The sequence below is a fragment of the Urocitellus parryii genome, chromosome 8 (genome assembly GCF_045843805.1).
Source record: "Urocitellus parryii isolate mUroPar1 chromosome 8, mUroPar1.hap1, whole genome shotgun sequence".
NCBI lineage: Eukaryota > Metazoa > Chordata > Mammalia > Rodentia > Sciuridae > Urocitellus > Urocitellus parryii.
This window is the reverse complement of record NC_135538.1, coordinates 46,657,068-46,801,246: the sequence shown is the minus strand read 5'-3', so window position 1 is coordinate 46,801,246 and position 144,179 is coordinate 46,657,068. Positions and strand designations below refer to the sequence as shown.

General features: G+C 37.0%; 2 protein-coding genes across 4 annotated transcripts; both read left to right on the top strand.

Moving 5' to 3' along the window:
• Positions 1-31,894: 31,894 nt before the first annotated feature.
• On the top strand, positions 31,895-102,185 carry Dse (dermatan sulfate epimerase). Of its 3 annotated transcripts, XM_026414995.2 has the most exons (6): positions 31,895-32,067; positions 58,005-58,473; positions 92,324-92,577; positions 94,842-95,081; positions 97,298-97,505; positions 99,636-102,185. In XM_026414995.2, the coding sequence occupies exons 2-6, from the start codon at positions 58,058-58,060 to the stop codon at positions 101,395-101,397; spliced, it is 2,880 nt and encodes a 959-aa protein (XP_026270780.2). In that variant the 5' UTR covers positions 31,895-32,067; positions 58,005-58,057; the 3' UTR covers positions 101,398-102,185. The 3 variants fall into 3 exon arrangements, with proteins under 3 accessions (XP_026270780.2, XP_077657935.1, XP_077657936.1); XM_077801809.1 differs by lacking the exon at positions 31,895-32,067 and having other exon boundaries at positions 58,408-58,469; XM_077801810.1 differs by lacking the exons at positions 31,895-32,067; positions 58,005-58,473; positions 94,842-95,081; positions 97,298-97,505 and having other exon boundaries at positions 92,418-92,577.
• Positions 102,186-125,433: 23,248 nt separating this feature from the next.
• Calhm6 (calcium homeostasis modulator family member 6) lies at positions 125,434-127,130 on the top strand. The gene is made up of 2 exons (XM_026414983.1): positions 125,434-125,958; positions 126,708-127,130. The coding sequence occupies exons 1-2, from the start codon at positions 125,434-125,436 to the stop codon at positions 127,128-127,130; spliced, it is 948 nt and encodes a 315-aa protein (XP_026270768.1).
• The last annotated feature ends 17,049 nt before the right edge of the window (positions 127,131-144,179 follow it).

The window sequence follows — 144,179 nt, the reverse complement described above, 5'->3', positions numbered from 1 at the left end:
AATATTTTCTTCTCCCATTAGGCTAAAAAGTAAATTGAATGCCTATTCTTTTAAATTTGAGAGTGAAGTTCTCATTTGCCTTTCCAGAAAAATGAAAAATAGAGTGATAGCAATGCAGATAATAAATATTTCCTGACCATTTGTTTAGCCAGGGTCAGTTGTCATGCCTAGTTGCTATGGCATGCTTTAATTATCTATGGATTTGTTTTTTAATGTTCTTGTTTGAAGTGTCCAAAAAAAAATTCCTTATTATTTCACCCATTTTCGTTTTAGGGATAATGAGATTTCATGCCATTTCATTTGTAGTGAACATAGCACAAAGGTTTTGAAATATTTCTGAAGAAAGTATTGAACTTTGAGTATTTAAAATTAAAAAAAACATATTAAACAGCACAACATTCAAGTTGAGTTAAATTATATAGCAAGAGAAAATTTAAGTTGGTAAGAGGTCATAGACAATTTTATATGGGAAAGGGTCCTTAGCCTGATAGTATGTATCTTCTCTGATACTCTTTTTTCTAATTCCCTTTTCTTTCATCTTCTTTCCACCTCTAACATATCAATTTTACTTAGGGGAGCTTCTTTAGCCAGTAAGTTTCTAGTTATTTATCTGGGTGCTGTGTTTCTTCCATGCCTCACATAGTAAAACCACATCCAGTAACACTCCTCTAAGGCAAAGCATGAAGCCAAATGAGAAAAGGAAAGCCTACCTGTAGGAATCTGAACTCTACAGTTAATAGACCCCTCTCTCACCTCACCCAGGCCCCAAAGGGACTTTCTTCATGCCTACACACAGGAAACACATGTCCCAGAGCTATGTCTGCTATCACCCTTTCCTGCTAATTCCACAATCATTTGATGTGATATTACTTCCTCATCTTGTTATTGACAAATGGGAAGATTTTCTTTAGTTTTCAGCCTAACTCCACGATACATTTAGCAGCAGGCAAGATCTAAGAAGGCAAAGATATTGTGCCTATCTTCCCACCCCTGTTTGCCTTAATAGCGAAGGAGTATCCTCCTGGGAGTCAGCAATATAGATTAGTGATAGTGAAGTCATATGGATCCAGGTGAAATATCAAGTCCACTCTCCTTTATAGCTATTGGGATTCACAAAAACAGGGAAAACACAGTTGCCTTAGAAGAGCAGAGTGGAAACAGGTTTTATAGTTTTGTAAAATATAGAAGAGTCTGAATACTGCATGTAGTTGTAGGTGGAAAATGTACCCAGCCTGGCTTGGTTGAACACCAGTGGTAGATCAGGTGGGTCCACAATCCTGTCAACCCCTCTTGTTGGTAACTCAAACAACCTGAGTTAGCCAAATAAAAGAATAAGTTGATATTTCAAGTACTTCTTTTGATTTTATTGATGTTCACCGAGATCTCTTCCCTATAGAGGTAGGTCTCACTCTTCCAGAGAACATACAAACCTTGTCTACCTGGTCAAAATGAAGCAATAATTAAAGGCAGGCAGTCAGTGTAGATATGCAATCAGGTGGGACTGAGAAGATGGAGGCCAGTTTGGGTCTGGGAAATTGGAGACAGCCCGTGGGAGGTAGGAGATTGGAATGTTAGCGTCTCCAGAGCCCTTTGATTACCAAGATTGCCTGCCTATACTGTCTCTCCCAGAAGGCTGTTAATGAAGCACCCTGATCAGTCAGGGAACTGCTGATTAATGCCCTCTGGCCTGCGGCTCCCTTTCTTTCTGACCATTCCACCTTGGCCCTTCCAGTCCACCTTCTTCTCACCTTTTGGCATCTCCTAGGCCTAGTCACTACTCAGGAAGAAAAGAGATAAGAGAGAAGATAGTAGGAGAACAAAGAAAGTCTAAAATGTATAAAAGGGGCAGGATGCTATCACTTCTTGGGATACCAGGATACCAACTATGGCCCTCTTCTCCCTCCCAGAAGTCTGTTACTATTTTTAAAAATAAAACCTGCTTTATATGCTTGCCTCAGCGCTTCTCTAATCTTCAAACTTCAACATTTGAGGAAGCAGAACTCATCACTGATAACCAGCAGTATCAAAAATTGTGGATAGTATAGGCTCAGGTGATTGTGTATATTTTCCTATCTCTCTGCTTTCAGTTTTCTCTTAATTTACATTTGTACCATGGGGCACTAAAAAGGAGTGTTTATGACTCTTTTGCATAATAGTAGGAGACCACACATCTCCTGTTCTGGTTCTATGTTCTTTTGTAAGAAATAGACTTTAACTGGTCTACCCAGGGTGGTAAGCAACTCTCTCAAGGACAATTGGTTATTTGAACAGTTGGGACCAGTTGTCTGCTAGCCCAGGATCATGTTTGGTGGCATCAGAAAAGTCCTTCAGACATCAAAGTACCCAAACCCACAAGTCACTGGTAAGAGGTGATTTTTGAAAAAGAAAAATCAGGCTGGTTGCCTGGACTTTGAAAGTTCCAATGTCTCACTTTCAAACATTGATTCAGCGGGCCTGGGATGAAGCCAGGCATGGTTAAGAAAAGGCCTACCATGAGTTAGGTTGTGCACTTCCTCATAGATACCATTGTAATAAACAATCTCTAAGGTACCATCCCTATTTAGTTTAGGTCTCTTTCCCTTTTAAAAAATTCATACAAAATGATTTATTTTTATTTTATACCTTGCTTTCATCTCTAAGTTTCTTGTAAATTTCATCATTAAAAAAACAAAAACAAAAACAAAAACCTAATATCCTGTGTTGGAACTGAGGTAGGTGAATGATCTCTTGAAACATTTAGATGTTTCGACAACTTTTCTCTGTCACATGCAAGCATCTTGTGGAATTGTCATCTGCCTTTCTTGTGAGGCTCCTCTGTTTTTCATAATTTTTCCTTCTCAAATATGTAACTGGTTTATAAATTGCTGTCTTACAGCAAGCATTTAGATTACTTTCCTGGCCCATCACTATGGTAACTGGGATATAGCCCTCATCCTACAGGAGCTCTGAAGGGAGGAAGGCAGGAAGCCCAAGGAGTCAGAGGCTCCAGAGGAGAGAGGAAAGTCTGAGGTAAGGGTTCCGTCAGCGATTTCTGTGGACACACATATGCACATACACAACTCTATGTTTAAAATATCTTAGAAGCTCCTTGTGCTAAGAGTTCTAAAATCTTTTGGCAATTATTGTGGTCTTCATGCCAGTTCACCTCTTTAGAGTGTCTTCCTGATAAGATTTAGCTGATGGGGCTGGGGTTGTGGCTCAGTGACAGAGCATTCACCTAACATGTGTGAGGCACTGGGTTGGATCCTCAGCACCACATAGAATAAATAAATTAATTAAATAAAGGTGTTGTGTCTATCTACAACTAAAAAAAAAAACTTAAAAAAAATTTAACTGATGCCAATATAAGGCCATTGGCCCACCTGCCTCTCTCACTGCCTTGTGCCTTTATCCAGTGCTATGACACTGGGTGTCTTCTGAATGGGTGCAGAGGCAGCCAAGGCCTGGCTCACTGCAGTCAGATTCCATGTCTCTTTTGCTTGGCCAAGAAAACTGTGAGGTTCTCTCTTCATTTGTCAAATGTACAGATACTGGGCACTCCCCAGACTGTTAACTGTTTAGCTGTAGAGCATGAATTTAGTGAACACTTATGGAAAGAAAAGTCAATATATCAAAATCTAACAGTGTGTAAGGGCAAAATGAAGACAAAATATTACTAAAAAGATGAGAAAATTAAATATATTTTCCTGACCTCTTTCCAGTGGAACAATTTATAAAAGGAAGGGGGAGAGGATCCCAAATTAAAATAAAACCCTAAGTAGACTCTTCAAAATGATTAGCTGGGAAGTGAGATTCTCTCAGTGTTTCATAAAGCTGTTGTTGGGGGTCATCTGTGTGATCTTTAAATATGCAGGTCTTCTCTGAAGGCCTTCTGACTCCAGGGAAAGTGGAATGGGTTTCCCCTAAAGAAACATCAGTGGAATCTAAAGTGGTTATTGGTGCATATAATAAAGAAGGGGAAAGACGGGGAAGGCGGGGGACAGGTACCTCTGGCTGGTGTATCTCCATCCTTCTCCAGAATGGACCCTGTTTTTCTCACTTAATTACACAGCACAACATCAAGAGGAAGCTATTGGCCCTAGACATAGAGGAGGAAGTGAGCCAAACATGTTACAGGGTTATTTCCTAGCAGAAAGTTAAAATGTTAACAATATTTCATAGATTTCTCACTCTTCCTTCATAAGGTGAACAAGTGAGGGAAAGGAAGGTCAAGTTAAGATGCAGGATTGTGTTAAACTTCCTGGCTTCCAAATGTGATCTGGGAAATCATAACTTTAACTCTAAATTATCTTTTTAGCTCCTATGATGTTAATGCTCCAAAAAACGTAGATCTGGAGGAGGATGAAGTTTCCTGTCAGGATTTTGGGCAAATACTATGCTGGAAGAATCAGAGAAATCACTGGATTAGAGTATTTGGAATTCAAATTTTGAAGTGTTCTCAGAATACTTATTCCAAAATTCTCTGTTTGTTATTGACAGGCCCATTATTGATGTATGCTTCCTACTTGATTGGTCATTCTACGTAGATTTTTTTTTTAAGAAAAATACATTATTGCATGCTTTACTGCCTAATTTTGAGGGCAGTTGAAACAATTATGTGTGTTCCTAGAGAAATTCTGTTTGTACAGAAATAAGAGACACAACAGCTAAAACTCAATCTCTCAATTGGCATTTTCACTGCTTCTGGTTTAAGTTCAGGTCTGTACCTCTGCACATTGAACTTCTGCCACAGAGGCCAGAGCAGCACATCAAAGCCAGAAGCACAGCAAGTCATCAGAGTTCAGATTCTTTCCTGCTTCCCTGCAGAGGGGTCAAGAATACAAACATCCTCAATTGGTGCAGCAGGAGGGAATATTATGTCCATCAGCAGAACCAAACAGGAAGCACCAAATGGGCACTTCTTCTGTTTACTTTGAGATTATTAAGAAAGACATGGCTTAGTTCCTTCAACCAAATTTGTCAGTGAAGCTTAGAAAACATACAAGGTGTAATCATATTAGGTAGTGGAAAATCTGATTCCAAAAGCATTAAATGTTGTTTTTTCCAGTTATTTTACTTACAACAATTTATAAAATAAGTCCTTAGAACAGAAGGACTTCGAAATAATTAACCACAAATTATTATTTTTTCTTTTTAAATACTATGAAATCAGAAATGTAACATCTGCCACAGTCTATTAACTTCACAATATGGGCCACTTAAACTTTAATTAAATTTCTCAGATATTTCCTTTTTTGACCAGGGAGGATGTATACAGAGTGAGCAGATACTCTTACCTTCCAGGAAATACCTCAAATGGTGCTTCAGAGATTTATAAACCTAACCCCAAATTTTAAACATGGCATATCACCCATTCAACTACATCAGAGTAGGTTCCAGTGTTTCACTGACAGTATCTGGAGATGATAATAATGAAGCACATGATAAGAATTTGAGTAAGCTTAGAAAGAGCAGGGGAGAATGTAATTTGTATGTTTTATGTTTCTAGAAATAAATCAACAAGCCACTTCATTAATCTTATAAATACTTGGAATCTCTTAATTCCAAAAAACAATCTGGCCTGCTGTTTGAAAGAAAGTGAGTGCTCTTTTTCATCTGGCTTCTTACCTAGCCAGTGGTATACCAAGAGGGAGATGATGGGAGTAGTCTACCTCAGAACAGGGAACAAGGGGGTGATTTGTGTGTAGAAAATTGAAAAGGAATAAAATAAAATAATAATAAAAGCCAGTCTGGTTTTTATTATGACTATGCACTGAGAGTTCCAAGCAACATCAGTAAGACTATTCCTCTTGGGGGGGGGGGGAGCAAAAGCAGAATTTTGGTGGTATAAGTGCCAAATAACTTCTGTAGTTACTAAAATTGACAGTAATTATTTAAACTGAATATTACCATTTTTTAAAAAAATTATTATTCTCCAATAAACATTGTATGCCACATAGAAATAATTCTAATTACCAGCTGCACATGGGCTTGGCTACACTTGTTTATTTCAAGAATAAGCATGGAGTTCTGTTGCATGTATTTTCATAATCACTGTGCTGTAATTGTTTATTTTGAGTCTATATTTAAACACAAGATTACATAGTACCACAGGGATTGTAGATATGAACTGAATCTGAAACAAACTCAAATAATCCACAGTTATTATAAGTTTTGGAGAATTTTACCAAGTATGATAGAAATTTGTGATGAATTGTCTCATTAAGTTACTTGAGTGGAAAATTTTCAGTTGCAGAAATATTTGAGAACTGCTAAAACAGATCCCAAAGAAACAAAGTCAAGGACAATATTGCAATTTCTGGAATTTATTATGAAGTGGAACTTTTATGAATCTCTGCTATTTCTATATCTGTTTTTTTAATGTGAAAGAAACTTTTAAAATTAAATACGAAGATTTCTTCAATCAACTGAATAAAGATAGGTTGATGAATCTGGCTATATTGATTGTCTTGATCATTAGCAAGCTAAGTTCAGTTCCACCAAACTAATGACAAATTTGTAACAGTCAAATAATAAATTTGTAACAATTGACTTTTGCTGCGTCTCAACTATTCTTCATGGTATGTACAATATCTAGTTTAAAAAGAAAAACAAGGCTCAGGAAAGGTAAAACTACATAAAAAAAAGCCAACACCTATAGAGAATCCTTCTAACACTCAAACCCCAATCTTTTTCATCATATTTATGAAAGTATTATTTAAGAATGCATCCTGTTTTACTTTCATAAATTTATAAAATTCTCTCTTATAAATTCAAAAATATCATTCTAATTTCATTACTTCTCATTTGTTCCTTACCCAGAGGTAAGACAATGCTGTTTGCAAAGCACTGCTATGTTCAAAAGCAGTTTTGCTGCAAAGGTCTCTATCTTAGCTGCTATATTTTAATGTATTGTATTTCTCTTAGTGAACATTGTTGCACTAATCTGTTTACACATTTTTTTTCTCCCAGTAGTAGATTCTGATATTCTTGAGAACAATCTCTTATATTTATATCTTTAGCATACAACACAATTTTCTATTGATGAATAAATGAGTTTTTATCCTCAACATCATGACTGCAAGTGGGCAAATTTCCACTTTAATCAGCTTAAAGAAAACTTGAAATTACTCTGCTACTTTTTAGCAGAATTAAAGTCAGATCACACTCTGAGAGACAAAGGATTCCACTTCATTTTTCCATTTGAAGTGATTCACGAATAATTCCATTTCCCGTTGGCCTAATTCACACATGCCCGGATTTCACAAACTGTATCTAGAGAGTAAGATTCTCTTCAATGAAGGTATTGTTTTATTTTTTTCTATTCGATTGTACTATCAAAGGACAAAATTGTAACAAATTTAATTGAAACATCCAATTGACTTTTGATGGTGATATTGTAATTCTAGAATGGTTGATTTTTGTAAGGTGGGAACAAGGAAGTAGAACAACTAAAAAAGTTACTCTTGGTCACTTTAAGTGAGCATTGGGGATTATTATGCTGATTTTGGAAGACTGGTCTCTTTTTGACTGATTGTCATGATTCTCCAGTTTTCAGTTAAAACTGATCTGTTGGTGATCTGCCTGCTTGCTGAAAGTTTCAGTTTGGTCCTGTAACACAGCATGGGTGACTCCATTTGTGCTTGGTCTGGTCTGCTGGGGCCTGGTGCAGGAGTTTAGTTCAAAATTATGGCCCCCCATGAACTTGATTAATAGTACTTAGTCATAAATGCCTCTTCCAGGATTATTTTTAGCATATTATTATTTTCAGTATACATTTGTAGTGAGATATCAACTTCTTTAGAATTCAAAAAGAATTTTACTTTGACTATATTTAATTATACTATAAATACATCTCTGTTTTAGAGGAAGAAATTATATATATATATATATATATATATATATATATATATATATATTGCAGTATATTAATAGAAACTATATTCCTGCTGAAAAGGTTTGTGATGACATAGAGAGAATCTAAACAGTTGAATGAATGAGAAAATGCTATGCAGACCTACAGAATACTAAATAATGTGATTTAATTTTAGTAAGAGTCTTGCTCATCTGAACATAGAAAAGTTGTTTTTATGAAGACTATATTTTAGATGTAGCTCCATAAAATGGTTTGGCTACTTCTCATGACTATTAGTAAACAAAAATATTCTGTAAATTTGTTTTTTTTCTGAAATGGCTTGAGGACATTCGATATAAAGTCAATCTATTCTACTTTATTTAGACTTTTTGTTTTTGAAGACATTGAATATTAAGTCAATCTAGTCTGGTTTATTTAGGCTTTTTTCCCCCTGTATTCAGTAATGCCCTTGGCAGGTGAGGAGGAGGCATTTGAAACCTTGTATAATAATGAAGATTATACCTTCAGCAACTGTCTAGTAAGGTAAAGGACAACCACCACAGAGAATTAGCTTCATGAGTTTTTTGCTTTGGAGCTTTGTTGTTTTCCACACTCTGTTTGCCATTCTGATCATTTTTCCTGCTTTGCCTCTATTTATCATTAGTTAATGTGCATCCTTTCTTCTGAAATATTTTAAATTTGGATCCAATGAATTCAGAATGCATTGTAATTCTTACATTGAACCTAAAATTAACTTTGGCATAAATATAGAAAAAAGAGGAAGCTTAGCTAAACAATTTGACCCACACCCAACCAGCTGCAGAGTTTTTGTAACTTAATTTGCAAAAGCTTATTCCATTCACAAAGCTATAGAGTGATGAAAAGATCTTCTCTATTTTCCAGCAAAACAGTGAACAGGTGATTGCATGTCCATAAAAACAAAACAGCTTCAAGCCAATTAATGAGATTCTCCAACTTCCCATTATGGAGGTACAGGTGTCTCTCTACCCTGAGGGCTTGCCCAGATCCATCTGGAACTGCAAGTTTCTCCATGGTTCCAAATAACAAAACTGAGTATTCCAGAAACATTTGCTTTAATCTTTATTTGTCTCATGAACCCTGTGCTAGAAGCACTGTTCCTTACCCATTTACTGTTAACTTGCTTGGGTTTAGTGAAGAAATCAGTTTGTCATCTAGTTTATAACTGACTGAAAAAGTCCAGGGTGGGATCTCCTCCACCCAAGTCTTGTCCATCTGTTCACCATATTCCATGGCCACGTGTCCTGAACTTTTCATTTCCCATAGCTGATGTGGCCATTCTACACTTCCAAAAACTTACATAATGTTAATTCTTAAGAAGATTTACAAGTTGTCAGGAAACTTGTACCCACCCACAAGTAATAAACCTTCCCCCCTCCCACCATTTCTTTCTTTTTTTAATACCTCATAGTTTATTCCAATTAAACTGAAGAAAATACCCATTTTTTTTACAATTGGAATTTGGGTTGGTGAAGGAAAGTGGCAAATACAGTTTGAAAAGGAATGTTGTGTTATGAAATTCAGATTTTTTTATGAGCCATAAGAAACCATCAAATCTTTTCATTGTTGTTTTAACAGTGAAATGATTGAAGCTGTGCTTTAGGAATATTTATGTGATTACTATGTTTTGGATGCATTAAAAAGAGGAGAGTGTCATGAAAACTAATTACTGATATAGAATCAATCCAGGTGAGCAAGTAATGAAATCTTGTACTAGGGAAGTATAAGTTGGAGTGAATAGGAAAGAGACAATTGCCAGTAGAATTGTCAGGAGCTGGCAGTAAAATAAAGTTGAGGGAGAGGTAAATTGAAGTTTATGTTGCCTGTTGTCCACTCTTAGTGTTCATGATATTACTGAAATGAGAAACTAAATAAAATTTTCCATTTTACACCCAAGATGCTAGTGAAATATCCAGACCAAATATTTAACCAGGTAATAGAAATTAAGAAACAATGTAATAAATTTTGAAAATTTGTTTATTGATGGTCTGTGTAAATGGGTGGAATACTATGTAAGACTGTGGAATAGAGAAAGATTTAAGTTCCATAGCATTGTGAAACACACCAAGAAAGTTTTCCCTTCCTCTGAATAAGGAAAGTATGCAAGAGAGTCAAGGAGTGTTAGGAGTCCCTTGAGAGTACACACACAATGCCAGGGAGGAGATTTTTCAGGCCAAAGAAATTCTTGGATGTGCAAGATTAATATTTTAAATCAAATTTGATAAGTTTTCAGTTATTATGTTTTCATATACTTTTTCTACTACCTTCTCTATCTTGCTTCCTTTAACTCTCACTATCTGTGTAATGGCAGACTTGACATCCCAAAGATCTCTTTGTTCTTCAGCTGAGACAATTTCTGCTGACTGATCTTTGAGTGCATTTGTTCTTTCTTGTACCATCTTGAATTTGCTACTGAGAACTTTTAGTGAGTTTTTCATTTGTTTTCAAATCCAAATATGTGTTTAGTTTATGTTTTCTAATTTCTATCCCATTACTGAAGATTCTATTTATTGATTTATTGCTGTCATACATCCCTTTAGTTCTTTAAATATGGTTTTATTCCATTCTTTAAACTAAATGAATGCTTTTAAAAGGAGAGTATTTGTATGTTTTGTCTGCAAAATCCACTACGGGGGGATAGTTAGAGATGGTTTCTATTGAATGCATTTTTTTCTAAATATAAATCGCATATCCTCACTTCTTTGCATATCATAATTGTTTTGTTTAAAACTTAATATATTAGATAATATGTTGAAGTGAGTCTGTGTTCTGACTTTTTAAAATTTTTCTGAAGATTATTATTGTTGTTCTTTATTTGTTTATTTAGTAACTTTCCTGGGCAATATTGGTGACATTTTTCTCCCCAGCCATTTATACATGCTATTTCTGCTTGGTTAACACACACACAAACATACACAATGTATAAATACCAGTATATATTGTACATATAAATTTATACATATATATTATATCTACACACACACACACACACACACACACACACACACACACACATAAGCATGGACTCCTAAGGATTTCCCTGTGTCTGTATAACTTAGTGTTTGGACAGAGCCATGCTCAAACACTTAGAGCCAGTAAGACTTTGTCCTCTGCCAGGAGATAGCTTCTCTAGGTGGGCAGGGGAGCTCACTCAAAGTTAGGCTGTTTTCAAGTCCACTTCAGATTCAGTTCTGCTTTTCACTGGACCTTTTCTTATCTTCTGTCTGCTTCAGGGTTGATCAGGAATGGGTGACTCTAGTATCCACATATACACAGTCTTATGCTCATACTCCAACCATGATTAAAACCTCAGATCAGTAAAACTATTGCCTTTCCCTGTTTATCCACCTCAGAGACCATCAGAAATGCTAGAAGGAGTAATTGTCTCCCATCATTGCAACTTGAGCAAGCCCCCATTAAACATGACAGAGAAGCTGCCATTTCTCATGTCCTGATCTGCCTGGGGAAAAAAATGTCTATTCTTACTTGGGAGAGAGAGTGGAATATGTAAGTAGCTTCAGTTCAGAATGCCACAGATCCTCATCCCGGAGTTTAGCAGTTTTTCCAGCCTAAATACTTCAAAGATTATTTTATGGTTTTGGTTGGTTTTCAGAGTGTTAAAAAGATATTTTTTTTGTCAGTTTTATGTTAGCTTTTTAGAGAAAAGTCATTCTCCTTGCTTACCCATACCAAAAGTTCTGTGCCTATTTTCTTAAAAAGAATGGGATACATACTAATTGTTTCATGTTTTATGCATGATTTTTTTAAAAAGATTGTCTATATACTTGTCCCTTATACAGTATTTAGGAACCTGACCTTGTAACTTCAAGAGAATAATTAGCCCAAATATAAGTTTCAGTTTCAAATTTAATATGTTATTTTTTCTCTATTTAAGTTATTTGTGTGATAACAGAATAGACTAGTAAGACAACTGAACAGTGATGGGGCCATTCTGCCAGCCTTAATATAAACTGTGCAAGAGGATATTCTTGAACATTATAGTATGGATGTACATTCTTCTGGGACCTATATACTTCCCCAAAGGATGAAAATATTTTAATATCTAACTTCTGTGGCAATAAATCCTTTTAGAGAAGTGGAATTATATCAACATTTCAATCTTCAGAGAAAAGAATGTGTTCTCTCTCCTTTTCATGTCACAAAAGCTTGCTTGAGTGAATTGTGGGTAAACCCATCTGAAAATCACATTTAGAATTTGCAGAGTTATGAAATTGTAACCAAAATTTTCTCAGGGGAATGTATTAAATATTAAATATTTATTTTAATAATATAAAGACTGACACAATCGTCAATTTTTTGAACCAGTCAATCAAACATTGGGTTGCATTCCATTGGTGATTATGATATTCATGACTGTTCCTTAAACAATAAAGGAATATAGCTTTCTAAATCTCAGGTGAGTTCTTGTTGCTTATTCTCAAAGATGAGTTATACTGCACACATATACTTTCACTAACCATGTACACTAGTTACTATGTAATTTTCCTCCAAGAAAGGAAATAAAAAAGCTTTTAGGGTTTTTTCATGATTTTTGATATGACAAACATAGACTATTTAACTATATAAGATTGGTCTGCCATATCTTCCATTTGGAAAAAACAGAAAGTTTCTGTAAGTCCCTCTGTTGGGGAAATGTTCCAGTCTATGTTCTGCTTTGTATTATTTTACGTAGAACTTACAGTCTTGAAAAAAAATGTTCATTTGTTAAAAGCTACTCAAATTAACTAATATTACCAATACTATGTTTGTTTTTACAACGTATTTAATACAACATTTGTTATGCTTTAGAGTTTGTTTCTTTATCTCCCTTTCTTTTTTCTTCCAAATAGTCAAGACCATTAATAACTTCCCCTAACAGATACAAATGTTTGCCTCCTGGGGAATCCTGAGCCTCAGAGCCCTTATTTTAGCAGAACAGTCACTTGGCTTAGTTTGGCTAGTCCATCCCAGATCTTTTGAAATAACAGAGTAACTCTTGCTGGTCTCTGTGGGGACAAAACAAAGTAACTCTTTCTGGTACCTGTTTTGAATATGATGGGAGATGAAAAATGAACCTGACACTATATCTTTACATCTCAAAATTTTTACTTTTTATTTAAGAAATGTTCTAATGTGTTGATAACGTTAATAACATTTAAATTCCTAGGAACCGTTTTTATAGCTAAGCATAATGTTATAATTTATTGGGTAAATATAGCACAACTATTTCCTATTATATTAATGTTATTTATTAGTAACTTCATTATTTTTATCTTGTTACAAAAGAGCTACATACATGCTGACATTTATTTATTTATTTATTTATTTATTCTAATCAGTTATATATGATACCAGAATGCTCTTCAATTCATTGTACACAAATGGAGCACAATTTTTCACTTCTCTGGTTGTACACAAAATAGGGTCACACCATTTGTGCTATCATACATGTACCTAGGGGAAGGATGTCTACCTCATTTCACCATCTTTCCTATTCCCATGCCCTCTCCCTTTTCTTCCTTCCTCTTTGGCCCATCCAAAATTCCTCCACTCATCCCATGACCCCCATTATGGATTAGCATCCACTTATCAGAGAAAACATTCGACTTTTGGTTTTTGAGGATTGGCTTACTTCGCTTAACATGATATTTTCTAACTCTATCCATGTATCTGCAAATGCCATAATTTTATTCTCTTTTAATGCTGAGTAATATTTCACTGTGTATATATACCACAGTTTCTTTATCCATTCATCTATTGAAGGGAATCCATGGTTTGGCTATTGTGAATTGTGCTGCTATAAATATTGAAGTGGCTGCATCCCTGTAGTATGCTGTTTTTAAGTCCTTTGGGTATAGACTAAGGAATGGGATAGCTGGGTCAAATGGTGGTTCCATTCCCAGTTTTCTAAGGAATCTCCATACTGTTTTCCAGATTGGCTGCACCAATTTGCAGTCCCAACAGCAATGTATGAGTGCCTTTTCCCCAACATCCTCTCCAACATCTATTGTTGTTTGTATTTTTGATAACTGCCATTCTGACTGAAGTGAAATGAAATCTTAAAGTAGTTTTGATTTGCATTTTTCTAATTACTAAAGATGTTGAACATTTTTTCATATGTTTGTTGATCAATTGTATAACTTCCTCTGAGAAGTGTCCATTCAGCTCCTTAGCCAATTTATTGATTGGGTTGTTTGTTATTTTGGTGGCAAGTTGTTTGAGTTCTTTATATATCCTGGAGATTAGTGCTATATCTGACTGCATGTGGCAAAAATTTGCTCCCAAATTGTAGGCTCTCTCTTCACCTCATTGATTGTTTCTTTTGCTGAGAAGTAGCTTTTTAGTTTGAATTCCTCCCATTTATTGATTCTTGATTCTATATCTTGTGCTTTAGGTGTCTTGTTAAGGAATTTGGGGCCTAATCCGACATTATGAAGATTTGGGCCTACTTTTTCCTCTGTTAGGTGCAGGGTTTCTGGCTAATTCTGGTTTGATCCACTTTGAGTTGAATTTTGTGCATGGTGAGGAAGAGGGGATTAGTTTTGTTTTGTTGCATATGGATTTCCAGTTTTCCCAGCACTATTTGTCAAAGAGGGTCTTTCACCTCTTTGATTAAATTGATTCCCAAGTATTTATTTATTTTTTTGAGGCTATTATGAATGGGGTAGTTTTCCTAATTTCATAACCTCTTTAGTTACATTTAGAAGAAAATAAATTTTATCAATTTAACTCAAATATCTCTGGTGATTAAAATAGGCTTCTCTCTTATCAGAGTACTCCACTTCTAGGCTCAGGGAATTTAGGAATTTGATTTTATAACCTAAAAACTTCCTGGTGAGCTGTGAAGAGTGAAAGAGGTCTTGAGGAATATCATCCCAATTCTTGGTTGAACCTGGAGAGCTCTCCTACATTTTATCATATACCTTTCTAGTAGTTTTCCTGTCTCACAGTGGTACTCCTTGGTTGATTAATTTTCATAACCTCTTTGGTTACATTGTGTTTCCAATTGCCTGTAAACAAAGCTCAGTTTAGTCTGCCCATCACCTTGTAAAAGTCAGTTAAAATCTCAATTCCATGTGTAAATATGTGAAATGAAGGAGTCATATAGATGTGTGGCTATACCATTTGTTGCTTTTATTGGTTTACTTATTCCTGGAATCAATATTAATCCAGAGTGATGTTTTACCAAATGTTTCTTCAGCTTATTAATTATTATCTATCTATACACATGTAGACTCTTTGACACAGCAATCTTTTCAGACATTAACATATTCTGGTATTTTGTTACTTTGTTTAAGGATAAGTTCAACTGAAAGTACTGCTCAGAACCATTTTTTTCCCTTGATTACCAGTGTCTCCCCAACACAGGCTGCCTCAAATGATAAAATACAAATCTCTCAATGTGGTGCAGAATTTGCATGGGCTATGATCCTATTTTCCAGGCTCTGCATGGAGGTAGCTGTGGTTGGAATGGTGGTACTGAAAGGGAGAAGGACTTAAAACCCACAAAGTTTGTGATAGATGGGGCAGATGTCAGTTAACTCTTGAATTTGTTGTAAACATCAAGAAATTTAGAAATAAAGTAGAAACTTTGTGATGCTTTGAGGAGCACACTTAAAATCACCACAACCTCAGATGTTTGTGCTGAAGAAGTAAGAGAGCCAAGAAGAAAACATTAGTCAGATCTGGAACTCCACTCATTCTAATAATATCCCTGGCAGAGAAATCATTACCCATTTCGCAAAACACAGCCTTAGGGTTAGTCTGACAAGCCCTAGGTGCTCAAAAAATTGTCTTCTCCAAACTGATGCAGTTTGCAAGCTCAACCCACACACATGCCCAACTCTTCCTTTCTTTCCTTTCTCTTTCTCTCTCCTTCTCCCTGTCTGTCTCCTCCTGCCTCTGCCCCTTTCCCTTCTTTTTTTATGGTAATATGAATTCCATTCAGTATGAAATGTGTGTGTCAGACAAGTCCACTAGAAACTGTTAAGAGCAAAAGAAGAGCATGAGTCTTGTGGTCATTATAAGTGGTTGTGTTTCCCTATTTCCTCATTCATTTATGTTATCTAAGTATTAAATCAAGGTATTTGCTAAGTTATAATTTAAATATACAAGGAATGAATGTGTGTTTGTGTGTGTGTCTGCACATGCATATGTGGATGGGTCTGTGTGTGTATAAACACTGATGAATATTTTTCCAAATGAACTGATGTTGACCTCTTACTTGTGGTTCAGAAGGAACTTGATGTTCTACTTTTTCTCTGGAGACATGAAGAGACTACTAAAGGAGGAGGTAATGGCGGTAGAATTGTGCCTGCGTGTGTTAGGTAATATTGGGTGGGAAATTTAGGGATATTTTCCTTGTAGGCTTCCAAATAAATCTGTTTATGTCATGGATTGTTATTAGGAATAAAAATATATTTTTTCATGAGTATGTTCTTAATTTCCAGAAAATCTTATGTTTCTCAATAAGGTATTTAAACAAACTTTGTCTTCAAATAATAATAATAACCACCACTGAGCATTTATTCTGCTTAGCATTATGCCTAACACTTCCTATCCCTTATCTCTCATTCATATAACCTCAAAAAAGGGCATTAATAATTTTTTAACTTGAAAAGTTAAATTTGCTTGTAATAACTGGAAGTACTCTATACTGTTATAGGATTAGCATTGAAATCTTCCAACCCACATAATAGTTAACTATTGGAGAGGATATTAATTACATTGCTTCCCTTATCCTAGCCACCTTTTCTTTAAAAATTTTGTTTGTTTGTTTTAGATGGATACCATACTTTTATTTCATTTATTTATTTTTATGCAGTGCTGAGAATTAAACACAGTGCCTCACATGTGCGAGGCAAGTACTCAATCACTGAAGTGAAAACCCAGTCCCCAGTGAAGAGGTTTTCAAACACTGCCTTGAATACTGGTATAGACAGTTTGTACATCAATTTATCTAGGGAAATTTTTAAAGACATGACCTATGTCCAAGGAATGGGCTGGGATCAGAAATATTTTTAAGTTCCTCCAGTAATTTTGGTGAATAACTAGACTTTGGAACCATATCTCAGAGGATCAAAGACACTTGTAACTTTCATTCCCCTCCTGTGAAACTCACACAACTGTCTAAAGCTGTACTATCCAGTATGGTAAATAGTAGCCACTAGCACAAGTGGCAATTAAATACTTTTGTGTATAGTTTGTCAAGATTTCAATGCTTCATGTTAAAATAGCACTTTGGACATCAAGAAAATATTATAAAACTTGAAATTTTCTCCTCTTTTGATTTATGTGTTTTAATGTGGCAAAAGTATTTAAAACTCTTCATCTAGAAAACATATGTTCCATAGCTCATACACTGTGTGTTATAAAATTCTAAAGTTAAAAGAACCTCATAGATGATATAATCCTCTCATTTCATAAATGAAGAAACATGAACCCCAGTGTCTGAAATGACTTATTCACCCAAGTTGGTAGTAGAGCCAGTATGTCCCTGAATTGAACAGCTCTGGATCCCCATCCAGTGCTTATTTCTCTCTCCTGCGTGGCCCATGTTTGGCTGCAGTAGCCATACCCAGTGTTCAGCATTCCTATGATTCTGGGTATAGAAAATCTCACCATCTACATTCACTGCCACAGTTTCTGCTCACTAGATTCTGTCTGCATAGGTAGTGCTTCCAAATTCATCACTAAAAAAACACATTCAGGCTCTTACATGGATGCCTCCCCTTGTCACCATCTCACATTATTTACTAGTTTTTATTCCACAAGGAACTGTAGTTTTTGTGAGGACTTGATATCTTTCCAAAGAATGATTCAAAAATAATTTTTAACTGAGCAGTGCAAACTTATGAAATTCACTAATAATGGTTCCTCCCCCAGCATTTACTAGAATCCTGGTTTTCTCTGGCATCCAGAGAACAATGTTTGTTCTCCTCCTTTCTCCATTTCTAGTTCATTCTTCAGAAGGATCAAGTGCTAATAGGTGTGAGTCACTCCCTCCCTGGCTCCTGCAACTGTAAAAACAAGTTATTATTTTTTACATGGCATCAACAGAGGCTTGCTTATATAAGACATTTTAAAAAAAAAATAATGCTCTTTTTCTCTTATCTTTAAAAAAAACCTAAGAATTTTAAGAAAATCGTGTTATTGATATTCAAAATATTTAGAAGATACTCCTCTCCAACTCCTGGAGGAATATATCCTACTGTGAATTGGGGCATTTTAGGGATTTACTTCCCCCTGTGATTCTAAGCTTCTTGAGACCCATGCACCTGCATGTCTCAAAATGTATTAAAATTCATTTGTTTGTATGTATGTATGTCAAAGTCAATGGAGATCAAGAAAAATTCCTGGCTGATATCTTTTTTTCCTTTTGATGTATTGCCTTCTGGATTCCTCAGGCTTAAGCTGAGCTGTCAAGTATAGAATTTATAGAGAGTAATTAACCCAAGTCATTGATAAATCACAGTGCTCCCAGAGAAATAAGAATGTGTGAATATATCTTTTATTTTTTATATTATAGGATCCAGTCATGCAAATACTTGCAATTTTCATCCTATATTATCTAGTTGAATTCTCACTGTGGCAGAAGGCAAGCAAGGGCCCTCTTTGCTTGGCTTCAAAGTTGTGTATCCAGTGCGGCAAACACTTCTGATCAGGGCTCTTTCCCACCTCATTTATAGCCATCTTTTACTGCTGCTGACTGTTTTTGACCACAGAAATCCAGGACAATGATAATCATTCTGTGAAAAGAAAAAAAGAAAAAGAACATGTTTAGAGATCGAAGTATCAGCAACATTTAGAACAGAATACTGCAGTCCAGGCCACATGTATACTATCTATATAATGCTTATAAATGGAGCTTTTATAGGGTCTTGATTAACATCTGAGCAGCCACCTTATGAGATGAGTTTTGCTTTCCTGTACTTCCTCTTACCTGAACTCCCTCCACCCCCGTTAGTGACCTATCCCATGGTACCATAACCCTAAGCCAATCCCAGAACAGACTCCTTTGCTCTGGAAAGCCCTGAGGTGCCATCAACCTAAGCCAATCCAATGCTATTTCCACTTGCCTAGCTCTGACACAAGCACTCCTGAACCTATCCCATAGCGCCACAACTACACCTCCAAACCCCTACCCCACAAAAGCTGAACATTGGAACATCTTGGGGCCTTTTTCTCCTCTCTATAGAGAAATGGTCTTTAATTGTCAGCTTTGACAAATGAACCTTTGTGTGTATCTCTGCCTGGTCTCTGTCCTTCATTTCTCGCTTGCCCATCTCTCACTTTCTCATTTTCCTTTCAGCTTTGTTGAATGAAAAGCTATTCTTTTGTTAGTTGAAGTGGTGATGGACCATGGTGAGCATGGTCTGGAAAATGCAGAACTTGGAACTTGCTTTCCTTTTCAGTGTCAGGAAAAAGTGATTAACCAGGTGGATTTCCTCATTAGGGAATCAATGACTTCTAGGATAAGAGGATTCCCCCGTGTCTTAACAGCTGTAACAACTGCATCTTTCTGTTAGAAGATCATTGTACTTCTTGGGGAACTTTCAAAGCTCCTGTATGTTTTCTTTAGGCTTTAAACCTATCTATTTAATATGGGTTCCTTCTGCCACTATGAGTATGCCTCTAAATGCCACAAAGAGTTTGATTTTAAGCAAAATTGTCCCTGCTTTTGCTTCTTGTTTGGTTAAAGCACCAACTTATCTTAAGTGTTTATTGGTTAGATTTATGTAGATTTTTATCAAGAGTTCTGAAGCCACTATTTTAGTCTCCTATTTCTCAGAGGCCTATATGCTTTTAAACTTTGAAAGTAGACATGAACAAAATTCTCTGTACATATACAATAAGCCTAGTGCAATATTTTTAAGTTACAACCTATTAGTGGGTCTTCAAATATATTCAGTTGATCAAAATCTTTATTTTTAAATGAAATAGACCAAAAGAGACAATATGAAGATTGAAGATAAACACTGTTTTTGAAACTTAATATGTATACCTATTTCTGCATCTTGATAATCTACCTAGCCATTATTTTTAAGTTTTATAAAAAAGGCTTAAAGAAAATCTGTTTTAAGAAAAATGTCAGAAACAAATTATTAGACTGCATAACAATTCTTATGGCTTCATGGTAGACTAAATAGGCAACACTTACTATATAAACATTTGTAGTTTCCCTGTAAAATGATATCATTCTTTCACCAATTCCTCCTTCCACAATTTTCATCCTGGTTTTTTGTTTGCTTGTTTAAACTATTGTAGAGACATTACAAAGGGGTTAATATTAAGTCATATGGATTTTACTAATTGTTGTCATGAAAAATTTTAAATATTCCCTTCTTCCTATTTGTAGTTTTAGTTCAGCTACTATAGTTATGTGTTTTCTGTTTCCTATGTATAGCAAACACTGTCAATATTTGTAAAGTCCTGAAGTTTCTTGGCAAGGTTTTAATTTCAGAGGACAGCTGCCAGATTAGGGAAATACTAAAGTGAGTACTATTCTTTCACACTCAGAATAGAAACTATAATACAGCATATAGCACAGGTGATGTGATTAGGTGGAAACAGATGAGAGTTTGGCAATATTTAGGTATTTTAAAATGCAATATGGTTACAAATTTACAAAATTATTTAACATTTTCTTTTCTCTTGAAGCATATATTATTCTCAGCTCATCTGTGATTCTAAGTGTTGCTGTAGTTCATTCTACTCATAAAATGACATCTGTTGCCTTGGAGGAAGATCTCTTGTCAGGCCATAGTCTTTCTCAATAGCATTCAATGAAAGCATAATTTATTTGTGGTATGGTTTTGATATGGTTCATATGCTGGAGCTTGGTTTCCAGTGTGGCAGTGTTAGGTGGTGGAAGCTTTAAGAGGTGGGGCCCCAGTGGAAAGTACTTAAGTCATTGAGGACTCCATCCGCATGAATGCTGTCTCACAGCAGATTGGGTCTTCCAATCAGAGTTCCTGAGAGAATGGATTATTATAAAAGAATAAGCCTTGCTCCTCCCTGGTCTCTTGTTTCATGGCTTGCCATGTGAGCTCTGTCTTCCACATATGCTCCTGCCATTGTGATACCATCTAGCATGAGGACTTCACCAGAGCCCAATGGATGGTGGCATCATGCTTTTGAACCTCCAGAACTATAAACTAAATAAACCTCTTTTCTTCATGATGAAGTTCTTAGTCCAGGTATTTTGTTATATCAACACAGAACAGACTGACAATAAGGCAACAATGTTTTCAAATGATACCCTGCCAAATTTTGTTTTACTTATAAGCTTGTTTAAAGAGAAGAAATATTGCTTTCTATCTGCATTTGGAAAGAAAGTCACATCTTGATATCTAGTCTAATATTCCATTTGTAATTTCCTTGATAATGCTTACTTATTGAAACACAAGGAAAGTATTTGGAGGCTAGTTTTTTAAAATATATTTTTAGTTGTAAATGGACACAAATCCTTTTTATTTATTTATTTTTATCTGGTGCTTAGAATCAAACCTAGTGCCTCACATGTGCCAGGCAAGTATTGTAACACTGAGCTACAACCCCAGCCCTGAAGGCTAGTTTTTGAAGGACTTTTAAACAAAGGTAACACCATTATATCCCTTTCAATAAAGCTGAAAATTTTGAATGAATGGACTAATTTAATACTAACTCTCTCAGTGACTTTATGAACTCTTAGTATGCACATATGTTTGGAAAATATTTCCACCTTGATCTCATCAAAACAGAATTGTAATTACATCAAGGACTCAAATACCATTCTTAATAACTCTTCTATTAATCCCCAAGATTTTAAAATTATTGTTTATTTTTATTTTTTTTAATTTTTTTTAAAGAGAGAGGGAGAGAGGGAGAGAGAGGGAGAGAATTTTAATATTTATTTTTTAGTTATTGGCGGACACAACATCTTTGTTTGTATGTGGTGCTGAGGATCGAACCCGGTCCGAACGCATGCCAGGCTAGTGCACTACTGCTTGAGCCACATCCCCAGCCCTATTTTTATTTTTTATCTTTTTTTTTTTCTTTTTGGTACTAGGGATTGAACTCAGGGGCACTTAATCTCTGAATCACATCTCAGCCCTTTTTATTTTGAGAGGATCTCTAAGTTGCTTAGGGTTTTGCTAAATTGCTGAGGCTGGTCTCAAACTTTCAATCCTCCTGCCTCAGCCTCCTAAATCACTGGGATTACAGATATGCACTACCACTCCTGTCTCCAAGACCATTATTTATTTTGATTCATCAATTAGTTATTCCTGTGATGAGTTTGAAATATTTAAATGAAGTTTTTAAATGACTCCCTACTTTGGGGTAGGGAGGGAGGAAAAAAAGGAAAATACCAGGCATTGAGTTTTCCACTTTTATACGGTAATATCTGATGGCATTACAATTAAGTTCACTGGTCAGAGCTCTGTGATTTGAGGTATTTTAAAATACCCTTTATCTACTTATTATTGTTAATTCTGGAGGAAATGATATCTATAATTTTTATTATACAGTCATTTATATTTTAGTATCAAAAGAGATTTTTAATTTATATAACTCTGAATGTAAGTTTTAATGTTGAGAAATACCCATGTTTATTTTGTTTTCATGGTTGAATGGACTTTTTGAAGATCTACAAATTAACCACATTATATTTGTTTTTTAAGACTTACTCCTTGCTTCTTGGGCTGTAGGTATAGTTCAGTTGGTAGAGTGCTTGCCTTGCATTCATGAGGCCCTGGGTTCAATCTCCAGCAAAAAGAATTACTCCTTGTCTCTGAATTTAGTCTTATCCCATGGAAAGACATTGACCAACCAATAAATCTTTGATTTTTATCACAGAATAAAAAACATACATTCAGTAAATGTACTATAAAAATAACAAGAAGTCTCAAAAACTTCTTGTTAAATGTATTATATCACTAAGTGATTAATGAAAGCTACTAATGTGAGTTGTATCTAGAGCTACAAACTAGAGTTGTCCTATCATTCTCCTGATGCACATTATCTAGACTATTTATTGTATTATATTAATAATATAGATGTCATTATAGTAAAATTCATACCATTTTAGACTGCAAAGACCCTTAAAGACCTTTAGAGACCTTCAGAGACCTTCTACACCAGTGAATCTCAGATTGGATTCACCTTCAGAGCTTTAAAACTTTCTTAGGCTGTGCCTCTACAATAATTAAATCAGAATCTCTGGGACAGTACTGAGGTATCAAAATTGTATAATTCTCGAAGTGATTCAAACATACTGCCTAATGTAAGGACTAATGGCCTAGGTTAGTGGTCTAGGCTAGTGGTCCTCAAACTCAGAAGTACATAAGATTTACCAACAGTGTTGTGGGCCAGGTCCCTCAGAAAACACACCAAGTCCTAGTTTTGTCCAAATTGAAGAGTCTTTATTTAGCTGGATGGCCAGCAACTACTCCCACAGGACCCATAACTGTTTCTGTAAGGAACAGCCCCTAGCCTGAGTGTTTTAGGATATTTAAAGGCAAAAACTGCAAAAGCCACATCTGGTTGATGTAGCGGTAAGCAAGCTGGTACAAAAGCTAAATTGAGCAGTTAGTGAGACAATGCAATGGGTACATTGGTATTTCTCCTGGGACTTTCCAGGTTAACATAGCAGCAAGCAAGCAGAAGAGAAGGGTGTCAAAACGATCCTAGTGCAGTACAAGTTAGAGAATGGTTACCAATGTCTAGACCATCAATCTCTGACAAAGTACATTGCCCAAGAAAAATGGAAACCAAAGAGAACAATTTTATGTTGTATAAGAATTGCTATTTTGTGTTGCCAAGATGTTATGCTAGGTAACTATTAATCGGCACAGAGGCAAGGCTTTCCCATGGGAGAAGCATTTCTTACATAATATGGAGTCTCAGGGTAAAATGGAGTCTGTTTGGTCATTGCCCATATAACGTGTCCCTTAACAACAGAGTTTTAATTTAAAAGCACATTTTATGGCTTTCAACATGAAAGAATCTAATTCAGAAGATTTGGATTTGATTATATTTTTAGAAAGGGCTTGTTATGGTTTAGATATAAGGTATCCCTCAAAAGCTCAGATGTGAGACAATGTAAGACTGTTCAGAGGTGAAATGATTGATGTGGATTAACTGGGCCGGTAACTGTAGACAGGTAGGGTGTAGCTGGATGAGATAGCTCACTGGGAGAATGCCTTTTGGAGATATATATATATATATATATATATATTTTTTTTTTTTTTTCCTGGTGAGCAGAATTCTCTCTTTGCTTCTTGGTCACCTGTCCTAAGCTGCTTCTCTCTGCCCTTCTACCATGATGTTCTGCCTTGCCTCAGACCCAGAGCTACAGAATTGGCCAACCATGGACTGAACCTCTGAAACCATGAGCCAAAATAAACTTTTCCTCCTTTACATTTTTTTATTAGGTATGGATTAAAAAATGGATTAAAACCGGCTTTTAGGAGATAATTTAGTTCAATGAAGTCATAAAGGTAATACCTTATAAGAGGGATTGAGAGAGAATCTCAATGTACAGGCCATATGAAACCACAACCAGAAGCTACTGTCATCAAGTCAGGAGAAAAGCCCTCATCAGAAACTGAATTGGCTATCACCCTGATTTTGGACTTCCCAGTCTCGGAATGATGAGAAATGAATTTCTGTTGTCACCCAGTCTATGGCATTTCATTATAGTAGCCCAGACTTCACTTGAGTAAGCCACATCCCCCAGAAGTTCTATTTTTGTTTGTCTGGGAGATAGTACGAGGCATTGTTATATTTTTAGAAGTTTCTTAAGTGATTCTAAAGTATAACTGGAATTGAGAACAACTAGGCCAGTTTCTTCCATTTATAACTAAGGACACTAAAACCCAAAGGGATTAAGTGATTTGCCATCTTATCATGGCTTATGCTATTGCTTAATATCCCAAAGTTAGAAAAACAAAAAGAGAAATAATTTCTTCTGCAGTTATACCAAATTTGTAAATGACCTTATCTTAGAACTCAGAATTTTCAGTTTCTAATATTAATCCAATCATCTTCTCTCAAACCACATGAATATTTGCCCAATTCAGATAAATTCAGTTTAAAGAACTTTCCTAATATACTATAATCCATGATTATTGTAACCTATTTTCTAGTTCTACTTATAACAGTGGCTACATGCTTAATATCTGATCAGAAAGCAATATTTGTATATATTTCATGGCTAATCTTCACAACATTATATTAATCTTCCCAGTATGAATGGGACTTGTTATCATGCGTTAGCTTTCTTGTCTGTAGTTAGGCTTTTAAATTTTGTTATTTTAGCATTAGAAAAATGGTAGTATTATCCAAATGGCCATAATAAATAAAAATTCTCAAAAATAGCATTCTTTAAAAAAATCACAAAAATGAAAGAAAACACAGAAGAAACTGTATATTCTTTGGTGTTAAATAAGAATAGGATATAAAAACATGTCAATGGACTACCATCCTCAAATTTAACATTAGCAAATTGTCAATTATTCCTCATCTAAGATACTATATATACAAAATAGCTTAGATCTTCTTTGCTTACCATAATTAATCTCATCAGCAGAAGGAGATGTCCAAATGGCCTCAATGTTAAATATTTTATTGGAATTCTTTATGTCTAATAGGCAGCTAAAGTTTGAAATGAAACCTTAACTGCAATGTAAAATCAACTTCATTATATCAGCCAAAATTGAAATCAAATTATTTTTCCTAAATTGCATAGCCAATAAAAATTATTTAGAAAGAAATACATTAGTGAATAAAATCAATCTTCATAACATTTTATACAATTATCACACCAGAACAAATGAGCAAATAAGAATATTTAAATTAACACTTCTTTAGTGTGAGTGCATATTTAGCAACAGTCCTATAGAACACAAGTTCCCAAATTTTCTGAATGTTAGAATAACAAGGATTTTAAATCTTTGGGAATTATTATTTTATTAGTACAGTCTACAGTTTGGGCATCGGAAGTTTTAAATATTCTTTGAAGTTCTTATGTGCAGTAAGGCTTGGGGACCACTGTTATGTGTAACATTGGTTCTGTCTCTGACTGCACATTCAAAAGAACCATCTGGTACCTTTAAAAGCAGGATGCTTGAGCTGCATCCTAGGATTTAAGTCAGAATTTCTGAGGGTAAGACCAGTTGTGCTAGGTATTCACAGGTGATACTATTGTAAAGCCAGGGGTTAGATTTTGTGTTACAGAATAGTGCAAGGACCACTTCTTATCTTCTTTTGAATCTTGCAATACAAAATCCCATGAGGTTTGTTTTACCAGCTGGTATAAAACTGGTGTAATCTCAACTACTTTTGGCAGAGTTATGAGGGTAGTGTGTAATTCACCTTAATTGGTTCTGATGAAGTAAAATATTATGATGTGAAGTTCAGTGTTATAGTGTGGATGTGAGGTGTCCCCCAAAAGCTCACATGTGAGACAGTACAAGAAGGTTTAGAGGAGAAATGATTGGATTGTAAGAGTCTTAACCCAATCAATGAATTAATTCCCTGATAGGGGCTTGCTGAGTGGTAATTGAAGTGGTAGGCTGTGGCTGGAGGAGGTGGGAATTAGGGCATGGCTTTGGAGTATATATTTGTATCTCATAAGTGGAGACTCTCTCTCTTTGCTTTCTGATCATGATGGGAGCTACTTCCCTTTGCTATTCCACCATGATGTTCAGCCTCACCTGCAGCCCTGAAGAATTAGGATCTCTGAAACTGTGAACCTTCAAATGAACTTTTCTTCCTCTACAGTTGTGCTGGTTGGGTCTTCTAGTTGCGGTGGCAAAAAAGCTGACTAAAACAGCCAGGTATTTATCATGCAAGAATCAATCCATCAAACAAAAACGCCCAACAAACAAACAAAACCAGGCACATTCCAGTCCACAAAGACTGATTAATAAACTGTGATAATAAACAATATTTATTGAGTTCTCACTCCTTGCCAGGCAGGCACATATGCAATGTTTTATTTACTCTTTATAGCGAATGAGATAAGTATAAATATTAGACTTCTACTCATGAGGAAAGTAGAACTAAAAAATGTTAAGTGATTGCCTGTCTCAAGCCATACACTAAGTGACATGGCAGAGTCTAAATTTGAGCCCAGTTTTGTTCAACTTCAAAATCCAGCCTCTTGGTTGATGGACACAGTAAGTTCTCCATGATTGTATCTAGACTGGGACACAGCTGCAATCTGAAACTGCATTCTAATTTAATAAATATGTGCTGTGCTATTAAATAGGAGGAAGAGCTTTAGAAATGAAGATATTTCTAGCATGAGGAAACTAACAGGTTAGTAAAGAAGATAAAAGGAAAACAAACAAAACTCTAAAGTAAAACTCTCTTGGTATAGGGGAACTGGCATCCTGAAAGGCAAGTTTAGTCTCTTGCAATTATGTCGCTTTTGGAGTCACATGCGCTTAAGTTACTGAGGAAAATATTTACTCTGGCCTTATGTATTCAGTTTACCTAGAAAAATACTTAGTAAATTCAGAACTTCAGTAGGGCTTTATACTTTTGCAAATATAAATGAAGTGATTTAGTGGAAAGGAGATGGACTTGATACTAGCAAACTAAATCATTTATGGTCTGAGCTATTTGTTTTGGGAAATTCACTTCAACTTTCTGAGTCTGTTCCCTCATCTGTCAGATGATTTAATACCCATATCAGTATCTGTGAGAATAAAATAAGACACATGTGGATGTTCTTGCTGTACTCAATCATCTGTCAGAAGATTGTGAGCCCAGGAAATATGTACCTGAAGGAGAAGTGTATGTAAACTTGTGGCTCAGGGTGGAGATGGAGCTCAGTTATGATTAGCAATGTAGGTAAGTGTTTCATTTTGTTTTAATGATGAAAACTATGGTTAGGGAGCTTGAGTCATTTGGGATGGAGCCGTAGCAGCAGAACAGGTTCAGTAGTGAAGTAGAGCAGGCTAGGGCTAGAAAAGCCAGGAAAGAAGACCTGAGTGGGGAAGTCTGGAGAAGTTTCAATGGATGTCTGGCTGGGACTGAATGCTCAGAAATGGAAGAGGAAGCTCAAGGAGATTGTCAGTGAATAAGTACAACCAGAGGGCAAAATGGCTTGAACAAGCCAAATAATCATCCCTCTTCAATAACCCAAGAATGAGAAAATGTATAGGTAGAGGGTAAGGCAGATTCACAAAGAGAGTAAATTTTACCTGAGGAGAAAAATATGTTTTAAGAATTGAAGCAGTTATTCAGTCCTGGGCCATGACTGGTTAAAACCTATATGGTAGATTTTAGTTTAATTGAGTGAATTAAACTCAATAAGAGAACAGAAACCATCTAACTGTAACAGCCTTATAACATTGGTGTCTGTTAGCTAGAACCAGGAATAAACCAATGACAACAATATATATATATTCCCCCCCCCCCAGGAATTGAACTCAGGGGTACTTAACCACTGAACTACATCCCCAGCACTTTTTATTTTTTAATTTTGATACAGGGTCTCTCTGAGTTGCTTACAGTCTTGCTAAACTGCTGAGGGTGGCTTTGAACTCACAATCTTCTTGCTTCAGCTTCCTGGGCTGCTGGGATTATAGGCCTGAACCATTGCACTTGGCAAATAAATAAATAATTAAATAAATAAATAAGTGAGTAAATTTGGTCCATCAGGAACATAAAAGGGATGCCTCTGCTCTACATAAATGACCTCAAAAATAGAAAGAATTCCTTTTTTTTCTACCATAAACAACAACAACATTGAACTAAAAAGGTAAAATAAACTTCTTAAGAATAAACTGGAAACGAAGAGAAAAGAAGTTATAAGAAAATATCTTGGGTCTCTAAACCTTAACTCTTCTTATCCGAAATTTTATATCTCAGCAAGGAGAGTTTACCAATTGCAACTAGAATCCACAGAAAGAGATGAACACTAAAAAATCGGAGATGGACAGATGTACAAATTTTCAAGAAAAAAACTGAAACCAAGATAAGAGACTTCTTATCCTGAAACCAAGAAAAGAGACTTTACAATGAACAAAATTAATAAAGCTATTATTAATGTAACAGGCATTTAGAAAAAAAGAAAGGAGTAATTAAGTAGAAGTTAACAAGAATTCACTAAGTAGTAGTCATTTCCTTTTTGACAGTGTTGCTATATCAATAGAACAAAGACATCTAACAAAGTGCATCTGCTATTTGTTTGCAGCTGCATCTGGGAGAAAGGGCTCACTTTTTCTCATCTTTCAATTGGGGTGAGGGTGAGGGTACCCTTTTCTAATTCTTATAAAGGTGCCATGCACCTATGCACACTAGGCTGCTGTCCAGGGACAGGGAAGAAAATATGCCTAGGAAACATGGGTCCTCAGTTGATAAGAATATGCAACAGCATGAGAAATCTGTGTCAGTTGGCAGTGGAAAGTACCTGAACACAAGAACTTAAATGAATACAGAACTGGATTTGCAGAGCATGTAAAATTGGGAGATAGAATTTCTCAATTATGCCCATAGTACCCAACATATCAACAAGCTAAAGAGGCCAAATTTAACACAATAAAATTCACTAGAAGCACATGTAAGTGTTGAACACAAACTACAATGTCTATTGGTTGGAGAGATGTAGCAGCGATTCTGAAAAACAGTTTACCACTTTAGGGTTTTAGTAGATTGTAATATAAGAATCAATGGGGGTAATATAATTAGAAGAAAAATATAGTAATTAGAACAAAGCATTTAACATCATTCTACTCTTCCATTTGGATGAAAGCTTTAATTCAGTTCTTGAGATAAGGTTTTGAGAGGGATCTTGGCAAAGTCCAAAGGATAAAGAAACGTTGATGGAGGTGGGTATTTACCTAGACAAACTGAGGCATTCTTCTTTAGAACCAAGGCTACATGCACCCTGTAGATTCAGAAGGCAGAATTACAGATTTATGGAGACATACTGTAATGGGGGCTCTTTCCAAAAGTGGATGTCATCCAGAGGCAGATTTCCAAATCAAGCAATGGTAAATGACAGTAGGTACTGCCTCCTGTACAGAATTCTCAATACTGATTGTGAGTTATAATCAAGTGAAAAGAGATTTTAAAATGTTGACCCTGCTGATGCTTAGATCCTTCCCTAGGAATCCTGATTTACTGGTCTAATAAAAAAATTTATAATAGCTGATGATTCTAAGGTATTAGGTTGGAGAATAACTGACTAGAAGGTTACTTTTTGGAGTGAGTGTGGTACTTACTACCTGCCTGTAATCTCAGCTATTCAGGAGGCTGAGACTGGAGGGTCTCAAGTTTGAGCCCAGCCTGGGAAAAATAGCAAGAACCTGACTCAAACAAACAAAAACACTATTTGTTGGGAAGCTAAATAAATTAAACCAGATGTTTTCTCTAAGATATCTTCCAAATTTGAAAAGATAAGTGGAAATTAACAAATGGACTACATACTACTAGGCATTTACACAATTTATCCTAATAATTAGTAGATGTAAATATCTTAGCATTGTGCGTGGCATGTAGCAAACTCTCAATAAATATTAGCCATTTTTAATGCATCCCCTCTGTAACTATTCAGTGGAAGTATTATCTCTCTCTATACTACAGATTAGGAAACGGAAGACTGTAATTAACTTAGCTTTCCACAGTTCACTGTAAATTGCAAAGTAAGGATTTGATCATATTAAGACAAATTCTAAGTTCTAGAGCCCTTTCTCTCCTCCACAGTCCATCTCTAACACATAAGAAAATGTGTGCAAATCAGTGATTTACCTGAGTAAACATTTAACAACTTTAAAAAGACCATCCCTCCAGACCTGCTTGTGAGGAATCTTTTAAACGCAATTTCTGAAAAGAAGAGACGTATAAAAGTAGACATCCCCTAATTTTCTAAAAATGTAGCTGGATAGAAGCTCCTTTAGGTTTTTGGAACCTCTGAGGCCAAAGGGAATGGAAGGAGGGGGCCTTTCAGAACTCAAAATAAAGTTCTTGAAAGCAAACAGTGAGAAAAACATTTTCCCCAGTAAAACACCTTCCATTGTAATGAACTGGGTAAATAGCCCACACATCTATCCATCTATCATCTCTGTACAGTTGAGCTTTGGTAGGCTAATTACTGGGGGGGGGGGGGTTACCCCAGGTGATTTCCCTGGTCAGATCTAACAACTCCCTGGGGCCTGGTTGAACTAGGTTGTGTTTGTCTACTTTTAACAAAACATGAGGAAACTTTTCTCCAAAAGGCTGTAAGTACTAAGGTGGCAAATGCTCCACCTGAAGAACTTGGGTAGATGAGGGATCTCCCCATCCCCCTTTTACACACACACACACACACACACACACACACACACACACACCCATGATATAAGATAATGAAATTTCCTCTTGTGAGTTGCAAACATCAAATGCTCTGCTCCCAACCCTTTATCTTTTATGATTAAAATCTGTTCAGTATGCAGGGCTTAGTGCTTCCGGATTTCGTGTATTTTGTGGTACAGTCAAAGCGAGAACTGCTTCTGATTAGGTGATTTCCTTCTCTTTGGGAGTAAAACCGAGTGCGGGAGAAACGGAAAAGTCACTATTTTGGAAGCTGCAGAAAGCAGTAGGTTTGCTCTCTGGGGGCTGCAGGGAAGCATCAGCTCTTCCTCTCTGGCCTCCAAAAGTTATCTTTCCTTTGGGTGGGATCCCAGAGTCGAACCTGAAGCATTTGCGTTCTAAGAAACTATACAGAGCAAGTTAGAGCCAAAGAGGCCTGGCAAGGCAGGGGTGCCTGGAGTCCGGCCGGTGGCGGGGAAGGCCAAGCGCAGCTCCAGGAGGCGAACCCGGGATAAGAGGAGGAGAGCGCAGGGAGGGCCGGAGGTCGGGGTTCGGCCAGGGGAGGGGTCCTAGTTTCCCCTTCCCCATCTTCGCCTCCCCAGGCTCTGCTGACGTTGCGGTTTCCTCCTCCCTCCAGCCCAGCCTCGGCGCCCGCCGCGTACCGCCCTCCGCCCCTTTTTCGCCCACACCCCACCCACCCGCTCTGGCCCGGCTCGCAGTAGCGCCTCCCGAGGCTGCAGCGGCGCATCCCGGGGCGCGGCGCCCCACCGGCACCCATGGCGCGGCGGTCGCGCTGAGGGTTCGGCTCCTAGCGGGCCGGGGGCCCGGGCGCCCTGGAGTAACTGGGGCGGGAAGGAGCTCGAGGCTGAGGGGCGACGCGGGAGAGGACGGAGCCTCGGCTGGGAGCGGTAAGCAGAGGCGCGCGCGCGGGGCGGCCGGGGCGCGTGGTGGGTGCTGCTGTGGGTCCCGAGCCGCACAACTTTTTTCCAGAGTCTCGGGCGGGTTGCCTGCGGGGCTGGCCGGGAGCCTCCGGGAAGCTCAGAGCCACGTCCCTGCTGGGCGCCGCGCGCGCAGCGGGCTGCACGCCCGGGCCCGGCTGAGCTGGACTCCCAAAGGGCGCCCGAGGCGTGAAACCCGAGGCGTGGGCTTCCCTCAAAGGCAGCTGTTAGTCCCTTCTACTCCTTGAATAGCCAGCACTAAGCCTGGCACCCCGTAGGAACCGGGGATCGCTTTTGGTGCATCCGGGCTGCCTGGCCCAGCTGCGATTTCCCGGACGGCCCAGGGGGCTTCGGCTTCTTTCTGCCGGGTCTGGTGGCACAGATTCGTGCACTCCTTTCCCTCCGTATGCGCGCCAGCCCGGTGGTCCTGCGTACCTTTCCTGGCGCTGGCAGGTCGACTTTGTGGCTGAGGAAGCCGAAGGAGCACGTCGCGAGCCTCTCCCAGATGCTGGATTCCAGCGCTCCTTGGCTCCACGGACAATCGGAGAAACTGTTGGTAAACCTCATCGCCGAGGCGGCCCCAGGCAGGGGGTTGACTCACTGACTGGGAAGCGTTGTAAGCGATGCCACATGGGCTCAGCATCTGTCGCCCTGGAATCTGAGCTGCTTGTGACCTGAGAACTTTTTCGTTTTCATCTTTCATTTAAGCCAGCAACCTCCTGTTAGGCCGGCTGGCATTAAGATTAAAACTCAGTCCACTGCTCCAGAAGTATGAGGTGAACCTCATTTACCTGGAATTCTTTAAGTCAGGAAATATGACATGTTAATTTTCTAGGGACCTTTGCGAAATAAAGTTCTTTTAAAACTTTTTCCCCTCCTCATGCTTTAGTTTATATTACATTAAATTTGAAATAAATATAGATTCTCACTTATAAATATTTTCATTATGTTTTGCAGTATAGAATTTAACCTTTCAAGAATTCCCTTTTTGATTTCTCAATAAATGGACAATCTCTATGAAATGAAATATTGAGATTAAATATTTTATAGAATATTCAGATTGTACTACTAAATGGGGTCACAAAAATGAAATGTGCATGGAAGAAATATAGGATTATTTATGAGTGTGACATGTTTCTTTTTTCCTTTAAGTTTGCTATACAGACATAAGACCTTTGGTGGAGTATGTAGGTGAGATCTGTTTTTAAAAAACAGAAAATTGAATTTGATGTCTCCCTCACCTTGTGACCCCCTGTGTGGGTTTAGGGAAAATGCAAGAGAGGGCTGTTAAATAAAGGAACATACAGAGGTACATGAGAAACAGCTCTAGCCTTCTTGGAACTGCAAAGTAGAAAGAAAGAAAAACATATGAGCAGCCCTTCAGAATTTGAGTTTTTTTCATTGACAGGTATATGATGTCAGTATCAGTTTCATTAAGTTTTAGTTAAATAGTAACAGTGGCCTACAAATCACATTCTAATATTCATATTTAAAAATGATAGTACAGTCACCCAGGAAAAAGGGGACTCTTGGGGGGGAAAAAAGAACTAGACAAAGAGGGAATTTTGCAGCAAAATACAATATGGGCTTTTGCATGATGGGGTAGATTCCTTTCATGATCCTGCTGGGTAGACAGTGTTTTAAGTTCCTTCCTATGAGGTTGAGGCCTAGTGGAGGGAAAACACTTGCTAAGAAAAATCAGCTAGATTTGTCAGGTAAGGTCAGAACCATCTTAGTGACTAATCTTTGTGTGTGCATTTACTTCAGTATTTGATGAAAGTAGTTCAACAGTAAGTTAGAACTGTGCATTTTAGTGAGATGGTATGTCCAGTCCAATATCTGGTAGTACTGCTCTGGGAGAACCTGGTGGACATCCTGAGATGAAGTTCTTAACTTCACAGATGTTTCCCAGTGCTTCATTTAAAAAATCTTGTTTTGGGCTGGGGTTGTGGCTCAGCCGTAGAGCGCTTGCCTAGCATGTGTGCAGCCCTGGATTTGATCCTCAGCACCACATATAAATAAATAAAAATAAACATATTTTAAAAAATCTTGTTTTAATCACTGAGAAAGTATTTTGTGATCATAGATGAAAATGCATTCTGCAATTAACAAAATGTTGCTTTATACATTTCTTAATGTTATTTGTGATAGTCTACTTTGTTTTTTATTTCTACTTTCCTTGGATCACTGTGTGTTGCATGAAAGAAATTATACAAGTCTCAATCTGTGTCATGATTTTAATAAAAGACTGGAGAGGAAAAAAGGAAGGTAAAATATTTAAACTGAGGTTTTAATAATGGGTAATCTTTGTTTTCAAAAGAGTTAAATAAATTATCAAAAGATGATATTTTTGTAGTTGAAGCATATATAAAATATTACTTAAGACACTAGTACGTTTGTAAGTATAGCAGATATTCTTATACCTTTTCATCACATCCACAGCCTCCTAAATTAAAAAGAAAAATACTATTATTGTTGTGGGATGTGTTTGTGGCAGTCCTTGGAGGAGAAGCAGAAGCTTTAGTAGAGGGAACTTCATCATAGAGGACACGTGATTCCCTTTACAGAGAGGAGCTGATCTTTGTTATTATGAAGGAGTGAGTAAGGTACCTGAGGAGCTTTCAGGAGCAGCAACCTTACTGAAAGAATGTCCAAGTGAAGGGCAGGGTTTTGTTTTTGTTTTTGTTTTTGTTTTTGTTTTTGTTTTTCCCCTAACAGTTCTTATTACTATATTAATTGCCTTAAAGTTTTCTTATCTTGGAATTACAGTATCTTCCCCTATAGTGATTTATAGAATAAAACTCTGGAGGCCACAAAACTACCAGAAAATGTTTGGATGGCACAACAGAATTCTGTAGATCTGGAGTTGGTGCCCAACCAGGGAATGAGACAAGTGCTAAGCTCAGAATTTGGAAAAGGGAAACTGTTTTCCTGTGACATTCATACCCTGAATTAGTGAGAGAACGGGAAGTAGAGATTAGAATATCAGATTCCTGAGCTAAGGGTACATGTTTCTATTTGGTGATAGCAGAAATGAGAAATGATGTTTCAAAAAGTCTTTTCAACTCTACTGCTGAATTTTAACTGGAAATTCCCTTTTGAAAATTAGACTTTATATTAAGTGAATAATATTTTTGATTGAAATAATTATTCTTTAAAGCAAAATTTTCTATGTATATGATAAATAAATGTGATCCCAAATTCTGATCTTCTAACTTTAGTTGTTTTACAATTCTAGTTATTTATAGAGGAGTGGCTGAGGTAGCTCATGGTGAAGCATTTAAAAAATAATTAAAGTAGAAGAGAAATAGAAAGTATTGTGAATAGAATAAAGAGGGGCTATTAGTATCAATAAACTCACACTTTTAAACCCATGTGCATTTAGACAGTTGAAGGAAAGGAAAAGTCCCTGATAGATGATACAAAATACTTGTGTACACAAATACTTAATTGCATTTCAAATTGACTCGGCATTCCTCCCCCCTCATCAAAGAATGCTAATAATGTTATATTTTAGCCTAGTGGAAATGAAGGGTGATGTAGAACAGGTGTCTTATCTTCATTTTGGTAGTGTGGAAATAGAAATACTGAATGTAAGTCTTGTCTATCATTTTACAAGTAATTAGTAGCGCAATTTAAACATGAAATTAACATAAATTGCACATTTAATGCTACTTTTCTCTGTTGTGACTCCAAATTCATATTATTAAAGACTCTTAGATTTCATTTTCCTATTCATCTACTTTATTATCCCTTTTATTACTCACTGCTGCTCATGAACTGTCATTCCCCTAGAATGTTTATGTGCTTCCCAGGCTTCTGTAACTGACTGTTTACAGACTGCCTTTCTGCAGCCCCCAGCTCTTCCACTCTTCTGTATCTCTCCTTGTGTCTTGTAAGGATTCCTTGTTGAGGCCTCTTCTAAATTCCTGCAGAGTCCTGGGCTCATCTCTCCATTCTCATTAGCTGGCTTCTGACTTTTACTGTCCTTGCTTTACCAATAGTGTTGCCATATGTAGGCAAGCTGCAGCCTGTTGAGGGTGTGGATTCCAGATCCTCTTTCACATGCCCAGAAGAGTATAAACCTGCTGGAGGAGCAGCGAGCGTTCAGAAAGCCTGTTAGAGATTTCAGAAGAGGAAGGGAATGATTTTAATTTAGAAAGAAAAGATTGTTGAGGCTATTTACTTCTTGAAAGGAATAGTTTGTTCAGTTCTTAAATCACAATACACTGTGAATTTTAATGTGTATTATAATAATCATTGAACTTCCTTCTATTCATTTTATCTTTCTTAGAATATTCTGTAAATGTGATCTTGGTGAATGTTGTCATCAAATGTTAGAAATTATGAAAGAACAGAACTTCCCTCTTCAGTAATACATAGAATCTACAGACAATATTGATAATAAGCATGATTTTCCTTGGCATATACATTTGGGAATAGCTACAACCATTAGTCATGTTATAAAAAACGTTAACAAAAGACATTTATGCAATTAGATTTTAATTACACATACATGACATATTAATTATGGGTTGTTTGTATCTTATCTGTTTTGTCCTAGACAGGGTCAGAAAGAGTTTGCCACTACATGAATGTGTGTGCACTTTAAGAAAACCCCAGAAAAACAAAAAACTTTTTGGGGGGTATATATATAGAATTAATATTACCTCTCTTCTCCCCAATTAGTGTGAAAGATAGTAAGTAGGGTAATTATATTAAAATACTAGTATTTTAAGCTAGCATTCTTACTCTTTTAGTAGTAATTTAATAGATCCACATTCAAATTAAAAAGGTGTCTTTACATCTTTCCATTTGAAATACTTATTGCATATCTCTCTATATCTACTTGTATACCATAGAGTTATAAATTGTGTTTGTTGATTAAATCTGGCATTTGCATATTTTTTCATGTACAACAAACAGCTCCTAAGCAACAGGCATTTAATGCATGCAGAAATTATACCACAACAAAGTTGAATCAGCATTTCATAACTCTTAAAAGGAAATTTATAAAGGAAATGGGCTCAGCAGGCTTGTGGGCCTATAATATTTTTATTGATGGAATATGCACACAGTATACTGGCTTTACTGTTGCTGTCAAATGGCTATTGCAAGGGAAAATGAGGATATTTGTTAGCAATTCCTGAAGTAGGAGGTAACAGTGTTTGTTGTACAAATTTTGGTGCAAAATGTAATAATCTACAGATTATGCCATTAATCCAGTATTGATTACTCATTTGAGGAATAGCTGACTAGAAATTGACTATTGTTTACAGAGTACTCTTTTCAATTAGAGTATCGAAAGGATTATTGCATCTCTAAAGTTACAGCCAGAAAATTGCATCAAAGACAAGAAATTCAAGAACTGCATAATAACAATCACTAAGTAGTTTAAAAATATTTCATGCCAATGTGCACTCAACACCCAACACAGAGCAGAGTGGTGGTAAAGACCAAGATGCTGGGCTGCAAGAAAGCACAGCTTACTTTCATAGGCAGTTCTAATTGTAAACTTTTGTTCTCGAATCTGTACTGTTTGAATATATCTGTTTGGATGACACAACAGAATTCTGTGTGAAATATTAAAATCCATCTTTTTCTACCCCAAGGAAGCTAGTGTTATTGAGGTCATCTATTATCTAGGTGCTGTGTTAGTGTCCTAAGATTTTTATCATTAAATTTTTTTTGTCTTACTTAGATAGCTAGTAGTTTTAAAGCTATTTTAAACAGCCTATAAGCATTGGATTTCCAGAATTCCACAGATTCTGGGGAAAACCTTTTCTTATGGCCTTTGCAGTTTAATGACATAACTCTGGGAGGTATGAATGGGACTAGGTTCTCCAGCCCCATGGACAGGCAGATAAAGACCAGCTGGATTTTTGAAACACCTGCAGTGTTTTCACTTCTCTCAAGGGGGGATTGTCCTGGCAGGAAGGAAAAAGTAGAGTGAAAGAGAATGTTGAACAGCTGTTTTCTATCTTCCCTGAAGAAAAAGAAGGGGGAAATTGACTTATAGTAAGCATTGAGAGGGATTTATACTAAATACAAGGAAGTTTTTCTGAATGTTTTTATCCTTGAAGATGGATTTCTGAAGGAGGCCTTTGAGTTCTCCGGAAGAGTTTAAATGAGGTTGTCTTGAAATGTTAGACTTTGTCTTCTGAGACTTGACTTCAACTCCTCTAAACTTGAAAATGTTAAAAAATTAAAAATGATTTGATTATGTGAATGTAGAAGGCATTGTCAGTTTTCCTGCTTTAAATTAAAGTTGCTTTTGCAGTTTCTACTTATCATTTTTATTAGAACAAAGTATTTACTAACTTATCAATCATTTAAGATTCCTTCAGCCTTCATTTCATAAACATTACAAAACTCAAACAAATGCTGAATTTGTTTTCTCCCTTAAAGACACCTTTTCCCCCTACATATTTGTACAAAAGAGGACATATTTAATTGACAGATTAGTTTGATATGCATGTACATTGTGTAATGACTACCACAAATTAATTACTACCCATACTGTATTTTAGATCCCCATCCCCATTTCTCTCTTATTCTAGAAAAATCTTTAAACAATGTTGGCACCAAACTATGGTGTTCTGTTTGGACTTTCATTTGCTTTTTACCTTTCTCTGCTTCATTTCTGTGGTAGACCCAGACTGGTTTCAAAGGGGAGGAATTTCCATGCATGGTCACAGGAACAGGGGTCTTCATTAGTCATGTGGTCAAAACATGGTGGTTGTCCATGTCAGAAAAAATCTGAGAAACTTCTCTCACCAAGCTTCTTATATCAGTGTTATGGCTTAAACCAGTAATGATATTTAAAAAAAAAACAAAAACAGAATGTAAACTTTGTTTCATTGTGTTTAAAAGATAGAATCTCCAAGAGAATTGATCCCATGGTTTAGGGAGTGGTTCTGTTTGTTTCTTTTTGTTTTCTTCTCAATATTAAAATCAGGCAGTATTGTACTTAAGATGCAATTATATTGAAAGCAGGTTCATTGTGGTGCAGCAGAGAGTGTTGAAAATTCATACTCAGGTCATACTGAGGTCTGGGGGCTTGGTGGATGCCAAAAATGGAGCTTAGCAAAGTCAGTGTCTTACGCAGTTGGCATGAAGTGTTTTATCTTACTTAGTCAGTAGTTTTAAAGCTATTTTAAACAAAACAATTATATTGTTCTATTTTTTATGTTTTTGCAGTCCTGGGGATTGAACCTAGGACCTTACACATGCTAGACAAGTACCCTACCTGTGAGGTACATCCCCAGCCTCTAAAGCAACTTGACGTACTTTCCACATTTGCCCTTCTCAAAAGAAGCTAATTGTCATAAGCACTGAAAACTTGCAAAGTTCTCTTAGGGTAAAGTATCTTTTAATTGGCCACTTTACTTTCTAGATTATTTCTTCTTTTCTTCCTCTTCTACCTTTACCTGAAGTCTTCCACAGTTAGATGCTGTTGATTCCAATGAAAATTCAGGAACAGAGAACAAATAAGAATTGATGTTTTGCTTTTATACATTATTGCAGTTTATCCTTCTTAAGCATTAGTATGAAATATTAAAATCCATCTTTTTCTACCCTAAAGAAGCTAGTGTTATTGAGGTCATTCTATTATCTAGGTTCTATGTTAGTGTCCTAAGATTTTTATCATTAAATTTTTTTTTACTTAATGTGACTTACATAGAATTATTCTTTATAAAAATTAACAAATGATAGTTATCTGCTATGGGAACTTTAAAAGAACAGTTTCACCTCAACTTGCTAAATTTCATCTTGTAAATTTGATATTATTGGGCCACTTCCATTATCTCTTTCTTGGGCAAGGTATGTATGGCAGTATTTATACTACTAAATTGCCCCCAAATGATAAACCCTGTGAAGTTGAGTTGTGAGCTAGCAGTGTTAGGATGGTTATATTACAGACCTTTTTTGTGTGTGCTTATACTTTTTTTCTTATTGTTGAAGCCACTGACTTTTGGCTCAGAGATTGCAAGTTTTAAAAAGATAAATCCGTTTCTCCAAGTGAATGAATGCTTTGATGTATAACTTTTTCCAATGTACTTTTGAACTTGGAGAGTCAGATGAAAGAACATTATACTTCAACGATAGGAATACTGAAAGGATTTAGTCATTCAGCAAGTATTTGCTAGGTACTTTTTTGTTTGAGGGGAAGTCTGGGTGGCAGGAACTGAGGAGGTATACAAAATAAATATGTCATGATTTTCAACCTTGAGCTCTAAAATCTTGTTGGAAAAGAATAACTGAGTACGAAACTTTATGAGAACAATTAACTGCTGAATGGAGACAAAAGCATGCAGTGATATTGCAGGAAGGAAGAGATCTGAGAGGCTTACAAGGGCAGAAGACTCAACTATGGAGGGGGGTGAATTGGGCCTCAAAGGATTTTATGCAAAAAAAAAAAAAGATAGGAAGAAAGCATTGCAAGCAGAGAAGCAAGGGAGAAAAGGCACAGGAAGAGGAGGAACAGAAACGAGTTGGCTGTCAGATCCAGGGAGACTTCTTGGAAAAATTTTGAGAATTCACTCATTATTTTTATGACATTCTCTTTCCTTTTTTTTCATCCCTTCTTAATATATTGTTGTTTCCCACATGTGTTTTGAAGGACTGTATTGCATGTAATCAATGGTGCTTGACACTTGATGACTTAGACAAAGATGTCTAAGACTTTGACTTTATCCCTGAGGAGGTGACATCTACCTCAAATCCCTTTTGGAGCCAGAAAGGACTGAACTAATAAATGCAAAAAATGAAGATAACCATATACCTCCCAATAACTCAGTATGCATATAACTAGTAGTAAATATATAGTAGAGATAGTTTATGTTTTACACATTTTTACTGACTCCCTTTTGAGACCCAATTAGATGCTACCTCCTTAGTATACCTTCCTCATTCAACCCAGCCAGAAGTATTAACTCTTCTACAAATTTCTGTAGCACTTGGTCATTCTCATGCAAAATGACTTCCTTTCATTTTAGTGGTTTGCAGAAATATTTTATTTTTCGTCTTGTAAGATGACATAAGCATTTTCATCACTGGACTGTCTCTGAATTCTCAAAAGAATATTGAGCAATACATAAATGGGCTTCCAGGGGAGATGATTATTCATGGATTTGCAAGGAAGGCTTCGTTAAAGAAAGGTGTATTTTTTGAATGAGAAAAGTACCAGGTGGGGTGTGAAGCTGATAGAGAGATGGAATCCTGTGCAAGAGGTGACCTCTGGAGAAAAATGGGAGTTCTGCTTAAGCAATAAGTGAGTCTGAAAAGTACGTTGGTGTATTGAAGAAATTACTATGAGATTGGACAGATAGGTCAGAGTTACATTGTAGAAGCTAATGAATTTTAGAGAGAATTGTTCATTCTGCTGAGGGAAACCAGCTTTTGGGTAGGGAAATGACATGGTGGTGAGTAATTTTGGAGGAACTTTATGGTTTACAAAAACGATTGTTTCATAGGAAGTATTGGTCAGAATGCCTGGATTTATGTATTTTCTCCTTACTTTGTATGTGACCTTTGGTAACTTACTTAATTTTTCTATGCCTTAGTTTCTTCTGCTCTGAAAAGGGGATGATATCTATCCATATCTATATTATAGGACCAAGGAGAGGATTAAATGAGCTAATCTGTGTGAAATACTAGTATATATCCTGGCATGTGATACACACTATATATATTTATTGTTTATTGGTGTAGTTATGATAAGAATTACAGTGTCTACTTTAGAAAGAAGAAAATTATAGAAGTAGAACTCTGTGTTAAATTTACTAGAACTAACAAAACAAAGTACCACAAACTGTGTGGCTTAAACAACAGAAATTTATTGTTTCACAGTGCTTGAGGCTAGAAGTCTAAAATTAAGGCATTGGCAGACTGGTGCCTTCTGAGGCTACAAGGGGAAATCTGTTTCATGCCTTTCTGCCAGGTTGTGTGTGTCTGTCTGTCTCTCTCTCCGTGTGTGTGTGTGTGTGTGTGAGAGAGAGAGAGAGAGAGAGAGAGAGAGAGAGAGAGAGAGAGAGAGAGAAAGAGAGGGAAGGAGGAAGGGAGGGAGGATTGAACCCTAGGTCTTGCATGTGGTAAGCAAGCACCCTACCACTGAGCTCTTTTCCATGAGTCTGGTGGTTTTTAGCAGTCATTAGCATCCTTAGCTGATAGATGCTTCACTCCTTGTCTGCTTTCATCTTCACATATCTTTCTCTGTGTACTTGGGTCTGTCTACAAATTGTCCCTTTTTATACTGACACAGTTAGGCTGGATTAGGGCCAACCCTATACCAGTAAGACCTGATGTTAACCAACAACATCTGCAATCACCCTGTTTTCAAATAAAGTCACATTTGAAAGTATTATGGATTAGAACTTCAACATGAATTTCAGAGAGACAAAATTTAACCTATAGTAGATTCCATGTCAGATCTTTCAAGTCTATAGTACTATGGTCTTGGTGTGCCAAAAGGATCATATAAAAGAGGAGGAGTCTGTAGGTTTATTTGATAATAAATACATATCTATTTATATATTATCGTCCTGATTCTTCTCTTTCTTGTTTGCCTGGCCTTGCACCATTCCCTGGATAGCTACTATGATGGATATGCCACAGAGGCCTTGGAATATCACTGTGCTCCCCATCATTTCCTAAAAAGATCTTCCTTCCAGTATGGCACTCTCTTTCACTTTTTAAAAATTGGGGTTGGAGATAAAATTATGAAGATAAGTTTAGAGATGCTGTGCTTGTATTGGATATTTTCAATCTTCTCTCTAAATTTGGATGAGACATCACTGTCCCAATGTACAGGTGATAAAGGAAGAACTGAATGCTTTTGGAAAGAGGCAAAATAGTAAGGGTTTTATTATGGATTCAATTGAAGATGAATAATCACGTGTGTGGGTGAAGCTGTGTGGTTAGACAGAAATTGGTACCTCTCTGGCTTCTGGTAAGGATTGAGGTAAATGGACAAATATGACTGTGATTCCTTTAGTCACTGAGGAAGTTGGAAATATCCCCAAAGCAATAGAAATAACTTATGAAGATTAAAAAGAATATATAGACAAATGGTGATAAGGTGATTTCAAGTCATGAAAGTGCCAGTTGAGTCACACCTAGAGGGTCACTCAGAGAACTAAGATGTCCCTAGGGATTGAAGAGGCTGGCCCTGCCTCATTTGTGGTTTGGGAGAATGTGAGTTTGTCTTCTAGTGGAGACCAACAGGGAATAATGTGTCACTGAGACAACTACTGCATCAATCTTTAATTAGAAAGGATCCTAGGTGGTATCTTCCCCCCTCCACCCACCTCACTGACCTCCAGAATCATCAGACCCATATATTTGGGACAAGACATGAGAGGAAATTTTGAAAAATTAGTACAAAAGGGAGTTTTCTTTAGCATGAGCAAAATGTAATTCATCAGCTTTGATCAAAAGAAGTAGTTAGAGGGAATCTAGCCATGGATAGAGATAGAATCCAATGGGTAGGATAAATATGAAAGTTTGGGTGGAGAAATAGACAAGTGAGACAATAAGGAGATGTAAAGAATGGGGCTAACGTCAGAGTATGATGCTGAGGACAGAATGAAATTCGGACAGCTTATTCATCAAGGTGAGAAAGCATGCACCAAATTAAACATTCATGACCTTGTACATGCACACAGACATAAACATTAAGTATCTAGCTATGTTTTAGGCTCTGAGTCAGATTATTTCTTTCATTTTTTAGAAAAAAATCAGAATTCCTTTTATGTTTTATATGCCAGTCTTAACACTGGGAACCTGGCTCATATTATCCCTAATCTCCTTACACTTTGGCATATGAGTATTTTTATTGTCATTTGATAGATGTAGAGCTGAATCGGGATAGTTATTCAGGAGCATGACTTTTTGTCCTATGGATGCAACTCATCAATTCAGAAATTATTCTCTTATTCCACATAGGGTAGTAGTCTACTAAAACATTTCTTTTCCTTAAGACTGGTATTCCTATAATAGAACTGTAAATGTCATAGCAAAAAAAAAAAAAAAGTAGGTAAAGAAGAAATAACAGCATCCTCATTATTTGAATTGTCCAGTTAAAAGTTTTAAGTGCAGAAAGTCTTCTTTAAACTCACAAATACTAACACCAATAAAACCTGTATGCCAAACCATTAAATAATAATAATTATCCTTAGAAATATGTTTAAAAGTAGGAACATGAAGGGAATTACTTTAAGTTTCAAATTTTAATTTAAATAGAATTTTTAGCTCCAAAATAGTCATCCAGCAGAAAGGGAGGCTCGCTGGTCTTGAAGAAGAGTGATGGGCTGTCTAATCATACAAGATGGGGTGAATGTTTTGAGATGACATTTAATAAAAAGACCCTGAGAAGACTCATGAGAACTATCAGTGGAATGTCAGGAAGCAACAAGGGACATTCAGAAAGTGACTTGCGATAATAAGTGCACAAGGCAGGTTACTGATGGCATAGTGAAACTTGGTTGAGCAAATCACCTGTCAGTCTGGAGTGGACTTTTAGTGAAAGCCTGTGCCTCAAGGGGGTCAGGAAGGTACTGGACTACAGCCCTCAGTAAACTATAATAATTACCCTGAGTAACCCTGAAGATTTAAGTATTATACTTTAACTCCAAAGGGTTTGTCTTGGTGTAAAAAGATTTTTATGTAATTATATTCATATGGCTGTATAACCATATGTACCATTATCTCAGAGTATTTAAATGTTTACACTTTAGTTAAAAATATTCATTCAATAAGTGTTTTCTGAGTGTTCAGTCAATAAGTATTCTTGGATGGAGAAATAGAGACCATCAGGAGATGCAAGAATGGGGCTAATGTCAGGGTATAATGGTGAGGACAGAATGAAATACGGACAGCTCATTCATTAAGGTGAGTGCTAGGCACTCTCTTCCTGTTCAGCCACGGTGATCTCCTTGATATTTTTATGACAAGAGGTGTGGCCTCCTTAGTATTTGTTCCTTCCACCTAGAATGCTTACCCCACAAGTCTGTATGGCTTGCACCCTCATCCACATTAAATATATGCTCAACTGTCACTTTCTTAGGCCAGCAGTGATCATTTTATTTAAATTATATCCTTAGTCTGACCAACTATTACTCTTCCCCAACTCTCTTCCGGGTTTTATTTTTCTTCCCAGCACTTATGACCTACTAATCTACTATATAATTTATTTCTTTGGTTGCCTGGATTCTCCTTCTAGAATATAACCTCTGGGAATGGGGTGGGTGGGGAAAAGAAAGAGCAGAGACAGAGAGTGAGAGAGTGAGTGAGAGAGAGAGAAAGAGAGGGGGGAGTGGGGAATGTGAAGGCAAAAGACAGAGAGGCATGGTCAGACCACGCAGAGCCTAGAGCGCTTTTGTCCAGACTTTGGTGTTTAGTCTTTATGACACAGGAATCCTTTGGAGGGTTTTAAACAAAGCAGCATATAATCTGAATTATAATGGAATAGGATCACTCTGGCTATGCTGAGAACCTCCATACAGAGGTGAGAGTGAGGGCAGGGGCACTGGTTTGGAGGATGTTGTAAGCAAGACGTGGTGTGGCTTAAACCATTACAGTGGTGGTGAAAATGGATGCATTTGCGAGAAGAGCCAACAAAATATGCTGATGGTTGGGATATGGAAAGAAAGGTAGGAAGGGAGAATAGAGGAACTGGAATTTGTGCGTGAATTCTTGGCAGGATTTGTTGCCAGTAACGAGATGGGGAAGTCTGAGAAAGCAGTGCTTATGTCTTTGGGTTGGTTCCATGTATGTATCATTGTTTTAAAAACCAAATCTGTGGTATTCTGAATTTGATGATGATTCATAATAAGACATTTTGAAAGTACCCAGGGAGTTTGAAGCTAAAGAACTATGATCTGTGAGATTGAAAAAAAAAACCTACATGTATAAAAGTGTTTTAAGTATGTGAAAGGCAGCAAGAAAAAAAAAGGTAAATTTTATCATTGATGAGCATTTGAAGATTTGAATACTGAAAAAGAATGGAGGAATGCTTGAATATATAAGTAAGGACTAAAAAATAGATTCATATATAATGATAAGAGCATTTCTCCACATATACTTACCAAGCAAACTGAATTTTCATTTTAGTCAAATGAACTGAAGAATATAATGCCAATTAATTACTTTCCTGTGCATCTCCTTAAGTCTTTTGCTTAACATCTACATATTTCATTTTTAGACAATTTCTAACGCTTTTTAAAAAAGGTATAAGACTAGTATATTCTGGGGATGTGGTTGTGGCTCAGTGGAAGAGCATGTGTGAGGCACTGGGTTTGAACCTCAATACCACATGAAGAAAAAAATAATAATAACAAATAAAATAAAGGTATTGTGTTCATCTATAACTTAAAAAAAAACTAGTATATTCTGCTGTTGTTTTTCTGCGTATAAACTTCAGAGAAAAATAGCGAAAGTTGAGTAAGGAAAAAATTTGATGAAAACTACTATCATATTTTCCTTTTAAATAGGTTATAAAGCATTATGGCAAGACTTATAATTTTAGCAGGACTTTAAATAATTCCATTAAAAGGAAGAGAAAGGGAATGTGGAGTGAGGAATCCCCAAGACTATCGTTCAGCTTGGTGATTCACTAGAATAATTCACAAAATTTGATATAATCATAGTTATGGTGTAATAGGGCCAGGATGCAAGTTAAGCAGGTAAAGGGAAAAGGAACATAGGGTAAAGTCCAGGAAAACCAGACACAAGCTTCCAGGTGTCCTCTCCTAGTGGAGTCACAACAGCTTGTGATGAGATTCTTGCCATCCTGGAAAGCTCACCTGAACCTTGATGTCCATATCTCTTGCTGGAATTCAGTCGTGTGGGCATGAAACACCTGTGTGATTGACTTCAGCTACTCAGAATATATTCCCGCTAGAGCAAAGATTTACCAAAAATGTTGCTAGCATAAATGTCTGATCAAAGTCGTACCACTTGACCCAAAGCCTCAGGCATAAAGGAAAAAAAATCTCTTTGTCAGGCAGAATATTCCAGGGCTCAGTGCTCATCTGCCAGGAGCTGGCCCAGGGCCAATCCTAAAGACAAGCTTCTTTTGGGAAAGTGTAGCTTTTGAGCCTCTTGGGCCTGCTGAGTTAACCCTTTCCTACATAGCAGGATAGGCACTGAACATGGAATTAGTGCTTTTTAGACATGGTATTGTTACAGGATTGTTATAGAATAAACTGATAAATCCTGATTCTGGAAGACACGATAAAAGGCCTTACCCCAAATATGCATCATTTCAAAAAGGGTCTAGCTAAATTCATAAATGATCAAGTAAGAGTAGAGTATATAAGAGGTTAGACATGTTTTGTGGTATTTCTACTGAAAAATCTACAATAGATATTATGACTCACCCACAGGACTTTGCAAATACAAGCTAGAAGAAACAGAAAAACTGACTTGAAAGTATATGTGGTATTGACCCGATTCAAGAAAGTAGCCAAAAGCAGGGGGATGGGGTTGTGGCTCAGTGGTTGAGGGCTCGCCTAGCACACGTGAGGCCCTGGGTTCGATCCTCAGTGCCACATATAAATAAATAAATAGAAAACAAAGATATTATGTTCAACTACAACTAAAAAATAAATATTTTTAAAAAAGAAGCCAAAGGAGAAAAGACAGCCCAGAAGTTGATGTTGAATAGTCTCAGGAGTCTGTCTTTAAAATGCAGAGTAATATTGCTTTGAGGGAAAAATGAAAACATTCTGGTAAGAAAATTAGATGCAGAAGAAACAAGACAGAGAAGGTGATTTTCAAATAATCAGTTTGAGAAAATATAGTGAAGAAATCAGTTTTGAATAGAACTTAGTTTTAGATGTAAGATGAGCACTGTGGGCAATAAGTTATCAGGAATCAGGTGGGAGTGACCATGAGAGGTGCACAGTCAGGATCTTTCCATGTGAAGCGCTGCAGCTGAACATTTGTGGGAAGTCCCAGGACATAGGTACTGGAGGAGACTCATGGAAAGACAGCAAGTGAGGCATAGTGGTGAAAATTTTGACTCTGAAATCAGATCTGGAGTCAAAAACAAACCTGACTACACATAGAGTGTCACTGGCTAAATTATGTAACCATTCTAAATGTCACTTTCCTCATCTGTTGAAGATGAAACAGATGTCAGAATTAAACTTGGTAATGAAATAAGCATGCTTTGCACAGTACAACCCATGACTATCTTAGAAAGAAGCATAAGAATAATTTTTCACAGTATTAGGAGAATATGGTATCCCTGAAACTGAAAATCTTCAACGTGTTGAAGAAGAGGAAATATACTTTAGATATTATAGGTAGTCAGCATTTGGGAGAGTGAGTGCCAAGAAAAGGTCACTGGGTTTCTCTAAGGTGTTTTTGAAAGAGTTATTGGCTTGAGTAGCTTTAATTAGTGCAACAATCAGGATTTCCAGAGAAAGAACCAATAAGAGATCTCTTTCCCTGTCTATCTATTTATATCTGTATCTATATCTACCTATCTAATCTATCTAGAAAGAATGTTATCATGGGTATTGACTCATGCAATTATGAGGCTCAGAGATCCCAACATTAGCTGCCATCTGCAAGCTGGAGACTCAGGAAAGCTGGCAGTGTAGTACCACCCTGAGTCCTAAGACCTGAGACCAGGAAAGCTGATGGTGTAAGTCCCAGTGGGAGAATAGGAGACCAATGTCCCAGCTCAAGCCCTCAGGCATGGTGCTGGGAGATATTCTGCCTTTTTGTTGTATTCGGGTCCTCAAAGGATTGGAAAAGTCCTAAGGACATTGGGGAGAGTAGTCTACTTTACTCAGTTTACGGATTGAAATGCTAATCCCTTCTAGAGGCCTCTTTACCTACACTTCCAGAAACAACATTTTACTACATATCCTGCACCCCATGACCCAGACAAGTCCACACATAAAATGAACTATCACATAACTAGTAAGAAATAAAGTCATTTACCTCAAACTCAAAGGGGAAAAGTTAGTGATACAGAATGAAAGAGAGTATTGTACACAAACTGAAGGAGTTACATCAGCTGAAAATGAATGTCTCTTGTCATTTTCAGGAAGTGGATGTTTTTCCATTAAGCACCAAATTTTCAAAAGTTACATTTAAATCCCAAAGAAACTTTTACATTTCAAAAGGACTGATGTTTCTACATTTAGGATGTTTCCCTAACTGTGTAAGCACATATATATCAGTATATTGTATATCAGTAAGCTTTATCTACAAACTTTGGTTGGTGAAGAAATTGTATTCAATTTAAAGACTTCCTTTTCCCCCAGATGTATTCAGTCACTTAGAATCCTTAGCCTGAAAGTTATTAATGTGCAGTTGAGCAGGAAGGAGAAACTTCTTGTCATCAAATACTTTATATTTATCAAAATATTTGGTATTTTTAGACTCTGGAAGAGACTGCAAGGTAGTCCATCAACAATGCATTCTATGTATTTGGGGAATGAAGGTCTCTGGGTGAGTTTTGTGGGCACTTCCTTAGGAGTCATGGTGCCCTCTCTCGCTGTTGGCCTGACCTTGCCTTTCTCATTGACAAGATGATGATGACTGCTACTGTTTCTTGAACTCTTTCTAAATCCCGGCACCCTTTTAATGGTTTAAATATATCAGCTAATTTAAGCCTCACGAAACCCTGCAAAGAAGGGTTTTATCCATTTTACAGAGGGAGGAAAACAGGAACATCGCTGAAGATGCAGTGGTGCTAGAGGTCAAACCCAGAAAGTCTGGTTCCAGCTTACGCCTTCAGCCACTAATCATGTTCTGAGGTGAATCATAACTAGCATTTTTAAAATTTTTTATTAGTTGCTACAGACAATACAATGATCTTGACATATCATACATTTGATTCAAATGGGGTATGAATTCATAATTAGCATTTTTGATTATCATAAAGTGATACATGCTTTATAGGTGTTATTTAATATTCCAACCAGTCTATAAGAGAAATATCTAATTTTTATTTAATTTTAAATGAAGAAAGAGGTTTAGACAGTTTGTCCAGCTCTTTTCTTCCTGAATCTGTATCAGGAATAAAATTTTACTTCAGTTTCCATGAGTACTTCATGGTGTAGTTTAACTGGTATTTAAAATTCTGTAAGGTTGAGATTTAGCTTTTGACTTCAATTATACTTATTCTTTTCTTTTTTTCCCCCCTGGGCTTTTTAGCCAGTAAAGCCACAAAAGTGCATTTTCATAGTTAATTCTATTGCTGAGAAAGCCATAGCTGGCCCTTGGGACTCTTTCAAGAAAAACTTTGGTTACTTTCCATTGGAGAAATTTTGAAAAAGAAGAAAAAAAAAAGATTGTGAATTTCCTCCTGGGGCCAGGAACAATAGGTTAAGTACATTGCTTTGGATGGAGGGAAATGCTTATTCATCTTTATTGTCAGACAGTAGTACAAGCACTGCAGTTTTTACAAAAATCTCAGAAACACAATTTCTTCTATATTTATCCTATAGTTATTTAGGATAATTTCCTTGTTCACATCCTCAATTCCTAGCATAGTTTCATGTTCCCTTTCAGGAAATAGTGCACTGAAAGACATGACATGCATCAATTACTATCTTTTAAAGATTCAGGTAAAGAAGTAGCAGATGATGTTCGGTTAATAAAGTGCTACATACAATAGAATCTACTTATAGCTTCTCAGAAAGTATAATCCTTTCACTTTCCCTTTTAGCCTCTTTATAAGCAAAATTAAGTGCCCTGCTAGTCTCATCAGAGACTTCATACCTCCCACCTCTGCCCTCCTTTCTCTTTGCCACCATGAAAATGATCATGATTTTACTTTCTTTCTGCATTTTAAATGCTAACCCCTCTTTCAAAAGCTGGATCTTAATGGTTCTTAGCTTTGTAGTCATGTGTACCAGGCAAACCTCTACTACTAAATTATGCATTCAGTTTGATAGCCACTGAAGTACTCACTCAAGTGGTCTCTGGCAAACAGGGATGGAGCTTTCAAATTGACAGCAGAAAATCTTTGTGGCCATTTCAAACATAATTTAGAAGTGTTACTCTTCTCATATAAGGAAGTTGTAAAATTACCATTGTTGGCGTAGGAAAGTAAGTGGGCTTCATGTTATGTTATGAGAAAATGTATCTCTGTGAAAACCTTCCAGGGGGCAATTATAGATATGTTCTTTGCACCGAGCTGCACTTAACTTAAAACCTAACCAAATGTTTCTCTGATGTTGTGTGTGAAGGTGGTGAGCACCATTATTACTCACAGTGTGGTTTTGCTGTGTGGGCTCAGAGTTATAATTACTCCTTCAGTAGTGTGTGTGAATTCTAGAGAGTTCCATATGCTATCATTTCATATTGTGGATTTTTGTTTAGAAATGACTTTTGGGAGGTATTTTTCATTTCACCCTTAAGTAAGGAAACAATAATCCCTCAGTAAAAGGAAGTTTCACTTTTATTAAGAGCTCTTGGTTTTTAAGTTTTTCTTTTTTTGTCTGAGTCTACAGGCTTTACTCATCAGAGAATATAGTTTTAGGGAATGACTGCATGGTATTCAAACCATGTTTTCTTAGGATTTGACATATTTAAAGGTAAGATTAGATTTATTTCACTACAAAAATTTGTCAAAAACATAGAAGTTTTGATATATGATAGAAGTATCATATTTTGATACTGAGGAAAAAGTTTTCTTTTCCAAAAAATTATTTTAATCATGCATCTAATAAAATTGAAATAGGAAAGTGAGAGAACTTAAAAAATATGTATATTCCATTAATTAAAATATATGGAAATGTGTCAAGTAGAACATGTAAGGAACAAGGTGTTTCCCAAGCATGTGAAAATAGATTTTTCTGAGGGTTAAAGGTAGTGATTTTGACCAGTCGAGTTGACGAGTTGACCTAGGTCCAAGGTCCTTCCTGTTATCTTTGTCCTGATTTATTCCTCTTCACCAGGAAAGCATATGATAATTTTACTTCCTTTGTCAATTTCCTATGAAGCCAGAAATATTTCTCAATCTGCTTGATAGTTATATTTATCGTAAACAGATATGCTGACATTGGAGTTACAATGTTAGCATTCTAGAATGTTAGAATATGTGTGTGTGTGTGTGTGTGTGTGTGTGTGTGTGTATGGGAGAGAGTTGATTAACATTAGATAGCAGCTCACCTCCCAGAATAATCAGCTGAGATACTGATGACATAGACAGCCAAGACTAGATGATTCTAGACTGAGGTTATCTCATCACCTCTGGCAGTGACAGCAGATGTCCCCTGAGTATTCATGAATCCTTTCTATTGTAAAATATGTTACTGGGAAACAGCTTTCCAGCCAGAGATTGTGTTTCCCAGCTACTATGGTATCACTGAGACTTTCTTTTAAAAGAATACAGTAAAAAGCAGTTCCTCTTGTGCATCAGGAATCACTGGTCTTGAGAAACATTCAAACTCAGTTCATAGCTTATTTAATCTGTTGTTCATTTAGTTGGGGCCATCTCCTCACACCAGCACTTGAAAAATTTTAAGGATCATATGCTTTCCTTTCTAGTGAGTGATGAGCTTACTATGAATGATGAGTTGAAGAGTTGGGATCACTGTGTTCCAATTTCAGCTAAGTTTCTAACAAGCAGCATGACCTCACCCTAGTCACTTAACAACTCTGGTTCTCAATATTTGCCTATAAAATCAGAAGATTTAGTTTCTTTCAAATAAAATGCTTTTGGGGTAGATTAGTATGAATTTACATGTCTGGAACTTATCTTCTACTAAAAAATAAATATTTATTGCACCCTTATTCCATGTTGAGTTTTAGGCTGAGTGTATCACAGGCATTCAGGCACCCCATGAAGAAGGTACCATTTTATGGATGAGACAATGGAGGCTTTGAGAGTGGAAGTCAGTTGATCAAAGCTAGCAGAGAGCTGAGCTGCAATTTATCCTTAGGTCTGCCCAACTCCTCACTCCATACCGTGAATCATTATGCTGTGCTCCTTAGATTTGGCACATACAAGGGTTTTTAATCCATCTTAATTTGGGATATGTTTTACTTTCTATGGGGTGATTTTTCCCTTCCATCCTTATACTTTCTATATTTTCTAAAGCCTGAGGAATTGAAAGAACTTTTGTACTTACCATGTGTTTCATTCTATAAGCAGTCTCAGACGATTTGGAAACTAACATCTTTTTTTGAAACTTGATGTACTAGTTTAGGGTTCAGTTCTTTCCCTCTCGGCCTACTCTTTCTGTACTTTCTTTGTTTAAAGATGGCAAAAATGGAACTTCTAATGTTGTTGAAAGTTCTTAACAATTTGTTTGGTTAAAGGAAAGAAACTTGGCTTAGTATTTAGGGGATTCAGGGTCTAATTCAGCCTTTGAAGTTTATTCTTTTGGAACAAACAATACTGTTTTGCCACATTTTTAGATTATTGTAAAGTAAAAGATCAAATATGTGACGAGCATTTAGAAGCAGAGAAACAAAAGTTTCTCTGTCTGTCAGCAATCACAATATCTGTAGTGGATTACTGTAATCAGAATTAAAGCAAAATAATTTGGAGCTTTTTGTGGCATTATGAAGATCTACTTAAGACAATTATAATTCATTTGACTTGGTCTAACTTGGACTAATGTACATACATGAAGGCATCCAGGTAGAAGGATGGTCAAATTGCTATCTGAATTTATTGTCTTATAGTAACAGTGATTCTTAAGTGACTATCCATTGATAAGTGAAAACTTAGTCATATTTTACTAAGCTGTATAGAATAAGATAAAAAGTGGGAAGGATAACTGGATTATGAAAGTGTATGAAAGTGAAGGGGAAGAGGGAAGTGTGAATTTCAGGGAAATGAGGCTCAATAAGGTCATTGAGAAACAGCCTAAGGCTTGAATTCTGGATAACTATGTGTTAATAGAGTCAGCTGCTGAGTATAGCTAGTGGTTTTACAGTATGGAAATGCCCCTTCATGAATTAGGCCAGAGGCTTAAGGGAGCTGGCAGTGCTCTGTTATTTCTGAAATAGCACAGTGAACTAAGAAGTGTGTAGCTTGAAAGAGTGTCCATGGCATCTCAAAGTTCAGTCTCATTTCTCCCAGGCTCCATGTGTGGGAGAGAGGAATGGTAGGTAGAATGGGAGGTTTGGGGTTGGTCTTTCTGGTATACTCCATTGTCTTCAGCATCGATTGTTTCTCTGAACCTTTTCAGAGTCTCCCAAAGTTTCTTCAAACACTATACTCATCAATTTTTGCCATGTTCGTATACCTTCTTTTCTTATTTTTAAACTCGAATGTATTTTACTTTTTATTTGTTCTATTTAGTTATGCATGATAGTAGAATGTATTTTGACACATATATATGGAGTATAACTTCTCATTCTTCTCATTATATATGATATAGAATTAACATTGGTCATTTAATCATATATGTGCATAGGAAAGTCATGTCTGATTCATTTTGTCTTTCCTGTTCCCATTCCCCCTCCCCTTCTTTCATTCCATTTTGTCTAATACAAAGTACTTCTATTCTTCCCTATGGACCCCCGCCCCCCATTTCGAATTAGCATCTGCATATCAGAGAATACATTCGCATCCATTTACCAGCAAATGCCATTATTTTGTTCTTTATGACTAATATTCTGTTGTATATCTATATCACATTCTCTTTACCCATTCATCTGTTGAAGAGTACCCAGGTTGGTTCCATAAACTTGAATATATTTTAAACACAAACTTTATATTTTTGTTGTAATCTCAACTTTAGTATGTTGGTTATAGTTTTTCTTAACTCACACTGAAATAAGTACATAAAATTAGCATAAAACCTGCCTATTTGGGTTCTCTTAAAATTATCTTGAGAAATGCGCTTTTCATTTAATTTTAGCTCTTCTCTTTATAGATTGGGTAGACAGAGAGCCTACAGTGAATGATCAAAGGGGAAGTTCAAAGACTGGAAATAGGGGATTTGGAGTAGAATTTTCTAGACAAATGTAAAATGATGGATAGGAACTATGTTTCCCTGTAGGTTATTAGCCTAAAGCAAATTTGGATTAGACTTACATTTAATTTTTCTTTCTTTTTTAAATCATAAAGACCAAAAAATCTACTGAGTAGTGTTTAGGCTACTTAAATTTTTAGACTTTATGTTTTCTCCCATTAATTTCTTGGCAGAAATTTTGTCTGGAAAATTTCAAACTTGCCTTGGCTTCAAGTAGAGGGGAACAGGATTTACAAGATTTCTTCTTGTTCATGTTAGTGATGAGATATACTCACTAGCTCCCAAACTCAAGAGTTTAATTCTGAGCCAGCATCTGTGAGTTACCTTTTATATGCCAGATTCAGTACTGAGCCCCGTGATGCACAGAGGAAGCCATGGCTCCTGCCCTCTGGAAGGCCAGACATGTGAAAAGCTGAAACAATCCAGTGTGATGCAGTATGTGCCAGATCCAGGAGAAACCAACTCCTTGTGTAGATCAACAAAGGCCTTAATAGCTGGGAGAGCAGGAGGGCCTGGGCGCATTGAGGCAACGTACAGTTGGTGGCAGGGTCCTTCCTTTCTCCTTAGGTAATCTCCATAGATGAGTGTTATACAGAATTTTTGTGGGTTCTGCATTGGCCCACATGATGTTCCCAGGAGCCATTAATGTTTTGAATATACAATAACTTGCAGCCTTGCTTCTCTGCCACTTTCACATGAATTTGAAACAAAAACTAGGGAGCCTTAAAAAATAGTTGGCATATTGAGATGGCATCATTTCCAAAACAATATCTGAATGAGGTTCTGTGCTTCAGGGTCAACTCTTCTTGTTTAAATATATTCAGGCCTACCCTATGTAACTGGAAGCAGTGTGACTGGGATTATAGGGTGAGTTTTGTCAGGTTAGACAAGTTGTCTTTTCAGTGTAAAGAACTCTTTAGAGCAGCCCTCACTATCTGAATGACTCCATGTCTGGGTAGCAGGGTGGTACGTGCAGGGTGGGAGAAACAGAATAAAGCAAATCAACCTTTGCCAGTTTAGGGAATGTTTGTACAGAATCTGAGGTAGCAAAATTCTGGTCTCCACTTACCTTCTTACCCTCCCCATAACCTGAGCCCCTCTCCCCTCTCCCCCTGCATCACAGTCACAAACGAATAGTTGTTAGAACTTCAATTGCTTCAAATGCTTATGCGGGCCAATTAAAGGAGAACCTTCCAGCCTCTTCTGGGTTCTAAATACCCACTATGCTAATTGCACTGATGCCAGCTTCCAGTCTTCGACTTTTGGGGATTTTATAAATATATGGGCTTTTCTTTTTCTTTTTCTAAATCACTGGCAGGACTTTTTTTTTTTTTTTTTTTTTTCCCTGAAAGGAGTAAGAAATAATCCCCTGAGGAGATTGAGCACTACTTCAGACCCAGCCACTTCTCTGTGTTGCCAGAGACCTTGCCCCTCCTCAGGCATAACCTTAGAGGACTATTTCTTTTGGCCAGGTCTCTGACCTTGAAGGATCCACCCAGCTGCCTTGAAGCTTTGGGTGCTAGACATAATATTGGCAGAATCCAAGAGTTATTTCTGTTTTATGTGTTTTATTTAGCATGACTGTATTAACTTTTTTTTTATTCACCAGAAGTTCTGCTCTAAAATATAGAATGCTTCCCCCAAACCACTGCTGTTGAGTTTTCTTATACATATATTTATAGTCTAAAGCACATTTAAGAATATAGAGACTCTTAGAATAAGGTAGCACCCACAAGGGATGCCATATTGCCTTTCTCTTGGAGTCAGGACAGGTCGAGAATGTGGATTGACCTTCAGTGTGTGTTACGTTTCAGTTTTTCCTCGTGAATGTGATGAGGCAGTTTTTCCTTGGAAAAATAGTTTGTGTTCAGCTTGGGAGGTGGATTTTTCACCGTCGGCTTTTCCCTTTAATAATTGAAAACCACTGTTCATTATTTACATAAAACTGTCTTTTTCTGGTCTGCTTTCTATAACCTTTCCCCTCTTAAGAATTTTAAGAATTCCCTGACTTTCCTCTGGGGGATTTTATGCCTGCTTTATCCCAGATGTGGACATAGACTATGCCGAGGGTTTTTTTTTTTTTTTTTTTTTTTAGTGTGCCTACATTTGAAAGACGTTCTTTTAACCAGTGTACAAATCTACCACTGAAAAGAGGGGCTTTTAAGAAAGTGAAGTAGTTGAGAAAATATGTGAACTTGGTTTAAATTTTTGATTTACTGAATGACTCCCAACATCTCGTAGGCAAAATGAAAAAATAGACTATAATTTCAGATAATAAAGGGAAAACACACATGTTATTTCAGCATTTTAATTCCTAGATTTTATTTTCTGAATGAAAGCATGTCAGTTTCTAGTCCAGGCAGCCCTGTGTCTGGTCTTCAGGATGGGTTGGCTGATGTCAGCCAGGGAATGCATGAGCTTGGCTGATGTTCATACTCTCTTTGTTCTCTCTGTCTCCACCTTCTGTTCACACAAAGAGAATCTGTAGCCACACTCATAGTATTTTGTCTCCTTACATGTGCATAGATATCTTGTTCTTAATCCCTGGTTCAGAATGTAAAATGCTAGGAAGACAGAAGTTAGAGTGAAGGAGCCTATATTAATAAATACAGGATTTTCTGTTTTTTCATAATGTGTGCTCAGATTCCTAGCTGACAGTTCACCCTCAGCTTTTGGTTATTGTGGTTTATGTATTAATGTCTAAAAAATACCATAAAATCTAAACTTCTCTGCATTTGACAAACAATGTCAAGGTTTGTTCTTTCCCTACTTGAACAAACATACTGTTTCTCTCGTAAATTTCTTCCTAATTCATATTTTTGTTGTATTTAAAAAATAAAAATTTGTAAGTTTTAATTTTAATTGTTTTCGTAGTGAGGTTCCCATCTACCCCCAACCTGTGCCGTGTTCCTTTGAGTGACATATGCTCTTCTTTATTTTCTCATGTAGGATCTTTCGAAGATGGTTTGGCTGCCTTGGAGGTTTGGAGATTTGATGCCACAATGAGGACTCACACACGGGGGGCCCCCAGTGTGTTTTTCATATATCTGCTTTGCCTCGTGTCAGCGTACATCACTGACGAGAACCCAGAAGTCATGATCCCCTTCACCAATGCCAACTACGACAGCCACCCAATGCTGTACTTCTCTAGGGCAGAAGTGGCTGAGCTCCAGCTCAGGGCTGCAAGCTCACATGAGCACATTGCGGCCCGGCTCAGAGAGGCTGTGCACACTATGCTGTCCAGCCCCTTGGAATACCTCCCTCCCTGGGATCCCAAGGACTACAGTGCCCGCTGGAATGAAATTTATGGGAACAACTTGGGCGCCTTGGCAATGTTCTGCGTGCTGTATCCTGAGAACATTGAAGCCCGTGACATGGCCAAGGACTACATGGAGAGGATGGCAGCGCAGCCTAGTTGGTAGATTTTTGTCTTTTTCTTCCTTTTCTATTAACTGCAATTTAAAGAAATGAATCCATCAGTGAAACCTCAGAGACCAGATTTTCATGTGTTCATGTGTGTGTATGTGTGTGTGTGTGTGTGTGTGTGTGTTTGTGTAGGAGGAGTGCTTGTTACTTGTGTTGCCTGTGGCTTATGAGTGGCCTGTTTCAAAAAACACAGTTACCACACCATGTTTCAAGTAAGAAGGAAAATGTTTAGATGCAAATTAACCAAAGAAAAAAATAATTTGCTAACTTGGGCATACAGTGTCGGGTTGATTGTTAAGAATTCTTTCTCCTTTGTGCAATCTGCATGTACAGTCATGTATCACTTAACAACAGGGATGTGTTCTGAGAAATGCACCATTAAGTGGTTTTGGCATTGTACAGACATCAAAAGGTGTACTTACACATACCTACATAATATAGCCTATTGCACACCTGAGCTATTTAGTATATGTGTTTAGTGTATATGTGTGGTGTATACAAATACATACATACATATACTCCAGTCCCTTGGAGTACTTCCCTCCCTGGAACTCCAAGGAGTACAGTGCCTACTGGAATGAAGTTTATAGAAACATTTGGGGGCCTTGTACACATACACATGCCATATATGTGTGTGTGTGTGTGTATATATATATATATATATATATACATATATATAAAATGCAATTATATATTTATACGTACATACACACATATATGTGTATGTGATCATATATATAGAATGTGTGTATGTATATATAAACATATAACTGCATTTTATATACATATGTATATGTATATGAACATTAGTAGGGTTTTTTTTTTTGTTTCTATTTCGGTATTAGGTTTTGATTGATCTCTCCCTGTGATTTAAACTTTTGGCTAGCAAGAAATTTCAGCCAATTAGGACTTATATGCATTTTATGACAATAAGGAGCTACAAGTCAGTATAATGGATTACTAACAATTTAAAATAATATTCTACCCAGTAAACAACCAGACTGTCCATACCTTTCGGAAAATCAGTGTTATAGTGTAATTGTGTGAAGAATTCTAACTATGTAATAGTTTACTTTTAGAGGTTTACAATTCAAGAACAAGCTTCGAATATCTTTTGATTAGCTTGAATTCATTTTATTTGTTTATAATTAATGCTTCCATTTGCTTCCAGAAAGATATAGGCTGAATTGACTAAACTAGGCATTCTGTAGTTATTTTTAGTGATACTGAGTTTTAATATTCATTCATGGTTCAGTTGCACTAAAAAGATTTATATGATATAAGAAATATCCTTTGAAAATTACATAAGATGCCACTTGTAATAGGGATGGTGAGGGCGCATTTTTAAATGCTTAGAAAAATGAGTGAATGCAAGTAATTTTGTGATGAATTGCATCTTTCATAAATTATATTTTGTATATCACAGAGGTGAAGAATAGTGATTTGTGAGTTTAATAAGTATCTGAAATTTCTTATTGAAAAAAATTATGGAAGAGTTGCCATTAAATCCATAAGAGAACTGAATTTTTTAGCATTATTGTTACGTATATATACTCATTTCGAAGCTTACAATGTTTTAGGATGAGAAGAGTCTTTTGTTGTTGTTGTTGTTACAGAGCCTAGCCATGTATGTGGCAGTTTCTAGTTTTGAGTCACATTAACTGATCTTATTCCTGATACCAAGAGATAAAAGATAGATGGAAAATGTATCTGCTATTTGAACTATAAGATTATATTATTTAGTGTTGCAATAACTCACTTGACATTCATGCAGTTCATTAAAATGGCAACCATGTTTACCTTGTTTAGGGAAAAAACCCCTTTAATGTTTACAAGGGTATTTTTTCTTTTAAAGTCCTTTTTATTTCAGATAATTGAATTTTGACAGATTAAGATATTGATGAAAATATCCCATAGACATTACTGTAAAAAATTGCCTATTTTGGGCTGGGGATATAGATCAGTTGGTAGAGTGCTTGCCTTGAATGCACAAGGCCCTGGTTTCAATCCCCAGCACCACAAAAAATAAACAAAGAAATAAATAAAATCATCTATTTCACCTCAGAAAAGACTTAACATTGTGAAGTGCCTTTTCTAGTGGATATACTTTTAGCATAAATACAATAACATAGAGAATTGTACAAGACTAGTATGATTTTATCATTAAAATATAAAACATTCAGATGTATTAATACAAATGAATATTGTTATTTTAGAGGATTAGATATCTTCTTTGATTGAAAGAAGGAAAATAGGTAACTTCAGGAAAAATTTTAATTTTCACATAATTTCTACAGGTTCAGATTTACTGGTCTTTGGAGATGTTTGGAAATTGATTAAAGAATGAATACTTTATTAATGGCAATATTGATAAAAATAGGTATAATTCTATGCCATTCTCCATAGCCAACAACCAATCCATGACTTAGTGGATCTGAAGTTGACTCTTTCTTTTCATCTCATGAAGCTGAAGGATAGAAACTAAGGGTATGCCTTTACAACTAGTTTCTAATTCCAAAAGTGATCAGTAATAGTATTATTCAAATAATAGTATTTGAACATTTCAAATTGTGCATTTTAATGATTTTATGAAAATTTCAGCTTTTTAAAAACTGAAGAAGGTTTTAACAACTTTTTAAAATGGATTTTTAAAAAAATCCATTGACTGGATTGTCCTCATTGACTTATTCGTTAAATCAACAAACATTTACTGAGCATTTACTTTGTGTTGTACACTGTTGAGTGCTAGGGATTTAAAGATGAAGAAATGGCTTAGTAATTTTATAATTTGCATCCAGCAGAGGGATGGATGGATACCCAAAGCATTGGATACTAGAAGTATTTCTTCTTCTCAGAATGAAGTATAAGGATTATTTAGTGAGGGGTTTCTTTAGTTTTCATCAATGATTGACTTAAACAGTGGTATCCTGTTGCACTCTAGTGCAGTGGGAAAGTACCCACTTGGAGTAATCCTCCGGGCCTATGTGTAAATTCTATCTCCCCACTCTTTATCTGTGTTACATCAGATTAATTTTCTTAGTTTGAGCATTAGTGTCTTTTTCCCCCTTTTTTGATACAGGAGATTGAACCCAGGGGCACTTAACCACTGAGTTACATCCCTTGCCCTTTTTATTTATTATTTTGAGACACTGTCTAAATTGTTCAGGGCCTCGATAAATTATTGAGGTTGGCTTTGAACTTGAGATCCTCCTGCTTCAACCTCCTGAGCTGCTGGGATTATAGGCATGTTCCAGCTGAGCATTAGTATCTTGAGTGTTATATAGCTGCTATATCTAACTCCTAAGGTTGTTAGGAGGATTAAGTGAGATAAATAGTATAAAGTACTCAGCAAAGGTCTTGTAACCTAAAAAGCCTTCAGTAAAAAACAGTGACAGTTATGGTATTACTGCTGCTATTATTTTACCTAGTGCTTAGACCCTGTTTGGGCTTTCAACTTGGAATGTATAAGCTCTAAGGAAACAAGTTTTTATTTAGAGATTTTATCACCTGTATTCAAAATGTTCTCAAACTGGATCTGTTTAATTAATACAATTTTCCTTTTGGCTTTATTCCGTTAAAATTTTTAGTGATGCTCCCCTGGGCCTCTTCTTAACGCAACACGTTAATGGTAGCACTAGTGAAGAAGGCTCTGGGGAAAGTGACAATGGTATGTCTTTTGTCTGCAAGTGCATATGAGATAAACATGATATAGATTTACTAATGTGGCTCATTAAATAAGGAACTTCAAAGTTTACCTCTATAAATAAGTTTAAGAATTTGGGCCATCGTGGAAGAAAAGTTAAATGGAAAATACTATATAATTGTACTGTTTCCATCTAATTTACCACAAAGTAGAAAGGAAATCTAAAAGATTGATAAGAATAATGGTGGTGATTGAAAATGGACAGCATGCATTTTAATTGTGTGTGTTTCTGAGTACCCAGACCACTGGGCACCACAGAAAGATGAAGCTTATCTGTGCACTGTGTCTGCCTTCGAAGGACTGCCCACATTCTTTCTCAGAAGATCTCTCCTTTTTTTCTCGTTTCTACTAATCCTCACACATTGTTTCTTTCATTAAAGTAACAGCTTGTGCTTAACTCAGTTCTAAAAATCAAATTAAAAAAAGATAGTCTTTTTAAAAATCCTTTTAAATAAGGATTTTTCCTCTGTAGATCTTGTCTTCCAAAAGGATTTAGATTGCAGTTAGATCTGCTTTATCTAAAAACTCAATTAGAACTTAACATACAACACTTTTAGAAGGCATAATGATCTAAGATGATAAACCCAGGGCTGGTAACAAGTACACTTAAAGTGAATTCACTCTTTCTATAATATCTCCTAGTCTGTATAGCCAAGTTCTGTGTATGCCAATTGGCACATGGGGCTATCTTCATTTTTAAATGATTGCTTCCTGAATTCTAGTCTTACATGGTTTAAAAAAAAAAGCCCTCACAGAAATATTGCAAATAAGTAAAATCCTCTTTCATTTTTTTCCCCTCAAGAGCTTAAACTTTAAGGTAGGAAAATAATAAAAACAGGATTTACAGATTTAAAAGAAAATTTTCAAAAAAATCAGTTTCTAGAGTGAGTTTTTGGAGTAGTTTTGTAAAATTTCCATAATATTCCTGTATTTTCATTTGCTTATTTGTGCCTGTTTGTGCATGCTATCCTTCCCTATCTTAAGGAAATATAAAATACAAAATTCAAATTAAAAGTATCTGAGAAGCCAGGCCTGTTGGCTTATGCCTGTAATCCCAGCAACTAGAGGGGCTGAAGCAGAAGGATCACGAGTTCAAAGCCAGCCTCAGCAAAAGTGAGGTGCTAAGCAACTCAGTGAGACCTTGTTTCTAAATAAAATACAAAATAGGGCTGGAGATGTGGCTCAGTGGTCGAGTGCCTCTGAGTTCAATCCCCAGTACAAAAAAAAAAAAAAAAAGAAAAGAAAAGAAAAAGAAAGAAAGAAAAAAAGTATCTGAGAAATAAAAGAGGGGGTGATTAGGGACATCAACTGGAAAAGGCATAACTCAGTTGCTAAAATATGTCTTACAGACCATATAAAAAATGGGCCCTAAGGGAGTGTGTGTGTGTGTGTGTGTGTGTGTGTGTGTATACAGCAACAAAGAAAGTAAGGCTTCCTCAATTTTAAAGTTTGCAATGTACATGAAATTAAAAAGCAGGTCAGTTACTCTGTAAAAGTATTACTAATCGCAGGGCGCTGTGGTGCACACATGCTTGTAATCCCAGTGGCTCAGGAGGCTGAGGCAGGAGGATCACGAGTTCAAAGCCAGCCTAGGCAAAAGCAAGGGACTAAGCAACTCAGTGAGACCCTATGTCTAAATAAAATACAAAATAGGACTGGGGAGGTGGCTCAGTGGTCGAGTACCTCTGAGTTCAATACCTGGTACCAAAAAAGAACTACTAATCTTTGCTGGAGGATCCCCAAAGAAATTTCATCTAGGGTTTTCATGAAGAACCCTCACCATTCTAATAAACACTGTTACAGTGCATGTGTGATGAATTGCATGAGGTTGTTTTTCACACCATGATGGACTGTTTTGCTTATGTGTATGTCAATGGAGGATGTCTTAAGAAAATTTCATTAACACATACAGGGGTGGTGGGGGTGTAGTTCAGTGGTAGAATACTTGCGTAGCATGTGTGAGGCCCTGGATTTGTTCCCCAGTACCAGAAAGCGGGGGGGGGGGGGAAGCCTGGGAAAGCAGGGTGGGGATGGAGAGGATGAACTTATGATTTAGCCCAAGCTACTTTTTCTTTTTAAGTCTAGCTTAATTCAGTAGAATTTTTTTATATATAAGGAAATGAAATAACTTGCATGTTCATCAGGCAGCCTACTGTATATCTCAGCCAAGCTCTTAATATGAACCTGACATCATAACTCCTCAGCAAATTCTCACAACAGCAAAACCAAAGTCTCATTGAATTATTGGAAAACACCTCAGAGCCTAAATCACTTAAGAAAGATATAATTAAGTTTACCGTATTTCACTTAATCAAATAGGACAATGAATGAAAGAGATTTAAGATAGGATTGTATCAAAGGGGATATACTTACGCCTTGGTTGATGGCATAGTTATCCAGTGTGCATTTCCCAGTAGCAGACTTTTCAGGGTTTTCCTCTTAAATTGTAAATGATGGGTAACAGGCCTGGTATAGTGGTCTTTGGAGGCAGATCTATATAGTGCTTTCATCTTGGCTCTGCTATTTTAATTAGCTGTGTGTCTTTTGGGAGGTTCCTTAACCTCTGTAAACCTTTCTCTTCATCTGTAAAATGTGGATGTTATCTCCCTGCTAGGTAATGCACATCACAGCTCTTTAGCATTATGTGCTTGGCACACAGGTTCACTAAGAGTTTATCATTATTACCCGTAAATAGTTGTGAAGATGAACCTTTTTATTTATCTATTTGTGGTGCACAGTACTCCATTTTGCCTACTCTGTCATTTGAGGGTGGTGTTTTTTGAAGTATTTGTTGTGAATCATTCTCTCTCCCTTTCCTTATAGTATTTTTTTTTTTTTTGCTTACTTATCATCTGACAGAAAATAAATCACAGGGGAAAGAAATTACTTCACTCTTTCATTGGAGCCAGTTAGCTACAGGAAATCAGGAGAACTGGTGGGAGAAACAAAGAAAGTTGAACTTTTGGACAGAGAAGTAATTGTATTTTTTTCCCCCTGCAACAGACTGAGTATTAAATCTTTGCCTGTAGATTGCAAACTTCTGGATGGTGACATCTGAGGGTGTGTTTGCAAAATAAAATAAAATAATAAAATAAAGAGAGGAAAAAAGAAAAGGCTCTGTCACATTGAAGTGAACCAGCTGGTTTCCCTGCCGTACATACAGAAATGAAGAGTGGGCCCGCCTTCCTCAGCATCGCCTGCCTGCTAGGCTCCAAATGCGTTTCCCTGCAGCTGTTTCTCAGGCCTTTTACTTTTCTAAATTGCAAGTTAAGACTGAGAATCAAAAGCGGGGAGGAAGTAGCTGGGCCCCGACATGTGGAGCCACAGCACCGTGAGTAAAAAGATCAGGTTTTCCTCTCATGACCTTTCAGCGATGGAGGCTTAGTCCAGAATGCACCTGGAATCCATTAAAGTGGACTCCTGGAAACAAATGTGGGGCTGTCAGAAACCCGGCCCCCAATTCCCCTGGCTTTTTCTCATTCATGTTTTTCCTTTCTCTTTCCTCCACACCCTCCTCCCCAATGTTTCTGCCTTTCTTTTTCTCTGTCCCTTTCATTTTGTGACCTAAAGTAAGTTCTCTCCAAGCCTCAGATCCTTGGAACCATGAGGGTAAAATAACTGGTGGCTACAAGCCTTTTACATTGATCAGATTCTTTATAATTTACAGAAATGCATGTGTTAGGAACCTGGCCATTAGGATTTCCTTTCTTGAATCCCATTTCGTAAGCAGGTTGTTACAGCATTGTTACTTTGTTTTGGACCAGCAGACCTGTCTGTGGCTGAACTAAGCTTGTGGAGAAGAGCTGAGGAGAAGCAAAGTCAAGTGTGCAGGAGAGCTCAGCATCATCTGTCTGAGAGTGCTGTTGAGCAGTCGTGTGCAGAATATTCACAGTCTACCTGGGATACTCAGCTAACCTAAATTCTTGCTGCTTAACTAACTTGAACTCTATAAACTCTTCTCCATCTATTTCAACTGCAAAAGAGGTTAAAGTAGTTCTAATAATACTTTGTCCTATCAATAACTTTTAAGATATTTTCTGACAGCTATTTATCACACACAATTAAAAAGAAATCCAAAGTGAATTTTCTTTGTGGGATCTGTTAGGTGTTTGATTCTAAGATTCAGTGCCAGCTTGCTCATACTTGTTAAATGTAACACAGGCTTTCAGAGTATGTCACTAGAGAAGAGGTGGCTGAAGAAGGAGCCAAGGAGTTCCCAGAAAGAAGATGGAACTGGACTCCAGACCAGTGAGGTCCTTCCCTTATGTGACAGAAAAGAATTTCAGCACATGTCAGTCAGACACATAGACAGAAGTTTACTTATTTAGGAAAGTTGATAACACATTGAAGGGAGAATATGGCCATGTCAAGAGAGACAGATTTGGGGTGAAGCAAGGGAAACACATTCAAGAGAGAGTGGGGGTTCATGGCTCTTCTTTTAAAGGAAACTTGGTGAGGGCTGGGTGTGGGAAGGTATGCAGGAATGATATCTGTCTGGTGATTGAAAGACAGTTTATGGTGTTCTAGTCAGAGTTTGGATCCTTAAGCTGATGCATTATCTTTATTATCAGTAGATAGTACTGGAAAGTCCCCTAAATTATAGGTTTCTCAAAATATCAGGTCTCTCTTCACTTAATCTATTTATTAGGGGAGGAGTGTTAATTAACAATGCACAAATACATTTATAGATTTTCCAGGAAGTAACAGGCTTGGAAAAGAGACTTGCTTGGGGAGTGACAGGCCTGGAAAACCATGCAGAACTTCTGAATTGAAATTTTATTTCCTTGTCCTTTATGTCTCCTTTCTACCTGTTTTCTAATTTTGTCTATCCTACCTCAAACTGTGCTCAAGGGCCAGAAGAATCCTTGTTCCTCTTCCAATAAGGTGGTGCCCCTAACCTCATATTATAAGCACAGGTACTATGAATAATGTTCCACACAGTCCTTATAATCTGGCTTATAAATTTTTCCAATATAAAAACTTGGCAAACAGCTGTTTGGATTTTGTGTGTTCCTTTTCTCATATCTTAAGGGAAAATGTTAGCTGGCCAAGTGCTGCATGTATATCTGTAATCTATTTCAGAGATGTTTCATCATATATTTTTGAAGTTGGCTTTATTTGTTGGATAAAATAAGTGTTCAATTCTAATACCACTTATGATGTGAAGTCTTGCTGACATTGCATTCTTGCTAATGCTATATAGATATTTAAAACAGCTGACAGTAATAATGGCATGAGTGTGTTCAGAGTCTCTTACAAAACTGGGTACTTCATTTTACCTTGGGTATCCTCAGAATGGCCTTTTACTTTTTCATATTTTCTGCCATATCCATGAAGGGAACCCATTTTAGCCATGACACAGGATCTCTCAACCATCTTCCCTTCTTTCCTTTGTTAGAGTCAGCATGCTGGCTTTGGACAGCAGGAGGAGACAGTCAGGGGCCAGATCATTGCTTATCCCACAGGATCCTGTGGTTTAGAACTCTTTGTGTGTATGATGGTCTGGAAGGGATGAATCAGGAAAAGAAAAACTAGTTTTAAGCTTATAATATTAGTCTAGGAGGGAAATGAAGACCACAATTAAGACAGTGAATGAGGAGAAGAAGGAATGAACTTTAACAACATTCAGGAAAAGAAAGTCTAACTGCACTTGACTGAATCTAGTATACTGTCTCTCAAAGTGTGATTCTTGGAGCACAGGGAGTGTCCTTGCAAAGACAGATTCCAGGGTCTTCCACCAGACTCACTGAATCATGACTTCTTGGAGTCTTACTAAGATTCTGCACTTGTAACATGTTTCCCATGTGATTCTCAGGTACACTTGCAATTTAAATTGTAAGAGAGAGGGTGGTGTGAAGCATGGTCCTGGGGGGCTGGTTGCATGTTGATGCCCAGATGAGAGAGACTTTAGGACAGAGATAGGGTTTGTGGACAGAAAAGATGACTCTTTTATTCATATGACTTTCTCCTATCTACTTTATCTTCTCGTTTTGTTGATATCACCACTTGTGGGGACAGATAACTGTCAAAACCCTCTGGCCCTGTTGTGGTTGTAAGGGATCACCGGTGTCCTCAATGCAGTTATTTTAGTGATTATTATTCCCTTTTAGGACCTTTTGACCATATCGCCTAATGCTTTTTTAAAAATTTTATTTGTTTTAATTAGTTATACATGACAGTATAATGCACTTATATACTTTGATATATCATACATAGATGGATATAATTTCTCATTTTTCTGATTATACATATTGTAGAATCACATTGGTCATAGAGTCACATACCTACATAAAGTAATAATGTCTGTTTCATTCTACTATCTTTCTTATCCCCACGTCCCCCGCCTTCCCCTCCTTTCACTTCCCTCTACCTAATCTAAGGTAATGCTATTCTATTTCTTTTTTGCATGACAATTCTTAATACACATATATACCACAATTTTTGTATCTCGGTTTGTATGAAAAGTATGTTGATATCCAATTCAAGTTATCTCCTAATTCTTAAATATTTATTCTCTTCTGCCTTTACCTTGGATATCTTCAGTTCCATGGCTTTTGCATGGTTGCTGCTATACTCATTACCCACAGTCATTTTTCCTCTTCTCTCCCTTTTTCTGTTTTTCGCTCTTGCTACTCTGAATGCATTTTGCTGTTGGTGCTTCTTCATTGTTGAAGGTAGGCAAGCACATCAGGAAAAGGTATCATTGAGAAGTAAAAAACAGATCAGCCTGTTGTCACCTTCACCACAATACATGCCCCATTCAGAGTTTGCAGATTTTCCTTTTCTCATCAATTCTATAACTTTATTGTTCTCACTGGCAGATTGACATGCAGTCTCTCCAGTGGTCCACTTGAATTACTGGCACTGCATTTTCAACTCTGCCCTTATTCTAGAAGCAGTAGGTTTACAGACCAGCCCTGAGCTGACTTTTCTGCCTATACGTATCCCAGACATATCGTCTCATTCCTTCCACCTTTCAGTCTGTACCTATCTGGACTTCATGTTTCACATTTATTCTTTCTCTATTACATTTTTTTCTAGTCCCTCCCCTCCTGGAAATTCCCATTATTATTATTTTTTATTTGACTTATTTGTTTGAAGTAGTGTCTGGGTTGCTCTTCTGGTTGTCTCACCAGGAGTGCATGTCTTCTAGGTGTGACCCCAAAGAAATTTCTTTCCAGAAGCCTCCTGGACTCTGCCCTTACTCGGACAGTGTGATTTGGATGTTTCAAGGAACCTGCGGAAAACCCTCATAGGATATTTTGCTTACATTGCAATTCTTGATTTGTTAGTCTCCTCACTGGCACATAAGCTTAATGGGGGTAGTACCAGCATGTTTTAACCTTCAAGTTCTGAAAACCTGATATGGTATACCTGCCACAAAGACACTAGTAAATTATACCAAAGGAATGAATGAATGATTGATTGATTGATTGATTGAATGATTTATTTTGACTGACAGTCTAAGCTTGCCAAGAACAGAAGTCTTGAAGCTGCACACAACTTTGACTCTGATTTGATGCCTGCACAATATGGCTGCCCATATTTATTTGACCTCGCTTTTACTCTGAAGACTTGTCTTTGTCCAGCCTTTTGTCTGTCAACCCATAATTACAGGGATAGTGTACCTGCAACCCACTTGGAGGCACTCAGAAGGAATGTCAGGATTGACATCTCTGTGCATAGCTCACTGAAGAATCTCAGGTTTCTTGCTCTTTGAAGTGCTCCCTCATACCTGGTATTCTTTCCTCTTTGGTCCCTTGCATTTGGGCGTCCATGATCTTATATGTAGGTAATGTCCTCGTGTGTTCCCAATCAGGTAACCACAACAGAGCTTTAATCTTATTCACTTTAAAACCGACCGCTTCTATCTTTGAAGTGAATGGTAGAGGTAATGCATTACTGAAATTAAGAGCAAGGACTATGGAGTCAGATGGCCTGGGTTCTAATCCCATTTACAAGCTGGGTGACCTTGATCATGTTACTTTGGTTTTTCTATGGTTCAGTTTCCTCATCTGTAAAATGGAGACAAATATGATACTCCACTCATGTTAGAGGATGAAATAAGTTAACAAAACACTGTGAGGCATAAAGTAAGTGTTAGGGGTTATTATGTTTATTACATTGCTTTTATTTCGCTTTCTTACAAATATTGCCAACAAATGCCCTTTTCATTTATAAATAAATGTATGTACATATTCAATTTATATAAGCTTAGCATTAACTTGTTCTGTTTTAGACATTTTGTTAAGAATTGGGCATACAAAATTTTGAGGGCAAGTTACGCATCCAGCTGTTGGTCTATGGAATGTATAGAGCAATAGACAACATTATCACAGATGATAATTGTTGCCATCAGGAGAGTACAGAGTGTAATGGGAACACCCAGGAGTACTTCTTGCATCATTAGAGCACTGAAGGTGCCAAGTGGTGGGGGAAGGGAGCCACGTTTGACTGTTCCAAGCAGAAGTAACCAATGTGCAAAGGCCTGGCAATGTAAGAAAGCAGAATAGCTTTGAGGAACTGAAAATTTAATGTGGGGAGTAGACAAACAGCTCTGAGGTTTTGGGTAGAGAACCAGGTGCTACAAGACCTTGTCTACCATGTGAAGGAACTTGTCCTTTTCTTTATAAGCAATGTGAGGCCATGGAAGAGTTTAACAGGGCAGTGAATGATAAGATCTGTGTTATGAGTTAACCTTTTCACTGTAAAATAAAAGAATACCAAAGGAACAAATGTGTAGCTTAATAAAGTATATTAAAGCAAACATGGCAGCCACAGTACAGCTCAAGAAACAGAGCTCTGCCAGATACCCCCAGAAGCTCCCCCACAGGTTTGTCCCAATCACAGTTCCCCTCCAACACCCACACACAAACACCACCCTGACTTCTGCAGTCATCAGGTCTTTGTGTTTCTTTTTAGTGAATCCATGTATGCATGCCTAGGCATTATAGTATATATAGTCTTTGTTCTTTATTAAATTTTTTTGAGACAATGTCTCACTACAGTGCACTGGCTGGATTCAAACTCCTAGGCTCAAATGATCTTTCTACCTCATTGTTGGACTATGGATGTGCCCATGTGCCCTTAGTCTTTGCTTCCCCCATCCCTCCCTGGGGCCCAGCTGGGGCTGGGCATTGAACCCAGGGCCTTGTGCATAATAAGTGAGTGCTTTACACCGAGAAATACCCCCAGCTCCATCTTTGCTCATTTTAGAAATGTCTTTTAAGACTTATTATCTGCCAGTTCCCTTGCATCCCTTTATTTTCTTCACACTCAGGAAGAACCTGAATAGGTTCTGAATAGAACCCTTTGACCTACATAATTTCCCACAGTCTGGATGTTGCTGATTGCATATTCAAGTGACCCACTAACTCCACCCTTGGGTTTTCCTATATACTGACAGCTGGATGCCAGTTTTGATCATTCTCCTATGGTAGATTTGTATTTTAAAATAATCTGATCACAAATGGCAGAAGATTGCAGAGGAAGACCATTAGGCCTTTTGAGTTTATAGAAATGAGAGCCTGGAATAGAAAGAAAGTGATAGGTCCCAGTAATAAGACTGAGTATTTGGGGGCTGGGGTTGTGGCTCAGTGACAGAGCACTTGCCTAGCACGTGAGAGGCACTGGGTTCAATTCTCAGCACCACATATAAACAAATGAATAAATAAAGGTCCATCAATAATTAATAAAAATATTTTTTTAAAAAAAGAGTAAGTATTTGTATGACTTGACATTTCTGACAAAGGGGACAAAGAATTTTTTTATGGAATGCTGAGGGGATGATAAGACCTATCAGTGAACTTGTAACATTTGAAGCTGTTGGAGAATGCTAATGAAGGGCTTTGTTTTGGATATACCAAGTTAGAAGTGCCTGTGGACCTAGAGAAGAAGTCTAGTTCATATCTCTCAAGCTTTATTTGTAGCTACTTCCTGTGGGTATATTGTGATTTAAATGCATAAACACACAGTTGTCACCAGAAAAAAATTATTTAATAAAAAATATGTCTTCTAGTACAGTATGCAAGTTTCCGTTAATGTTAGAAAAATGTAAAAGGGAAGTTCAAAGATCAGATTTAGTTAAATTAGTTCAACCACAATAAGTCAGTGAATTACAGCTGGAAGAATGAGAGAAAACGTCAAGGCGCTAGCACAACATTGCAGCCACATGGGTGTCCTCAGATCCCTTTCTGGAGCTGAGGCCAAAAGGAAATGTTGTGCAGGCATCAGAAGGAAAGAGTATAGAGAGAATTGTGATGCTGCTTCTGTAGCTGAAAAGGAAGAAAAAAAAGATTTCTTGATGAACTATAGATAATGATTTGAGTTTGGAACAACTTAGCAATTTTTATAGTGAATTCACTATTGTGAGAAAAGTATTGGGAAAGGAAGAGATAAGAATCAATAAAATCATCCCATGTGGCCAAAATTTTATATTAACTTCAGTGTCTTCCTATCCTGAACTATTGCCACAATTTTTTCAAACCGCATAAAGCTTATATACTATTTCAACTTAGTGGAGCCTGTTGATGTGGGGAAGGTTTTGAAGTATGACTGAATCCAGCTTGAATTTTTTCCTCTCTGCTTTTCTAAGGGCCTGTCAATGGTCAGAGAAGATGAAGGAATGTGATTTCATTCAGTATCAGGGGTCAGTTTTTATTTTTAATATGACAGATAACTCTAGATTAAAAGTTAGATAAGTCAAGATAGAGAACAGCAAGAGAGCAAACATAATTGGCCTATGGAAGATATAGACTACTAGTATTAATACAGATGATAAATGGCTGTGATTAGCCAAGTGCAGGGTGTAATGGGAAGATCTAGGGGTACTTTGCCTATCATGGAGCATTGGGAAATTTTTTCCAGTTGGAGCCTGAAGAACAAACAGGAATCAGCCAAGTTCCAGACCCTCTGCTGGAAAGGGAGCCAGTAGGGAAAGTGTTTAATGCATTTTAAAGATAGCTCACAAATTTGGCTCATGAATTGAACTTAAATTTATTCTGATTTGAAACAACATGAGATAACACAACCCACAACATTTTTTTTAATGATTCACAAAAAAGTTACAATTTGCCTCCCCCCCCCCATTTTTTAAAAAAATTATTTTTAAGACATCATCTTTGAAATTGTGTCCTAGGACATAAAATAAATATTATTGGTACAAAGTCCTTCCACAGGTTAATTATTTCATTATCTCTCTTGAATGTAAACTGCTTCTAAGCCACACAAACAAACAAAAAGTTTTAGAGGGCAAGGGATGCTTTTCTTGCTTTTTTCCACATAGTGATTAGGGTTTTCTTTTTTTTTTTTTCTTCCTAAATTGGCTGCCTGAGCCCATTTAGTGTTGTCACATCTGCTGCCATTGTACAGCACCTTCTGTCCTCTGCTTTGAACATTCTGAACTTCTCTTGTTTCCTGGAGTCCTTCCTTATGGTCTCATAGTGGGATATTCCCTCAGTGCTGGTTCCAGACCCTCTGCTGGAAAGTGCCTAGCCAATCAGGGTGTCAGCCCCACTCCTTCCACTGAAGCAGGCTCTGGGTCCAGGTTCTCTTTGTCTGCAAGACTGGTTTGCTGGGTGGTTATTATGTTTGTCCTTGAAGACAGTGGCATTCAGACCTTTTTTGACTGTGACCCACAGTAAGAAACAAAGTTACATCATAAACCAATAGGATCATAAATCTAGCTTTACATATATAAATTAATAAGTTACAATTTCACAAAATAACCCTTACATTTTTATTTATTTTTTTATTTATTTACTTACTTACTTATTTACTTTGGTACTAAGGATTGAACCCTAACCACTGAGCCACATCCCCAGCCCTTTTTAATTTTTAATTTGAGACAGGATCTTGCTAAGTTGCTTAGGGGCTTGCTAAGTTGATGAGGCAGGCTTTGAACTTGGCGATCCTTCTGCCTCAGCCTCCTGAGCTGCTGGAATTACAGGCCTGCACCACCACATCTGGCAGCCCTTGCATTTAAATCATGCTTGGCACTCATGCTGTTTTCTAGTTCATTCTGTTCTATTTCATGGAAATCATTTAAAATATGCTGGTCAAAAGCCATTAGTTCTTCTCACAATCTGTAGTTTGAAAGCCCTGCCCAACATGCTTCCTTTCTAGAGAATCCCTTATGATAGCCCTGTTGAACATCTCCCAGGAGGGGACTGCACTACACTTTGCATGGCCTCTTTACTCTATAATTCTAGTGTTTATAATCCTTAATTCCCAAAATACACTGGGAAGCATCTTTTTTTCATTAAGAAGGAGTGAAAGTCAGTAATTAATAATTACATTTCATGTTTCCAGAGCTGGATGCAATAAACTCTGTGGCATATTATTTCCTACTGATGCCCAGAATAAAATCAGTTGCAGTCCGTCTGCTGTTTTAGAAAGGTCCCTGAACTTCAAAAACTTATATGTACAACCTCAACAAAACCATTAAAAAGAATATTATAAATTAAATTTATTTTGTCTTATTTAGTACTGGAGATTGACCCAGGGCCACTTTACCACTGAGCTATATCCACAGCCCTTTTTTATTTTATTTTATTTTTTTATTTTGAGAAGGGGATCTCACTAAGTTGCAAAGGCTGGTCCCGGACTTGCAATCCTCCTGCCTCAGTCTTCAGTGTAAAAGAAACTTTGGTAAATATTACAAAGCAGGAATACTGTGAGAGGACTATAAGAGAAAGTAAAATATCATTTGTTGTATCCTTGCATTTTAAGGGGTGCCTCACTTTGGTTTTGATGTTTTCTTAACTAGGAGAGCAGAAAGATTTAGTGATTTGACTATTATTTTTGCCATTGTTAGAGGGTCATTCCTATTTTAAAACTATACCAGGTAATTTTTTCCTCCTTTGCATGTTATCAGAACATTGAGGACTGCTCTTTAAACAGGGAGTGTCTGAATATTCAGGTAGCAGGAGTTGGGGTACCGGTATTCAAAGGCAGTAACATCAGATTCTTAAAAGTTGGTATATTTGTTGTTAGGGCTATAACTAAGTACCACAGACCAGGTGGCTTAAAACCATGGAAATTTATTCTCTCACAGTTCTGGAAGCCAGGAGTCTGGACTATTTATGCCAGCAGGGTTGGTTCCTTCTGGAGGCTAGAAGGGAGAAACTGTCTCTTGTTGTCACCTGGCTTCTGGTGATGGCACACAGTTCTTGGTATTCCTTGGCTTAGAGTTGTACCATCTCTCTTTTTCTCACTCTTACACGAATATGTTGTCATTTTCATTGCAATATAGTTCTGTTGTATTTTACAGATTGTAACTTTAATGAGATTAATTTTTTTTGTTTAAATAGTTTGCCTATTTAAACAAGGCAGAAGCTATGGACAGATGAACCATTTTGTATACTATGATGACTTCAATTTTTGTCCTCTTTATTTTCTCTAGGATTAATACTAGATTTTTGTTGTTGTTGTTTTATGTGCTTAGTGTTCTACCATACATTTAGCACTGTTACCAACCAGACTCACAGTCGGTTATAAGGATCTTCTCTAAGAAGACATTCTTCATAAGACCTTTCTTAACTGTGCGTCTTCTTGGGGGGACTGCCACAGCCTTTTGACTTGCTTTGATCTAGGTTTCTTGAGTGCTGGCTTTGCTGTAAAGCCCTTGCCTTGTTTTTTCTCTCGTATTGGATCCCTTGTGCTGTGGGTCCATGTTTTCTTATTTATTTATTTATTTATTTTGATATATATTGTAATTTTGGTAGAGAAATTCTCCAGTGCTTTCTAGAGGAAGAGTTTACGAGAGGTCATTGAGACCTTGGATGTTTCTCTGTGTTTGTTAACTGCGCCCTTAGGTTCCAATGGTAGTCTGACTGGGTATGGAATTATAGCTTAGAAATTGTCTCCAAGTTTCAGAGACATTGGTCTGTAGTATTCTAGCTTCTAGTGTTGCTATTGAGATGTCTGATTCCATTCTGATTGCTGGTGCTTTGAATGAAACCTGATATTTTACTCTGAAACTTCTGGTTCTTTTCTGTGTCACATTATAGCATGATAGTTCTTGGTCTGGAATGGGTCTGTTTTCATCCATGTGCTTGGTGTTTGGTGAATTTTTTCAATCTGGAACTTCAGGCCCTAGGAAATTAGCTCTAGGAAATCTTAGGTCTAGGAAATTTTCTTGAGACAGTTGTATTTCTTTTTTTTCCCTTTCTTTTTCCTTTTCTTTCTTCTTTCTTTGTTGTTCTCTTCTTGCTCAGATATTCACCTGCTTTTCTTTCCTCTCCTATTATCTTTTCATTCTCATTTTTCTGCTTTCTCAAGATTTCTTCAACCTTCCCTCAACCTTTCTATTGAGCCTACCTTCTTATTGTTTGGTTTTCAAGGGCCTATTTTGTGTTTCAAGGGCTATTCTTTCTTTCTTTCTTTCTTTCTTTCTTTCTTTCTTTCTTTCTTTCTTTCTTTCTTTCTGTTTTGAAATTTTTTTTCTTCCTTCATGAATTAATTTCTCCCCAGATACATTAATCAGGTTACTCATTTGGGTCTCTTTTTGTTTTTGTTTTTTGTACCAGGGATTAAACCTAGGGACACTTAATCACTGAGCCACATCCCCAGCCCATTTTATTTTTAATTTTGAGACAGAGTCTTACCAAGTTGTTCATGGCCTTGCTAAATTGATAAGCCTGGCTTTGAATTTGTGATCCTTCTGCCTCAGTCTCTGGAGCTGCTGGGAATACAGGCATGTGCTACTGCACCCAGCTCTCTTCACTTTTATTATGGGATTTCCTCAAATTTCTGGTAGTTCTTGACTACAGTCTACCTTTATATACAAATACGTTTTTATGTTAGTTTCCTGTGATTGATGTAACAAGTTACCACACACTTCACTGATTTATCTTACAGTTCCAGAGAAGTCTACTGTGGGTCTCATTGGGCTAAAATTAAGATGTTAGTTGGGCTTTATTCTTTTCTGGAGGCTCTAGTACAGAATGATTTTTCTAGAATAATGCTATTCTTGCATATTTAATTTTTTCTTACAATGGTATTAACTACTTCCAGGTATGGTTTCTTAGTTGATCACTGGATACTTACTTGTACAATCACAGACTGAAGTAATGGTATTAATCATCTGCCCAGATGAACTTTTTGAAACATATTTTGTTTTACATTTTACACATGTAAATGTAAAACATGTCTACATATAAAATACCAAGCTATTTTTTTGAAATGGGCAAAAATGATTTGATTATGCTTATGCAAACAGTATAGGCAAATCTGGGTTATTCTCTTTGATCACATTTCTAGGTTTTAGAATTCTTTTTATCATAAGAGATTCTTTCAGAATTTGAGATAGGAATTTGATAAGCCTGCTTTTAACCCTAATTCTTTGAGCTGTGCCATTCTGCCAAGACCAAGATCTTGTTAACAAAGTTGATTAATTTTTCTTATCATGTTTCTTCCTCATACCCTTTCTGGGCAAACACCAGCCCAAAGCACACTTGACCAGTTAGAAAGGATTATGATTTTAAATGCTGTTTGATTTCACTTAGATAGATGGTTGAGGATAGAATTCTTGGATATTTGGGCAATAGGACTTCATGCCAGTGGATTAAATATTGGAATAATGACGTGACAGTACCTTTCCCATTTAACAGCACTACTCTCATTTTATTCTCAATAACGTGGCACATTTTGACACTTAGATTAATTCTTTTTGTCTACAAATAATAGAACACTTTCCATTTAAGTAAACGAATATTCCTTTTAGTTTTTATATTTTAAAATTGGGACATGGAATTAATAGCATTAAAATGAAATTAAGTGGTAGTGTTCTGCTATCTTACATCTAGTGATATACTAAATATAGAAATATAGATTGTGGAAGAAAATGATCTTTTATATTTTGGGCTCATAAATTATTTTTCTTGAAGATACTGATCAACTTCCATTTATTATACTGTTACCTTTCTAGCAATTTTCCAAATAGGAAAAGTAGTTTTGCCCCCAAAGTAAATCTTGAAATAAGAGCACATTGTATATGTCTATTCCTCTAGCTCTGGCCACCATCAAAGATAAAACTGGACACTAGTTAAAGTGGTAAGGACATATTTAAATCAGTAATAACTATTTCAATGTGGAAAGGGGTCCAGTGTAAATGGAACTGAACTTTAACTTGTATAGAAGTGATAGGCAATTTAAAGGGAGAACAAAGGAATGCAGGGGGACCAGGCAGGGTTTTAGTAGGACTAAGGAAGTGAAAATTTCAAAGGTTGGTCACTGTGCCTGCGTTTGGGACACTGTGTCTGCTGGATGGCAATTATTGAAAGTAGGGTTCTGTCCTCCCACAGACTGGAAGACAAGAGACCCTGTCTTCAAATAGGGCACTTTGGCAGGAACAAAGAGTACATTGTTTTGGAGGCTTGATTTTCTCAGGCAGGCACTTTCAGGAACCAGAGGGTCATCTTAGGGATATGACCTTGAGATGTTAGAAACTATTACAGTGTTTTTCCAAACCTTTGTAGATCAAGGTCAGGTCAGGAGCCAAAGAAAAGAAGGCTCAGAGGAGCCTGGATGGAGTTGAGTCAAGGAGAGAGTCTTTGTCCTCAGCTGATGTGACAGAAGGTTCTGGGCATGCAGGTGGGATCCACCATCCCCTAGGCCAGCTCTCCCTGGAGTGCCTTTGGAGCCCTAAGCTCATCAGAGGTCTGTGGGGAGGGAGAGACTTGTTTTGGGAACTCTGTGATTGGGGTTCCTGGGGTGGATCCTGAGCAGCCATATGAGCACAAAATGGTAGTAACTTCTACTGTGTGGTCCTTTTCTCATATTTCATGTCTGGTGTCATGAAAATCTCAGGGCTTAGAATACTATTAGATTTCTGCAGAAATACTTTCTGCTTGCCTCTTGGTAGGTCCCTTAATTCTGGCACTTTCTTCTTCTGGATTCTTATTATAACCTTGGTGACTTTGAAAGCACAGTGCTTCTCCTCATCAGGAAGAAGTAAAGACAAGTATAGATTCAGATAGTTCTGGATTCCGTCCTTGGCTTCGTCATGTAAATTAACTATATGATCTTGAACCAAATTACTTTTCTATCCAGATTCTCTTCTTACCATCTATAAAATGTGGATGTAACACCGAATGAGGGTTGTGAAGAAGAAATAAAGTATGTAATGGCTAACATACTGTGTGTTTAATTAATACGTGAAGTATAACCTCTCACTTGTATCGATAAATCCGGTATTTTGCTTTGCAATGACAAAGCCAGTTCTAGCCACCTGATCAGACACCTTGAATATGCAAACCAGACTGAAGTTTAACTGAATATGCTACTTGCATTACTGAGCACCTATTCCAAGACCTTTAGGTCAAGCCTCCATATTATAGCTCACTCTGCTTGTGGCAAATTACTGTCAAGGCCCCAGTGTGCTTCCTAAGAAAAGCCACAGGTTAGAAATCCACTTCCTGATTAGGCTAAATTTATAGGAATGGCTTACAAAATCTAACTGGTAGCTGGGCGCAGTGGCATACACCTGTAATCCCAGCAGGTTGGGAGGCTGAGGCAGGAGGATCGCAACTTTAAAGCCAGCCTCAGCTAAAAGCAAGGCACTAAGCAACTCAGTGACACCCTGTCTCTAAATAAAATGCAAAATAGGGCTGAGGATGTGGCTTAGGGTCCAGTGCCCCTGAGTTAAATCCCTATACTTCCCCCCAAAAAAAGATTTAACTGACATTTAACTTTCATAGTTATTTTTCACATGTAAAATGGAGTGGGGGGAAATGAATTACTTTCGCCTTAGTCATGGTTTTAAAAGGAGATACAATACACAATTATCCTAACTTCTTGAAAGTTGAAGGACTTTCTCTCAGGTTGCTACCTTCAGGAGACTTTCGGATTTTAAAAACAGAGTTGACCTTACTTTGGCATATTTTGATGGTGTTTCTGTGTGGACACTGCAGGCCAAGGAGTGGTAGTGACCCTTAGAGACAGTTGCAATGAAGGTAGCTGATATGGAGTTGAGGCTACTCTACTTAAGTTTGTAGTTAGGAGTTTCTGAAGAGTTCACTGTTCTGAATTTAAATTTGTAATTCTTATTTCATTTTCTCTAAAATTTATAGTTCTGGAACTATCTTGGTGTCTAGAATCAGATTTTTTTACACAAATTTTCTATTTTATGATTTTATAAGTAAATATATTCTAAGTTTATAAAACTGTACTATATATTATTCTGAAAATGAACAAAAAGAAGAAGAAGAAGAGGATCATTTTGGTTTAGTTCTCCCAGAAAGATTTAACAAATTGTAGTTTCTCATTTAAACACACTTTAAAAATTACAAATTTAGAATATATAATATATTTTCAGAATATATCCACATATGGAAAGCCTGATATAAAATTGTTAGTTTCTTCAAAGTGCTAGAAATAGGACTAATAGCCATAATATATTATAAAATGAGAGTTGAATTACCCCATTAATTCTAGTAGTTATTTCGTATATACTGTTGATTAATTTAAATTAGTATTAGTTATCTCTTGGCACCACTTATATTCTAAATGGTAATTTCTTTTATTCTGAGTATTTGTTTTAAAATTACTGTCTAAGTGAAGTAGACAGGTTCTGTGGATTGAACTGTATCCCCCCTGAATTCATTTTGAAGTCTTAGTTAACCAGCAATGTGGACATATTTGAAGATGGGACCATTAGGAGATTAGATTTAGATGAGGTTAGGTTTAGATGAGTTTACCAGACTGAGGCCCTTGTGAGAAGAGACACCAAGAATGTGCTCTCTCTCCCTATATGCATATACTAGGAAAGCCACGTGGAGCACACAGCAAGACAGAGGCTGGCCATTTTTACAAGTCAGGAAGAGTGTTCTCATCCAAACCTGAGTATGCTGGCACCCTAGTATCAGACTTCTACCTCACAGAATTGTGAGAAGATACTTTTTTGTTGGTTAAGCCACCTTGTCTGTGGCATTTTGTTATAGCAGTTTGACTCTATAAACTTCCAGTAGTAATATTATATGGACTTTATAAACTAAAAATTAATATTTTGATAGGTAATTGTTTTCTATAAATAATTTTTATTAAAACTATATGAAAAATTTTAAGATGCAGTCATTTGAACATTAATAAATACAGATATATATAAAACATCAATATTTTACTAGACTTTTTATTGGTTATTTAATCAAACTGTCAAATTTTAAGTAATATACACTTGGATTCCCTACTATAGTACTCTATGCATAATCAATAGTTCAGAAGGCAGTTATAATAATGGAAGCTGTCTAGCTTTATAAAATTGTCATAATAAAATTTGGAAGAATCAGGCTGCTAAATTTTGAGAAGATGTTTATGCCTCTTTTCTTCCTTTTGTGGTCGCAATTCAGTTTGCAGAAACAGCACTTTGTGATAAGTTTTATTTCCCCACCAACACCCTACCTTCAAACCCAGGAAATTAATAGTTCTTTTCCACTTTCAAATCATTCTATTTCATATATATTCACCTTTGAAAATATTTTAAATAGCAGTATTTGACCTTTGGACTCAGGATGCTTCTGTACTCTTAAAAATTAATGAGTACATTAAAGAACATTGCTTGTTGGGGCCATGTCTAGTAAACTTTGTCATTTGCAAATTAAAAGGGAAGTTTAAAAAGTATTCATTCATATTTATTATATTAAAAATAGTACACTCATTTCATGTTAACATAAATAACATTTTTAGGAAAAAAATTGAAAATGAAAAGTACTTTGTAAGATACTTTGTAAGATAGAAAATGTTTTTCATCTTTGCAAATCTCACAGGACTACTTCTGTGTTCAGATTTTTTGCAGTGTGTTGTTTTGGTTGAAGTATATGAAGAAAGCCACAGCTCCACGAAGAAATGTGATTGAAAAGGGAAGCACATTTTAATAACCATTTCATATAATTATGGATATTCTTCTTTGATTATATACTAAAACTAGACTGATGGTGGTTCTATGAAAATTAGTCACAGTGTAGAATTGCAAACCATGTTAACAAACTTTTCATACTGATTTACATCAAAATACATTCCACTGCATGGTTGTGTAATATCGTACCTTTATTATTTTGAATGTTTGTTGACTGGGTTCTTCATCTTTCAGAGGTTACCCATTAAGTTATTCAATATGAAAATAAATCCACCTTTGTTGACCCTCTCACTGATTTCATCAGGAAAGCATTTCAGTGCACTGAGTAGGGAGATGAATTAGCTGCTGTTTTGTAGATGGTTAATCCCAGTTTCAATGACACATGTAATTACACAATTTTAGTAATAGTGTGTAAATAGATGAAGTGTGAGTTCAAGAAGGAAAAAGCTAATGTTTCTAAAACCAATTTATATCCTGTGGAACAACTTACTGTAAAAAATATTGTTGTTGTGATTTTATTTTGATGATATTTGCAAACAATTTGGGGGGAACTTAAAAATCTGGAAGGATTCTACATTCTTTCACAAATGTCTTTTATTTCTTTCAGTATAATGAAGAAATCAAACTTGGACATTAAGATGATATGTGTATGTTCTTTTCAGTAAATAACAGTGAAACTTCATCCATAGACCCATATTATAAGAACGGGCTTTGATTCACATTTAAAAGATTAGTGAACACATATAAATGTATTTTAAGTTGAAACAAAATTCACAAATTGATGTCTGCTTTATTAATTTATTTATTTTAATGATTCTTCACTTAACTAGCTTTTCCAGTGAATTTATTAATCACTGGTCAGAATCAGACACCCATACAATAAGAGTTCTTCTGCTGCCACCCATTGGCTAGGAGCACATTTCTATAAAATATGAAGGAGACTATAAAATATGGTCTCTTCCATTACTACACTTTGAATCTGAGGCTTGGTATGACTGTGTAGAATCTAGATAGCCTTCTTTAAATACAGATATTACAGGTCAGCTTTTATAATGAGGGATGGGTCCTTCAGGCTCGAAGGACCATAAACCAATCGTTTACTTGTATGCTAGTGTTTTGTTGAATTGGGAAATCCTTGAAATAATAAAAATTATATTGGGGCATGGGAATTTTCACAAAAATTTGCTTGATAATATCTCTTGAAGTTTGAGGATTATACTAAGTATTCTATTACCTATAAAAATAAACCCATGCAGCTGGGAATGTGGTTTCTGGTAGAATACTTGCCTATCATGTTGAGACCATGGATTCAATCCCCAGCATTGCAAAAAAAAAAAAAAAAAAAAAAAGATTACAAATAAATCGGTAAATCCATTGGCTAATGCATGAAGGTTGGTAGGTAGTAGTAGTTCATTGACCTCATTTTTATCATGGTGGGGTATAGCTGTCATTTAGAGAGGCATCATGACCTGGTTCAACAACACAGGGCTAGGCACCAGATAACTTAGATAACTTGGCCTCTGTCAGGATTACCAATCCCTGAGAGCCAGGAACATATTTCTAGCTCCCTGACAATAAGCATTCAGTCTGAATTGTTTTTTTTTTTTTCCTAGAAGTAGGGAATTAATTCACATTCTCACTCTCTGTTTACAAGCAGTACACACCCTGGTAAGCTGACCTGCTAGAATAAGGCAGCTTTTTCTGTGACCATTTGGTCTTAACCATTTGGTCAATGTTAGTCTTTTTAGCACCAGGGTATATCACCAAAGGTAGCACCAGGGAATATCACCAAAGCTGAAGTTATTAATAAATGCAAAGGCAACCCTCCAAATTCCTGATTTCACAATGATCACATAATCATTGTCAACAGTGTGGCCTGGTTTTATAGATTGGTGACCTTTGTCTTTTCTTTCCAAAAATGTTTATTGAGAGTATATTATGTGCTACATAGGATTCTATGACTAGAGATCCTATTGTGACTGATACACACATACACCCACATTAACATACACAGACATACACGTACATCTGCTAAGGGGACAGAAAAGCAAGGAAGGGGAAAGGGGAATGAAATATTGTTTGGGGAGGTTTTTTTTTTTAAATTTTATTTTTTTATTGGTTGTTCACAACATTACAAAGCTATTGACATATCATATTTCATACATTAGATTGGAGTGGGTTATGAACTCCCAATTTTACCCCAAATGCAGATTGCAGAATCACGTCGGTTACACATCCACAATTTTACATAATGCCCTATTAGTAATTGTTGTATTCTGCTACCTTTCCTATCCCCTACTATCCCCCTCCCCTCCCCTCCCATCTTCTCTCTCTACCACATCTACTGTAATTCATTTCTCTCCTTGTTTATTATCCCATTCCCCTCACAATCTCTTATATGTAATTTTGTAGAGCAATGAGGGTCTCCCTTCATTTCCATGCAATTTCCCTTTTCTCTCCCTTTCCCTCCCATCTCATGTCTCTGTTTAATGTTAATCTTTTCTTCCTGCTCTTCCTCCCTGCTCTGTTCATACTTGCTCTCATTATATCAAAGAAGACATTTGGTATTTGTTTTTTAGGGATTGACTAGCTTCACTAAGCATAATCTGCTCTAGTGCCATCCATTTCCCTGCAAATTCTATGATTTTGTCATTTTTTATTGCTGCATAGTACTCCATTGTGTATAGATGCCACATTTTTTTTATCCATTCATCTATTGAAGGGCATCTGGGTTGGTTCCACAGTCTAGCTATTGTGAATTGTGCTGCTATGAACATCGATGTGGCAGCATCCCTGTAGCATGCTCTTTTAAGGTCTTCAGGGAATAGTCCGAGAAGGGCAATAGCAGGGTCAAATGGTGGTTCCATTCCCAGCTTTCCCAGGAATCTCCAAACTGCTTTCCAAATTGGCCGCACCAATTTGCAGTTCCACCAGCAATGTACAAGAGTACCCTTTTCTCCACATCCTTGCCAGCACTTGTTGTTGTTTGACTTCATAGTGGCTGCCAATCTTACTGGAGTGAAATGGTATCTTAGGGTGGTTTTGATTTGCATTTCTCTGACTGCTAGAGATGGTGAGCATTTTTTCATGTACTTGTTGATTGATTGTATATCCTCCTCTGAGAAGTGTCTGTTCAGGTCCTTGGCCCATTTGTTGATTGGGTTATTTGTTATCTTATTGTCTAATTTTTTGAGTTCTTTGTATACTCTGGATATTAGGGCTCTATCTGAAGTGTGAGGAGTAAAAATTTGTTCCCAGGATGTAGGCTCCCTATTTACCTCTCTTATTGTTTCTCTTGCTGAGAAAAAACTTTTTAGTTTAAGTAAGTCCCATTTGTTGATTCTTGTTATTAACTCTTGTGCTATGGGTGTCCTATTAAGGAATTTGGAGCCCGACCCCACAATATGTAGATCGGAGCCAACTTTTTCTTCTATCAGATGCAGAGTCTCTGATTTGATATCAAGCTCCTTGATCCATTTTGAGTTTACTTTTGTGCATGGCGAGAGAAAGGGATTCAGTTTCATTTTGTTTCATATGGATTTCCAATTTTCCCAGCACCAGTTGTTGAAGTTGCTATCCTTCCTCCATTGCATGCTTTTAGCCCCTTTATCAAATATAAGATAGTTGTAACTTTGTGGATTAGTCTCTGTGTCCTCTATTCTATACCATTGGTCCACCCGCCTGTTTTGGTACCAGTACCATGCTGTTTTTGTCACTATTGCTCTGTAATATAGTTTGAAATCTGGTATCGCTATACCACCTGATTCACACTTCCTGCTTAGAATTGCTTTTGCTATTCTGGGTCTTTTATTTTTCCATATGAATTTCATGATTGCTTTATCTATTTCTACAAGAAATGCCATTGGGATTTTGATTGGCATTGCATTAAACCTATAGAGAACTTTTGGTAATATCGCCATTTTGATAATGTTAGTTCTGCCTATCCATGAACAGGGTATATTTTTCCATCTTCTAAGATCTTCTTCTACTTTTCTCTTTAGGGTTCTGTAGTTTTCATTGTATAAATCTTTCACCTCTTTTGTTAGGTTGATTCCCAAGTATGTTATTTTTTTGGAGGATATTGTGAATGGAATGTTTTTCCTCATTTCAGTTTCAGAAGTTTTGTCGCTGATATACAGAAATGCCTTTGATTTATGCGTGTTGATTTTATATCTTGCCACTTTGCTGAATTCATTTATTAGTTCTAGTAGTTTCTTTGTAGACTCTTTTGGGTCTTCTAGTTATAGAATCATGTCATCTGCAAATAGTGATAATTTAAGTTCTTCTTTTCCTATTTTTATGCCTTTAATTTCTTTCGTCTGTCTAATTGCTCTGGCCAGTGTTTCGAGAACTATATTGAATAGAAGTGGTGATAGAGGGCATTCCTGTCTTGTTCCAGATTTTAGAGGGAATGCCTTTAACTTTTGTCCATTCAGAATGATGCTAGCCTGAGGCTTAGCATAGAGAGCTTTTACAATGTCAAGGTAAGTTCCTGTTATCCCTAGTTTTTCTAATGTTTTGAACATAAAGGGATGCTGTACTTTGTCGAATGCTTTCTCTGCGTCTATCGAGATGATCATATGGTTCTTATCTTTAAGTCTATTGATGTGGTGAATAACATTTATTAATTTCCGTGTATTGAACCATCCTTGCATCCCAGGGATGAATCCTACCTGATCATGGTGCACAATTTTTTTGATGTGTTTTTGTATTCGATTCGCCAGAATTTTATTGAGGATTTTTGCATCTAGGTTCATTAGAGATATTGGTCTGTAGTTTTCTTTCTTTGAGGTGTCTTTGTCTGGTTTCGGAATCAGGGTGATGTTGGCCTCATAGAATGAATTTGGAAGAGCTCCCTCTTTTTCTATTTCCTGAAATAACTTGAAAAGTATTGGTATTAATTCTTCTTTAAAGGTTTTGTAAAACTCTGCTGTATACCCATCCGGTCCTGGGCTTTTCTTGGTTGGTAGTCTTTTGATGGCTTCTTCAATTTCATCCATTGATATTGGTCTGTTTAAGTTGTGGGTATCCTCCTGACTCAGTCTGGGCAAATCATATGACTTAAGAAATTTATCGATGTCTTCACTATCTTCTATTTTATTGAAATATAGGTTTTCAAAATAATTTCTAATTGTCTTCTGTATTTCTGTAGCATCTGTTGTGATATTGCCTTTTTCATCCCATATGTTAGTAATTTGAGTTCTCTCTCTTCTTCTCTTCGGTAGCATGGCTAAAGGTCTGTCGATCTTATTTATTTTTTCGAAGAACCAACTTTTAGTTTTGTTAATTTTTTCAATAGTTTCTTTTGTTTCAATTTCATTGATTTCCACTCTGATTTTAATTATTTCTTGCCTTCTGCTACATTTGCTGTTGTTTTGCTCTTCCTTTTCTAGGGCTTTGAGATGAAGTGTGAGTTCATTTATTTGTTGGTTTTTTCTTTTTCTGAGGAATGACCACCAGGCGATGAATTTTCCTCTTAAAACTGCTTTCATTGTGTCCCATAGATTCCAGTATGTTGTGTCTGTGTTTTCATTTATCTCTAAGAATTTTTTTATTTCCTCCTTTATGTCTTCTGTAACCCATTGATCATTCAGTAACATATTGTTCATTTTCCATGTGATGAAGGATTTTTCCTTCCTTCTTTTATCATTGATTTCCAGTTTCATTCCATTATGATCAGATAAAATGCATGGTATTATCTCCACCCCTTTATATTTACTGAGGGTTGCCCTATGGCATAATATATGGTCTATTTTTGAGAAGGATCCATGTGCTGCTGAGAAAAAAGTATATCCATTTGATGATGGTTGATATATTCTCTATATGTCAGTTAAGTCTAGGTTATTGATTGTGGTATTGAGTTCTATAGTTTCTTTATTCAACTTTTGTTTGGAGGATCTGTCCAATGGTGAGAGAGGTGTGTTGAAGTCACCCATAATTATTTTGTTGCGGTCTATTTGATTCTTGAACTTGAGGAGAATTTGTTTTATGAATGTCTCAGCACCATTATTTGGTGCATAAATAATTCTAATTGTTATGTCTTGTTGGTGAATGGTTCCTTTTAACAGTATATAATGTCCTTCTTTATCCCTTTTGATTAACTTAGTCTTGAAGTCGATTTTATTCGATATGAGGATGGCCACCCCTGCTTGCTTACGAGGACCGTGTGCGTGGTATATTTTTTCCCATCCTTTCACCTTCAGCCTGTGTATGTCTTTTCCAATCAGATGTGTCTCCTGGAGGCAGCATATTGTTGGATTTGTTTTTTTAATCCATGATACCAGCCTATGTCGCTTTATTGGAGAGTTTAAGCCATTAACATTCAGAGTTACTATTGATATATGGTTTGTACTTCCATCCATGTTTGATTATTTATCCTTTTTTTAAAAAATTTAGTTTGTTTCTCCATGATTATCTTTCCCCTCGCCCTCTGTCTTTACCGAGGCACTTCCCTCTGATGGTTTTGGCTATTGTTTTTCATTTCTTCCTCATGTAGTGTTTTGCTCAAAATGCTTTGCAATGCTGGTTTTCTGGCTGCAAATTCTTTTAATTTTTGTTCATCATGAAAGATTTTTATTTCGTTGTCATACCTGAAGCTTAATTTTGCTGGATACAGAATTCTTGGTTGGCATCCGTTGTCTTTCAGTGTTTGAAATACATTGTTCCATGACCTTCTTGCTTTCAGTGTCTGTGATAAAAAATCCATTGTTAACCTTATTGGTTTACCCTGAATGTAATCTGTCTCCTTTCTCTTGTAGCTTTTAATATTTTCTCTTTATTCTGTATATTGGATATCTTCATAACAATGTGTCTTGGCATTGGTCTACTGTGATTTTGTGTGCTCGGTGTCCTGTATGCATCTTCAATTTGTATATCTGTTTCCTTTTTTATTTCTGGAAAGTTTTCTGTAATTATTTCATTCAGCAGGTTACTCATTCCCTTGGTTTGAATCTCTGTACCTTCTTCTATCCCGATGACTTTGGTTTTTTTATGTTATCCCATAACTCTTGGATGTTTTTCTCGTGATTTTTTACCAGCCTTTCTGAGTTGGCTAGACTCTTTTCAAGATGATATATTTTGTCTTCATTATCTGACGTTCTGGCTTCTACTTGCTCCACTCTGTTAGTGATACTCTCAATTGAGTTTTTAATTTGGTTTATCGTTTCCTTCATTTCTAGAATTATTGTTTGATTATTTTTTATAATCTCTATCTCCTGATAAAGATGCTTAACTTCTTCTTTTATCTGTTTATGTAATTCATTCTCAATGTGTTCTTTCGCTGCTTGAATTTGCTGTCTCGTATCCTCTTTAAGGTTCCATTCCATCTGTCTAAGGTGTTCCTTGAGTTCTTTATATGACCATTTTTCCGATGACTCTAGGTCCTCCTGAATATTTAGGCTGTCCTGCATTGTTTGTACTCCTTTTCTTCCTTGCTTTTTGAAGCTGCTCATGTTACTTCTTGTTCTGTTTGACTGCTGAGTTACTATTTACTCTCCTATAAATTTATTTGATGCTTGGGAGGAAAGGTATTAGAAGGGAAGGGAAGAAGTCACTAAAGAGAATGAGAGTAAGCAGGTAGAATTCAAGGAAGGGGGATAAGATAATTGAAAAGAAATGAAAAGACAAAAGAAGAAAAAATAGGAAATAAAAAAAGAAAAATTTTTTTTTTAAAAAAAGTAATAAAAAAATTAAAATTAAAATTGGAAGAAACAAATTTTAAAAAATTGTAAGAAAAAATTTAAAAAACAAGAAAGAAAAATGAAAATGAAAGAAAAACCCAAATCAAAAAAAAAAAATAGAAAAGAGAAAAGAAAAAAAAAAACTGATAAATGCAGTCTTGAGTTTGATTAACTTCTCTTCCAGTAGGTGGCGCTGTGCCCACCAGGCCAAGTTTCTCCTGTCAATAAGCGGGAACCAATCACTGTGCAGCAGCTCCTCCCAGACTGGGCGAGTCTCCAATCCTGAGTGCCTAGGGCCTCCTCTTGTGTCTAGTCACTTCCCCACTTTTCCTCTAGCCAGGCCCCTCTCACAGGTGCCGCTCACCACAATACTGGGTACACGCCAGGTCTGCTGCTCCCGGGAGCCCTGTTTTCATGAATGACTGGGCACACTCTTCCAGTTTGCCATTCCCTCAGACCCTAAGTTTGTAGAGCTTGGGGCTGAGAATCCTCAGCGAATTTTACTTGCCCTCCGGTAGCCACGCCCCTGGTAGCTGGTGCCACGGGTCCCGCACCACCTCTAATTCCCTCGGTCTGGCTACTGCGCTCACGGGAGAGCTGGGAGGGGCCCTTAAGGTTTCCCCGATATGTGGAGAGGGAAGGCTAGGGAATTACACACCTGTAGCCGCAGGTTTCAATGAAGTTATCTCCTCTGCCGCAGTTTGATGACATTAGTTCTCTGCCATGGTGGAATCTTTGCAAATGGCGACAGTTCGTTTCCCTTTGCTGGGTGACCAATGCAACGGGTGGGTCCTTACTGTCTCTCCCAAGCCCCGTTTCAAACCTGTGGCCACTACCTATGAAGGCTCGGTTGGCATTACCTCCGTAGGATCAGAAGGGCTGACCAGTTGTTTCAGCCGGATGGATTAGTGCTGAGTCACAGATGTTTGTCTGCGGGAAGCAGGTGACCGGGAGCTTGAATTCAGCCGATCCGGGCTCAGTGTGTGTTCTGAGAGGCCCAGACTGTTCGCCCCGGATCCATGTCAGCTCAGCATTGCCTAGTGATCCTGAGCAAACAGATTTAGGCTGTTTACGACTCCCTATGCCTGCACAGCTGAAGAGGTCAGAGACTTGATCTCTCCGCGCCCGCCGCCATGTTGGAATCCCATTTGGGGAGGTTTTGAAATTCTTACAGAATCACCAGGAAAGGACTTACCAAGATATCTTCTCTAGCATAAACTTATGAAAGAAGAACATAATCTGGAAGAGTTGATCTCTCAGAATGTTTAAAAATGTACTTAACCTAAGGTCTTTGGAGTTCATTGGGGCAAAATATTGGATCTTAATTTTCACTAACTCCAACTCTAATAGCATTGGGAGAACCTGTAGCTTAATTACAGATACATATCAGATGTTTTCATCTTATATTATTGTTGTTATAAACATCTCAAAATTTATGCTCATCTCCACTTGTAAATTAGGGAGTTATTATCCCCACTATTAAATGTTCATATTTAATTCCTTAATACATAAGCATCATTATCTTCTAAATACATATATTGATAGTTTTATTTCAAAATATGACATTTCCTTGTAGCTCTTCAAATTAGTCTTATGAATTTTAAGCCACTTTGAGAAAGCAGAAAGGTTTTACTCAGTTACCACAATGGTTCAGGGATCATGGAATAGAATGTGAAGCAGCAGCATAATTCCTGAGGACTTTCTTCGATCTCCCCAAGCACAGTACACTTTAAGTTTGTTGCCCTCTCTACAAGATTACTCAAATACTTCCTGAACAGGTGAGAAGAGTTTTATGGATAATTCATTTTAGTTCTGATTGTGAATGATCTTTTTTTTACTTCCTTTAATGCAGGCCACACACTATTAAAGTATTTGCAAAATATTTTAGTGAGTCAGACAATAATTTGGCTGCCTAGTAAATGACACTGTAATACTTCACAGGTCAGCTTTTAGACTTCACTGAAAGGTATTCGAAGGACCTTAACAGCAGTGCAGTTTATGGGAAATAATGGAAATATAGAAATTCTGAGGTAGAATCAGAACCCACTTACATTAGCCTTTTAGCCACTCTTCCCATTGTGGTGTTAACCATGTAAGTCTATCTATAGTGAGAGGTCTTGGGCTGTAGACGATCACACCTTCACATTGACCAGCCATAGGAAATAAGATTGATATTCCTGTTCAACTTTATTAAAAACATAGCCATAAGTTACTTAGAACTGAGAGCCCCTTAGGTAATGGAAAGGAAGGGTTGAGCTCTGGTTGAGCAGATCCTCCAGGGAATTTTGCCTTGCCATTACATGTTCTGTGCTTTAGATCTCTTTGAATATTTTCTACCACCTCTCATCAAGAAGGAAAACACAAAAAGTAAAAATTCTTAAACTTGATGTTGCCATAAGTCTGGGAGAAAAAAAAGTGTTAATTCTAACTTTCATGAGTCATACTTTATGCCTCTGTCTTATGTGGAAGGAAGTCAATTCTATGTCATTAAAACCTCTTGGATTATCTCTGCATTTGTGCCCTGTAGTTCTGCAAAATAGACACTTATGAAAAGTGCTGAAAGCTGAGCCCTAGTGCACTCATTTATGTATTTCATTTTTCTTTGCAGGTTGGTGAAAGATGCTCCTTGGGATGAAGTTCCACTTGCTCACTCCCTGGTTGGTTTTGCCACTGCTTATGACTTCTTATACAACTACCTGAGCAAGACACAACAGGAGAAGTTTCTTGAAGTGATTGCCAATGCCTCAGGATATATGTATGAAACTTCATACAGGAGAGGATGGGGATTTCAATACCTGCACAATCATCAGCCCACCAACTGCATGGCTTTGCTCACAGGAAGCCTAGTTCTGATGAATCAAGGTGTGTGTGATCACATCATGGCCAAGGTGATGCCTGACCTGACATCAGTCATTGTTGCCATGTAGTAAGCAAAGCATTTTTATAACTCTTCTTAGGTACATGTTCATACTTGTATCCTAACTAAACCTGTGAAATGAAGTAATACTCAGGGCATCTCTTAGTTAATTAAAGGATATACCTTCCTTAATTTCTGCTAGTTATATTAGCCTGTATGGTACTTAATTATGACTTGTAATCATTCCAGGCCATATTCTTACAGTATAGAGTCAGTGACAAATATTCATTTTGACAGTGAAGTTAGCCAGTCTGGAATAAATGAAGGTCTTACTTGAAATAAATATTCCTAGCACACAGATATGACTCATAACTTCACTATTCTTGTTTTTTTCTCTAAAGATTTAAAGCAACCAGACTAGATTGTTTAAGTCAAAATTAGAAAGAACTTTTGTGGATTGTTTAGCTACTCTGCATTAACATACTATATACATCCCAATGTCACATTTTCTTTGTTCTTGTAGCTAGCATAATTGTAGCTCCTTTGAAAATCTAGAAATGACTGAGATTGTATTTAGGAAAAAGAGTTCTTAAGATCCCTGTGAATTATTAGAATACTAAATATGTAATTGGACCTTGGAAATCTAAATAATTTGACTCTTATTTATATACCCCATAAGAATTACTCAGCATTTTATAGATTCTTCAACAACAGATTTTACCCAAATCTGGTTTTCTCCCTTATCAAATCAACCAAGGATTGCTTTTAAATTAAGTCTTAGGGAAAAAAAATCTTCCTTTAACAACAATATCAGTACCTTGTACTAACAGAGATCTATAGTTTACAAAGTATTTTAGTGGACAATGCCTGAAGGGGATTTTTGAAAAAAACAAACCAGGAAAATCAGGTAATGTGGTATCCAAGGAGCAGTGGCCTGGTTTTAGGCATCAGTCATGTTGGTACCTCCATGGAAACGGATATGGAGAAGGAAGACACAGAGGAAAAAAAGAAAAGAAAAGATGATGATGACTGGAATTTTAAATTCAAATGACAAAGGATGGAACTAGAAAAGTATTGAGAAGACTGCCATGTCTGGTACGGAGCTGGGTGGCAGAAGGAGTCAAGGGACATTTAGTAGTCACCCCTTTACAGCCAAGCCTGCAAGCATGCTGTCTTTGTGAGTTGGGGGCCAGGTCATAGCCTGGGGCCTGGGGTTAGGCCCAGAACTAATGGCATCTGGAGTTCTGGAAGTCCTCACACCTGACACACCTCATAGACCATGGTAAAGTCCTAGGTTTGGATCAAAGTTCTATTCATTTTGTGTCATGTGCCATAGGTTTGGAATAAGGCACCTTCTTGTAGATTTGGGGTAACAAGGCTTAACTGGGTCCTTAAAAGAATTAAGGAAGATTTTTTTCAGTGCTCTGTAAATTATAAATGCTGAAGAAATGTAAGTAGTTCTTATTTTTGTCTAAATGTAAGAATTCTTGAAAGCTAGCATTTCTGTGTCCAAAAGATTTTATAAGATGTTTTAGATTTTGAATTTTCAGTGGGGAGATTGAGAAATGTAACTGGTTAAAAAAGTAGTTGAACAAATGTAACTGATTTAAAAAGTAGTTGAACAAAGTCATGCAGCTCACTATTGGCAGACTCAGGACTCACACTTGAATTTTTTTTTTTTCACCATTAGATTTCCATTCCAAAGATTTCTCAACTCTTCAGTACTACCTTTTCAAATTCTGTGAAATCTAAAAGCACATAAGTAATGAGAGACTGTCTTCTAATGACAGGACAAATTGAAGATGGTCTACCATTTATAATGCTGTATCTTGTTACAAATTCTATAAAATAACACTGTAAGTTTTACAAAGCGGTAAACTTTAAATATATTTTCAGGCATTTTTTTTAGGAAAATTGAATAAGAGTCTCAATGTACAAATCTTATCTTACAAAGTTACATGTCATTTGTGATCTTATACACGATGTAGTTAGTTTTAGTTTACTGATAATTGGGAAATTACTTGATACTTAAGGGTTTATTTTCATTTAATTGATAAATGACTTGTGTTCAAGAACTTTTTAACTCACATCATGGACTCACTACAAACCTGGATTGACAGGGTGTTGTTTATAATGTGGATGAGAGGTTGATAATGTAATTTGTAATAATACAAACTTGTCAGATAACTCAGGTTAGTATTTGGTCATGTTTTTGTTTATGCTTTGTTACAGTCTTTTGTCATTGTTTGCATGTGTTTTCATCCTTCAGGGTACCTCCAGGAAGCCTACTTATGGACCAAACAAGTTCTGACCATCATGGAGAAATCTCTGGTCTTACTCCGGGAAGTGACAGATGGCTCCCTCTATGAAGGAGTTGCTTATGGCAGCTACACCACTAGATCACTCTTCCAGTATATGTTTCTTGTTCAGAGGCACTTTGACATCAACCACTTTGGCCATCCATGGCTCAAACAACACTTTGCATTTATGTACAGAACCATCTTGCCAGGTATAGTGAGGATTTAGAAGTGGGAAAATGTTGCACAGTTATAATTTTTTTCTGACTATGAAAATGAGCTAGGCAAAGAAAAGAAATGAGGTTTCTTATGCTGAGATTAAAGTGATTATTTGTTTAAAAAACAGAGAAAATTTTGAATTTAAAAGCTGCATATGGGTAAAGCACTTTGAGCCAACATGAGGTTTTATGATTTAGGTATTATAAAGGTTGGAGCATAATGGATCAAATATAATGTCTAGTCCCCACAGTTCTTCCATTTTTACACACACATATGTACACACACACACACATATACACACATACACACACACACACACAAACTTGAATATTCATAAACTCATTTTTACAAATCTAATAAAATATTAACATTAAGGATTAAATGTCAGTTTTTCTTTTTCTGTGATCCCTGATCAATCCCATTGTAGGTTTTAATTTCTTATCTTTTCTTCAGAACCACATAGACATAATTCAAAATGTATTATACCTACATATTGTGTTGATGATTTATTATTCTTTTTTAAAAAATAACCAGTATAGTATATAGAAAATGAAACAAAAGCAACAACTTCTATAAAATTTCCAATTTAATATTGCTGTGTAGTTTGGCCTTGTAAGACAACTGGCTCTAAAATACGTGCCTGGGTGTGCGTGCATGCACATGTGTTTTAATTATTTATTTCTAGGAGAGCTTTGTAATTCACTTTATTTGTAAAACAGAACTAAGGTATTAGAAATAGTTTAGGAGATAAATTTTCATCAAGATGGATCTCCCTGCCCCCAGAAAATACAATTTTTATTTGGTAATTCTAGACCTATAACACAAAATACAGTCTTTAAACCATTTTGCTCTGGTTGAATACAGATGGATTAGAAGCTCCTTAATTGGATTAGTTATCAAAAAACGCTGTGAACAAAATAATCATTTTAAGATTTACTTTAGACTTACATACAGAGCCTATTCTTTATTGCTTATTCTTAGACATACAGCAGAGGCTGTCTTGCAGTTCATCTTGGTAAACAAAGTCCTTCTAAAGAAAGGAGTCTCTAAGAGGTCCCAGTGCTTCTTATAATTTGAGCAGACTTCTAATAGCCAGCCATTTTAGGCTGAGTCGAAGGGCTTGAGTCTACCCTGAGCTGTGCTTGTGGCTACTTTCTAAACTGGAAAAGACAACAGGAACGCCTGTAAAGGGAGCATTCACATGTTTGTGTTTATTAATTCAATAAACTTTTATTGAACATCTATATGCCAGGCATTGGACTAGGCAGGGGATTTAAAGAGAAATAAAATATATTCTCTCCCTCAAGGAGCTCACAGACTTGATGTAATCTTTGTACTATCACATTTTATGTTAAGATTTACTTGGAAAAGCATTTACTAGTTGATTAGAAGGAGAAATTATTAGCTGTGAATTATATGAATACAATCATGATGGCATTTTTAAGAGAATTCTGTGTTTTAGCAATCTGTTCTCCACTGCAATCTCCTTTTTGCTACAGTTGATAGTCTGGATTCTGGTGATGGTTATTCTTATCTGGCCCAGAGTTTTCTCCCAGTCTTCTTTTTCAAGAGTACCTGGAGCATATCTGTTCTTCTTCTTTTTCTTCCTTCCTTAATCCAATAACAATTCTTTGCTTGATGATCCTTGCATTTTCTACTTCTTTAACTTCCAGCAGTACATAAACAGATTCCAACAGAATCTTTTCTGGGAGTTAAGTTTTTGTCCTGCATTATATTACTTATATACACTAATTTTATTAGAAATAAAATGTGAGTACTTTGTGTTATTGTCCTGGCCTGGAATGCAAGTTGAGCTGAGGGAGAGCTAGTACTCGTTCCAGGTTCAGGAACTTACTGTGTACAAGAGGATATTCATGCAAAGATGCAAATATAGTTGTACATAATGTGGATATTGAAAAATGAACAAAGAGGGTAAAATGTTTATATACATTTTTAAGTGTGACACATTTGTTATCAATGACAAATTGCCACATAACAAATACAAGCTTGCACACAAGATTTATGGAAGACATTCAGGGGGATTTTGATTTTGATTGATGTGGGATAGAGCATGGACATCATGGTTTTATTTTATCCAAAATACACCACTGATTCTAATTTGCAGCTAGGTTTGAAAATCATTGTTTAGATCTTTATGTGAATGTACAGTTTTAAGCTGATCTCAATTCTTTCAAACTTCCTTCCCCAGGGTTTCAAAGAACTGTAGCCATTGCAGATTCAAATTACAACTGGTTTTATGGTCCAGAAAGCCAATTAGTGTTCCTGGATAAATTTGTCATGCGTAATGGCAGTGGAAACTGGCTGGCTGACCAAATCAGAAGGAATCGTGTGGTGGAAGGTCCAGGGACACCATCCAAAGGGCAGCGCTGGTGCACTTTGCACACAGAATTTCTCTGGTATGACACATTGGGTTGGCTTTAAAGAGAAAAAGTAATGGGGGTGCTATTCATGCTGTGCACTATTTTTTTTGCATTTAAAAGGAAATACTAATATAAAATCCATTTTAAAACTTCTTCTCCATGTTACCTAAATATGTGCAGCTTTAGTTTAACTTCTACCACAATATTTGAAACTGCTAGAAACATTTCTTTACATTCAAGATATAATTACGCAGTGTAGTTCTTGATTCTCTTGTATTAGAGATGTCTTAGGCCTTTTCTATTTCATAGAAAAGCTTGATTTGATTCAGCACCATTTTTAAAATCATTTAAGAAGAAAGCCACAAAATTAAGCCACAGATTATTCTTATGATCACATGAAAATAAGAAGGTAGTAAAATATTTTGTTTTGTTTTGGTAAATGGAGCATTATAATCTTCTAATAGCAAAGCTGTTCCTAAACTTTCAAAAATGTTTAAAAGTGCTTGACAGTATTTGACAGCTTCACTTTGATAATAAAAGAACCGTGTAATTTTTTTTGCCGTAATCTTTTAAGCCCAGAAGGAGAGGCTTGTGTCTCCTTTTAAAATATTGCCAAATATATTGTTGGCATCCAATAAGTTAAAATCAAAATTACAGGGAACTAGTTAATCATTAATCCCTGATGACTTTCAGGCTATTGAAATTTGCATTCAGCTCCAAAATAAGCTGATTATAGTCTGCTTCTCTTTATTCTTTTTTTCAAAGTTCACACAGTTAAGGAGGAAAAAAAACCATTAGAAAAGTGGTAACGCTCTAGTTTAACTAGCATTTTATAACTATTTTCATAGATGAGCTAAATATATTAATGTACAACCATTGGGGCTCCTTTGAGGGATGTGGAGTAACTACTTAATAGTAAAAAGAAAGTAATACTTTCGCTTACCATGAATATGTAACCAAGAGAGTTCTACAAAGCCAACTATTGGATTCAGATTAATGCTAAGTCTAAGCTTAGTTAAAAATCTGCCTTTATAGGAATATACAAACCAATCAAAAACTGAGAGAAGGATGGCCAGTTCAGCTTGTATTTGTTAAATCATATCAATTAAGCCAACAGTATACTCAACCTCAGTAGAGACGTGATTTCTGATGTCCTGAAACTGAGACTCTAGAACAACAGATGAAAGGGCAAATCAAAGGGCAATGAGATCAACTGTACCATGAGTGCTGACTGTACTAGGCCAAGTATACAAGAGCTAATAATGTGAGTCCACCTCTCTTTCCTTGAGCAGCAAATCACATGGCTTTGTCAAGGCAGCTATCCAAGATCTTCAAAAATAAATATTCCTCTCCATTATTATGTTTGGAAATCTTCCTAATTTAAACAACCTTTGTTCTTAATCACTGTGAAAGTTAATTATTGTATTACTTTAATAATAAACATTTATCATAAATAAAAATTAGAAGTCACTTCTTTTCTAAGAAGCATGGCATTACCTGTAAATTAAAACAAAGTTAAAATAAACCTTTAGAGCTGCTCTAGGCAGTAGTTATCACAATGTTAAACTTGCTAATATTAGATAGTTTCCTGGAATTTCACCCATTTATGTTTTCAAATGTAACACTGGCCATACATTTTTATCTATTGTGTGAAGTTCCTCCCTATTTTAATTATTTTAGAAAAAAAAAACATGGAGGAGGAACTGATTTCAAACCAGTCAATAAAATCAGTTCCTGGCAAACAGTTCCTTTAACAATTCTAGGCTTGTTAAGACCCCAGATCCTAACGTGAGTTTCCTAGAAAAGGTGCCTCTTGGCTAGAAATTTGAGTTTGAAATGCTTATATCTGTGGGGCCCAGTAGTTTGGGTGGCAGCTCCGAAATTGTCAAGTGAAGAATGTCCGTGTAGAAATTAGCAACAGAAGTCAGTTAAGTCTCAAACGCAAGGATCACAAATTGTACTCTTCTTCAGTCACCAGAGGTTTACCCTTGTGCATGCCAATTATCTGTGTTTTCAGAAGTGTCCCTAATATAGTCCGCACTGTAGGTGCTCTGGGTGACATTTGTGTGTTGTTTCTTCCAGCCACATTACCATGTGGCACCAGTTCTGGTATTATTTTCACTTCCATTGGAAAACCATTTAATTTTTAAAAATTAATTCCCTCAGGTATGATGCCAGCTTGAAATCGGTTCCTCCTCCAGATTTTGGCACCCCTACCCTGCATTATTTTGAAGACTGGGGTGTTGTGACTTATGGAAGTGCACTGCCTGCAGAAGTCAATAGATCTTTCCTTTCCTTCAAGTCAGGAAAACTTGGGGGACGTGCAATATATGACATTGTCCACAGAAACAAATACAAAGAGTGGATCAAAGGATGGAGAAATTTTAATGCAGGGCACGAACATCCTGATCAAAACTCATTTACTTTTGCTCCTAATGGTGTGCCTTTCATTACTGAGGCTCTCTATGGGCCAAAATATACCTTCTTCAACAATGTTCTAATGTTTTCTCCAGCTGTGTCAAAGAGCTGCTTTTCTCCCTGGGAGGGTCAGGTCACAGAAGACTGCTCATCAAAATGGTCTAAATACAAGCATGACCTGGCTGCTAACTGTCAGGGAAGAGTGGTTGCAGCCATGGAGAAAGATGGAGTGGTTTTCATCCGAGGGGAAGGTGTGGGAGCTTATAATCCCCGGCTCAACCTAAAGAACATTCAGAGGAATCTGATCCTTCTACATCCACAGCTTCTTCTCCTTGTGGACCAAATACACCTGGGAGAGGAGAGTCCCCTGGAAATGGCAGCAAGTTTCTTCCACAATGTAGATTTTCCTTTTGAGGAGACAGTAATAGATGGTGTCCATGGGGCTTTCATCAGGCAGCGAGATGGACTCTATAAAATGTACTGGATGGATGATACTGGCTATAGTGAGAAAGCAACTCTTGCCTCAGTGACGTACCCGCGGGGCTATCCCTACAATGGAACAAACTATGTGAATGTCACCATGCATCTCCGAAGTCCCATCACTAGGGCAGCTTACCTCTTCATAGGGCCATCTGTAGATGTTCAGAGCTTCAGCATCCACGGAGACTCTCAGCGACTGGATGTATTCATAGCCACAAGTGAACATGCCTATGCAATTTACCTGTGGACCGGTGAGACCACAGGACAGTCTGCTTTTGCACAGGTCATTGCAGATCGCCAGGAAATTCTGTTTGACTGGAATTCAGCCATCAAGAGCACCACTGTCCCTGAGGTGAAGGACTACACTGCTATTGTGGAACATAACCTGCAGCATTTTAAGCCAGTGTTCCAGCTGCTGGAGAAGCAGATCCTATCCCGAGTCCGGAACACAGCTAGCTTTAGGAAAACTGCTGAGCGCCTGCTGAGATTTTCAGATAAGAGACAGACTGAGGAGGCCATTGACAGGATTTTTGCCATATCACAGCAACAGCAGCAGCAGCAAGGCAAGTCAAAGAAAAACCGAAGATCAGGCAAACGCTATAAATTTGTGGATGCTGTCCCTGATATTTTTGCACAGATCGAAGTCAATGAAAAAAAAATTCGACAAAAAGCTCAGATTTTGGCACAGAAAGAACTACCCATAGATGAAGATGAAGAAATGAAAGACCTTTTAGATTTTGCAGATGTAACATATGAAAAACATAAAAATGGGGCCTTGATGAAAGGCCGTTTTGGACAGGCGCGGATGGTGACAACTAGTCATAGCAGAGCTCCGTCGCTGTCTGCTTCCTACACCAGACTGTTCTTGATTCTGAACATTGCGATTTTCTTTGTCATGTTGGCAATGCAGCTGACTTATTTCCAGAGGTCCCAGAGTCTATATGGCCAAAGATGTCTTTATGCGGTCCTTCTAATAGATAGCTGTATTTTATTATGGTTGTATTCGTCTTGTTCCCAGTCACAGTGTTAGCACTGAAGCCATAAAATTGTTTGATCATTTTATGATCACAAAGAGTCTATGCAAAAAAAACAAAACAAAAAAGCCCCAGTTTGTTATTGAATTTTTTCCCCCTCAGATTCATTTTAGTAAGTTAAGGGAAGACATTTTCATACAAGAAAGCAGAGACATGGAAAAATCAGAATTGGAGCAGCAAAGAATTTATCGAAGGAATAAGAATAGCTTGTTTGTCCCCTAGTGTTTTTGGAAGTGTTGGATTTGCTGATTTAGGAGTGATTAAAGTACTACTCTTGAAATAAATAAAAAGCTTGATTTTTAAATATTTTTTCTTAAGGTAAATAAAAAAAAGGTTTAGAAAGAATTGGGTTTTATAATTATTAATTTAAATTTAATGCCGTTAGCTATTTCCAGATACCGTATTGTGAAAAATACCAAATCATGTAATTCCAAGAATTATAAGAAATGAGTGACAGGATTTGTCATTATTGGAACTGGATATCTATTCATATAATAGAAAAAATGATAGCAGAAGATCATTAGAAACTTAAAACTTGTTTCCAGTAGGAAACCTATACACAAAATCTCCTTGATGATGTTGTCTCTGCAAGCATATATTGGTTGCTTTTATACATTTGTTGATTTTTCAATAAATAAGACAATTACAGACAACTTAATATTGTATTTCCTTCTATGGAAAATTCTTTTAGACCCCATGACTAAACTTTTCAAAATAAAGTATTTTATATCCCGAATTTTAATACCAAAGAATATAGGGAGTCTAATCTGGATATGATTCTTAATGTTTTTAATAGAAAACTTTCTTCAAGTTTATTTTGCTAAATAAACAGATCATAATTGTGATTTTTTCTCTAGTGTTTTCTTCTGTGTAACGGGTTACATTCAAAATGAATTCACATTTTCTGAAATCTTTGAGGTGGGATTTTTGTTTGGACATGCATTCATTAAACTTATAAAGTAGTATTTGATTCAAAATAAGTAATTTCTCTGTTTATTGACTTTTCTGTTGTTTAAACATATTAACATTTAAAACAACAGCCAACATCTGATATTTAAATAACACCAAAATTTGTTTTTAAGCATTAAGTTTTCATAGTGATTTGCACTCATGTCCTCAGAAGGTAACAAGAACATAGAATACTGGAAATGTAATCCACAATTGACGTTTGATTATATGAAGATGATATACTTAGGAGGAACTTAAAGAATAAATTACTTATGTTCAGCATATTTGAACCTGATGTATTTCTCCCTTGAAAATAGAAAATTTATTTGGCTTAAATTTTAGAGTAAGAACACATTCACTGATTTATAGATCTAAAGTAATAACAGTACCTTTCCTCTTACTATTCATTTTGGTTCATGGGAATACCCATATGTAATAAATTTTTTTAAAAAAGAAAGAACTCAGAAAAAAACTCCTGAGTACCTTTGCAGTTCTAATTTTGACCTATTTACAAAGAGAAAACATAAGTTTGACTTTTAACTATGCTTCCCTCATTATATGTGGAATCTAGAAGATGACTTCTGCGGAAGCATTTTTTCTTTTTCATGGAAAGTCTCTGGGGAGGATGTCATTACACACTGTTTAAAAGAATAATGTTTTCAAAAGAATAATGGTTCCGTTTGTCCTGCATGGATGCTCTTACTGGGATTTAAACTTGCTTTATGTGACAGATTCTCCGTTTACTTAACCTCATTCAACATTCTTTTCTTCTACTCTTTCCCATTCAGAAAGACGAACTGTTTGAAATGATCAAAAGGAAATTTTGAAAAAAGGGGGGGGCATGATTACTCTTTGAGGTTACAGGCAAACCTGGTCTCAGATCCAAAACTCAGGCAAACTGTAATGGAGATGAACTGTGCAAGAGAGTGCCAAGTCCAGTTTTCCTTTTGTTTTCCTTAGGTAAAGGCTAGACAGGCATGACCCATTCTAACACATTACCTCATTTTAAAAGTGATTTTTTAAAATATGGTAATCATGTATCTTTAAAGCAAAGTGAATTAAAATTACATGGGGTTTTCTTTCCCTCCTTATAATGAATGTAATATTTTTCTCACTTAAAAATATTTCTTCAGGCAGTAATTTTAAATGGGTAAGTGAAAATAATGCTAGAATAAATCACAGTTCTTCATAATGAGATGTGTTTCCTATCAGGGATGGTACATGTTTGAGTAAAACTAAGGAACTCTTTGTGTCTTCAAGAAATCCAAGCAATATTAAATCTCCCTTGAAACTGAGTAATCAATTATGAAATCTGTTTCTTTGTTGCTCACTATGAAAGGAGCATTTCAAGTTCATTGGCTAGTATGTGAGCTGTTGTTTAGGGGATTGGCAGGAATTTTGGTCCTTGCCTTAAACAAAATGTGAGCATGATTAGCTACAGAGCTGTTTTATGTAGTGGGAGTAACATATTCCCTTGTTTGTAACCAATTAACTTATAAACAGCCCTGATGATAGATGAGACCTATCATTTACTGAGAGAACATTCATTAAAGAGCATTGTTACAATTGTGAATAAAGTCAGACAGAAGACCTTAGACTGTTTCAATAATTAAAAGATATCACCTGGACTATTGAATTAATTCTGGAAAAAAAAATTTTCGTCATAGTTTTTACATATCACATAGTCTAAGGTTATTAAAAAGAAAGTTTTAACAATACTTTGCACACTGAAAAATAAGTGTTTAAAGAGAAGAATTTACCTTATAGGTTATTGGGATTAAAAAACATTTTTTAAATAGTTCACAAGCTACTCACAAAGTAATCTGAAACTTCTCCAAATTTTAAAAGAAAGTAAGCTATGGAATGTTAAATTTATAAGTTTAAAAATAAATCCATGTGTTTCCTTAGAAATATAAAATAAGGTTAAAGTGGATATAGTTATGGGTAGAAGGGCCACGTGTTTATCCTCCAAACCGGAACACATTTCTTTTTAAGGAAAATGTTATTTTTTTATTGGCTTCATTTTTAATTTTAAAATCACGTAACACTTCATTCCATAGAACAGAATCAGTTTTCCTATGAGCCAAGCACTCATCAAAAATAATTTGATGAGTTAACATCAGAGTATTTATTTTGCTTACACAAATTAAGGACAAGGAAACTTCACTATTTCACCAGTTGAGAATGGCTGTTCTCCCTCCAATCCAGATTTCTCTTGGAGGACCAGATGTGTCAGCTTGGTTTGATTGACTTCATGTTGTTGTTGTTGTTGTTTTTCCCCTGGAATATTGTCTCTGTTGAAAAACTGGCTTCACAAAGAAGGTGGCAGCAGGAAAATTTCAGAATCCAAAGCTTAAAGTCTTGGGCAGTGTGGGGTTATTTTCTATCTCTGGGAGGGATAATCCTGTGTCTGAGGCCTGGGGACAGAGGCAAAGTCCCCAGCCGCTCATCTAGGAGATGTCAATCTCAGTAGCGTCTGTTGTCCTGACCTGTGCTCGCCCAGGATGATGGTGGGTAAGGAGCAGCAGGTCACAGGGGCCCCCTGACCCTCTGGGAGACAGTGCTCTCCCTGGGCAGACCCCGGGGCTGAGGGTCAGTGGCCAGGGGAGAATCATGTCAACAACTGTTCCAGCTTGTGGTCCCTGAGGTCCTGGGGCAGGGATGCCGGAGGCAGCCAGTGTCACAAGACGTCCCTGTCCCCAGCCAGGCTAAGTGAGGAGAAAGACAGTGTCCCTCCTCCAGGCCTGGCCCCTGCATCTGGTCTCACTTCCTTCCCCGGCACTGACTGGAAGGGGAGGAAGTGACATCCAGGGGAAGGCTGGGAAGTGAGGCCTCCGTCACATTCAAGTTCAGGGTGTGACAGCTCAGTCTGCCTCCCAACAGGCCCCATACTCAGCTCCCCTTCATGGGCCATGTCCCTTCTGAGAGTCACACCCTGCCCTTTTAGGCACAAGGACCCAGAAGTTCCAGGGACACGTCCATGTTTAGGCCCTCGCATCCAGAAGTGCCTCAAGCGTCCATGTTTAGGCCCCCGGATCTGGAAGTTCCTCAGACATCCAAGTTTAGGCCCCCGGATTCAGATCTGGAAGTTCCAAAGGTGCACATCCATGTTTAGGCGCCCAGATCTGGAAGTTCCTCTGGCGCACATCCATGTTTAGGCCGTAGCATCCGGAAGTGCTTCAGGTGCACGTCCATGTTTAGGCTTTAGGATCCGGAAGTTCCTCAGGTGTCCATATTTAGGCCCCTGGATCCGGAAGTTCCTTAATTGCACGTCCATATTGAGACTCTAGGATCCAGAAGTTCCTCAGGCTTTCATGTTTAGGGCCCCAGATCTGGAAGTTCCTCAGGTGCATGTCCATCTTTGGGCCCTCGGATCCGGACATGCTTCAGGCATCCATGTTTTAGGCCCCCAGATCCGGAAGTTCCTCAGGCATCCATGTTTAGGCTCTAGGATCTGGAAGTGCCTCAGGCATCCATGTTTAGGCCCTCGGATCCAGAAGTTCCTTAGGCGCATGTCCATGTTTAAGCCCCCAGATCTGAAAGTTCCTCAGTCCTCCATATTTAGGCCAGAGCATCCGGAAGTTCCTCAGGTGCACGTTCCCAAACACTTTTTTGAGTGTTAGAGGAGAAACAGTTCAGAGTTACTCCAGGACAACTTACATAAACCAGAACTGTATTAGGTAATCTGGGCTATATGGTCATCTTTGTCAGATGTCTAGATGACTCAGGAAAAAAGGAGTTAGGGAGAGGTGTGAAAGTCTATCTCAAAGTTTAGTACCAAAAAAGGAACTTGAGCTGATCAGACTGAGTCCCCTAAATCTATAGATGAGAAAATGGAGGCTCAAACAAAAGGGCCCAGATCCCCTTCCTTCTCCTTGCCTGTGCTTATATAATTTCTATTGGCAAAGCCCCTCAGTTTGAATCTCTCCTCCTCAGGTTCATTTTGAGAAGAGGTTGGTATTTGTAGCTTAATTAACTAGCAAAGATGACATATGCTTCCAGAAATGTTTCGGTTGAATATTTATTTCATACTTGTAAGGCCAATTAAGTCCTGACACGTTTTTAAGAAATGAAGGAGAAAAATCATGTGTTCCACTACATGGCCTAAATATCTAGATTTGGGTCATCTGTTTCGTAGACAGGTTGAAACTCTCCATCATCCTGAGGCTTTGCTTTGCTTCTTTACTGTGGAAATCTTTTGTTTCTTGCTTCTCACACTTCCCTTTTTCTTCAGTCACACTTCATTTTGGTGCAGCATAGTCTCCCTGAATTCCTGAGAATGTATGCATGGGAGGTGAATATATTTTTTCTCCTTTGGTCAGAAAAAAAAAAAGTCTCTATTCTCTCTGTTACATGATTGATCACTTAACCAGCTGTTCCAGGTGGAAAATAACCTTCCTTCAGAAGAGTGAAGGAGTGGCTCTATGATCTTCTGGTTTTTGATGTTCCTTTTGAGAAGTCTGTTACAGTGTTTTCTGTTGGACAGAATCATTTTTAGCAGAGAGACTCTCCAGTCTGTTCTCTGGTTAGTTTGGTGGGGAAACTAGAAGAAGGGCCCCAAAGTCAAGTGGAATAAGGGGATTACAGGTCTCACAGTTGGGTGGGGCAACCTCATCCTCTGCTTAAGTACAGCCCTTCCACTCTCAGCTGTGCTCACCTGTAAGTCCTGAATCCCTCTTCCCAGTCTCTTCAGAGTCATCTGCTGTGGTCAGTGCGCTTTGCTTGTCATGATTCCGTTTTCCACTCAGGGGCATCCCCAGTTTCAATGGTGCCTGCTGCCAATTTCTGGGCCTCTTTGTGGTTCCACTGAATGACTTGCTTCTGACAACTCCCATCCTATTCTCTTGCTGGCTTGGGCTTTATTATCCCTTTGAGTTGCCAGCCATCCCTGTGCTCTTGACGTTCATGGGATTGTTCTATTCTTTACTCATTCCGTTTTTGAGCACCCACTAAGTGCAGAGTACTATTCTAATACTTAGAACACTGCATCAGAAAATAAAACAAAAATCTCTGCTTTCTTGGTGCTTACATTTTAGGGATGGGTCTTGACAAACTGCTATAATTTATGAGTTAATTGTATAATTCATTAGGAGATATGAGGGGTGCCATGGGTGGGGGAAGGCATGGTAAAAAGAATGGGAAGAGGAGCCTATTTTAAACGGGATGATCATGGTAGGCTTTATTGATGCTGTTATTCCCATGTCATTTTAAAAATCCATTCACTGCCAGTTTAGTGGGGTTTTAGGAAGAAACAAATAAATTCATATATTGTTTAACACAAAGTGCCACGTCACTTGAGTTGACAGATAACCAAAAATGAAAACACATGCCAAGTACTATTTTAAGAAACAAAGATAGGTAGAGAACAGCAATGACAAAATAAAGGCTGGCCCTCATGAGATTTATGTTCTAGTTTAGGTGGATTCAGGGCAAACAAGGCAAACAATGACAAAAATACAAGATGTCAAGTGGCAATAACTGATGGAGAATAGAGCAAAAGGGATATAAAGTGATGGAAAGCTGATATTGTTCTATAAGAAATGATTTCAGGTGTGATTACATATGAGAAGACACTTGAAGGAAATGAAATCGTGAACCACAAGGACATGGAGAAGAGCTTTTCACACAGAAGAGCAGTTTCTAATGTCCTGAGGTCAATATGCATTTAGTGTGTTTCAGGACTAAAGGCCAGTGTGATGGGAGCAGAATGGTAAAGAGAAAATTATGGGAACAATATCAGGTAACATATGTCCTCATAGACTGTAGCAAAGACTTGCATTATGAGGAGGGAGTCAGCTGGAAGAATGGAGTTTCCCTTGAACTAAGATAATGACCACAGAAGAGGCAAGGAGGGGGTGGGAGCTTGTTTATTGAAGTTAAATTTGTGCCTTTTTAAAGGTTAAATGGAAACTCACTAGCTGTTGAAGAGGAGAAATGAATGCTAGGTAAGGGGAATAGTATGAAGAAATAGAAATATGAGAAAGCAAGTCTGACTCAGGAATTAATCCAGATTGGTATTGTTGGCCACAAGGCATGTAATAAGGAGTGGTTAGAGACAAGACTAGAAAGGAAAGCAGGGAAGATATTGTGCAGGTCTTTGTAGGGTATGCTAAGGAATTTGGACTTGATTATATAATGAATCCTCTTCAACATTTTTAACATTACTGAAGGATGCAACATTCATCTGTTATTGAGAGAGCATGAAGCAGTTTTGATGGCATGGGAAATATATATGGTGGACAAAAGGGGCATGGTTGGGGGGATATGACGATGTCACATATTCCCATGTTTTGATCCTTGGGTTAGTTCATGTCTTAGTTTGTTTTCTGCTGCTGTACCAGAATATCACAGGCTGAAAAAATTTATAAAGAATATAAAGTTTTTTGGCATACAATTCTAAGGTCTGGGAAGTCCAAGATCAAGGGGCCACATCTGATGATGTCCTTACTGCCTCATAACATGATAGAAAGCGTCACACGGTGAGAAAGAGGCTAGAGAGAGACAGTCTGCCAAATTCTCCCTTTGATAACTAACCCATTTATAAGACAATGAGCCCTCAGGATCTTATAACCTCTTAAAGTTACCACCTTTTGATACTATCATAGTGGCAATGAATCAACATGAGTTTTGAAGGGGACATTCAAACCATAGCTCCCATTCCATTCTAAGGGAGAATTTCCCTCTAATTGGAAAAATCTCTGTAAGCAATGGAGAGCCAATAAGGGTTTTCTCTTCAAATAATCAAATTTTCATTATAGAAAGAAATTAGCTTCAGGGTAGTGGATGGATCCAGCGGGGCGGGGGAGGAGGGGGAGAATAAGAGGCCACAGTATTCCAGTAGGAGGTACTTAAGCTCTTCAACCAAGTCTGGAGAGGAAACACTTAGGGCCCAGCTCACAGGCAAAATATATGACCAAAGGGATGTGTATTTTGTAGAAGTACTGATCATAAAGAGGATGAATCTAGGGTATCTAATGATGTGTATGTCTCTGAGTTCTATTTATTGTAGAAGAGCATGGTTGCCTGCCATGGCCCTGCCCCTAATCACCCTGGAGATCCCTTAATAAGTTAAAGAATACTTTCTGAATCCAAAAAGTCACAGTGCTGCCCCTGTGTATCTTTAGAAACTAGTTTGTGGAGAGCCTTTGTCATGGAATGTTCATGTGATTTCAGTGGCGAGTCCCTGTGGAAACACTAATGATTTGGAATGGGCTCCTGAGGCTTTGGTTTAAGGTAGAATTTCTTAAGGCTAGAGCTTCTAAAAACATTCCAGTCTGCCCAGCACATTCCAGATTAAACAATGAGGGATGTTTTTAGTATATATTTAGGAATTTTTTTTCTGAACAAAAGAGTTTTCAATGGTTGAGACACCTTCTTTTTCTTTCAAACAAATGGAAATAGCAACTCACTAGAAATACATTTTTTTGTGAAGGGATTATGAGTTGTCTCTACTTTTTAGCTTTTAGTCTATTGTTCACCAATTTTTGTCCACAGAGGCCTGAAATAAAATAAAACAGATCCCATTTGTTGCCTTTCTATGCAGATAATCTTGATTTCTTAACTCCTTTGCCCTAGTCTCTAAGGAATTTCTTTTAATGACAGAAGAATGAATCCCTGTCCTTTATTAGAGACGTGAGGAGAAATCTTGGGGTACTGAGTATAAATTTAAAGTTCTGTTTTGACACCAAAAAAAGAAAAATTTGATTATTTTGAAAGGTGAATTCATAGAATTTTTATCACTGTTGAATACCAATTGCACAAACAATTTAAAACAGATTGTTATCACTGAACACTGCTGCTCTTGGGTGGCTCACACTTAATAGACCCAAAGAGGTCATAAAAATAGTCCATCTTCCCAGCTAGACTATATTCCTTCAGGGAAAGGATCTTGTCTCTTGCTCTTTTATATACAAGGTTCTTACACAGTGCATAGTGTATATTGTACTTGGTATTCAAAAAAGGCATACTGAGTAGACTGACTGAATGAATGGAATATGAAGACTGGTCCTATAAGACTTAACATTGAGCTTGCTACAGAGTGAATGTTTGTGTCCCTCACAATTCACCTGTTGAAACCTAATCCTGGTGTGATAGTATTAGGCAAAAGGGGCCTCTGGAAAGTAATTAGCTAATGAGGGTGGGGCCCTCATGAGTGAGATTAGCAGCCTTATAAAAGAGACCCCAGAGAGGTCTCTTGTCTCTTCTGCCATATGTGGTTACACTGAAAACACAAGCCCCCTATAAGCCAAAAAACTGGCCCTAATCTGTCAGCAATTTGATCTTAAATTTCCTAGTCCCCAGTACTGTAAGAAGTAAATTTCTGTTTAGTGAGTCACCCCAGTCTATCATATTTTTGTTATGGCAGCCTGAGTAAGCTACGAGCTCCAGCTCTTGTAATGAGCTAACCTCATTAACCTCCCACATAGCTGTGAACCTTGGCCCTGAGAGATACTCCAAATAGATCCTGGAGCCTTTTCAACATTATCACCTCTGAGCTATGTGGAAGTCCTAAATTCCATCTCCAGGAAAGGGTATACTGAAATACAGATGTTAACAAGATACACAAAAGCAGCTGCCACAAGGTTGTTGTACATAGACTGGTCCCAAGTGGGACAGAGAGCCCAGATGCCAAAGCACAACTTAAAATAACATACCATCTGCGTGGGAAGTTGTAAACCACTAGTAATCAACAGACTGTTGCTAAGCTTCAGCAACTGCCTGAGAGAGTGCCTTCTGAGTTCACAACATTGTGCAACCCAGAAAGCACCACAGGCACCTCAGACTTCCTAGAGAACACAGGACAATGCAGTGTGGGTGTCGGGGATGTGGGTAGCTGTGTGTTGGGGAGGCTTGGTTTTTCAGCTGGCCCTTCAGCCACACCTGCACATGGATTGGCACACCAGGGCACCTCAGAGTACACTGATTTCCTGGAAAAGGCTCTGACAAAGAGTGTCTCATATAAGTTACTGTAGGTTTTTTCTAATTTCTAAATAGGGTTTCTGTGTTGCGCTGTGAATATTGTAAGAGTCTTTTAGATGATGAGAGGAACTTTGTGAACTCACTACTGAGAAAAAGTCATTTCTTAAAAATAAAAAATATATATGTATATACGTATGTGTGTGTATATACATATATGTTTATATATCATGTTTTATATATGTTTATATATTATATAATATATAACATATTATATATTATATAAACACCTTATATATAATATTTATATATTTTATATATAAATATTTATATTTATGTATTTATAATAATATCTGTTTATATATACATTTTTGGGGGTGGGGGGATGCCAGAGGAAGAAGTAGGGAATGAAAGAAGGATGATTTGATAATTCTGTAAGATAAGCGTTTTATTTTTTTAATGGCATATGAAGAACCTACATGTCGGGCTTATTTCATACAATGTCCTTAAACTCATGAAAACATTGCCCAGTCCATGTTTATACCATTCTTACATAAGAGCAAGCACACAACTGGATGTTTGTAATTGTAATAGCTATCTTACTGAAGCCTAGAAGAGTTCAAAGAATGTCCACAGCTCCACACTACAATGCCAGTACTAGGAAGCTAGGCTCAGAGAGATTAAGAAAATGAACACAGACACAGCCATCAATGATTATGGACCACTGTATAAAGCTCAAAACTAAAAAAAGAAAAAAAAAGTTCTGATAGTTGAATTTTAGTTATTTGAAGTGTGCAAAATGCCAAATTATAATCATTTAAAATATTGAGTGATAAGCACAGTTATATCAAAAACTCTAAATTAATGATTGCCATTTTTTACCCTTAATCTTATGAAATAAAATAGCAAACGAATATTATTATTAAAGTAAATTATCCATATTAAAGATAGACTAAAGGATATCTTCCTAGTTATGAATTACTACGACTATTTGCCATAGTATAGAATTTTGCTGCACAGCCTCCAGAGAGCATATGATCAGTGCAGAGATCAGACTTCTGCTTTTTGTTTCTAGTTTCATCTTGTATCCAAACTGTGAGCCACTTTGACCTTCATAAACAAACAAACAAACAAAAATCCCAAATGATATACTAGTCTCTATGTCTTAATTTAGTATTTATTATTCCCCACTTCGCCCTATGTAAATGTTTGTGGTTTTTCAGGCTTGAAGTGAATGAAGCCACTATAACACTACAATGCTTTCCATTGGCTGACTAATGCCTTGCTTAAAGTAAATCAAGAAGGCAATATTTGGCTAGAATGATTAAACAGAGGGTGTGGGGATGTAAAAGGGGCTAAGAAATAGTTCACAACCAATAGATCATGCAGACAGCCAGTTGTTTTATTCCTTTTAAAAACAGTACTCTGAGGGCAGGGATTGTATCTCAGTGGTAGAGCGCTTGTGCACGTATGAGGCACTGGGTTCAATTCTCAGCACCACATAAAAATAAAATAAAGATATTGTGTCCACCTACAAATAAAATAAAGGTATCGTGTTCATCTACAAATAAATAAAACCCCAGCACTATGAGAAGGTAAAATGGAATTGCAATTTTGTTTGCTTTTATTGTTTCCTATTTTTGTCAATTAAAATGTTCTTTATAACTTTTTACTGAGTTTCATCACATTTTGGTCAAGATTTTAAAAATTGTTTTTCACAGGTAATGTCTATTTCTAATCTTTTTTAAAAAAAATTTAACTGACACATAATAATTGCACATTTATATGGGATCTGATATGACAGTATATGTATACAATGTATAATGATCAGATTAGAGTAATTTGCATTTCTATCACATCAAACATAATCATTTCTTTGTTGTGGGAACATTCAAAATCCTCTTTCCCAAGCTTTTTAAAAAATATATAGAAAAACATCATTAACTATAGTCATCTATTATGCTGTAGAATATGAGAACTTATTCCCTCTCTGGCTGTATTTTGTACCTGTTATCCATCCTCTTTCTTTGTCCCTTTGCTGCTAGATTGTTGTTTACCTGTATGAAATCAACTTCTTGAGCTTCTACCTATGACAACATGCAGATTTGTCTTTCTGTGCCTGTCCAGCTTCATTTTATATAATGTCCTCCAATCTCATCCCCGAGATTATGTTATGGGGAGATGCCTCAGAAAGCACTCTTAAGTCCGAATTTCAAATCAAAAGAGAGCTTCATTTACCTGGCCAGGGACTGTCACCCACCACAGAGACTCAAGCTCTGTGGGAGGACAGCAGCTTCCTGGTCCGTCCAAAGAGAATATAAGCACAAAAACCCACAACCCAGTGACTTGCTTATCATCATGTAAGCTAGCCAATCATAGAAATTAAAACATTAATAAGTGGGACCTGTGGACTCTTGGCAGGACTGGAATTTTCCAGTCAGCAAGCAAGGGATAAACAGAAGCAAAAAAGCATTAGCTTTGCAGTTCAGTTGACCACAGTCCTGGGTTCAAGCAGGTGCTACACAGTCGCATCCTGAACTTGGGCAGGGGTGGGGGTGGGGTTGGGGGCAAGAATCTACTTCAAAGTCATGTAGACCCACAAGGGCATTCACACCCAGGATGTAGCTCACCATAACCACTGCTGCATCCTGAGTGGGATACAATTTGTGGGGTACAAAGTACAGAAAGACAATTTTTTTAAAATCAGAAAGCATCTTTCATTTCAGTTTCTCAGAAACAGCTCTTGTAACAGTATTTTATAGAAGGCAGCAAAATGGAGTCTTAGGCCTGTCTATGACAGTTCTTGCTTTATAATTGTCTTACCTCACTTATCAAAATCTTCTATCTATAATCTATATTTTTTACTAATCTATAACCTATAACTTACACTCTTATTGATTGTATTTAACAGTTCACACCACAACAATTAATTCTTTTTTAAAGTTTATTTTTTATATTTTTATTGTTTTCTTTAGTTACACATGACAGTAGAATCCATTTTGATATAATTATATAATCATGGAATATATTTTATTCTGATTAGGACCCTGTTCTTGTGGATATACATGATGGTGAGATTCACTCTGGTGTATTCATATTGTACGTAGGAAAAGTTATGCATTTTTATGACTGAATAATTGTTTCTTTTCTTTAGTGAACTGGAATTGTGTATTACAGAATGTTAGAATTGAAAGGGGCCCTGAAGATGGTCTAGTCCAGCCTTCCCATTTTACAGTAACTCCAGGCAGTTTATACATAAACAGATGTATTTTGGTTATGTATGTATATTAACAAAATCCACATTGCTCACGTTGATTTTCCCAGTGCTTGTTGGACTAACCCTAGGCTGAGGTATATAGAAAATGGACTAAAACCAGTAGTATAATGTCATTGTCATCAATCTGACTATTGGATTATTTTAACCCAAAATAATTTCAAATAAGTTATAGACTTTTAAATGCTTTCATTAATTTATTTCATTGAATTTAAAAGATAATATTTTGCTTACTAAACATCTGATTCTCTGGTTCCTAATGACTGAGTCAAATATTAAAGTCTTCAAAAGTATAACCTATTATAAAACAGTGAATCAGCGCCCTCTAGCACATGTCTGCATCTCCACTTAAAAAAAAAAACAAAAAACAAAAAATCTTTTATAACATTTGGAATTAAAATGTTCTTAGTACTGTGAGGAGCTTTTTTAAAAAAATTTTTTAACAGTGTTGGGAATTGAACTCAGGGCCTTACACATGCTAGGCAAGTGCTATACCACTGTGCTACATGCCCACTCCTTTTTATTTTATTTTAAGACACAGTCTAAATTGCCTGGGCTGACCTTGAACTTGGAACCTTCTGCCGTAGCCTCCTGAATAATTGGAATTACAGGCATGTGCCACTACTCCAGATTCTTATTTTAATTCTCACAAAGATTGTATAACATAGGTTAAAATAGGTCTAAGTAAATAAAAGTATTACACAATGAGTAAGAGCTACTTCAGGTGTGAGGAGAGAGCTGCAAGCAGAGAATGGCTGACCCCATGGAGGGACAAGGTGGTAAATGAGAAGAGGTCCTGATCTCTGGGAGCTCCCAGTCTCATAGGAGACAGAATCCTGGGAAGAAATGTTGCAATGGGCACATTAAGAACTACTGCACCATTACTTATTTTTAAAATGGTGTGAGAGCAAAGAAACAGAACTGCTAGTTCTCATTGGGAGTTTTGAAGATGAAGAGAGGACATAGGGGTGATTATTAAAAGAAGATAGTAGGTGTCCAGTTAAAGGTCAGAACAGAGTAATGTCATTCAAGGTAGCAAAGTAAGCAAGTAGGAAGGTATGGTGTTGAGAAAGAACAGGAAATGTAAAGGGATCTGTGGTGCTAAAAGCCAGAGGACACAGGATGAAGTGGGGCAGAGGTTTTTGAAACAAGAGCTTCTTCCCTGCCAAGGTATGGATATGACACTTGTTCTCCTGACAACCGAGAGCAGAGAGGTTTTCAACTAGAAAACAATGAAATTGGATTACTTCCTTTTTCTGCCTCATAAATTGAGAAATAACCCATAGTCATAAAAATACCGAGAGACACTGTATAAAGCATAATTATAAAGGAAACATCTCTGTAACACTCACAGTGGCATAGAAATATGACATTGTTCATACTCCTTTCTGCTTTCCCAATAGTAATAATTTCATTCAAGTCCTAAAGATGATAACTGTTCTGATTCTTAATCACTTTGTTTTTCTTTATCACTTCTTTCTACATCCTCAAAATATACTTTAGTTTGGACTATTTATGAACCATTCACAAGTGAAATCATACCAAACATTTTTTGTGTTTGATTTTTATTACTTGATATTACATTTTAAAAATTCATCCTTGCAATCAATTGTTGCTATAGCAGTATTTGTTTGTTTATTTACATTGCTGTATAATATTATCTTCCTTGACTCTTTTACAACTGATCTTGTCTGCTGTTGTTGGATATTTGTTTTTGCATTTTTATTTACCAGTTCTTATGTTTCATCAGTCTTTTTTAACCATGTTTTTTTTGCCAGATATGAATAATACTACTACAAACTTTTATACTCTGTGTCCCATTGACATGGGCACATCAGACTCTAGAGCATACTTACATTCATTTTTAAAAGAGACTTTATTTTAGAGCACCTTAAAGTTTGTGGCAAAATTCAGAGGATGGTGCAGAGACTGCCCATGTATTCCCTGTGCCCTATATGCACAGCCTTCTTTATAGCAACATCCCCCACCAGATAAGTACATTTGTTACAATTGATGAACCTGCACTTACATGGGTTTTTATAAATGTATAATGATATATATCTGCCATTGTTATATATCCAGAATCTTCCTTCACACTCTACAACTGAACTACACCTGCAGTCCCCTATCATCCAGACTAGTTTCACTGCCTTAAATTTTTTTCTGTGCTCTGCCTATTCATTCCTTCTTCCCTCTTTGGCAACCACCATTTACTACCTCTGAAGTTTTCCAGAATGTCATGTAGTTAAAATTATATAGCATGGAGGCTTTTTATATTGGCTTCTTTGACCTAGTAAGTGCACTTAAGTTGCCTCAAGTATTTCCATGACTGGAGAGCACATTTCTTTTTAAGAATTGAATAATATTCCATTGTTTAGATGTAGCACACTTGTTTATCTTTTACTTACTGAGGAGCATCTCAACGGCTTCCAAGTTCCAGTAGGAATGAATAAAGGTACTATAAATATTTATATGCAAATTTCATGTACCTACTTTGGGTAGGTTCACAAAGGATGAGATTACTGAGTCATAAGGTAAGAGTGTTTTAGTTTTGCAGGAACTACCAAACTGTCTTCCAAAGTGGCTGTACTACTTTGCATTCCCAATAGCAGTAACTCACTCAAATTTTTGAAGAAGTTAATTCTGATCGAACTGTTTGGCATAAACTGCAGTGGTAATGAGGAGCTGGTCTGTGTATGTAGAGGAGAGATCCAAACTCAGGGACAGTCTTGGAACAGAATTACATTGCAGAGAAATGGAGTGATTCCTACCAGTGACCCTGAGTTTCCTAACTTAAAAAACCTTAAAATTCCAGAGAAAAAAATAGTTTTAGGGTAAAATGAGTTCTATTTTGAGTTTGAGGTGGCTGATGCACCTAGAAACATCCATGTACAACTTAGGAAAGGGAGGGCTGGAGATGAAGATTTCAGAATGTTAACATCTAGTTTGTTATCAAAGCCACTGGAAAGGAGAATAACCATAAATTGCCAACACCTTTTGAACACTCACTATGTGCCAGGCACTAACATAAGAATGTTATACCTATCAACTCATTTAGTCTTCCCAACAATGTTTTCATTTTACAGATGAGAGAATTGAGACACACAGAGAGAATTCACTTACCCAAGTTCACATATCTAGTTAGTGGTGCAGCCAAGAGGAGATTATTCAAGGAGTGTATTTAGAAAGGACTAAACTTTTGTGAGCATCAATATTAATAGTTGGGAAGGGGTGGGAGAACCTGGAAAGGAGACTTGGATGAATAGTCACAGAGTTAGGTGGAGAGCCAGAAGACTGTCAAACTTGGATTAGTTTAATAAGGTAAGTACTGCAGGTGCCTGGCACTACCGCAGGAAGTCAGGTAGAGTGCCAAAGTAGTCACAGAGAGTAAAGCTCTGAGTCTAGCTGTGAACAAAACTTACTTAGGTTTGATTCAGTGCTTCCAAGAAAGGAAGTGAAACCTCTTAAGGAATCTAAAAATAAAGTATGGAAAAATAGTTATTCCTCTTTGGTTGCTTCCTATAGCTAAAGTAAAAATAAATATTCCTCTGTTAAGTAATTCAGTAATGTGTGGGTATGGAAAGATGGAGAAATAGGGGAGATGGCAGGGAAGACAACCGTGCTGAGTAAACAAGACCGAAGCACCTGACCTGACAGGAGGAAGTTGTGGGAGATTCCCTGCTCTACCCATGCCTGCAGCTCCACCATCCCTCACTGTGTCTAGTTGACTCTAATGAAAGTGGGAGGCAGTGGGTGTCCATGAGGCTCTTCAGCTGCACCTAGAACCTTCCCCACAGCTGACTTCTTCCTGGTTTTGTCCTGACCTGCTCTGGATAGGCTGTTTGCTGTTGGTCACAAGGCTGGCAATTCAAGATGCCTTTGTTGTTCTGAGCTGGGTCATGCTCAGACAGGCAAGACAGCTGCAAAAGGGCTCAAGTTTTGAGATGGATGAAACAGGCAGAATGCTAACTACAGGAAGAGAAGAGAAAATTCAAGTTTTTTTTTCACTCATTCACTTATTCAGTCATGTAATTGGTTCATTCATTATTTCTACAAATATTTATTAAACATTTATAATACCCTCTGTGCTATGATAGTACCTGAGTAGAAAAAAAAGGGGATTAAGTCAGGAATGATTATTGCCCTCATGTCACTTAAAATCTAATTGGGAAGATAAACAAAAGTAGTAAACAGGAAATAAAAAATTATAAAACTGTCACATGTATAAGGAAACAAATATGTGGTAAAGAAGTTCAAGGGGTGGGTAAGGACTATGTACAAAGACTGCACTGGAGACTCCCCATGCTCACCCAACCCAGTGCCCTTTGCTATGAAGGCACAAGAAAGGATAGTACTTCCCCTTTTCCTCACAGGCTGCTGGAGTCTTGGGGCTAGTTCTGTCCAGATAGTGGGATTTGAAGCAGTGTGCTTCCATAATGAGGGTGAGGAGTGTGGCAACCAGTGGTTGACAGCATAGAAATTGATAATGAAGGCTAGATAGATGAAAATTCTCCTTAGGTGGTGGTTGGTAAAACCACTTTCTATATGAAATTGGAAGGAAGATTATGTAGGTAAAGAAAATGTGATTCTAGGGGGAAAACAATGTCTCTAGTGTGTGTTCCTACAAGTGTGTGTTATCTATGGACTAGGTTTTGGCAAGATTTTATAAGCTCAAAAAGAATTAGCTGATTTGTAAGCATATACGAAAAAGAGAGATTTAAGAAATTGGGGCCTTGCAAAACTGGAGGTCTAGACATTGGAAACTTAGACTCCAAACACTTAGAAATTGATAAAGCCTTGAAAGACAAAGTCCATTAAAATAAACCGTGGAAAGATCAAATTAACAGTGTGGCTTTACATTTATTGGTAATGCTTCTCTGTAGATTAAAACTGTTAGGACAGATAACATTAAGGTATTGGATTGGGTAAATATTCAGGCAAAGATCCAATTAGGACGTAGCTTTTCCACAGAAAATCATGGACTCATGTAGACTCGGGGTATCGGTAAAGGCAAAAGATATAGAGAATGGGTCAAAACCAATCTCAGAAGCAAATTTCCAAAAGGACAGTGGAATGTTGGCAAGTATACTTAACCAAATTCAAAGGGATAAGAAACCTTACTAAATTTCAGTTGAGATTTAAACCAAAGGAATCATAAGCCCAAGTGTACCTATGGTCTTTGAACATTACACAAAAAGGACCTGTACCAAAAAAAAAAAAAAAATGCTCAGACCCCAATAAGGGCATGTACATGCAGCCAAGGAACACAACAGAAGGAGACACTCCAGGTATTAGAAGACTTATAATCAAGAAACATTTTGGACCTCAAGTGTAGGGGTCTTTGCAGCTTTTGCTGAGGGGCCATTTCAGAATTGCAACACGTTAGTGCCTGCCACCACCTTCCATTTTCTCCTTTCAGAATGGGATATTTCCCATGGTTGCGCTGGCCCTGATCCTCCACTATGCATTTTCTTCAGGGAGTGGATTAATCTGTCATTATTAGTTCATAGCTCTGTCAACCAAAAGGACCACAAGAAGACCTGAAGTACAGTCTACCACATGTAGTGAACTTCCTACAATGACCAGTTTGGATTTTAGTCTTTATGGAAGGAAGTTAGAGGGTTCTGTGTGTGTGTGTTGGGGGGCGGGGGTGTTGAAAAACGAAACAGAAGATAGACACTGCAATAGACACTAGTGATCGCTCCATTCTTTCTGGCCAATGGGCAAGTTATGTGTCCTTGCTCCCATGCATAGACTGTGCTGAAGTATTAATGACTGCCAGGATAACCACCAGCACTCTTCCTACTGTGACAATCATGGAGAATGTGACACTTAATTTTGGTTTTCAACTTGACTGGACTGAGTAATGTCTAGAAAATTGGTAAAACATACTTCCAGGTGTGTCTGAGAGTATATTTCCAGAGAAGATTGGCATGTGTGTGGGAAGACCTGCCTGAACATGGAGGCACCATCTGCTAGGCTAGGGTCCCAGAGGAACCAAAAAGTGGAAGGAGGTAAGCTAACATGCTCAACCCTTCTTCAACTGGTATGTTTTTGCTGCTGCTATTCTGACATCTGATTCCAGAGTCTTCAAACTTTGCACAAGGACTTGCAACAGAGGTCTCAAGGTGCTTTTAGGCCTTTGGCCTCTGACTAGGGCTGCATCATTGATCTTTCTTGTTCTGAGGCTTCCAGCTCCATGGAGGGAGGAGCTTCAAGTTTCCCTGGCTTTCCAGCTTGCAGATTCCCATTATGGAGCTATTCAGCCTCTGATCATATAAGTCAATATAATAAACCCCCATACATACTAATAGAATGCATCATCATGCATTATATCACTTCTATTCTTCCAGCGACCTCTGACTAATACAGAGAATGAGAGAGGCATTGGGTTGAAATGGAGGTACTAAATATTCAAAGTAGCATAGGGAATAGGTGCACCGGAACATGACTTGGAAGTGAGAAATTAAATTAATTGTATTAAGCTACCAAGATCGACGGTGGTTATTGCAGCATAGCATAGCCTAACCCATCTAATAGAGAAAGCTTCTTTGAGATATTTAAACTAACACTTAATTGATAAAGAGGAACTAACAGAGAATATCCTAGGAAGAGGATGATTTATATGAAAAAATGTTAAGAAAGAGCTCATTGTGTTGGTGTTGATGTGCTAGAAGTAGAAAGTAGAACAGTGGTTGTCAGAGGCACAAGTAGCTTGGGGGTGTGGGGGAATGGGGAAGTGTTGGTCAAAAGATATAATTACAGGGCCCCCGGGGGCTAGGGGAAGATGATAGGTGGGGAAGGGAAGAGAAACGGGAATGACTACTAACTGTCACGGAGTTTCTTTTTTATGTGGTGAAAATGTACTAAAATTGATTATGGTGATGGTTGCATGTGGTGATGGGTTAGTATGTTCAGTTTTGTAAATATACTAAAATTATTGGATTATACACTTTAATTGGTTGAATTGTATGATACATGAATTATGTCTCAATAAGGCTATTTAAAAAAAACTTAAGATAATAACGTGTCCCAGACTTTCAAATCCCTTGCTTAACATGAACAATATTCATATTCTCAACATGCAGGAAGAGGGCTAGGGATGTAGCTCATAGCATTTTCCTAGGAAACATGAAGCCCCGTTTGATTCCATGCACCACAAGAAAAAAAATGCATACAGAAAGATATTCTTCTGTGAGTAGGAATGTCATAGCAGTCATATTCCAAGCAGGGAGGATACCACAGTTGTGAGTTCTCATGAGAGCTACAGAGAATAAGGATTGGGAACCAGTTCCCTGGAAGATAAATGTAAGAACTTACAGAATCACAGAGTGCTATGTATTTCCTTTCAAGGGTTTCTTTTAATTTTTTTCTGAGAAATTGTGGTTTCTGACACCCATTCCTGACATTGCAAATGATAGTGTTGAAAAACAATGTCCCACAAAGAACATGAAACAAACCCCATAAACATTGGTTTTCTGGTGTGCTTAACATGAGAATCTCCCACTCACTTCTCAAAAGCTAAAGAAAAGTGGCATCAGAATCAGATTTTTTAAAAAGTTCTTTTAAACATTACTATTTTAAACATTATGTAGTCTACTCTCAAAGAAGAACTCTTGAATCCTCTCAACACCACTAGTATGTTAGTCTGTTTTCACTGAGTGCTGAGATTCTCAGCAGCGTCCTCTTAGCACACAAATTAGACATGAAGGACTGGGAAATTTTTAATAGACCCATAACTGGAATTACCCACTGATCTGGAGATGTCAGAGGTGGGTAGCAGTGTCCTAGAGTCAATGTCAGTGCTGAGAGAAAATTCAGGCCTGACTTGCAGAACCTGGACTCTCCACAGTTGAAGAAACCTGTAATGAGTATAAAATGGTGACCAGCATCTGAGACAGATGTTACTCCGGAGACACAGAAATAGCAAACCCAGGAGGCGTTGTTTAGATACATAAGATGACAGGATAGTACGTCAGGATGCAATTCATTCTGTGAAGAATTTCTATAGCAGAATTACAAATGATATATTCTGGTCTGTGAAACCCTTAAACCTGACCTTCTGCTTGCAGCTCTATCTTCATGACATGTCCTCTTGCCTCTCCACCCTCTATGCTCACACCATGCTGACCTTTCAGACCAAGCTCTTTGTCATAAATATTAGATGTCATCTCCTCACAGAGCTTTTCCTTATGACACGCTAACATTTCATATCCTTTTCATTCCCTGAATACTTTAGAACTCTCTCTGCCTTAGTGCTACACGCTCAAGGAGAACAGGACACCTGTTGATAAAGAGGAACTAACTAATTCATTTGGCTAACAAATGGATTAATTTAGGTGAGGGACGGGGCTAACAGATAGAAGTTTTTGTAGCTAAACATACATGAAACTGAAGCCTTGACTAAAAAATAGCAGAAGTTTGTCACCTTAATTCAAGTCTTAATAAATGAAGAAATGAAGACAGGTGGTAGGGGTGAAGTGGAGGGAGGGATGGTGCTGAATGACTTGAGCCTTGCAGGAGAATAAACTACAGTTCTCTGCACAAAAGTTGTGGATTTGTTTCTATTGGAGTATGGGAAGTGTGGAGGAGAGAGAAAACATCTTAGAGGAGTGAGATGGGTCAAGAAGTGTCTACCAGTAAGAGGAGAGTTACCCAAGGCACAAGGGAAGGAAGGAAGGAAGGGTTTTTGAAGATGGAGGATCACAGAGATAAGTCATAGCAAAAGTGATTCTCCTCAAACATGCAAACTTGCTGCAAGTTTACACGATGCCTGGTCTAATCTCAGAGAATAGGGCCCCAACCATCAGGATCTGGAGTCAGCCTCTAAATACACAGAAAAAAATAGGTATTTATCACATCACTATGGAAGTTCTGATGTAGGTACTATGCTGGGCACCGGTCGGAGTGGTGAGAGGAAGTAATAAGATGGCAAGTGGAAGTAAGAAAAGAATCCTATGTTTCTTGCCCCTTCTATAGCAAATCACTTCGTTCTATAGGATACTTATTTTTTCCTAATAGAATTAAGCAAACTTAATGGATGGATGCCAATAGCAACTAGTTCATAGAAAACTGTCCAAATGATCTTTGGATCTGAATACCCTCCTTGTAGTTAGGTACACAACTTAGAGACACACCAATTCTCTAAAGCAGTAGAGAGTCATCAAGTAATCCTCCATCTGAAACTGAGCATTCATTTGTATTTTTGTTATTGTGTAGTTTTTTTTTCTACTCCCAAAGGTGCAGTTTAAGCATTAATCCCTCACATTGAGCATTCAATTAATGACAAACCCTTTATGTTAAAGCACTTTAGTGATATGGTACTCAATTACTCATCTCAACAATCTTAAGTGGAACTATTATCCTTCTATGACAGATGAGGATGTGTCAAAACAGACGACTAAACAGATTAGGGTCACTCCAAGTGAATTTTGGCAGAATAAATAAAGTCAAGGACACATAAAGTAACTTTTCTTTGAGTTTAATGACTGCTCCTCAGCCACAGTTCCCACAAGGGAGGCAAGAAAGAGAAAGAGCGTACCTTGAGTCCAGGTTTTATTGGGAAGAAGCCATTCAAATGAGGCAAGGGGTCAGATTTCAGGGGGTTGAGTCTAGCTTCTTGCTGTCAGCACATTGTCTGACATCTTGGAAGATCACGTCCATCTCATGTGCTGTGTGATGATCAAAGGCAGAACAAACGAAGGGGACACATTATGTGCACAGCCCAGACAGAGCAGCATTATCAGTCCAGTCTGCTTTGTGCGCTCAAAATGCTCACAGCTCACACACACAGCCCATAGGTGGCTCACCACAAGGATGCTGAGTCTTAGAGAAGCTAACTTGTTGCACACATAAAGAGACACACAGTCCCAATGGACCTAACTTCAGGCCCATGTTCTTTCAAGTGTAACTCACCTCACTTTGAAACCAAAGTAAGGCTCAGTGTCACGGAAGTGGTTACAGTTTGTGTCAGAGCAATGCTGTCTTGAGAAAACTGAAGGCAGAGGAAACAACGCATTAGATGTAGCTGGAGTTTGATTTTTTTGTTGTTGTTATTGTTGTTCAAATAATGATCTTTGAACAACCATTTATCCTCTCTGTGCTGATCAACTTGGTGGTCACAGAGTAACAATTTGACACTCCCCCAGAAACTGACAGTGTTATGGCATATCTGAAAAAAAAATTCATACTTATTGCATTAATGAGTAAATAAATTCAATATTTTCAGTCTAATGCCATGTGGAAGATTAGGAGAGAAGAGTTCATATGAAGGAAGCTAGTGGTTCTATTCAGGAGGGGGACAGAATACCATGGAAGCACTAGAACTTGACTTTGTTCTGGGCTGTGGTGTGATTTCATTTATGAAAGGAAAAAACTTGTCTTCAAACGTTTCCTGAAAATGATCATTACTTTTGGAATTGAAAGTTGGCTTAGAAACTAGGATGACTACAATATAGAGGAAATTCTGGGGGTTTTCTCCCTCTTTTTTGCTCAGTGACTGCTTTGATCAGAAAGGGCAATGAAAATGCCCTTGTTTGCTGTCTGACTGAAGGAAACAAAGATAATGACAAATTGAACAGGGCTGTGCTTCTGACACAGTTCCTGAGTTGGAGGAGAAAGCTAACAGGTGCTTCTGCCTTTGGAAAGGGTTGGGTACTGGGGAGATCAAAGTCAACAGGGGTCGTATATAACTTTGTCAGCCAGAGCTGGTTTTGTTGAAGTGAGAAAGTGAAACCTCAAAAGACCTGAGAAGCCCTCTTCCCTTTTTGAAAGCTGCTTCTCAGCAGAATTTGGAAAGCCCCAGACCCAGTTCACCCAATTCATCTGACAAACAGGGCAGCGAAGTGACAGAAACTTCTGGGCCTGTCCACGGCTCCCTATGTTAGGAAAAGCCATGGAAAAGTTTAAGACAGTGCTGGACCTGCACCTCAAGCACAGTAGCGCGCTGGGTTATGGCCTGGTGACACTGTTGACGGCAAGCGGGGAGCGCATCTTCTCCACTGTGGTGTTCCAGTGCCCCTGCAGCGCCACCTGGAACCTGCCCTACGGCTTGGTCTTCCTGTTGGTGCCAGCGCTTGTGCTCTTCCTCCTGGGCTATATGCTGAGCGCTCGCACGTGGCGCCTACTGATCGGCTGCTGCGCGCCCGGCGCGCGTGTGAGGTGCAGCTCCGGGCTGCGGGGCGCGAAGGTGTTCGCGCAGATCGGCGTGGCCTCAGCGCTCGCACCCCTCACCTGGGTGGCCGTGGCGCTGCTTGGGGGCTCATTCTATGAATGCGCAGCCAGCGGGAGCAAGGTCTTGGGGCCGTACCTGTGCAGAAACCGCACAGGCTGCACCGACCAGCTACCGCTGGTTCCCTGCAGCAAGGACCAGAAGTCCGACCTCCAAGACCTCCTGAAGGAACTCAAGGCTCAGTCGCAGGTCAGGCGCTGGCGCTGGACGCGGGTTGGGAGGAGCAGGAGGGCAACCTCGTGAAGGAGAATTCAGTGACTTTTCTCCAGACAGGTGTCACCCAAAGAGAAGCTGGAATAGCGCCAGTTTCTAACGTACCCATAGGCAAGTATTCAATAAAACCAACGAAAAGGAGAAAAAGTACTCATATAGTACTTGGCGCTGTGGTGAAAGGTGGAGGATGACAGTAGGCATGCCCCGGCTGCGCTAGGTCCTTTACCTCCTAATTATTCTCACAACTTTGCAGGAGTATTATTATCTCCTCTGTAGAGTGAAAACTGAGAATCTATGTTAAGTTTTCTGGGCAGGAGAAAGCAGCAGAATTATCACAATTAAATGGGTCTGTACAATAAAATGGGTCTGCCTCACCTAAAGCCACCAGCCACGCTGCCTCTGGGCTTATAAAGCTCAGAGGTTCTGTAGAGTGTTCATTTGTAGGAAATCCACATTTTGAGTTCTAGGGGGAGTGACAGACATATGGGCTCCTTCTGGGTCCCTGACATGACTTGGCCTGTGTCTGACTTTCCTAGTAAGCAATTGTACTGAGGAGTTGGGGAAGTTTCTGCCATTCCTTAATCTTAAGGGGTTAAGACTTAAAAGACTATTGGGTTGTTCACCATGCTAGCTGGTGAGTAATTTAAATTTTATCTGAGGATTTGTAAGTTTGTTTTTGTTTCTGAAGAGTGACTAAAAATTGCTATTTGTTGTGTTTTTTTAAGGTGCTGGGCTGGATCATCATAGCAGTTGTTATTATCGTCGTTGTGATATTTACGTCTGTCTGCCGATGCCTGTCTCCAGTTAGTTTTCTGCAGCTGAAATTTTGGAAAATTTATTTGGAGAATGAGCAGGAGATATTTAAAAGTCAAGCCAAGGAGCATGCCACTGAATTGGCAAAAGAAAATGTTAAATGTTTCTTTGAGCGCTCACATCCAAAAGAATACAACACCCCAAGTATTAAAGACTGGCAGCAAATTTCAACACTGTATACTTTCAATCCAAAGGACCAGTACTACAGCATGTTGCACAAATATGTTAACAGAAAGGAGGAGAGTGACAGTATCACATCTTCTGAAGGAGATGTAATGCTTCCTGTTCTTGGCTTTGTAGATTCTCCTGGTATAAATAGCTCTACTGGGTTGTGACCTTATAAATGAATAGATAAAAAGTTCTTTTGAAATATTGAATTGTTTGCTTCATTTAAAAAACCATTGGTATTATTTATGGCTGTTTTCTCCCCTTTAAAATTGTAGGATTTTAGATCTGAATTGAAATATTAATCTCTTTATTATATTAATTACTAAACAAACAACTGAGGAAAAATGATTCACCCAAAATGATGAATAGAGACTACATTAGAAGTCTTATATCCCTATTCTAGGGTTCTTTTCAAATAAAACACTTTGGTCTTTTAAAAGCAATAGTTATTGCTTTCAGTAGTGAGAAAAATGAAACAGTTCAGCTTCAGACCTTTCTGTTAAGTTATCTGATGTTAGTTGAAAATTCACTTCCTTGCCAATAGCAGCTTATTAGGAGCCTAAAAATTATGGCATTCTAACCTGCTTGTACCATTGTGGAGAACAGTGACCTGGGTCATGGTTTTTGACTGTCTCAGAGTTGTGGCTATGCTTTGCTCTGGGAACTTTCTGTGAAAAGGTGCAGCACAAGATTGCTCAGTTGCTATGATGATGCCTTGCCTGAGGAAGTTCTGTGCAAAGGCATGGAATTATATCAGTCTTGACTTTGAGCTCAGACACCAGCTGACAGGGATAGAGAATTCTGAGCATAACAAGATAATTATAATTGCTTTTAAGCCCTGTGAACTTCAAGTCTGCCTGCTTTGCAGAAACTTTCCTACAGAAAACCTTTTGATGATAAAACCTATACAATAAACGTGCTGCGCTAGGTCTGGGTCACTGTTCCTCCATCAGAGGTCAGTGTCCCACCTAGTCCCAGCTTTCTCTTTGTAAATGTTTGTGTGTCTTTCTTAATCCCCTGTTGCTCCTCACAGGTTTCTAGAGTTCAGCTGTGCAGGTTGCAGCATACTGTGATGTAAGTCCAGCACACTGGACTTCTAGTCAACCCTACTGTGGTCTTTCAAATACAACAGCATTTTATGGCTCTAATATGGTTACTATATAAAAATTAACCATGAAAAGGAAAATTTTCAAAAAACATAAAGTTGGAAAAGTAATTTAGGATAACTGCAGGCAATAACTATTGCTTTTAGTTTGTAAGATCCGAGGAAACATTTTCAAGCTATTATGATAAGTTTAAAATATGTACAACAGTAGAGAGGATAGTATTATGAACCCCCTACCCAGTCATACAACAGCTTCAGCAGAGTAGGAAAGGCAAATAAAATCCATGCCATACAAATAATTACTGGAAAAAATGCAAATTGTGATTTGATTTAGAGTAGGGAAGGAAGAGGTTGGAGAAAGTCGTGAGAAACTGAAATCTGTAGAGTAGGGAGCAAAGCAGTTCAGGCAGAAGAAAAAGGATGTGCAAAGACGCTAAGGTGTGACAGATCTTAGTTGGAAGCTTAAAGGTGAATGGAAAAATAAGGAAGGGAAAAATAGGACAGAGCCTTGGAATCATACTAAGGTTTGGGTTTTCATTTTCTCTACATGTTAAGGAGATTTTTTTTTTTTTTTTTTGAGGAGAAAGGTATGGCAGGGAAATGAGGAAGAGCTAGGAAAGTGGAGAGACTAACAGGAGGTCACTGCAGTGGAAATAGGCAGGAGCAAACGTGAATTGGATGGGCAGTAATCAAAATGGTAAATAATGGATTTTGTACATGGTCATGACAGGATTTGTTGATGGAAAGGATGTAAGAATTTAGTGAGAGCGATGACATCTGTGATTTTTATTGTAAACTCTCTTACTTGATAATGCCAGCACTTTTCAGGGAAGCTTGTCTTCCATTAGCTTGTCATTCCTGCCCATTCCTCAAATTTATGACTGATTTCTACATTTTAGGAAATGGAATATGAAGACTTTAAACTGTAAGGCAATTGACTACTGGTTATATTTAGCTCTTCCTCTCTTGGCAGACCCCTATACTGGGTTCTATTTTGCCTTTTTTTTTTTTTTTTTTGCACAGGGCCCTTAAAAGGAACTAGTCAGAAGGGCTGAATATCCTGTGGTTGGGAGTCATGTTTAAAAAGAAAGTTGGCAGTGATGCTGCATGATCAGTTTTTTTCCACTTCCTAAAAAAAAAAAAAAAATATTTTGAAAAGTCACATCATGCCTATTTTCATTTTGCTTCTTTTATTTTATTTTCCATTTTTTCCTTTTATTTATTTATTTTCTCTTATTGGGGATTAAATCCAGAGCCATTTTACTTTTGAGCGACATCCCCAGTCCTTGTATTCTTTGAGACAGGATCTTGCATAGTTGCTGAGTGTTTCACTAAATTGCTGAGGATGACTTTGAACTTGTGATCGATCCTCCTGCCTCAACCTCCCAAGCACTTGGGATTACAGGTATGTGCCTCTGTGCCTAGTTCCAATTTGTGTGTGTATGTGTGTGTGTGTGTGTGTGTGTATTCTTTCCTTTCATAACTTTTTTTTCCAAGTGTAGCCTGTATACTTACATCTTCAGTAGTATCATATTGTATTTATTTTGTTGGTATACGCTTCACTTTTCTTGCAGGTTTTAAAAATTACTGTGAAAATATATGTAAGAAAAATATATTCATACAAAAATTATAATAGTGGAAATTGTATAAGATAGAAATTAAAAGTACCTCATTTGCAAATTGCAATATTCACTTCCCTGTGGTAGTTACTTATTTTGTCTGCAAAAAAAGACTGCACTAAAAATGTTGTTCTGTAACTTTTCACATAAAATATTATTCCATGTCAGTATATAACAATTTATGTTATTAAAAATTTCTGTATAGTATTCTACAGATTAGTAGGCTATAATCCTTTTTTTTGTCAACACACACGAATCATAAAATGTATAAAGATAAGCCCCAAATTGTCAAATGTGGTCACTCCTGGAGTCTTAAGATTTGTATGGGGACTTTTTTTTGAACCTCAGGCACTTTTGATCTTTGGATTGTTCTTTTCTTGTTGTTTTTTGGTTAACGAATAATAAATATCAACCGCATAATTGGAAAAGATTAAAAAGAGTCCTTACCATAAGGGCTTGCAGTCAACAAAGCAGTTTTGCATCTCTGACCTCATTTTGTTTTCATGAGTTTAATGGGATACCCATAAACAGATCACCCACATTTAGGTGTGAGGAATCAAAAGTTAAGAGAGGTTGCATTACTAGTTGCAGATCATGTGGTCAACAAATGCAAAACCAAAACTAGGGAGCTGATCCTGTCTAAATCTTGTGGTGTAATATGGCTACATTATTGTTTTTATTACTAGATCAGATTTCTCCCTTTTTTGCACAAGTGCCTTTGTAAGCAGAAGAGATACAGATATTCTCAGCAAACCCTAGTACTTTGCATTTCATTTTGTGAAACTTGGCAACTGTTGATAGCTAAGACTGCTTTCAATAAAGAGAGAGGGACCAAGATACAGTGGGATTATTTCATGATGGGAACCTGGTCACTGCTCGTTGGCTTGACACACCAATCCTCTGGGCCTGGCCTCAAATAGGCCACACCATGGGCTCAAGAAGTATTTCTCTATTTGGTGTATATTTATTTGCTGGCCTACCAAAGAATTCTTCAGAATCATTCCCAGCTGTATGCTGACCTGAAGCCTTATTCTTGGGAGAGATTCAGACACAGCATCTGCTGTTAATATTTGCTGAAAAATAAACATATAAGAAGAGATGATTTCACATTGTGCTGGGTACTGGCATGATATACAGTCTATAGGGAATAAAGTTAAGCATGGTCTCTTTGCTCCATCCAATGCTCTCTGAACTGATTTAAGATGAAATTCCCAAGGGAGACATCCTCAAACAAAATTAACCACATACCCAAATGTCTCTGACTTGAAAATGTCTTGGAACCCCTAACTTTGACAATACCCACATTTTATCTCCCAGGTGGCCTATGATAAATAACTTTCCCTAAGATTAAAGGTGGAGAAATACTCCCGGAGTCAGCCCTGGTAGCAGCAACCACTGCCTATTTTGTCACTACAAACTCCCACATTCTGCTTTTATTGTCCATTGTGTGCCAAATCCTTACCTGCCCTGAAAACTAAGCCTCTATTTGACCTAATTGTATCTCTTCCTTTTCATCACCTACCTACAGAATATCTCTTTTGAATTGCAGTGTGAAGACTATGGAATTGGTAATATTATATTTTTATTCAATGAAAGATCTGAATCAAAAAAGTATACATGCTGTCAAAATTCTTTGCCACACACTGTTAGAACACTAAGAAGTTCCCCAGTAAAAGAAAAAATAGTCTCTAGGATCAGGCAAATTATGGCAATTTAAAAAATGGTGAGATATCAAAACTAGAATGGTATATGAAAATTATGTGAAAATTTAAAAACACATACAATGCAATCACTACCAATGGGAAAGAAATAATACATATCCAGCACCCCCCAAATACCTGCCCCACATGTCTGTATAATTCTGGCTCTTTTCACCCAGAAGTGGGAGATGATCATTTCTTTACTTTTATTTACAGTTTTAGAACTTGTATGTTACCAAACTAACATGAGGATGAATTTATTGCTTATTAGGCAGACTACTAATGTTTAGTTTTGCATTTTTTGAACTTTATGAGAATGGAATCATCCTCTAAGAATTATTTTGTGATGTTCATCCATATTATGTCTAGAACAACGTTTTTTGATTTGCCTCATACTATTTCATTATGTGAATACATCACAATTCGTTCATCCATTGAATTACTGATAGACATTAAGCTATTCCATTTCTGGCTCTTATAAGCAATGCCAGAGCGAACATTTATGGATCTGTATTCTATGTACATGTGGTTTTTTTTCAGGGTTTGTTTCAAGGAATATATGAGAGCATAAGGGTATGTACATATTTCAGTTTGTCAGGTTACGTCCAATGTTTGCCTTAATGGTTTATTAATTTATATTACTATGAGAGTTTCCACTATTTTTTTCCAGTTTTTTTTTAAACCTCTGCAATATTTGGTATTCTCAATTGTTCATTTCTGTCATTCTGATGAATATCTAGTAATACTCTCTTTGTAATTTTATTTGGCATTTCCCTAATGATTAAAGGCTTTGGGTATCTTTTCATATATTTACTACTCATTTTTATATTCTTTTTAATGAAATGCCTATTCAAGCCTCTGGTTTACTTTTAGATTTGAGTTTTATGTCTTTTTCCTATTTATTCATCAGATTTCATCATTATTTTATTAACTAAACCAATGAGTATTTATTGAGTGCCTACTGTGTTCTGTGCATATCCTTGGTATTTGGGATACATCAGTGGCTACAGCTCTGTCCTTGTGGACCTTACATTCTAGATGAGGAGAGAGGTAGTAAATAAGTAAACAATTGAAGATATAAAGTGAGTAGAGGAAAGGGACCAAATTGTGGGAAGCGGGGAGGGACGGGGAAAGTGCTGGGAATTGATAGTGGTCAAATTATATTGTTGTATTTTGTGCATGAATGAATATGTAACAACAAATCCCATTAATACGTATAATTATAATGCACCAATAAAAATGCAGGAAAAAAGAATAAAGAAGTAGAGAAGAAAAATACTGTGGGAAAAAAAAGAAAAAGGAGAGCACTCAAAAACATTAGGAATGCTGGTGGTAGGACAGCTATTGCCCTCATTGAAAAGTGAGTTAGGAGACAAAGGTAGGCCACAAGGCCAGAGAGGTAAGGAGGTAGGTAGATCACGTAAGGCCTTTGCACTACTGTCAGGACTTTGCTTTTTAGTCTGAATGAGATGAATAACCACCTCACAAATTCCCTACAATGCCTACTATCTGATGATTAAAGCTCTGGGATAATGAACAGAAGATAAGACCATACAGATAAACAAGTGATTTGGTCCTTTTAGAGCATGGTGGTCATAGAACTGGAGCAGGAGATGATATCTTCAACCTAGTGGAATGTTACTATGGAATTTACATAAGATGGGAAGTGTAATATTTGTATTTTGTACATCAGTTTTCTTATAATATAACTTTAGTACATTTTTCATAGTGTGTTTTTCTAAGAGATTATAACATAAGAAAACTAGTTTGACAAAATTATTGACAATGGTGAAAAGTGAACTTGTGCATTTAGTGGACACAGTTTGCTTTTAAAACTCTGCAACTCACTTTTCAGGGATTCTCCTTGTGTAATTTTTAGGTTCTATTAAACTAATGCATCCATATTCACTATCTACCCCTTAATACATTCATTTTTAGTATTCAAGAGAAATACAAATATATATTGAGAAAAGCTACTATATGTGATTGTTTTATAGTCCCATGATTAAAAGCTCAGACACTAGAGCATAAACCACTGCATTCTTGGCTTACCCTCTCCTACAGATGAAACTTTAAACACCTCTCCAAAGTCTCAGTGTCAGCACTGAATGAGATACTGCCTAGAAAATGCTCAATATGTAGGAAATAAATAAGACGTAATCTTTTCTCTCAAGGAACGGATAGTCCATGTTAGCCATTTTCTGCTGCTATAACAAAATATCTGAGATTGAATAATTTATAAATAATAGAGGTTTGTTTGGCACATGGTTCCAGATACTGGAAAGTCCAAGAACATGAACCTGACATTGTTGAGGGCTTTTGTCCCATGTCATAACATGAATGAAGAGTGAACAAGCAAGCACAAGATAGAGATAGAGGAAATTTGTCCTCACTCATCCTTTCTGTCAGTAATCCTTTCCCAGGATAACAACACTAGTCTATGCATGAGGGCTCTGCCTAGTCGACTACCTCTTAAAATTCCCACCTCTTAATACCATTAAAATGGCCATGAAAGTTAATCACAAGTTTTGGGTGGGATGTTCAAGTCATAGAAGTAGCAAATAAGTAAATAATCATAATAAGAATAAAAATAAAATGTACTGGAATGAAAATATAAGCAAAATATTTTGAGGAAAGAGAGAATAAATTCTGCCTGGGAGTATTCACAGAAATTTTTAAAAGAGGAAATATTTTAGCTAAGAGTTGCATAAGTTAGATACCAGTCATCTAAATGAAAAGTCAAGGGTACTGAAATTGTGGCCTCATCAACTCTCTGACTGCCCAGAGAAGATCCTTTCATCATGTTCCTACTGAACAGGGTAGAATGTGCTAAGTAGCATCAATACTAAAAGTCCCCCTGCCCTGCATCTTCAAGGGGCCACTTCAGGATTTACCACCATGGCTTGTCCCTCAGGAGTAAACTTCTCTTGAATTTATTCTGTCTTATGGGATGGTGGTGATGATATTTTTTTAATGTAAGTTTCATTCAGTTAACTGAAGGATATTTTTTCTTGAACAGTGGCAGCTTAAAAATCTATTTCATTCAAATTAATGTTGCTATGTAAAAAATAACTCTCAGAACTCTTTTAACCATATCCACAGTGTTCTGGTTATTTTTTTCTCATGTATTAAACAGCACCTGCTATAATGAGCCCAATATCCACACATAGTTTTGGTTGGAACTCATTGTGGATCAAAAATGAACCAACCCCTCCCCATATACACAGCCCTTAGGTGGTCCCTTTTTTGTCTCCTTGGCTTAGCATTACTTTTTTCCTCTAGTGATGTTTGATGCTGTAGCTGAATGCCCTTTGTCACCGTGAGTTGCTTGATATACACTTCAACTTCACAGACTTGTCTCATCAGAACTTGGGTTATATAGTGGTCTTCTACCTGATTTACCTGACTGAAGTCTCTCCCTCTTCTAAACTCTACTTTTGGCAATTGCAGGATCAGTCTTCTTAAAACACAGGTTATCTCACTCTGACTGAGACACTTATTATTCATCCCATCAATACTAGACTGCAAGCTCCACACATTGCAGAAGGAGACTACTTCTCAGTTTCTGAAACTACAGACTGAATTTATTGCTTGTTAGGCCAAAGAGAGTTGGGCTGCTCGTGCAAAGTTTCCTTGACAAGAGAAATCTGCTGACTTTACATAGAGCTCTGGGGAATAAGATTTCAGGAAATTTGTGAACTCCTAGAAATAGAGATTGTGAATTGGCAGTTTTAAGCATGGAAGTGCAATTACTGGAGAGCAGCTAATGCTATTAGCCAAATTTTCAAAATTGGGAGGCTGTCACTGATTGGCTGGTGTTCTGAAGTGTGAGACCAACATTGACTGATCCGCTTTGACATTGTAGTCATTGAAGCAAATACGTTTGTTGCTGGTCAATTGGGAGAGGTTTCAATTTTGTTCGATTGCTTTCTCGTTTAAAGTTTGAGTGTGTGTAACTTTCTAAGGCCCAATTTCTTCCTGAATTTGGAGGCTGGGGAATTTTTATTTTTACATAATTAGGGAAAATGCATCTAATTTTGTCCCCCAATGTATGTCCAAATGGTTTCTTCACTTAAAAATCAGATCTAAATCCCTTTGCCTATCATTTGAGGACTTTAAAATCTACCTTCCCCCACCCCATTCCACCCTACCTATCTCCCTTAATTTTTCAGTGTTCTTAAATATACCATCTCTGATTTAATCAGGTCTTCTGACCATTCTATCATTTCTACCATACCCATTTCCAGGCCCACTCACACTTCTCCACTCAAATCATTCTCTAATCTCTCATTATCCCATTTGCTAAGTCTGAAATTTGATTTTACTACAAGCTACTAGTCTGTCACTTTATCATGGAAACTTCCAGAAGAGATGAAATTTCTGGGTCAGGGACCAAACTTGCATTAATCACAGAAGAGCAGAGCAAATAACATGAGCATCACATTTGCACTGGTTCCCGTGTCTCTAAATTCTATGGGGACATGGGAGGCCAAGATGGGTTCTTGCACACAGAGTAGGTTACTGGAGAGAACACCACCCACCACCATTTTATAGCAAGCAGAAATTAAACCTGTTCCTCCCCAAGAAGATCTTACTTCACCTTTCAATGTCACTTGCCACAAACATAACCCTGAGAAATGATATGGATAAAAAAGTAGCCAGAGCCTTGAATTCTTGGCATACTAGCAGATTTGTGAGAAACCTATGAAGAACCGTCTTCCAACACACAGTAATTTTCATCTTTCAAGCCCTATTTCAAAACATACTTCCTCCTCAGTGTGTTCTACAACTACATCAATCCACCGAAATTTTTTTCTCTGCACTCAATGCACTTGATCATATGCATCTTTTTAAAAACTATTTATTTTTTAGTTGTAGTTGGACACGATACCGTTCTTTCACCTTTTTTTTTAAAATGTGGTGCTGAGGATCAAACCCTGGGTCTCGCATGTTCAAGGCGATCTCTGTACCACTGAGCCACAACCCCAGCCCTGCATCTTTATAACATAGTAAAACTTTGTTTTCTCTTCCCAGCATGAGTTTATGCCTTTTGAAGACTTTTAAAGATTGTATTGTGACTCTCATAAAATAGCAACAAAATTGATAAGACAAGTGAGAAAAATTAATTTACAAAATCAAAAAATTTGTAAATTTTATTAAGAAAAAATTTAAAGTACCATAGATACTTCTTGAAATTTTAAGTCACAAAGTACATAACCACATATAATAAATCAGTAACCAGATGTTGCATTTTTAAAAAGCATTATCAATTTGAGACTAGAAGACCATATGTTTATATGCCAGGTGATTTCTTGTCCTTGTTGCTCTTTTGCATATGACACTCTTACAGGCAGATTATACCATAAGAAAAACTATTATGTAAATATGCTAAATATCTTTCTTACTTGTAGTAAAGAAACAAAACTTAAGTGAAAAAAATCATTTTTTATACAGTGCCCACAAACTTAGGGGTTATTGATGTTCCATAGAACATAGTTCAAGAATCCGTTCATTAGATAATCAGAGGCAGATGGCCACCAACTGTTTAATTCATTGTATCATATTCTTAAGTCACACAGTTTGATACGAAAATAACAACTTGAATAAACTTGAATCTGAGACATGGTACAGATATGGGACAACCTATTCTGATGGCAAAGCAGGTACCTGAATACATAAGGGAGTCATTAAACCCTCGTTATTTCATGGAGACGAGATCATCATATGTCTAGGCATCTTTAAAGATATTTAAAAGCACTTAGAGGGAAGGGCATAAAAATCAAAACCAGATGTTTTTCCTCTTAAAAATAAAAACAATCCTAACCCTTTTCTGAGCTTCCAGCTCTGCTCAAGATTTCTTGATGAGACAACTGCTTCTACTCAATTCATATGCAATCAAAAGGACTAACTTTAATGAGTTCATTTTTTAAAGAAAACTTTTAAATCTGTTTGCCACTGTTCATACCAACAGAATTCCACAACGTTTCCAGGCTCACGAACACATTTATCCCAGCTAGAAGCTGCCTAATTCTCCTTGCAGATTATGATGAAGCATTTTCTCTAAAATAGTAGTTTTATTTTCCTAAAATTTAAGCCTTTATTCTGGATCTTCTATATTGCCACTCCAATTTGAGGTCTAACAATTCACTCTTATTATAAATAATGCTTGGTAAATATGATTATTGGCAGCAAAAGTCAATAAAAAGATATAACTTCTGGTTAAAACTGTTGATGTGAAAGTACATTTAGCCACAATAAAAATAAAAGGTTCTTTTTCAGTGGCATAAGGCAACCGGAGAAAAGGATAGGGGGAAAGAGCAGCATAGTTTGGGGACGCTGGTGAGCAGATGGTGAATGATGATTAGGGTAACAGACCTGAGAAATCTGAAACCCAAACAAGAAGGGGGAAAAGGTAAGAAGCAACAAGATTTGTACCATGGAATCTGCAAAAGGCCCAGCTCAGGAATCAGCAGCACCAGTAACCTCTGGAAATGAGGCTAGTGATATAGTTAAAAGGGTGGATGAAGAACTTGTTTAGGAATTGCCTCTCAGTTCTTTGTCCCCATTCAACTCAGGTGAGAACTGCACCTCCACGCCCTAGCACAAGATGGGAATTTTAATCTTTAGATATAAATTTTAAAAAAAAGATTTCTAAATGAAGGGCACTACATTTAAAAAAATGGAAGCTAAGTTAAAAACATATACTGAATTTTTACCTCCCAGCCTTCTTCCCGAATCTGGATTCTAGAACGCTCGCCTTGGTCCTCTGTTCTCCAGGAAGTAGTCCAGAGAGCCATTTCTAGTAAATATGACTGCCCAGAAGAGACTGGCACAATTTGAGATTCACACTTAACATTCTCCAACTTTTCCTTAATCTATAAACCAAAATTCATATTTTATTCAGTGTAAGTGGATAGCCCAGGAGCTACAGAAGTTTGAGAAAAATATGAAAGACAGAGGCCAAAGAAAATAGAAAAAAAAAGTTTTGGGAAACAGAAGCTCTACACTTTTTTAAAAAAAATATTTTTTTAAACCTACTTTTTATGACTTTTGAGACATAAGAGTAGACATTATATATAAGAAATAAGAATAGAATGCTATTAAAAACATTTAGAGGATAAAAAAATTCTTGTAAATTAACAAGACACTAGCAGAAGTTAAAAATACAATAGAAGGCTTGGAAGATAAACTTGGGGAAAACTTGTAGGAGGTAGTGTTAAGAAACAGAGTTGAAAAAACAAGAATAAAAAAGGCAATTAGAGAACTACTCGAGGTGTTTTAATTTCCTATCAGTAAGATTCCAGAAGAAGCAGAAAAATGGAGAGAATTGGATAAGAAACTTTTAAAGAATTAATTCCACATGTTAAGGAAGGTATGATTTCTAGACTGGAGTTCCAGTAGGTGATCAGCAAAGTGGAAGCATACAGACCCATACTGTATCATGGTGCAATTTCAGAACACTGAGACCACAGAGAAAATCCTACAGCTTACCATGTAGAAGAACAGACCAAGGACAAAGAATCAAGTGGTACCGAACTTCTGAAAAATAACTAGAAGCTGGATAATCATATCTGCACAACCTTTATCTCTTCTTCACTCTTTATCAGGAGGTTTCTGATTCATGCACTCTTCCAGAAAAATGAGTAGACCAAGAAATGAAAATAGTAGGATCAAGGAACCAAGGGACTCCATGCAAGATAGAGGAGAAAGAAAACCCTAAGATAATGATGAAATGAAAACACCTTACAGAAATGATGGCAAAACCAGCCCCTCCATAATAAGTTAGCCCCAGATGACAAAAGTTAGAGAAGAAAAAATTTAAAATGTTAACAAGATTATGAGTCCCTATGGTTTTACTGGAAAACCACTGAGACCTCTTTCATATAGTGTCTGATGGTTTTAAAGCTCGTTCCCAAAGTCTTTGAAATTCTTTCCTTCAAGAGAGAAAGATTAATGCCTCCCTTGAGTGCGTGCCAGACACTAACTTAAAATGAGGAGAGAGAAGTAAAAGTGATGATGTGGTTGCTCAAAACCTACTCTAGTAGAGGAATGCATGTCAGGAATGCCTATGAATGTGACTGAGGTACAGGATGTGTGGGAGAAAGCTTCCTCTTCCTTATGCAGAAGGTAAAAAGAAGTTTAAAAGTTATGCACTGAACAGTGAAAAAAAAAGAGGGCCATGTGAGCACATTGTATCTAGAAATGCAACAAATACCAGAAGAGGTAGAAATAGTGGAGTTCTGGCAGGAGATGAGTGGTAGGCAGATGATTTACATTCTTATCTTACTGTTTTAAAAGTATTTGCATAAATCCATTTTTTTAAAAAAGTAAACTGAAAAAAAGGAGAAGCAACATTGTCACTAAAATCATCACGGAAAAGTATGGACAGAATCTGGAAATGTTGATGGTGTTTCTAATCAGTGTTTCACATATCCTTTGTAATGCCCAATTCTCTTCAAGAGGCACTGTGAATATGGTCAGTGCATCTACTATCTACATGAATGTGGTTGGTAATCTACTGTCTACATGATATTAATAATCTGTGCTTAAATTCTTTCCTTTCTGTGTTTCCTAATCTTAGGACCACAGTCATAATAATGTGCTGTTTGACAAGAATCATTTTGTATTCTGATATAAAACACAATTTCCTAATAACCACTTTAATCAACTCTGGTTTGTTTTCTGTATTGATTCAAAGCATGAAAAAATATTCTTGTTATTAAATAGATCTCTTTCACTGTACCTTTGCTTCTGGTTGCAATGTCACTCAAAAAAATATTTAAAGCAGGAGCTATTTTGATTTAATAAATATTTACTAAGTATTCATTACATGAACACAGTTTAAAGGGACAGGAAAGACCTGTAACCGATAATTATCATGCATTGGAATTTAGGCAAAGATTAATGTTGTACATGTCAGAGAAATAGAGTACTAATTTGCCTGGGAGCTATATCAGATAGGGCATAGGTTTTGGAGAACATAACCACTACAAATGTATCTGGAAGATGAATTGTTTATCAGATGTAAAAAAGGGGAAGAGAATTGAAGGAAGAGGGAACAGTATGTGAAAAGGCACAGAGGCAAGAATAGCATTGTATATTCAGGAAACAAACTAGTTCAGTATTGTCCTGCCCTTGGATGCAATGTCATAAGAAGCTACATTTGTCATCAGAAAGGATTTATACTTCCCTGTAGACAATGGAAGAGTGATTAAAAAAATGGATATGGATGGACCATCGTGGTGAAGGATTTTTTAAAATTATTGTATGACTGTTATGTAAACAGAGAAAAATAGAATAGTATAATGGATCATGTAAACATAAATTTAACAAATGTTAGATGTTTAATCATTATCATTTCAAAGAAATATTTATTAAGGGAAGTTTCAAGAACAAAGTAGAAAAAAATAATAAAATGCAGCCCTGTGTACATACACACATCAGCTTTAATAATTACCAACTCTTACCAATCTTATCTACATTCCCACTGTTTCCTTTGTTATCAGATTATTTTGAGGCCTATTCTCATGTCATCATTTTATCTGTAAATATAAAATATATCTCAAAAGAGAAATCACTTAGAAAAAACTCACAATACCATCATCAATATCATCACATCTAAAAATAGTTTCTTAACATCATAAAATATTCTGTCAGCATTTACTTCATACTTGCTTCCTAGAGGCATTATCTGTTTGAATTAGATTCAAATAATTGAAATTACATTTATTGCAAACTTGGAATGCCCCTTAAGAATTTTTCTGTGTTTAATCATTCCTTTACTATACATATTTTATCATTATTTTTGTTGTTGTTGCTATTATTATTATTATTATTATTATTTTGGTACTGGTCATTGAAATTAGGTTCAACCACCAAGCCACATCCTCCTACCTATTTTGCATTTTAGGATCTCAAAATTTTGTATTAGGAAAATACAAAATTTTGTAATAGCAAAAATGTGTTGCTTCCACACTTTTGCTATTACAATCAATTCTGCTATGTGTTGCTTAGTGCCTCTTCTTTGCCAGAGGCTGGCTTTGAATTTGAAATCCTCCTTCCTAAGCTTCTGGAGCCGCCAGGATTACCTGGAGAGCACTACCACTTCTGGCTGATTCATTTAAAATTGTAATTTTCGTCAAACACCTGTAACATGAACTTTGCCATATTAACCATTTCAAGTGTACATTTCTGTAATATTAAGTTCATTTGCATTGTTATGCAATCATCATCAACATCCATCTCAAGAGCTCTTTTCAACTTGCAAAACTGAAACTGTACTCATTAAACAGTAACTCCTCATTTCCTACTTCCTCTTAACCTCTGGTACCCACCCTACCAGTCTGCTTTCTGTCTCTATGAGACTACTTCTCAATACTGTATGTAAGTGGAATCATATAATATTTGCCTTTTTGTGACTGCATTATTTTATGTAGCATTAATATCCTCAGAATTCATTTACATTATAGCATATGTTAGAATTTCCTTCTTTTTAAAGATTGAATGATACTTCAATATTTGTGAGACTTTTTAATCTATCCATTAAGTTGCTTCCACATTTTTGCTATTACAATCAATTCTGCTATGAGCATAGGTGTACACATATGTCTTTGAGACTCTGCTTTCAATTCTGAGGAGCATTTAATCAGAAGTGAAATTGCTGGATCATATGGTAATTCTATTTAAAAATGTTTGAGGAGTCACTATAATGTTTGACATAGTAACTGCAACATTTTACATTCCCACCAACAGTTCACAAGAGTTCAACTTCTTCACATCCTGACTCATACTATGTATTTTGTTTTTGGACAGTGGCCATCCTAATGGGTGTGAGGCAGTATCTCACTTGGTTGACTTTTTGTTTATACAAATAAGAATCTTTTCCTGTGCTTATTGGCCATTTGTATATCTTCTTTGGAAAAATGTCTATTTGAGTTCATTTCATTTTATTCATGTATATTTTTAAATGCTGAGTGTTGCTTCAGTTTGTTATATACATTGTGCATATTGACCCTTTACTATATATATGATTTGCAAATATTTACTCCCATTCTGTGAATAAAACAAAAATACATAAAGACTCCATATTGACTCTATTGTTTGTACACTTTGATACATAGAAGTTTAAAAAAATTATTGGTGCATATAATTAAACATATTAGAAGGATTCATTGTTACATATTACACAGTTGTACAAGGAATTTTAAACTTTAATGTGATTCAATTCATCAATTTTTCTTTTATAATATGTGCTTTGAGTGTCATCTGTGGGATATTTTTAATTTTTTTTAAAATAAGAGCATTATAATTATACACAGCATTTGTGTTCATTTTGACAAGAAATTTTATTTCAATCTCCATTACCCCACCCCTTTTCTTTCCCTCCTCCCTCCTCCCTATTCTACCACCTCTACTAAACTTCATTTCAGTCCTTTATTTATTTACCTTTGATTGGTACTTTTTACATACACATAAAGGTGAAATTCACTTCGGTACATATTTATATGTAGTAACATGATTATGTTAAATTAATTCCATATTTCTTCCTATTTTCCTTCCTTTCTCCCCCTCTCTTGTTCTGTCTTCTACTTCACTGATCTTCCCCCAATTTTTATGATATCTGATCCCTCCCAACCCCCGCCTTCTTTCCCTTATTTTGCTCTAGCTTCCACATAATAGAGAAAACATTCAACTCTTTCCTGAGTCTGGTTTATTTCATTTAGCATAATTTTCTCCATTTCCATCCATTTACCAGCCGATGCCATTATTTCATTCCTCATTCTTCAGGTCTAAATAAAACTCCATTGTATAAATATGTGTGTGGGGGTGGGTGTGAGTGTATTCGCCACATTTTCTTGATTCATTCATCTATTGATTCCATAATTTGGATATTGTGAATTATGTTGCTATAAACATTGAAGTGACTGTAACACTGTAGTAGGTTGATTTTAGTTCTTTTGGGATAGCTGGGTCATATCACGGTTTCATTCCTAGTTTTTCCTAGGAATCTCCACACTGATTTCCAGAGTGGTTGTACTAATTTGCAATCCCACCAACAATGTGTTAATTCACCTTGGTTCCCATGTGATCTTCTAAAACAAAAATACATAAAGACTCCATATTGACAGTTTCCAATTCAACTTATACACTATACTTTTTATATAACTTAACTTTATTAGACTTATCTTTTTAATTACTTTTTTCTCATGCCAAAAATTCCTTGTCTTAATAACACTAACATAATTACTACTTTTCTTTATACTACCGTGTATATTCAAAGGCTGATAATTATGCCAGTACCACCATAAGTAATTTGATTATGGAGGGCAGTTTTGTATTTTTAAATTTTTGCTGTTCTTTCTTGTCCTTAAAGTATATCCCCCTAAAATCATACAATCAATAAAATTAACTGTGTTTAAAATGATTTCCATTACTTCTTCTTTATATGTTATGCCACTAACTCACTATGCAGTTAGCTCCATTTATTTAATGTTGCTTTTAATTGTTAGTAATTGCTTTCAATTTAACATGTTTAATTATTTCATTAAGTGATTACACAGTTGCAATGTCAAACCAACCAATCAAGGTATATTTTGAGAAGTCTACCTTTTATCCTTTTTACTTTCATTCTGTCTCTACCCCAAAGATGGTAGGTAACCTTTTAAGAAATGTTTTTGGTTTAGTCTTCCACTTTAAATGTATGTTATTAAATGGAACAATATGTGAATATTGCATTTATTTATTTGAGAACTCCCCTTTCTTAGATAAATGTTAGTTTATTATGAGCAGTTT

Coding starts and splice junctions, on each gene's coding strand:
- Dse (XM_026414995.2), top strand. CDS start 58,058: ATGAGGACTCACACACGGGGGGCCCCCAGTGTGTTTTTCATATATCTG. Junction 92,578..94,841: donor CCTAGTTCTGATGAATCAAG/GTGTGTGTGATC, acceptor TTCATCCTTCAG/GGTACCTCCAGGAAGCCTAC. Junction 95,082..97,297: donor GTACAGAACCATCTTGCCAG/GTATAGTGAGGA, acceptor TTCCTTCCCCAG/GGTTTCAAAGAACTGTAGCC.
- Calhm6 (XM_026414983.1), top strand. CDS start 125,434: ATGGAAAAGTTTAAGACAGTGCTGGACCTGCACCTCAAGCACAGTAGC. Junction 125,959..126,707: donor AACTCAAGGCTCAGTCGCAG/GTCAGGCGCTGG, acceptor TGTTTTTTTAAG/GTGCTGGGCTGGATCATCAT.